The 139,074-nt window shown below is 41.3% G+C and overlaps 14 protein-coding genes across 18 annotated transcripts in view; 9 read left to right on the top strand and 5 right to left on the bottom strand.

Moving 5' to 3' along the window:
- Nucleotides 1-6,603, top strand: part of lrch2 (leucine-rich repeats and calponin homology (CH) domain containing 2) — a 19,056-nt gene extending 12,453 nt beyond the window's left edge. For both annotated transcript variants that reach the window (XM_072446283.1, XM_072446282.1), the window contains 7 exons: nucleotides 78-215; nucleotides 387-434; nucleotides 515-578; nucleotides 2,576-2,688; nucleotides 5,237-5,374; nucleotides 5,450-5,527; nucleotides 6,045-6,603. In XM_072446283.1, the coding sequence (XP_072302384.1) occupies nucleotides 78-215; nucleotides 387-434; nucleotides 515-578; nucleotides 2,576-2,688; nucleotides 5,237-5,374; nucleotides 5,450-5,527; nucleotides 6,045-6,161 (696 nt within the window). In that variant the 3' untranslated portion in view covers nucleotides 6,162-6,603. The remainder of the gene's footprint in view (nucleotides 1-77; nucleotides 216-386; nucleotides 435-514; nucleotides 579-2,575; nucleotides 2,689-5,236; nucleotides 5,375-5,449; nucleotides 5,528-6,044) is intronic.
- Nucleotides 6,604-8,383: 1,780 nt separating this feature from the next.
- On the top strand, nucleotides 8,384-11,885 carry il13ra2 (interleukin 13 receptor, alpha 2). Its single transcript, XM_072446284.1, has 8 exons — nucleotides 8,384-8,494; nucleotides 8,682-8,842; nucleotides 8,915-9,071; nucleotides 9,213-9,327; nucleotides 9,778-9,959; nucleotides 10,030-10,184; nucleotides 10,826-10,970; nucleotides 11,488-11,885. Exons 1-8 carry the CDS (start codon nucleotides 8,428-8,430, stop codon nucleotides 11,583-11,585), a joined length of 1,080 nt encoding a protein of 359 aa, XP_072302385.1. The 5' UTR covers nucleotides 8,384-8,427; the 3' UTR covers nucleotides 11,586-11,885.
- Nucleotides 11,886-14,567: 2,682 nt separating this feature from the next.
- Nucleotides 14,568-18,952, bottom strand: LOC140360845 (transmembrane protein 47-like). Its single transcript, XM_072446264.1, has 3 exons — nucleotides 18,654-18,952; nucleotides 16,817-16,957; nucleotides 14,568-15,254 (listed from the first exon to the last, which is right to left on the bottom strand). Exons 1-3 carry the CDS (start codon nucleotides 18,865-18,867, stop codon nucleotides 15,073-15,075), a joined length of 537 nt encoding a protein of 178 aa, XP_072302365.1. The 5' UTR covers nucleotides 18,868-18,952; the 3' UTR covers nucleotides 14,568-15,072.
- An 18,107-nt stretch (nucleotides 18,953-37,059) lies between these two features.
- On the top strand, nucleotides 37,060-53,281 carry LOC140360842 (neuronal migration protein doublecortin-like). Its single transcript, XM_072446261.1, has 6 exons — nucleotides 37,060-37,470; nucleotides 38,893-39,233; nucleotides 46,634-46,736; nucleotides 49,230-49,316; nucleotides 50,941-51,038; nucleotides 51,136-53,281. Exons 1-6 carry the CDS (start codon nucleotides 37,110-37,112, stop codon nucleotides 51,190-51,192), a joined length of 1,047 nt encoding a protein of 348 aa, XP_072302362.1. The 5' UTR covers nucleotides 37,060-37,109; the 3' UTR covers nucleotides 51,193-53,281.
- Nucleotides 53,282-55,689: 2,408 nt separating this feature from the next.
- On the top strand, nucleotides 55,690-65,425 carry LOC140360835 (calpain-5-like). Its single transcript, XM_072446249.1, has 13 exons — nucleotides 55,690-55,837; nucleotides 56,999-57,187; nucleotides 57,309-57,440; nucleotides 58,252-58,460; nucleotides 59,026-59,218; nucleotides 60,155-60,345; nucleotides 61,625-61,702; nucleotides 61,791-61,986; nucleotides 62,068-62,190; nucleotides 63,130-63,332; nucleotides 64,053-64,174; nucleotides 64,273-64,409; nucleotides 64,947-65,425. Exons 2-13 carry the CDS (start codon nucleotides 57,023-57,025, stop codon nucleotides 65,127-65,129), a joined length of 1,932 nt encoding a protein of 643 aa, XP_072302350.1. The 5' UTR covers nucleotides 55,690-55,837; nucleotides 56,999-57,022; the 3' UTR covers nucleotides 65,130-65,425.
- A 185-nt stretch (nucleotides 65,426-65,610) lies between these two features.
- Nucleotides 65,611-86,247, bottom strand: LOC140360836 (serine/threonine-protein kinase PAK 3). 2 transcript variants are annotated; one of them, XM_072446250.1, is made up of 16 exons: nucleotides 85,949-86,247; nucleotides 75,889-76,082; nucleotides 75,703-75,803; nucleotides 74,596-74,749; nucleotides 74,482-74,519; nucleotides 72,604-72,666; nucleotides 71,429-71,581; nucleotides 71,187-71,361; nucleotides 70,294-70,357; nucleotides 69,677-69,725; nucleotides 69,483-69,595; nucleotides 68,753-68,870; nucleotides 68,533-68,632; nucleotides 68,247-68,443; nucleotides 67,950-68,087; nucleotides 65,611-67,792 (listed from the first exon to the last, which is right to left on the bottom strand). In XM_072446250.1, exons 2-16 carry the CDS (start codon nucleotides 76,058-76,060, stop codon nucleotides 67,703-67,705), a joined length of 1,725 nt encoding a protein of 574 aa, XP_072302351.1. In that variant the 5' UTR covers nucleotides 76,061-76,082; nucleotides 85,949-86,247; the 3' UTR covers nucleotides 65,611-67,702. The 2 variants fall into 2 exon arrangements, with proteins under 2 accessions (XP_072302351.1, XP_072302353.1); XM_072446252.1 differs by lacking the exon at nucleotides 72,604-72,666 and having other exon boundaries at nucleotides 85,949-86,245.
- An 8,594-nt stretch (nucleotides 86,248-94,841) lies between these two features.
- On the top strand, nucleotides 94,842-100,060 carry mepcea (methylphosphate capping enzyme a). 2 transcript variants are annotated; one of them, XM_072446257.1, is made up of 5 exons: nucleotides 94,842-95,126; nucleotides 95,707-97,423; nucleotides 97,543-97,761; nucleotides 98,960-99,083; nucleotides 99,165-100,060. In XM_072446257.1, the coding sequence occupies exons 2-5, from the start codon at nucleotides 95,753-95,755 to the stop codon at nucleotides 99,197-99,199; spliced, it is 2,049 nt and encodes a 682-aa protein (XP_072302358.1). In that variant the 5' UTR covers nucleotides 94,842-95,126; nucleotides 95,707-95,752; the 3' UTR covers nucleotides 99,200-100,060. The 2 variants fall into 2 exon arrangements, with proteins under 2 accessions (XP_072302358.1, XP_072302359.1); XM_072446258.1 differs by lacking the exon at nucleotides 94,842-95,126 and adding an exon at nucleotides 95,145-95,246.
- A 1,496-nt stretch (nucleotides 100,061-101,556) lies between these two features.
- Nucleotides 101,557-102,506, bottom strand: defbl2 (defensin, beta-like 2). Its single transcript, XM_072445563.1, has 3 exons — nucleotides 102,342-102,506; nucleotides 101,761-101,875; nucleotides 101,557-101,692 (listed from the first exon to the last, which is right to left on the bottom strand). Exons 1-3 carry the CDS (start codon nucleotides 102,445-102,447, stop codon nucleotides 101,674-101,676), a joined length of 240 nt encoding a protein of 79 aa, XP_072301664.1. The 5' UTR covers nucleotides 102,448-102,506; the 3' UTR covers nucleotides 101,557-101,673.
- A 5,605-nt stretch (nucleotides 102,507-108,111) lies between these two features.
- Nucleotides 108,112-109,963, top strand: spag7 (sperm associated antigen 7). The gene is made up of 7 exons (XM_072446263.1): nucleotides 108,112-108,256; nucleotides 108,672-108,739; nucleotides 108,894-108,982; nucleotides 109,050-109,134; nucleotides 109,214-109,303; nucleotides 109,407-109,563; nucleotides 109,661-109,963. The coding sequence occupies exons 1-7, from the start codon at nucleotides 108,172-108,174 to the stop codon at nucleotides 109,774-109,776; spliced, it is 690 nt and encodes a 229-aa protein (XP_072302364.1). The 5' UTR covers nucleotides 108,112-108,171; the 3' UTR covers nucleotides 109,777-109,963.
- A 587-nt stretch (nucleotides 109,964-110,550) lies between these two features.
- On the top strand, nucleotides 110,551-113,397 carry LOC140360834 (uncharacterized). Its single transcript, XM_072446248.1, has 5 exons — nucleotides 110,551-110,811; nucleotides 110,956-111,109; nucleotides 111,326-111,544; nucleotides 111,993-112,187; nucleotides 112,278-113,397. Exons 1-5 carry the CDS (start codon nucleotides 110,671-110,673, stop codon nucleotides 113,276-113,278), a joined length of 1,710 nt encoding a protein of 569 aa, XP_072302349.1. The 5' UTR covers nucleotides 110,551-110,670; the 3' UTR covers nucleotides 113,279-113,397.
- Nucleotides 113,398-113,605: 208 nt separating this feature from the next.
- Nucleotides 113,606-117,304, top strand: chrdl2 (chordin-like 2). The gene is made up of 11 exons (XM_072446247.1): nucleotides 113,606-113,746; nucleotides 113,860-113,972; nucleotides 114,043-114,136; nucleotides 114,952-115,097; nucleotides 115,259-115,352; nucleotides 115,425-115,480; nucleotides 115,730-115,892; nucleotides 116,018-116,206; nucleotides 116,284-116,451; nucleotides 116,526-116,618; nucleotides 116,712-117,304. Exons 1-11 carry the CDS (start codon nucleotides 113,680-113,682, stop codon nucleotides 116,843-116,845), a joined length of 1,317 nt encoding a protein of 438 aa, XP_072302348.1. The 5' UTR covers nucleotides 113,606-113,679; the 3' UTR covers nucleotides 116,846-117,304.
- Nucleotides 117,305-121,792: 4,488 nt separating this feature from the next.
- xrra1 (X-ray radiation resistance associated 1) lies at nucleotides 121,793-129,452 on the bottom strand. The gene is made up of 16 exons (XM_072445562.1): nucleotides 129,228-129,452; nucleotides 128,978-129,114; nucleotides 126,737-126,808; nucleotides 126,594-126,666; nucleotides 126,430-126,527; nucleotides 126,049-126,188; nucleotides 125,389-125,490; nucleotides 125,179-125,323; nucleotides 125,022-125,108; nucleotides 124,860-124,953; nucleotides 124,656-124,765; nucleotides 123,700-123,837; nucleotides 123,547-123,619; nucleotides 123,315-123,430; nucleotides 123,107-123,209; nucleotides 121,793-122,478 (listed from the first exon to the last, which is right to left on the bottom strand). The coding sequence occupies exons 1-16, from the start codon at nucleotides 129,307-129,309 to the stop codon at nucleotides 122,276-122,278; spliced, it is 1,773 nt and encodes a 590-aa protein (XP_072301663.1). The 5' UTR covers nucleotides 129,310-129,452; the 3' UTR covers nucleotides 121,793-122,275.
- A 443-nt stretch (nucleotides 129,453-129,895) lies between these two features.
- LOC140360831 (sialidase-3-like) lies at nucleotides 129,896-132,930 on the top strand. The gene is made up of 3 exons (XM_072446246.1): nucleotides 129,896-130,053; nucleotides 130,223-130,461; nucleotides 130,855-132,930. Exons 2-3 carry the CDS (start codon nucleotides 130,237-130,239, stop codon nucleotides 131,869-131,871), a joined length of 1,242 nt encoding a protein of 413 aa, XP_072302347.1. The 5' UTR covers nucleotides 129,896-130,053; nucleotides 130,223-130,236; the 3' UTR covers nucleotides 131,872-132,930.
- Nucleotides 132,931-135,539: 2,609 nt separating this feature from the next.
- LOC140360830 (voltage-gated potassium channel subunit beta-2-like) overlaps nucleotides 135,540-139,074 on the bottom strand; it is a 46,269-nt gene continuing 42,734 nt past the window's right edge. For both annotated transcript variants that reach the window (XM_072446245.1, XM_072446244.1), the window contains exons 11-14: nucleotides 138,824-138,918; nucleotides 138,560-138,680; nucleotides 138,161-138,249; nucleotides 135,540-137,683 (exon numbers count right to left, since the gene is read on the bottom strand). In XM_072446245.1, the coding sequence (XP_072302346.1) occupies nucleotides 137,594-137,683; nucleotides 138,161-138,249; nucleotides 138,560-138,680; nucleotides 138,824-138,918 (395 nt within the window). In that variant the 3' untranslated portion in view covers nucleotides 135,540-137,593. The remainder of the gene's footprint in view (nucleotides 137,684-138,160; nucleotides 138,250-138,559; nucleotides 138,681-138,823; nucleotides 138,919-139,074) is intronic.

Genomic DNA, 139,074 nt, shown 5'->3' with positions numbered 1-139,074 from the left:
GACCCCTCGATAAAAAATAAATGAATACCGACTTGGTTAGTTTTTAGCGTTCTGATATTGTTTGCCTTTTGTGTCAGCCCTCCACTTCCTGCTCCTTTGATGGAAGTCTGAAAACAGATAGTGACCCTGAGTCCAAATGGCCCAACGTGCCACCAGTCCTCAACCAAAACGATGAGCGCCGCAAAAGCAAGTACCTGAGAAAAGACTATTTAAAGGTATGCACCAAAATACATTTTGGTAATAAATATTATGAGGACCTCCGGTCTACTCGCCTTGTATTTTTCTATTGACTGGTTGGCCACGCTATAATTAATAATAATGCTCCATTGTAATATGAATTAGTAATTCATAAACATGTATTTACCATCTATTATTATTATTTACAGCAGTACAAGTGTCAAAATGCAAGAAAAAATGGCAACGATGACAGTGAGGTAAGTATTTAATTATTAACTGTAGCTCAGTGTGTGTTATTTACATGTTGTTGTGGTTGTTTAATACCTTTTGTGTGCAGGAGAGCTTGTGCAATGCAGATGTGACCTCCACTCTGACTGTGTTTGGGTTAAAGCCAAGATCAGGTAATTTCACTGTTTATGACATTGAAAAAGATAAGCATATTATTTTCAAAAACATTGTATTGTATAACTACTACTAAATTGTACTGAATGAATGCACCAATGATATAGAATATCATTGGTGCATTCATTCAGTACAATTTAGTAGTAGTGCTTGCTCGACATTCTTTCGGGGTGTGAAAGTTTATCTTCGCCCTCGAGCGAGACTGACTGATAGATTTGCTCTTCTTTGGAATTGGAGGGAACTAACACGCGTCATTCAAGTTAAGCCGGCATAAAAAGAAACAATCTGTCCTTTTGTCACACAACAGTGTGATGGGAAATTACTGAAAGAAGCTTTGTGCTTTGTGAGAAACTGCTAAAAAAAAAGATCTTGAGACATTACAATCATAACAGACACTTAGGGCCATTTATTACCCCCGGAGGTAGTGTTAACGGGAGTCTTTTCCAGGGGGTGGGGCCAGGGCGCTATTTTGCTCCTTTGCTGACCTCTGGAGTGGGATGGTGCCGGTCCATATGTGGTGATAGTTTTTGATCCAATGACTGATAACTGTGGCATTTCAAAGCACCACCTGTGGGAGATGTTTGTCATGCCTCATATGCAGGCAATTGTCCGGACTAAACCCAGACTAAGAATGCACACACATCTCTGCTTATAAACTCAACTTGTGATGCATAAACAAAGGCAGGCTGCAGCAGAGCCACGGGAGTGAGTGATCCTGAAGCGCACACCTCCAGACTGCTGCGATGACCTGTATTAAGGCCAATTCACACTTTATAAGAAGCGAAAAGTTCGTTCGTGACCCTCGGTCATGATGTAATTTTGTTCTCACACTCTTTGTCTGTCAACCAGGCTCTGATTGGCTGAGTAAATTAAAATTACACATAAAACACTTTCTTATTCTCAAAACTGTAAATTCTGAATTTTTTTTCGAGTGATGAGACAAGCGCGCAGCTCTATGCACGCTCCCTCTTTTTCCCCCTCTCCCCACCTCTTTCGCATTTTGCACGTCTAAATTCAGTTCCGCGTTTGGCTCGTTTATCTGCGAAAATGTTACTGATTGTAATAAAACATGTATTTTAAAGCTTAAAATACAAAGAACACGGTCTCCTCTCTCCACTGCACATGTGACCAATTAGAAAAAAATGACCAATTCTACACAAATTGGGACAAGGATTTTGTGTGAATGTGTTTCGTGAATGGACATTCCTCTCTGAGCTGAGCTCATGAGTCTGTACAGTCCAGTCAGGCCCAGACCGCAGTAACAAGTAACAAGTTTCCAATGCAGGAGGTGGAGGTGTCCGGCAAAGAGCTTAATGAGCCAAGTGCGTAACGGCTGCGCTGTTTGCATGAGTGGGAGAACATTTTTTATTGTATTAATTATTCTACAAGTTATAATTTGTGTTATTTATGCCCATGAAGGTTGTTTTATTATGATTATCTCGTCCATGTGGGGATAGTAACACGACTCCAGTACACTAGTTTTGAAGTGTATTAGTTACGATTCTGGTCATTCACAGAATGCACCAGACCACGGCCTCAAGTTGCTTTACTCCACATCATATCTTGGCATAATCACACCTCTTATTCAGAATTCCACTCCGGTGTGACAAAATGCTGCGCCCACGTTAACGCTACCTCTGGGGGCAAAATATGGCCCTTAGTGTCTGGTGCAGACTGTCCGGTACAATCTTTCCCATGTGATGTGAAGATCTATGTAAAAATACTGTAATCAGCACAGTCTTTTTAGGGAAGATTGTACCTTTGCACCTGATGGACTTACTCCCTCTTTGCTGCAAAGATTTTCTTCCTAAAATGAAACACACAAAAAAACGTTCTGTTTTCCTTGGATTTCTTCATCCATTTTTAATTCCAGAACAACAATGTTCATCGGTCAAAAACAAACAACTTATTTTTCATCATTGTATTTTCTCTCAGAATTGCCTGTCTGGCATACTGTCCTGGTTTCTTGAAAAGTGTACTTGTTTGCACCTTGCAGCTTTCACCAGAGGAAGCAAACAGGAGTTATCGTCGAATGACCCGAGTTTCACCATGAGGAGGAAGATGGAGCACCTGAGGGAGGAACTGGAGCAGATAGCGCTCTTACGGCAGGTCAGACTTCTTTATCCTTCAGTATTTCCGAAAAATCCCCAAGGCTATTATAGCACTTCTGTTGCATTAAGCATTCTTTGAATTATATAGAGTGATATGGTCACAACAGGTTTAGGCCTTTTGTCTCTTCAATTACAAAACAGGATGCCAGACCCAACTATCAAGTAAAAGCTTTTTTTATGTAAATGAGGTTTTACAATAGTAAAGTATAGTAAAAAAAGCTTCAGTTGTAGTCATCTGGACTCAGTTTGAAAAAAATAGACGTTTCGACTCTCATCCAAGAGTCATTGTCAATAAAAGAATTTAGATCGAGAACTCTGATATTAATACTGTTCTGTGGTAAGACCCGCCCATTGGGAGGAGCCTTCCTGAAGTAGCAAGAGTTGTTTGTTTCAACAGAAACTCCCCCCTTGTATCTACCGAGCTAGCCTATTCAGAATCTTAATGGGCTATTAGAAACCTCTTTGTCTTTGTGAGACCCTGGCTCAACCACCCTGAGTACCTGATTAGCATCTAAATGTCCTGGTCCTGGTCCTCTACCTTTCCAGGGGTTCAGTATACCATTATAAATAACAGGAAGATTAAATCTTAGCCCTCCATTTCTGTTTAAAGAAGGTCTTTCTTTTTTAACAAAAATAGCTTCCTTAACTCCTCTTTCAAACCATCTTTTCTCCCTGCTTAAAACCCTCACCTCACCGTCTTCAAACGAGTGATTAGAGGCTTCAAGATGGAGATGCACGGCACTCTGAGGTCCTGAACTTGTATTTCTTCTGTGCTGATAGAGCCTCTTGTGTAGAGGCTGTTTCGTCTCACCTATGTAACGTTCTTTACAGCTTTCTTCACTGCATTGGATCGAATAAACTACATTGCTCTGTTTTTGAGTCGGCAACTTGTCCTTAGGGTGAACCAGTTTTTGTCTTAAAGTGTTTCCTGGTTTAAAATAAACAGGGACTTCGTGTTGTCTAAAAATTCTCTGCAGTTTTTCCGACAGGCCAGACACATAAGGGATAGAAACACCCTTCCTTCTCTGTTCAGTTTCCCTTTTGTCCTGCTTCTTGGTTCTCTTCACTCTGTTGAGGGCCCAAGCGGGGTAACCACAGGCTGAGAGGGCATTTCGGACATGTTTTTCCTCTTTCTTCTTGCCCTCCTCTCCTCCTAAGGAGAATCGCTTGGCCTTTCTTGATTGTTCCACGATCAGAGGAGAGGACGGGAAACTCCAAATAGAAGTATATAGGAAACCTACACACACGGACCAGTATCTGCTCTTTGGCTCCAACCACCCACTACAGCACAAGCTGGGTGTGATCAGAACCTTACAACACAGAGCTCAAGGTGTGCCCACCAGCTCAGAGGGCAAGAAGAAAGAGGAAAAACATGTCCGAAATGCCCTCTCAGCCTGTGGTTACCCCGCTTGGGCCCTCAACAGAGTGAAGAGAACCAAGAAGCAGGACAAAAGGGAAACTGAACAGAGAAGGAAGGGTGTTTCTATCCCTTATGTGTCTGGCCTGTCGGAAAAACTGCAGAGAATTTTTAGACAACACGAAGTCCCTGTTTATTTTAAACCAGGAAACACTTTAAGACAAAAACTGGTTCACCCTAAGGACAAGTTGCCGACTCAAAAACAGAGCAATGTAGTTTATTCGATCCAATGCAGTGAAGAAAGTTGTAAAGAACGGTACATAGGTGAGACGAAACAGCCTCTACACAAGAGGCTTTATCAGCACAGAAGAAATACTAGTTCAGGACCTCAGAGTGCCGTGCATCTCCATCTTGAAGCCTCTAATCACTCGTTTGAAGACGGTGAGGTGAAGGTTTTAAGCAGGGAGAAAAGATGGTTTGAAAGAGGAGTCAAGGAAGCTATTTTTGTTAAAAAAGAAAGACCTTCTTTAAACAGAAATGGAGGGCTAAGATTTAATCTTCCTGTTATTTATAATGGTATACTGAACCCCTGGAAAGGTAGAGGACCAGGACCAGGTCATTTAGATGCTAATCAGGTACTCAGGGTGGTTGAGCCAGGGTCTCACAAAGACAAAGAGGATTCTAATAGCCCATTAAAATTCTGAATAGGCTAGCTCGGTAGATACAAGGGGGGAGTTTCTGTTGAAACAAACAACTCTTTCTACTTCAGGAAGGCTCCTCCCAATGGGTGGGTCTTACCACAGAACAGTATTAATATCGGAGTTCTCGATCTAAATTCTTTTATTGACAATGACTCTTGGATGAGAGTCGAAACGTCTATTTTTTAAAACTGAGTCCAGATGACTACAACTGAAGCTTTTTCTACTATGGAACACGCCTGGACGAATGAGGGATTACACCGACAATAGTAAAGTACTTTTATAGATTGTGGTCCTGTTAGATTGTCTCTTGTCCACGGTTAAATGTGTTCATTGTGGTAAAGAACAGGCCACACTCCACAGATCAGATGAGCATTCACTCTCACAAAACCTTAATATAATAATCCATAAAATAACAATAGTTGTTCTTCTCATAATTTGTACATGACATTGCACAGTGTAGAAATCACTGGCTCTCTTTGTGCTCCCAGAACATTGAGTGCCGTCTGAAGGTGCTCCTCCCTGATGATGTGGGTGCCGCTCTTATGGATGGGGTCGTTCTCTGTCATTTGGCCAATCACATCAGCCCTCGCTGTGTCGTCAGCATTCACGTACCCTCACCTGCTGTGGTAAATGTGATTTACAGTAGTCTTTGTTTACCCTTTGCACTATGCTTATGGCGGGATTTGTGATTTCATTTTCAGCCAAAGCTCAGTATGGCAAAGTGCCGGAGGAATGTGGAAAACTTTCTGGATGCCTGTAAAAAATTGGGTGTCCCACAGGTAAGCGGCACAAAATGTCAAAACAATATCTAATGGAAATTCTTATAGATAAAAATGGGGCTGGGTTTGTTGCTTTGTAATCTGGAAGTATTACAGGACAGGGAATACAATAGTCTGTTAGTAGTATTACTGTATTTTCCGGACTAGAAGTCGCACCAGCCAAAAAATGCATAATAGAGAAGAAAAAAACATAAGTAAGTATGAAATGCGGTTGCAAGTGTGAAAATAACAAATACTATCACATATAAGTTGCTCTGGAGTAGAAGTATATAAGTATAAATATAAGTATAAGTCGCACTCCGGCCAAAACTATGAAAAAAGGTGCGACTTATAGTCCGGAAAATATAGCAATCATTTTTGACAGTTGAATCACATGCTAATCCTACAAAATCCTGACAAAACACAACAATTCAAGAAAGTCTGTATTGTTTGAGTACTGTCAATAGGAATATAAAAATACATTGTCTCTTCATATTTTTATCCTGAAAATAAACAAATTTGCTGGTTTGGTGTGTAGGACAAGCTGTGCCTGCCCCATCACATCCTGGAGGAACGTGGCATGGTGAATGTGGGGATTACGGTCCAGGCCTTATTGGATCTGCCCACCCTAAGGAGCGGACTGGCAGCTATATGACACTGAGTGAATGGCTGTAGTTAGACCAAGCCCTAACAGCACCTGTCCCAATAGAGAGGGTCCAGGGAGCCCTTTGGTGAGGACCCAGAGGTGTGCGGACGTGCAGACTATTTCTGACAGATTCAGTACATCCGACTCTCCTCTGTCTCTGAAATGACGTCAGCGAGGTCCATGTCCTGCACACACTTTCTCCTGTACCCTGTCCCGCTTTAGGACTTGCCATATCTGTGTGTGCTTGTGTGTGTGGAATTCTTAAGTGCACAGAAAAGGGTTGTTTTGACGGGAGAAATGTAACATGAGACCTGTATATCCCTGTAAAATGCTCAATGATTATTGAGCCTGCAAGTGCCAGAACTGCACTGTGGTGAAGACATGAGGCACAAACGCTAACTGAAAGGACTGACAAGATTCTGCTGGTTGTTTGTTTTTTACACTTTTCATCTAAAAAAACCACAACATTTTTCACAGTTTCAGTTTCAGAATAATCTAATGCCAAACATGGACTGTATTAGATATGGTTTGACTCTTGCTATTATTTATTTGTCCTGTACTGTACAAACCTGTATCTATCACAGAGGGGATGGCATTTGATCACTGTGATCAATGTGCACAGCTGAGGCCAAACTATTGCAGTGCTCATTTAACTTCAATTTTGAACATTCAGATTATTTTTTATAGCACAGAAGGTCATACACTGCTCTGGTTTACCTTGTACTGTAGTGACATGATCCATGCTGTAGATTGTTTCTGATACAGTTAAATCAGGGAATGTTCTTTTTTTCATCTATTTGTTAATTTGTTTTATATCTATGAATTTTACGGTGTACATTAAAAAATACATTTTGGAATACATTGAAATTACATAAAATTCCTTTGAAAACTACATTTTCAATTGTAGTTATGCCGCTTTTGGCCATGCATTAAATTGAAAATTGAATGCGTGTTGTCAATTGTGTTATCACTACCAATATCAGTGGCTGTGGTCACAATTTGAACATAAACTTTTCAGTTTAGTTCTCACTAACAGTACTATCCTCTGTGTTGTTTTTTTCTGAATACTTTTGAGTATCTGTAGCTACAACTGCTGATCCAAACATCTGACTGTGATGCACTGTGCCTTAAAGATGCTTGATTTGATTTTTGTGGCATTATTTGTCATTTGCTTCTATGACTTAGTCTATTCTATATTGTTGTTGATTATGACAGAATTTGTGACACTGAAGAAAATAGTGCCAGAAACTGGGCTTCCAATGTGATGGAATAATGCTGCCTTATTGTAACCTACAGACCGTAAAACACACCACACCTTCACCTTTAGAAAATGTAATATTAGGATAAAATAATTGTGCGTGTTGATTTGTATATGAATTTCAAGCTGGAGAACATTCCTTTTTTGGGATTCCCTCACATGTTTTATCTGAATTTGTTTGTTAGCAATGTTAAACGATCAGTGTATTGTTTGATTTGAATGTCAATTGAGCAATGCAGTCCTCTAAACTTCCCTGCACTTTTTCTGTGTTTACCTTTTTTCTTTTCTTTTTTTAATACGGGCTTGTCCTTATCCTGTCCAGGGTGGAACTCAGTATCCTATTACACACATTTTACAGTTATGCGTGCTTGTAAATGGAGTCATACATTGAATTGTAATAACAAATTATACTGTATTTATTATTTTCCTGACACACCTTTGATTGCCATTCATCTTTGAGGCCATGTGACAACTGCCTGGAGATCTTTGTACAGTTAGGCACGTCTTTATGCAAAACTGCCAAGACATTTTTGTATTTCAAACTGGATGCATGCAAGGGCCCTGCTCAAGTTGAAACTGTTGTACATATCATGTGTAAAAAATGACTTTCTTAAGAGTAAACATGGGAAAAATGAAATAAAGTTGATTCTTTGCAGTGCTCTTTTCTTGTAACCAATGGTTCCTGTTTAAATACCAGTGAAATGATTTGCCCCCCCAGCTTCACGGCACAATCTTGCTTGATAGTTTCCTTTTATCATATGGTTGACGGAACAAATGAAGACAAAATCCGAGGGCCCACCCGCAGATGCGTTTCCATAATTCCAATGCACTCCAGTTCCAATGAAAGACACTCCCTGAAACGGGTCCAATAAAAGCCTTCACTCACCACGCGTGCCTCACTGCTTCATGGACTGCGTTTCGGAAAATAAGCCTTTTCCCCCCACATTATAACAATTTGAATGAATTGTTCACTCTGCATATTCTTGTGTTACATTTATTGGACTTATTTGCGTCTTGATGGCGGTGAAATCTTGTCTCGCGCTGCTACTTCTTTTAATTATTTTGAATTTCGTCCACTGCACAGGTTGGTCTGATATGTGCGTTTGATTTCTGCTGGGTTTCAGTTTCCTGCTCGTGTCATTTTCAGGACAATTTTAATTATCAATTACTATGGCAACGGTCTTATTTTTATCACTCTGAAACCCATGGATATGCCTAAAGTGAATTGTGGAAATACTTGATGGTATATGATTTATTGTCCTTTTCCTCAGTGGCCCCTCCTGAGAACCTGACCATAACAGACCTGGGGCACTTGGGAAACCTGGAGGTCCGCTGGAGCTCCCTTCAGGACCTGGTCCGGATGAAGAAGCAGGGTCAGTGCTTAGTGATGTATGAGCTGCACTACTATGACAGCTACAGCCACAGCTGGACCGTGAGTGACCATTCAGTACAATCACAGCTAAACACTGGTGTGTCCATCTATGTAATGCTGTGCTTCCTCTAGAGTATCAGGACCACCCAGACTTCATTCAGGGCTCAGTTTGACCTGGCACAAAAGGTGCAAGTTCGTGTTTACACTCTCATCTCTGGACCGTGTGCGGAGGGCCGCACAGCAAAAAGCAAAAACTACATTGAGGTGGTTCAAAAACCACACATGGCAGGTTGGTACAGTTGCATCAAGGCAAGTGCTGATTTCTGGCTTTATGAAAACAAATTGAATTGAATTGGTTTATGATCACCATAGATTTTACATTTACCACAGTCCAGAAATGATATCATCAGTTCTTCTCTATTTCCTTCAGGCAATGATGGCATCCAGAACCTTACGTGTGTTTACTATAACATGGAACACCTGGTTTGCAGCTGGAAGAAAAGCTCAAAGATGCCAGCAAAGGCACAAGTGGCTCTGTATTACTGGTATGTGCTCTGAAGTTTCAAACATTATATTTATACTTATATATAAGAGGTTTTGTCTATAAGAGTTTTGTTTATAAGAGGTTTTCTATTAAGAGTGTTTTTTTGTTTTTTTTTAAAGCTTTCTATAAGTAATCTTTTGTTTTACTTCTGTACCGTAGCGGTACCCCGGAATTTCCCCATTGTGTGAACAAATAAAGGCTTATATCTTATCTCTTATCTATTCTTTATCATGTTATGAGTAGGAGGAAAATTACTGGGGTGTTTCACATGAGTAAACGTGACATCATGCGGGTGGTTAGTCATCAGTTATTCATCATGTTATTAACACTTAAACGGTAACAAAGGTAACAAATCAAATTTGTGAGGGGTTATGGATTTTTTTTCAAGTTGCAACATGTCTGGCTAAATGCAGTGTGCAGTCATCTTATATTTGTGTTGTTTCTTTTGTAGGCACAGAGAACTGACACATGCAAAAGAGTGTCCACGCTACATTATTTCTGAAGGCTTTAGGAGTGGCTGCAATTTCTCCGGAACAGTTTTACCCATGTTCTCAGATTTTAACCTGTGTGTGAACGCCTCTTCAGACCACCCAATCAGAGCCGTTTACTCCACGCTGCAGATCCAGAACATTGGTACCTAACAGCGTGGCACTGTCTGCGGCTTATCCCAGGGCTCTATAAATCATAGCTCATTGTGTTTCAGTAAAGCCTAAAGCACCTGGAGAGGTATGTGTGGAGGCGGGTGCAGACAGGCAGGTGAGAGCTCTCTGGAACCGTCCTGACGTGAGGATACCCCAACACTGTCTCCAATGGCAGGTCCAAGCCAGGAGAGAAGGCCCGGACCGAAAACACACTCTGGTACATACTCTTATATAATCTATTTAGATCATCCATTTCAAGTAAACACAAAGTTACCAAAAGATTGTACTGATGCAGCAGTTATCAATATTTGTATCATCTTTTAAAAAAGTTGAATTATTATTATTAGAAGCTAGACACTTTTCTCCATGGCAAGGTTTTTCTAATAATATTCAAAATGTTATTTGAAATACCTTGACATGGAGAAATGCATTTTCAGCTAAGACAAAAATAAATCATTATTGAGTCACTATTGAGTCATTTCACTTGCAGACGTACAGACTAAAAATAGATAACCAGTTAAATGTATAGTTCCCGATTAAATATCCTCGTAAAATTGCAGTGTGTTGCGTATACACACGTTTCTTCATGAGTTCTTGGGCAAGGTCTGACATGTATTATTTAATTGGCCCAATTAAAATCGTATTCCAAGTGTTGAACAATCATTTAGATGTAGGTCATTGATGTCACGCAAAGAGAGATATTTTAAATTCAAACTTAACGTAGAGTAGCATCAGCAACCAAGTCCACATGTTACCTGAGTACAAGTACTTATACTGTCACCATCATCACAAGAAAGGTGCTACTTGTTTGTGTGTGGGCTGTGGTCAGATTGTTTTGTGTTTGTTTTTTTGCTACAGATCACATCAAATCACACAGAAACAGCAGTTGTGTTGGCTCTTCCAGATAATGAGACATGTTGTCTGAGAGTTCGATCCATGTTGAATAACCGTTGTGCCAACAGCGGTGTGTGGAGTGACTGGAGTCCACCTGTGTGCTACCCAGGTACAGACGCTGCTGTTGTGCAGAGCAGCGGTATATAACAATGATGTTACTCAAGCAATACACTGTTAGCAGGGTGTTTCAGTTCAGTTTACAACAGTCTTACCAGCTCTCATCTTTAGAGACAACAGGATATGTATATCTAAGCTTCACATATAATTAAATGTTTTGCTCTGTTTGCTCTGTCTGCTTAATGAATATTGCCTATTATATAAATAAAATATGTGTCAGACACCTATTTGAAATGTCCTACATATATACACAACAGCATATATGTTGTGCGTATTTTCAATTACATATGTTGTTATTGTTAGAATAAAATATCTTGAAAAACATGCATTCTGACTGTGAGCGAGATGCTGGTGCGGTGCTGCCACCTGCTTGTTTTCATGGAGATAAGTAAAGTCATATTGTGGAAAATTCTAGGAAAACATATTCATGGAAACAAGCAGATTGTGAATCCCCTCAGTAGGTGTGCTGTGTCTAAGAACTCTTTTTTTGGTTCACATTTTCACTCTAGAGAAACAGAGCGTAGAATCTGTACCAAGCCGGAACACGTTACCTCAGTACAAGTACATTACTGTCACCATCATCACAGGCCTAGTGCTACTTTTGTGAGTGTGGGCTGTGGTCAGACTGTAAGTTACACAGAACACATCTCTGATAAAACAACAGAGTAACACTGTAAGACTGAGGAAAATGCGGTTGAATTTTAGGAGACGACTGAAGCAAGAGAAGAAAAAGGAGGTGTTTGACATCAGCGGGAGACGCACCAGTGGTTCACAGCATTTGAATGTGAAGATGACACGGGACACTGTTTTATGCCGAATATATTATTACATTTTAGGCCAGACTTGCCAGATTTTCTTTGTATACCGGTACTGTATGTTATGGTTTAATTGCACGTTTACACAATATGGATTGCAGTTTATTCATAATTGTTTTTTTAGTTGTATTGAGTTCTCACTTTTATTCTTGAACAAATGCCTCAGTTATTGCCATTTTTGTGTGTTTAGCATCTAACTGTACTTAAAGAAAGCCTCAACAGCATCATTATTTATTCAAAATACAAATATGATTTTATGGAGACTGCTACAGTGCTGTGAGAGTGTAATCACTATTTATTGTGAAGAACATATTATAATGTTTGAATTTTGCTTTAAATAAAAATATTCTTAAAAATCTTTGTGAAATACAGTATAAACAATGAAACAATACCTTTCTCAACACTTTTTATTTCTATTCATTTTCCAGATTGTAAAACTATAAAACCCACTCTTTCTTCTTTGGTGGTGTTGTATATTTTAAATATTATATGGTTTTATATTGAAAATTGTGTGTGGTGGGGGACATATGCCTGTTTGACCTTTTTATTTTCTGGTTTATACTTTGGGCTACTCCTCTATTTCTTTGTTGTTTTATCTTTTCATTCTCTGGTTTTGTTCCGTTTGTTTTTCTATAATACAAAAAAAAGGGGTGAAATGTTTGTTGGGTTTTTGAGAAAATGTCCATGTGGCTCTGCGCTGATATCGAGGTTATTCGATAAAAACTTCAACACTCAAGGTCAACGAGTCTGAGCATCTGCCTGATTCCCACAGAGATCACCACATTTGAGCCTCACATTCCGGGTGCATGGCTTTCCCTTTCTCTCAGTTTCTAGACATATATGAAGGCAAAGGGTAATCCTTATTACATTTAATATAAAAAAATATATATATATATATTTGTAGCAAACAAAAACAATTAAGATAGTTTTGTGGGAAAAGTAAAAGCCAATAAAATAATGAAATCACAAAAATATTCAACATTTTACTGCATAAAACAAGAAACCCATGGTAGAAAAAAGATGAATGAGGGATTACAACAACAAGAATCTCACGCTTACTTTTTAACTTTGGGTAAATAAGTCGAAGAGTAACCATTCTTAGTTTGGCTCTTCTCTATCTTGGACTAAGAGTGGCCCAGGACAGTCATGGCAGAGGTGACTTCACACAGGTTAATGTGTAATTTAGGTGGAGCTAGGGCCTGATAGAGGTTTGGTGGGAGGCTAATGTATAGCCAGGGAGTTAGTGTCCTGTCTATTTGGCTCTTTCTTCCAAACGCAGATGGGCTGAGGATACGGTTGACTCTCCAAACAATGTAAGGTTTGGGTTGATTCATTTTTGTGCATAATCATTCAGTTTTCAGCCTTGGGATTCCCAGGAGACCTCCACGCCTCGCTCTGTCCCCCAGGTTCAGTAACTGGAATCTGTCCCTGCATTGAACAGAGCGCAGGGCCTGGACAGTTACTGCACCAGGGCAGCAGCACACTCACCAGCAGCAGCACAACCAAGACACCGTGACTTTAGTATATTTATGGTGTGTTGTGTAAACCTTCACTATTGTCAACAGAGGAAGTAGAAACCTCAAATATTCAGCTTGACCAGTGGTTTTCAGCTGTGTGACTGTGGAAACCAATGCCTTATTGTCAGTGGTGCTAAGGATCCATAATTGTCTTTATTATTTTGGATGTACGACATTTTATACGGATTGGTGATTTTGACATGATTCAAGGATATGTGCATCCTTTTATTATTATTATTATTATCAATGATACAATTCATGATTGTAATCACTAAATGCATTATTTATTTATTCAACTTATCTTCCATTGTTGCTTTTCCTTCCTTCTTTTTTATTTATTTTTTGGCCTGTAGGCTTTAATAGCCAGAACAGCTTAGTATGAAATGGGGATGAGAGAGAAGGGAGGACATGCAGTAAACTGTCAGGGCCGGGATTCAAACTCACAACACTGCTGCACATGGAGCCTGGCATGTGTGCTGTCTAACCACTCCACCACCGGGCAGCACGCAGTGATGCTTTTCCAGCCACAGAAAATCCATCATCATACCGGTATTATTTGTCACAGCTGTATGAAAGTACATTTTGCTATATTTATTGTTTCAGCTTGAATTCTCCTTTGTGAAATGTGCGTGTACATTATCTGAACACTAGATGGCGTAACTGAAGCAGGCTGCCATTAACAAATGGGAGTGTCTTTTCTACTTCTGATTTCACGGAGATTTCCTTCAGTAGATATTTTTTTAAATGATCAAAGTATAGTTTTTCCTAATCCACAAATATTCTTCTGACTCTTATACATAACAGATTAGAAATTCAATGTCAGCTTGTTTCTTTATATTCATTATAATGGAATAAGTGTTTGCAATAAATGCAATAATTATGATGTATTGTCATGTCATGCACAGAGAGAGAGAGAGACTGAGAGTCAGCCAGCCCAAGAAATAATACGATGGATCAATGACTAATAATATGACCGTACAGTACAAGGACTGTGCACTGTCCAAAATGTCCCCCTTGTGTGGACAAATAAAGGCTATCTTATCATATTCTCTAAACTGATGTGTAACTTTAGCCTAGGTGTCGACGCCCTTCTGCCAGTGGCACAGCAGAGAGCCAACCTTCAAACACGTTTAACCTCGTCGATCTCAGCGCACCTCTGGGTGACGGTCACTCTTACTTTTCTGAGGTCAAAGGTCAACACATAAACATGTGTCTGGGCATAGCTATAGGGTATAGCTATAATAATATCACAACTACTCAAAACTACTCAAGTTTAATTTCTCTATGTAGAAATAGTCTGTACACATTTACATTCTCCATATTAGCACATACAATAACTGCTCCTACATTATTGTACATTATGCATTTTTACAAGAGCAGAAGCTTTAGATAATATAACAGGAGATAACAACTTTTCTATAAGAAGAAAAATAAAGCTATAAATACATATAATAACACGATTTTTCAACAAAAAACATAAAAATATTGGCATCATTCAGTCTGATATTAACGTATATGTGTCTCTCTAAAAAAATTGAGATTTCGGTAAATTCAAAGATGAAACGTCCAGCTTCAGTGCCCTGCGCCTACCCAGAATTCACTGCGTGGAAGGGGTAGAAGTCCGCACAGGCCTGTCCTAAATTAGACCCTCTACCCTGTGTAAAAATAGGACAGCGTGATGGGTGTGCGCTTGCATGTTGACTGCAGGGAGCGCAGAGTGAGGAAATCAAGCACACCCTTTGTTAGATGCATCTGAACAGACTCAGTACATGGTGTCTTCGTAGATGTCGGTGCGAAGGCAGAAGAGGATTCCCCCACCCAACATGAAGATGGTGGCTCCCCAGCCCAGACCGTAGCCCCAGTTGAACTCATGGTACGTCTGAAGAACTGTGCCATCGATGAATTTGATGGGGTACAGCACCAGAGCACAGGCCTGGAGCACCACTGGAACAGAGCAATAAAAACATATTATTAAAAGATTACAAAGCTTCTAGGTCTCTCATCTTACTTGTTTCTTATATGTAATTCTATAATTGGTGTAAATGAGCAAACATTCCCAAGATGGATTTCAAAATGTCTTAAATTCTTGTGTTTTTTTCCAGCCTTGTGCCTTCATTAGTAATTACATTGAACAATTGGGATTATTCTTGTTCCTTAGTTAACAGAAGTGAGACGTTTCCTCTGTCCAGTCAGTGGTCCCTGCAGTAATTCTGTTCATGACGTCATATATAATGTCCTGTACATTTTCTTTGAGAGACTTTCCGGAAAAGTGCCCCACCTTTCCTTCCTAAAGACACTTACTAGTGGAAGCCCAGGAATGTGGCAGTGCTGTTGTGCACAAAAAACTGTTCAGGTCAGATTTCGGGACAAAAAATAAATCTCACGCAGTAAAAGCCCCTAAGCATTTTACTTCTAACACAGTTCCACTTTCTACTGCTGCCGCCTCAGACTGTGGTCCATAGAGAGGCCGTTTCTCTCCAAGGAATTACACACCGGAAAGAATAACACAGCACCCACAGCGAGCACTAACACTAATGCCTTTGTGACTCTGTTTTAGACATAAAATAAGACCATGGCTGTACTTTCAAAATAACCGTCAATGTAATGGAGAATTACTTAGTTAGGTAATAGTGAGTTTTGTAAAATGTTTTCAATTGGAAATTTGGGATATTTGTCAATATTTAGACAGTATTTTAGAGAGTGTATGAGTTGGAAATGCTACAAAAGAGATTGTCAAAGTTAAGAATACAGCTGTAATTGCATAAACAAGCGCTTCATGCTAAATGTAAATGTGCATAAAAACGGGCAAAAGAGGGATCTGCTGATTCTGAAGAAGCTTAGAATGACTGAAGCCAAACAGTGTCATATTTTTACAGTTTCCTTGTGATATTCAAGCAAGTCAAGCAAAACATAATGTATCATGAAGTTTTGCTGTCTCAGTGACTTCACTAACATCTAAAGTCTGCAGATTAGAGGTTTGCTTTTTCTTGGCTCATGCGCCAACTACTTTCCAGTTTCTTTACCACAGAAAATGTGAGCTCAACCAATGTGCCTCATTCAGAAACATAATGTGTGCTGGAAAAACTCCCTCTGGAAATTGTTGTGGTTGCTGAATGAACTGTGAAAGGGATCGGCCCAAAAGAGAACTTGAACTACGCTGCCTATCGTTTGTATCACAGGAGCTTATTGTGATATTATTGTGAAATTACTCCAGATGAGTCCGGATGAGAAAAAAGTTTATCCAAGTGTATATGACTTCATAATTCTGAAAATGTAAAATATTCTCCCACGATATATTGTCAAAAATAATTGAGTACAGTAACACCCCCCAATAGTAGCAATATAACAGTACATTTACTGTAATATAATCACTCAAAAAAACAACAACCTTGTATCAACATTTTATAATAGAAACAGTGCAAGGTGCAAACTTTTGTTACTAAGCTAAGGTCACCTGGTTAACAAAGAAATCAGATCAAATGTCTTACATGGCAGAGGGTTTATACCTGCAGTGAAGAGGAACACAGCCACAGGCCGATAGTATCGTCTGTGTGTCCCATGGCAAAGCGAGATGAGGGCCACCAAAAATGCCACCAGAGTCGCAGCTGCCCCAGCCACGAGGAGCACCAGTGTGGCAATCTGCCAGTCTAGAGGACAGAGACAGGTTAGAGAGGGGCAAAAGCAGCATCGTCCCAACAAAAGACTGATTCACCTCTGCTGCTGAAATGAAATGCTGTGCTGACAAACACCACACAAAGAAACCCAGACAGAACAACACTGACAAACAGGTTTGAATATGTTTAAGTAGAGCTCTTCTGTCGTGGAGAGAGGAGATTTCAGTGCTTAGATGACTAAAAACTGAAAAATTATCAACATGTCATTGAAAGAATCATCCATTGATCTATTCACTACCTTTTGTGCAATGCAATTCTACTTGTAACCAAATTGAGGTATTTCTCATACATATGCCTATGTCTGTACGCTGTTCACTTTTGATTTTATCCCAGCCAATCGTGGCCCGTTTGTGGGCAGTGATTTGTGTATTGATTTGGGAATGGTTAATTTAAAGCATTAACATTTACTACATGAAATTAGGTGTTTTAGACACTTATGTCCATTTATGAAATTTCCCCATGTGGGACAATAAAGGAATATCTTATCTTATCTTATACAAATGGTTTTATGAAATATGAGTAAGTCTTATATACAACCAGCATATGTAAGTTGCAAACAACTTTTGCAAGTGTCTTGTCCTTTTCTCTCCCTTTGTCCAGATCCTCTTTGATTCTTCACAAACATTCTGACCTCAAAAGGCTCAGCTCCATGATGAAGCTCCACCATTGTCCCCTGAACTTTTGTTTCATTTGTCTTTAGGACAAGAAGAGGCACTGACTGCCAACACCAGATGGACCCCTAAAGTCCACTCAAGAAACCCACATCTAACTAATTATGTACAACTATATTATAGTAAGGCCTGCAGCTACAGTTTCACACACTTGGTGATGGTCCAAGTGTCAGATTACTTCACTACAAAAATAAACTGAAAGAGAAGAATCCTGGGAAAGATTTATGTACATAGAAAGTTTGCTTTGACCCCACCATACCCCTCTACTCTAGCCTAATGAGGCCAGTGCACCCTTAAAGACTAACCCAACCCCTTTAAACAAAACACATTCCAAAATATTATACCACGCTCAACCGCACCTGCATGTTTTTGTCCCAATATTTTGCTTCTCTTTTGCCATTTTGGTTTACCTTTTTCTTACATGAGTAGGGATTAAGATGGCAAACAACAGCATGCATGAAAGAGAGCAAAGGTATTTGAAATCTGTGCATTTCAAGCCGATTCTGCCCTCAATGGGAAAGAGAGAAGGGGTTGAAGCAAAAGACACCCTGCCTAGAAACAAGTGGTTGTTAAAGATATTGCCCTGGTGCATGCACTAAAATGCACACATAAGCCACTAATGTAACTTTATTGACTATAGTTAAGTCAAACCCTTTCCAAACATCCCAAAGTGCAGTATCCTGACAGCAGCACGTCATAGCTCTGGTATGAAACATGGACACTGAGGAATGCCAGGGGACCGTTTCCTGCAGCTGGACAGGGCTCAGATTGTATTCACTTTTAATAAACAGACCTTTAGATGGTATGCAAGATGTATTACTGCTGAAAATATATTTGTTTATACGGCTCAAAGTTGCAATGAGCATTTAGTTGAGTTAATCATAAATAATACATGCATAAACAAGAAATACTGAAGACAAAACACCCTTTCTCAGACTCAAACTTACTAAAAACACTTCGACACCATGACAGAGCAGGTGATTGACATCGTTCCCTACCAGATGTGAGCGTGGAGAAGCAGCTCCACTCGGGCTCTTGTCCCGTGCGCGCCGCGGACAGGGAACAGGACTCCCACAGGGACAAGGAGAAGTGCTCCGCGGTGACCCAGGCGGGACTGAGCAGCGCCACCACGTCCAGACACAGCGCCAGGAACACGCACAGCAGCGCGATCAGCTTGAACGGGCGGAACACGTACGTCTCGTCCGCGGACATCGTCCTCTGCAAAGATTGTCCCTCCGGTGAGTCTCAGAGAGGACAACAAAGAGCGGGACAGGAGAATTGAACACGCGAGTTTAAGAGTACCGGAGCTGCGCCTGCGGGACAGTGCGTCCTCCTCGCGCACGGGCTCTGAGCGTCAAGCTGCAGCTGTAACTCTGGCTTCCGGAGATGACCTTTCAAAGTTAAGCCTCTATGAACGCGAGGGTCGTGAGCAGGGGTGGGCAGAAGAGTACAGACTTTAAATAGTCTAAAAAGCTACATTGGGGAAATTTCAAAGGATACTTCAAGGACTCTCAATGGATAGTTCAGGAAAAATCCAAAACTAGCGGTGCAAGAGACACATGTTCAGATCATGTATCGTTTGTCACTTGACTCACTCACAGTGGGAAGAGTTATGATTGTCTAGTACTTTAAACAAAATATTATCCAAGTAGGAGTCCGAAAACTACTCTGAGAAGTTTAAAAAATATACTCTGATGGTTGCTTTATGGATCTATATCTCCTCGAGAGGGGCTGGACGCTCCACTTCTCTGGTGTTGCCCGCGGGGAGAGGCGGCGGGCTGGTGTGGGCTTGCTGATAGCCCCTCAGCTCAGCCGCCACGTGTTGGAGTTTACCCCGGTGAACGAGAGGGTTGCGTCCCTCCGCCTTCGGGTGGGGGACAGGTCTCTCACTGTTGTGGCGGCCTACGGGCCGAACAGCAGTGCAGAGTACCCGGCCTTCTTGGAGTCCTTGGGAGGGGTACTGGACAGTGCACCGACCGGGGACTCCGTTGTTCTACTGGGGGACTTCAACGCCCACGTGGGCAATGACAGTGACACCTGGAGAGGGGTGATCGGGAAGAACGGCTTCCCCGATCTGAACCCGAGCGGTGTTCAGTTATTGGACTTCTGTGCTAGCCACGGATTGTCCATAACGAACACCATGTTCAAGCACAAGGGTGTTCATCAGTGCACATGGCACCAGGACACCCTAGGCCGGAGGTCAATGATCGACTTTGTTGTCGTGTCATCTGACCTCCGGCCGCGTGTCTTGGACACTCGGGTGAAGAGAGGGGCAGAGTTGTCAACCGATCACCACCTGGTGGTGAGTTGGATCCGCTGGCGGAGGAGGAAGCCGGACAGACTTGGCAGACCCAAGCGCATTGTGAGGGTCTGTTGGGAACGTCTAGTGGAGCCCTCTGTCAGTAGGGTATTCAACTCGCACCTCCGGGAGAGCTTCTCCCATGTCCCGGGGGAGGCTGGGGACATTGAGTCCGAGTGGACCATGTTCTCCGCCTCCATTGTTGATGCGGCTGCTCGGAGCTGTGGTCGCAAGGTCTCCGGTGCCTGTCGTGGCGGCAACCCCCGAACCCGGTGGTGGACACCGGAAGTAAGGGATGCCGTCAGACTGAAGAAGGAGGCCTATCAGGCCACTCTGGCTTGTAGGTCTCTGGAGGTCATCGACGGGTATCGGCAGGCCAAGCGAGCCGCGGTTCGTGCTGTCGCAGAGGCAAAAACCCGGGCCTGGGAGGAGTTCGGGGAGGCCATGGAGGAGGACTATCGGTCGGCACCAAAGAAATTCTGGCAAATCGTCCGGCGCCTCAGGAGGGGGAAGCAGTGTCTCACCAACACCGTTTACGGTGCGGGTGGAGGCCTGCTGACCTCGACTGGGGATGTCGTCGGACGGTGGAAGGAATACTTTGAGGATCTCCTTAATCCCTCAGTCACGTCTTCCGAAGAGGAAGTAGAGACCAGGGACTCGGAGGCTGGCTCATCCATCACCCAAGCTGAAGTCACTGAGGTTGTTCGCAAACTCCTCGGTGGCAGGGCTCCGGAGGTGGATGAGATCCGCCCTGAGTACCTAAAGTATCTGGATGTTGTAGGACTGTCTTGGTTGGCACGTCTCTGCAACATCGCGTGGCGTTCGGGGACCGTGCCTCTGGACTGGCAGACCGGGGTGGTGGTCCCTCTGTTCAAGAAGGGGGACCGGAGGGTGTGTTCCAACTACAGAGGGCTCACACTCCTCAGCCTCCCAGGTAAGGTCTATTCCAAGGTACTGGAGAGGAGAATCCGACCGATAGTCGAACCTCGGGTTCAGGAGGAGCAGAGTGGTTTTCGTCCCGGTCGTGGAACACTGGACCAGCTCTATACCCTCCATCGGGTGCTCGAGGGTTCATGGGAGTTTGCCCAACCAGTCCACATGTGCTTTGTGGATCTGGAGAAGGCTTTCGACCCTGTCCCTCGGGGTGTCCTTTGGGGGGTGCTCCGGGAGTACGGGGTCCGGGGCCCTTTGCTCAGGGCTGTCCGGTCCCTGTATGACCGGAGCAGGAGCTGTGTTCGCATTGCCGGCAGTAAGTCAGACCTGTTCCCAGTGCATGTTGGACTCCGCCAGGGCTGCCCTTTGTCACCGGTTCTGTTCATAATTTTTATGGACAGAATTTCTAGGCGCAGTCAGGGGTCGGAGGGTGTCCGGTTTGGGGACCACAGGATCTCGTATCTGCTGTTTGCAGACGATGTTGTCCTGATGGCTCCATCAAACCCGGACCTGCAACATGCACTGGGACGGTTTGCAGCCGAGTGTGAAGCGGCTGGGATGAGAATCAGCACCTCCAAATCCGAGGCCATGGTTCTCGACCGGAAAAAGGTGGCTTGCCCTTTCCAGGTGGGTGGGGTGTCCTTGCCCCAAGTGGAGGAGTTCAAGTATCTCGGGGTCTTGTTCACGAGTGAGGGAAGGATGGAGCGTGAGATCGACAGGCGGATCGGTGCAGCGGCTGCAGTGATGCAGTCGCTGCATCGGACTGTTGTGGTGAAGAGGGAGCTGAGCCGAAAGGCAAAGCTCTCTATTTACCAGTCGGTCTACGTTCCTACCCTCACCTATGGTCATGAGCTTTGGGTAGTGACCGAAAGAAGAAGATCGCGGATACAAGCGGTCGAAATGAGTTTCCTCCGCCGTGTGGCTGGGCACTCCCTTAGAGATAAGGTGAGGAGCTCGGCCACACGGGGGGAGCTCCGAGTAGAGCCGCTGCTCCTCCACGTTGAGAGGAGCCAGCTGAGGTGGCTCGGGCATCTGTTCCGGATGCCTCCTGGGCGCCTCCCTCGGGAGGTGTTTCAGGCATGTCCCACCGGGAAGAGGCCCCGAGGAAGACCCAGGACACGCTGGAGAGACTATGTCTCTCGGCTGGCCTGGGAACGCCTCGGGATCCCCCCGGAGGAGTTAGAGGAAGTGTCTGGGGAGAAGGAAGTCTGGGAGTCCCTGCTCAGACTGTTGCCCCCGCGACCCGGCCCAGGATAAAGCGGCAGAAGATGGATGGATGGATGGATGGATGGTTGCTTTATGGACTACTAGGCTGAGGTGTAAAACGTGTGCTTTTATTTTGTAAAAGTATTAGGCCTATGAAAAGAGTCACTGTTCCTAAAGATCCATAAAACCACAGACCCATGTTATGTACACAGTAAGTACTATTTCAGGATGGCTGTGTAAGTCATTGTTTGGCTGAATATATTACACAAGTTACTGAAATAAACATTGCACATTAGTTCTCGGAGGAAGCAGCCTTCAGTTGCCCAACATTTTTTTTTTAGGCTTCAATGTAAGTCTCAAGTAGACGTCAAACGTATTTAATCTTTACCATACACGCATTACCTTAATTGTCCACCAGATGACGTACGCGCAGCATTTGCACACGTTCAACAGACTAGGAGCCTATAGTCCCATGAAGAAACATACACATTGTACATCTTATTATGCTCAAGATTAGATTAATGCTTTCGCCAATTGCAGTCCTTTCCTTTGGGAAAACAAAAACAAAACAAAACACATGAACCCAAATTATATTAACCCACATTATATTTTATCAGGTGTAAAATATATTGTAGGCCTCACAGGATATGATGAGATGGAAATACACACTTTTTATGGACCTAACAGACTATACTTTCATTGCCTCATTATGTGAATAAAAGACAGAAACTAGGTTAGAATGTTTATCTTTAGCATCATTTTGACCTCCTTAATATGAACCATCATCTGTGCTCTCTCCGCCCTCCAAGAAACTATCTGTTCCAATAATAACAAGTGGATACAAAAGCACACAATTATTTCAAATTATTTTTTAAGAAAACCAACTAATATCTGCAGTGCAGATGGATGGTAGCAGAAGCTATTTCAGGTACAGATCATCTTGAACTTGATCCGTATCAAGATTGTAACCCAACAGCCAGGCTAATTGCATAAAATATTTTATTTGGGTCACCAAAAATCAGGTCATAATGTTTGAAGAAAAACGTTTGGGTTGTTCCTTTATAAAAGGAAGGGCTCATAATTAAGATAAGATAAGATATTCCTTTATTGTCCCACATGAGGAAATGTCATTGTTGCAACGCAGGTAGATACAGAGGTAGATGCAGAGGAAAAGAACAGATCACTTATAGGAAGTTTGAAAAACACTCTCAATAGAAGATCTCCTATAAACAAAAACTCCTATAGACAAAACCTCCAATTTCCCAACAAGGGATGGAGGGGAAAAATAATAAAGATAAAAATAAATCAGTTTTGTTTTTGTTTTTTTAATGAAGAAAAAAGGATAAATTAATTGGCTCGAGCCATTCCATGGAATGGAACGAGTCTTTGTTCTTGCCATGGTTTCTTATTCTTTTTATTCTTATTATTGTTCTTGCATGGTAAAACTTTGCCACAACTCGGGCATTTTTGACCCTTGAACATTGATGAATGTCACACATGGAACATAGACGCGATCGGCTCGTCCCGAACTCCAATAAAATGGAGGTTGCGAGAACGCCCGTCGCAACAGTGCCGACAAGTTCAAAAAAGAAAAAACATGAAACGCTTAATCTTTGGCCTTGGCACATGAAACTTGGGACATTGATAGAGCTACCTTTGACCTCTGACCTTTGATGAGTAAAACGCACCTGGCAGCATCGCTCTATGATAAACAGGAAGTCAGCCATGTCAAATCAAAGTGGCACCGCCACGTTTGACTTTTTTTTTTTTACAAATTTACTCTATAGCGCCCCCTACCCATTGTGTGAAAAAGTCAACATTGTCTGATTTGTTTGAAACTCATGGTTTGTATTCTCCTGGAGACGCCATGAAAAAAGTTTATTGCAGATATTGTGTATTTTCACAATTGGCCAGCAGAGGCGCAATGAATGCCTTCACTCTTCCTCTTTTATTTTGATGGGACGTTTCCTCTCATGCCGCAGTCTTAGCATTAGAATTATTATTCTTTAGACTTTATTATTTAGACTTTATTCTTTAGACTTCTTTAGAATTTTATTCTTTAGACTTAAATTCTTTTGACTTTATTCTTTAGACTTTATTCTTTCTGCCACAACTCGGGTATTTTTGAACCCTGAACATCAATCGCTGCTTGGTAGCCGTGCGTCTACGAGTGGCAGCTCGTAGACGCACGGCGTAGACTTTTTAACACCAAAGCAATGGAAGGAGTACTTTTACGGACTACGACAGAGTCTGAGGACAAAGCACTGGAAGTCAAGGCACTGGAAGAAGAACTTTTAGGACTACGACAAAGTCTAAGGAATAAAGTCTGGCGGTAATGCAACACTCGGATGTCAACCGCCATAAAACAACAACAACAACAACAACAACAACGCAAAGCACTGGAAGTCAAGGCACTGGAAGAAGAACTTTTAGGACTACGACAAAGTTTAAGGAATAAAGTCTGGCGGTAATGCAACACTCGGATGTCAACCGCCATAAAACAACAACAACAACAACAACAACAACAAAGGCGACATCAGTGGACATATTAAAGCCTATAGAATGAAGCCTGAAGAATAAAGCTGTACGGTGGAAGCACCGAACGTCAAAGAAGGAGAGGAAGATGAAGAAGAGTCTCCCTGGAATAAAGCCGGTCACAAAGACATATCATGACCTCATGGGCTTTGTAACACCAAAGCAATGGAAGGAGTACTTTTACGGACTACGACAGAGTCTGAGGACTACGACGACAGAGTCTGAGGACTACGACAAAGTCTGAGGAATAAAGTCTGGCGGTAATGCAACACTTGGATGCCAACCGCCATAAAACAACAACAACAACAACAACAATCAATGAAAAGTCCCGGGTCACCGAGGCTCTCTCTCTTTGTCCCTGCTCAAGTCTGCGTTCAGCACGATCTTGCAATTTGTCAGGACAAACAACTACAATCACAAACTATGCAATCATCAACTGTGAATTACTGAGCGTCGGTTGGTATGCCGCAAAATGCAGCAGAAAACATGGACGGGCGGGAAGGCGGTCGCGCGGGAGGCAAGAGCCATCATCGCTGCTACCACGGCTTTAATTCTTCTTCTTCTTGGAGGCTGGTATCCAAGTGTTACCGCCAGACTTTATTCTTTAGACTTTATCCTTTATATTGTTTGGCATAATTCAAGTATAAGTGTTTCCATGGACCTGCCTGACTTACCACTGGTGTAGTAATGACTGTTTATATCAACTTTTGACCTAAATATCTAAATAAAATCTGGAAAATCACAATATATATCTAAACTTTAAAATCTCTGTGCCCTGTGCACAGTGCTGTCTTTTTGTCGACTCCTCGCCGCCTTTTTAGTCCACATTGTTCTGCCAAGCTGCCAGCGGGGACTCTACTACTATGTGTCTGTGGACAAGTCACCCCCCTCTGTCCCCTCTCTGTCCTTCTTCTGTCCCCCCTCTGTCCTTCCTCTGTCCTTCCTCTGTCCCCTCTCTGTCCTTCTTCTGTCCCCCCTCTGTCCTTCCTCTGTCCTTCCTCTGTCCCCCCTCTGTCCTTCCTCTGTCCCCTCTCTGTCCTTCTTCTGTCCCCCCTCTGTCCTTCCTCTGTCCTTCCTCTGTCCCCCCTCTGTCCTTCCTCTGTCCCCTCTCTGTCCTTCTTCTGTCCCTCCTCTGTCCTTCCTCTGTCCACCCTCTGTCCCCCATCTGTCCCCTCTCTGTCACCCCTCTGTCCACTCTCTGTCACTCCTCTGTCCCCTCTGTCACCCCTCTGTCTCCCCTCTGTTTCCCCTCTGTCCGCCCTCTGTCTGTCCTCTGTCCCCCCTCTGTCCTTCCTCTGTCCTCCCTCTGTCCCCTCTTTGTCCCCCCTTTGTCTCTCCTCTGTCACCCCTCTGTCTCCCCTCTGTCTCTCCTCTGTCTCTCCTCTGTCCCCCCTCTGTCCTCCCTCTGTCCCCCCTCTGTCCCCCCTCTGTCCCTCCTCTGTCCCCCCTATGTCCCCCTTCTGTCCTCCCTCTGTCACCCCTCTGTCTCCCCTCTGTCTCTCCTCTGTCTCTCCTCTGTCCCCCCTCTGTCCTCCCTCTGTCCCCCCTCTGTCCTCCCTCTGTCCTCCCTCTGTCCCCTCTTTGTCCCCCCTCTGTCCTCCCTCTGTCACCCCTCTGTCTCCCCTCTGTCTCTCCTCTGTCTCTCCTCTGTCCCCCCTCTGTCCTCCCTCTGTCCCCCCTCTGTCCCTCCTCTGTCCCCCCTCTGTCCTTCCTCTGTCCTCCCTATGTCCCCCCTCTGTCCTCCCTCTGTCTCTCCTCTGTCTCTCCTCTGTCACCCCTCTGTCTCACCTCTGTCTCTCCTCTGTCTCTCCTCTGTCCCCCCTCTGTCCTCCCTCTGTCCCCCCTCTGTCCTCCCTCTGTCCTCCCCCTCACCCCGTCTCTGTCATCTGCCTGCGACACCCCCTCATTAGAGAGACTCTGGTGCAGACAAAGCTACTTGAGACAGCGACTGCCCACGCGATCGTTACAAACTGCTTCTGGATTCAGTTCCACTCTTCAAACAAATTTGTCCTGGTTTAGTTCAGTTACATTTACTTGAGTAACAGTCATCTCCAGACACCATTTTACTCCTTGAGTAATATTCTAATTGAAGTAACATTACTCTTCACTTTGAAAATACCAGATTATGTGCATAATAAATTGGTATTCCCTCCCATTAGGCTGCATTAACTTAACAAATTATAAATCACGTATACGTCCAGATTGTTACAGCTATTTGTTTCCACAAATACATTACTCTTATTTCTTGGAGTAATACCATTTTGAAGTAACGTTACTCTTACTTGAGTAAATATTTTAGCTACTCCACCTACCTCTGATTAAGTCTTTATTTTGACCTTCAAGTCCTGTGTAAGTTCTATTGTTGCATTTGTAGCCTTACATTCCAGCCCATGTACGCTCACTAACTCATGTAGTCACTGATTTGGTTTGATTGATGAGAACAGGAAGACGATCACATTTTACGACCCGTGGAGAAGCAACACATGTGAGTCAAAATTGTGAATCAGCAAAATAAACAACGTTTTTTGCCCTTTTCCTTCAGCATGACGTCACCTCGTGTGTCTCATCCGTCTCCGGCAGCAGCTGTGCAGTATTAGAGGCCGTCAGAGTAGATCCTCTCTGGGGTTCCTGGCAGTGAATAGGCTTCAGAGCAGATGATGAAGCTTTGTTTGACTGAGGACTCATTAATATACAATACACACTGGCCTTGCTGGGATCCTCAGCTCTCTTCCTGGAACAGCAACATCACAGTCTGAGTCAGGCTGTGCTCAGAGAGAAAGTTCAGCAGTCACATGGAAAGATTTATAGTTATTTGGGAAATGTTCTGGTAAAAGTGAAAGGAGGTTCATGATGATTTGAGAATTGCCACAGATGAAAGAAATACCTTTGGAAATGTAAAGAAGAATGTAAATGAGGTAGCAACCATTTTAAAAGTGCCCTATGTAACCTTTCTGGTTGAGGGTCCGCCACCTGCTTGTCTCCATGGAGATGTTATTGCTTTGCACAGAATTCTACATTATTGTGTTTAACTTAGCTATCTCAATGGAAACAGTGAGACTCCCAATAACATGAGGCGGGTGATGGACCGACGACCAGTTACATGCTCCATATGTATGTATTTTCTTAATAAAAACATAAATAATGTTGCGATTGGATTAGGTATTGAATGCTGAAGTGACACAATTTAAGTTGACTAAATGTTTAAAAATGGTAACATGGAATTCCATTATTTAGCCATTTTAATGTTTAACCGCTTGAATTATTGATTTTATTGATCATTTACTGATTGATGAATTGACACATTAACCTCTGTGTCCTCAGGGCCCATTAGGATTCACATGACACTCATCAATCAAGGGTTAGTATGTGTTGATATAGTATCAACACATTCATCTGAAGACAACCCTTCCTAATTATCACACCAAAACAGGGCTTAAATCATATAGTGTGGACTATATATTTGCACTCACATTCCAGGTTATTAAAGCTTTTGCCCTCAGTGACCTTGACAAGTCACTTTGATCACACCCGGCCATTTCGGCAGGGTTGTTTTTCATCCGAATGCTTCAGTTGTCAAGGCGGCTGCCTCTGTACAGTCTGCAGCAGCTGAGAATGAAGTGGCAGCCAAGGTCATGTTGACAGCATCAGGACGCAGCGGTGCGTCCCATTCACTTCCTGTTCTCAGAGTTAGCAGCTTGTCAAAGGATTTGGTCTGGTTCTCTGTAAGCGATGTGGAGTTAAGAGTAGAAAATATTACATTCATAATATCAGATACTAGGCAGATAGATTTAGCCTGGTACCCGAGTAAGGGGGTAGTGAGTCAAAGCTTAAGGGCAAATAGAGACCAATGAACCCGGGAACCATTGGTATATTGCACTTCAAGAATATCAACAAAAGAACTTCTCTTTCTTGACAATTACTGACACTAACATGTGTTTAAAATCTTAAACTTGAATGAAATATCTTGTAATCAAATCTGTAGACAAATACTACAAATCAGTATGCTGCATGTATGAAAGAAAACTCCTTAGCTCAAGTATTTGTTAATGAAATGAGCAAGGAACATCTAATGTGTTTAAAATATACATTGTCACTGCAGTGGTACCTTCCATATGCAGCCTCTGTGTGCTCCCATTCGTCCACCTGTCTCTCTATGGCCTGTCCACTCTGGGTCTGCCTGCCAGCTTGTGGACATCTGTTTACTTCCTGCTCCATCAGTTGTCATGGCTGCGACCCCCCTCATCGTGGTGCAGACCCCTCCTCTCGATCATGTTTCCTCAGACACCAGCTGGGACACAGTTATCCTTCAGTCCAACTCCCAGAGTTTTTAATGTCTCACTAAAATATGACACAAAATAACATTTTAGTTAAGAATTGACATTGCAATGTATCAACACAGAAGGTAATAATCCCAAATAACAGTTCATCCTAAAGGTTTATAAAATCCTCATGTATTCAACAAAAAGGTGCTAAAAACATTATTTTTTCAAACTTATTTTATATGAATGGAAAGTGAACAATAGCAAATATTTGGGTGGGGCACTCATCTTTCTTACAGTCACATGGGGCACAGCCCCTTCAAATTATGGCAGGTCTGTAGACCCCTGTGACAGTTTTTGCATTTATTCCATCTTGTTCACATCTGATTTAAAAAATAAATAAAAAATAATAATAATAATAATAATAATTTTGAATTTTATTAATATTAATTGTATGGGCATTCAACTCATACCTTTATTTATTTTTTACTTTATTGCAAGTCCCTAAATCTACTTATTAGTTAAACTAGCTTAAGCTTTGAAAAAAGAATTATCAAACTGCTCCACTGTTTGTCGGTCCAAACTTCCAACAGCAGCTTTATGCTTTTTTATATTTACCAAAGAAAATTAAGGCGGGATTTGAAATCAAATTTTCCTCTGTGCAGAATTTGTTTCCACTTATTTCCACTAATTAAAGTAAATTGGAGTCCAAAGAGTTCAGGACCAGCTTCAGCTTGAAATGGGAGAAATGTGTTTAGGGAAAATTAGCCAGAATGATAGTCATAAAGAAAATGTACAAGTGGCATTTTACTTGAAAGACTGAAACACGCAGGCAACATTGATTGATTAAGTAGCGTGCATTTGCATTTGCCTACAATATTATACATCTTAATTGATCAGTTAATTTGAATTGAATGACCTCAAAAAGATGTTTTTCTGCAACTCGTCCTGTGCTGGACTTGTACGTTGCCGTGCACCACACAAACATGACATATACAAGCCTATTAGCCTCTAATATGGATGAATCTGAATGTATTTAAATCATTTTCCATGCTTAAGTGTCATTCATTCGCTCTGTTTAGTATTCCTGGAAAGGTTGCCACGGAAACTCCACCTGACCCCATTCAACCTTCTCAAAACTATTATCAGTTTCCCATTTTAAGGAAACAATGTTTGGTCAGAAAGTGTTTCATTAAAGTCTGTATTGACCAAAGAAAAAAGGTCCTTCAGCCTCTTTTACTTGTAGTAAAACACAGTGAGGTCATGGCGATTGAGTAACCTTGAACGTTAAATTATTCAGAGCGGTTGTAAAATCTTGCTCTGTTCGTCCTGCTTCATGAATCGCCCGACACATAATCACACAGCAAAGTGTGTCCTTGATTTTTGTGGCGCCCCATATTTTAGAGTTTGATATTTTGCAAAAGGTTTAATGAGTTACTTAAATAAATACAACCTGAGTAACGTTTTTAGTTGGAGCAGGTATGTAACTGTTTTTTCTACGTAGGTAACTGTACTCTTACTTAAATTTGTTGGTACCTATTTCCACTATAAATACTTCCAAAAGCTTTATTAGAACATAGACTGAAGATTTAGAAAAGCATTTAAAAAATAAATTCTTTATCACAATACAATACTATTTTCAAGTATTTTTTTTTCGAAATATCTATAGTCATCTTAAAAATTAAAAAATAATCCGGCCTGTTTATTTGACAAAAAAGATGTTGCGTGCATTCTACAATTGGTTGAGGCCGAGAATCAATCCCATAACGCTGCCGTGGTAACAACTACACGTATGCAGCGCCCTGAACCACTGCAGATGGTTGTGCACAGGATGGGTGCTTTTTTATAATTTTTTAAGAGGCCAATTACAAATAGGCTTTAAGATGTTTTTGTATGGGTAAATTGACTGTCACTGGTGACACAGCGTTGTAAAGGGCGCGGGGCGGTGCACAGTGGATCACAGTGATCACAGTAAATCAGAGTTATGTGTGACATGCAGAGGAGAGGCTGCAGCATGGGACAGCTGACTCCACAGGGCATTTCCCTGAAGCATGAGGAAGCTGTGTGGAGACAGAATGTGATGACAAGTACAAGGCACATCGTCACATTCACACTTTAAATACAATATATATTATTTTCAGATGGAGGGCAGGAGCCTGTATTTCATTTTATGGGAGAGTTATGATTGTCTCCTCAAACTTGCCACATTTAAAGTCTATACACAATCACATCTTTGAGGCTAAATATTGACACCACTTTCTGAAGCCATTGTGAACAAATAATTTCTCTTTGGTTTATTTCCTCTGACAGAGAAGACGTTGAACTTTGTGCCAGTTTTTGTTCAAGTGGACTGGTCAAGGAATTGCAGAGATGAACCATAAACCAGGTCAACAAATCTGCAATCTGACAAGTAAACAGTGAATACTATATCATCCTGACCTGTCTGTATGGTATAATTGCATTTTGCACAAAATGAGTTTATTCTACCGCCTGGACATTAGCATGACTCCGATTGCACAATTAATATTCTCTTTTTTTAAGTTAAGATGGTTTACTGCTCATCAGAATCAGAATCAGGTTAAATCCGACCATTGACACTTTGACCTGCCAAAAAGGTTGAAGCAAAGGAAGATAATATAACACTGTAGACTTTCAGTTCTAAAATATGTAATTTATATAAGGGTTATTATTACTTGAGCCCTAGTCAGTTCATAATTCTTTTGACGCTGCAAGGCACTTATTGTACACAGTGCCAAGATAAACAGCTATAGTCTTCAACAGAAAGGAGCAGTGCATGTGCTGATTGAAGTAAGAATAACATGGCAACAGAAGGAAGACAGATTATGGACAGATCCAGGCTACAGTATACGGTTTCTACGTTTACACACTGTTACAATAGTCGCCATGTTAATGCATCACACGTTAGTATTTTGACCCAGTTGACAGGCCCAGGGGTCAAACTGCCTGCAGCCTTTTACACAACAGCGGCAGATAAGCATTTCATCATTCCCAGTCCTCGTCAGTGCATTTGTGCCTCTCCGGCCTCGCGGGGGTATCCAGTGTCTACGGGCTCACCTTTCCTGCACGTATGACGCCGCCTGTGAAGCCTAAACCAGGAGGAAAGTTGCAAGTAACCCGCACTACAATGACCAACACATGGGTCTTTCATTGAGTTACATAGCCACGAGGTCGAGCAACGTTTACATCCTGTCACCTAATCTGACATCATTGTGAACACGTTTATTTAGCTTTCCTATTAGATATAGTGCGTGTCTGATTTAGGGAGTGAAGAAAAACTGAGTGAAGTTCAGTTACTTCAAGTCAAAGTCAAAGGTTTGTATTGTGGCGTACAGTACATATGCAAAAATAACAAATCGATACCAGTATTTTATGTACTGCCAATGCAATTTATATTTCTCGCACTACATCTGGTGCTACAACATGGTCAGCAAATACTATTACAAGGTTACATCACTTTTAAATTAGCTCCACTCACTCAAGGGAATTTCAACCTCCTTAAATAATCTACTTGAGTAAATGTATTTAGTTACCTCCCACCCGAGCTTATTGTAATGTATCTGTTACATTCGTATATGATGTGGTTAAACGCCTATATTGACCTATAGATCATGTTGCCTGACAATAAAATACTTGGTGGGAAACAGAGGAAGAGGTCAAACACAAGTGCACAGACATTCATGCTTTTATTTCCCTTTACAAAGAGCTGCAGCAGACCAAACACATCAAACTGGGCTTTGTCCCCGGTAACCACATAAGAGGAGAGTCAATCAGCCGGGTACACAAAGCATCAGTGCTTCAGGACATGCAGAGGACAAGAAACATGACTTTTATACAGACTTCCCAAAGTTTATCAAAGACTCTTTCATGTGTGGTTCACTCGTATCATCAAGGAGAACAATGCACGCATGACCTGCCCAGTAATAACTATCAATAATTCCTCCATTATTTTTCATTGATCACCTAATTTTATGACTGTGGGTTGGATGTTCATAAACCTTATGCAAAGATTATTGCAGGCTTAAATCTCCTTGTGTTTCCCAACCAGGGGTACGTGCACAAGAAGGGCATCAGAAGGTGAAGTATTTGCATGTACATTTGTTTTGAGAATTTGACATCCTTGAGAATGTTTTGGGGATTTTGGACCAGAGATGCAACACATCTGCGATAAAGATAACGCCATAAAGCAATAAAAAAGTAGCTCATGAGATTTTTACTGAATGAGAAACTCATTAGTTAAATAAATTGGACTTACAAAATATTCATAGACTGATGTTCAATACAGTCAATTATTATATTTGACTGCATGAAACACCAGCCCTTTATTCAGACTTAGATCCCCAATAGGACACACTAAATGTTTGATATTGGGTTTATCAAGAAATATTTTTAAAGATTTGCTGAAAAAGTAGGCATATTGTAATTTGGGCAATTCACCAGGAAGTTTGAGGTTATTGGCCTGAGGGCCATATTTGGCCTCAGCGCCATAGCTTGGACATGTCTGGCCCACAGGTTAAAAAAAAATAGTCCACCATCCACTTATTGTGCTGTATTAGGCCTATTGTTGAAGTTGAGCAGAAGAACTCATATGAGGGTATGTCAAAGCTTCTCAAAGTCTGTTTTGGGGACCGCAGAGCTGTGCCAAGGGGGGTGTGAGACATTTGGAGAAATGTGCGCACATTACGCACACCAGCAACAGAAAAACTCCCAGTGCCGACACGGGGTTAATATCTAAATACAAGGGAGGAGTGGGTCAGCCTGCCTCTGTCTCCCCTCTGTCCCTCCTCTGTCTCTCATCTGTCTCTCCTCTGTCTCTCATCTGTCTCTCATCTGTTTCTCCTTTGTCTCTCCTCTGTCTCTCATCTGTCTCTCCTCTGTCTCTCATCTGTTCCTCCTCTGTCTCTCCTCTGTCTCTCACCTGTCTCTCCTCTGTCTCTCCTCTGTTTCTCCTTTGTCTCTCCTCTGTCTCTCATCTGTCTCTCCTCTGTCTCTCATCTGTTCCTCCTCTGTCTCTCCTCTGTCTCTCATCTGTCTCTCCTCTGTCTCTCATCTGTTCCTCCTCTGTACCTCCACTGTCCCTCCTCTGTTTCTCCTTTGTCTCTTCTCTGTCTCCCCTCTGTCCCTCCTCTTTTTCTCCTCTGTCTCTCATCTGTTCCTCCTCTGTCTCTCTTCTGTCTCTCATCTGTCTCTCCTCTGTCTCTCATCTGTTTCTCCTCTGTCTCTCATCTGTCTCTCATCTGTCTCTCATCTGTCTCTCCTCTGTCTCTCCTCTGTACCTCCACTGTCCCTCCTCTGTTTCTCCTTTGTCTCTCCTCTGTCTCTCATCTGTCTCTCCTCTGTCTCTCATCTGTTCCTCCTCTGTCTCTCCTCTGTCTCTCATCTGTCTCTCCTCTGTCTCTCATCTGTTCCTCCTCTGTCTCTCATCTGTCTCTCCTCTGTCTCTCATCTGTTCCTCCTCTGTCTCTCATCTGTCTCTCCTCTGTCTCTCCTCTGTTCCTCCTCTGTCTCTCCTGTGTACCTCCACTGTCCCTCCTCTGTTTCTCCTTTGTCTCTCCTCTGTTTCTCCTCTGTCTCTCCTCTGTTTCTCCTTTGTCTCTCCTCTGTTTCTCCTCTGTCTCTCCTCTGTCTCTCATCTGTTTCTCCTCTGTCTCTCCTCTGTACCTTCTCTGTCCCTCCTCTGGTAACTTCCAGTGTGACCGAAAAGAAAAAGAAAAAAAAAGACGCAAAATAAAGTAGACTACGGGTAATGGTGAAAACTTTTTTTTTTTAAATAAAAAAGGTTATAAAAACCCAAAGATCCAGCTACAGTCGTCAGGTGAACAAGGTTTGTAATATGAATCATTGAACAATTCTAAATGTTTATTTAACAAATGTATGGAAAACAGTTACACTAACGGACAAAATGGTAATTATTCTTTCTTGTTCCAGCCTAGCTCTGACGTTGGTTGAACGGAATGGAAACGATAAAAAACTAATTTTAATCATCAGTTCAGGCCTTCTCAACTCGACAAACGATTCGATGAAACAAACTGTTGCACTTGCTCTGCTACTGACCGCTCATGTTGTTGTTGTTGTTGTTGTTGTTTTATGGCGGTTGGCATCCGAGTGTTGCATTACCGCCAGACTTTATTCCTCAGACGTTTCGTAGTTGTTGTTGTTGTTGTTGTTGTTGTTGTTGTTGTTTTATGGCGGTTGGCATCCGAGTGTTGCATTACCGCCAGACTTTATTCCTTAGACTGTTGTTCCTCCGACTCATGTCACGATATACAGAAGAAGCCTAAATATTGTGTGTGCATTTGATTCCTTTCCGCTAAGATCTCACGGGCTTTGAAGACGATGAAACACAAACACAGTGTGAGTCGGCACCGCGCAGAAAGCAGTTCGTGGACCGCAGTGGTAAAAGTGATATACAGCGATGAGAAGTAACGTGAGAGTAAACGTATTTACAGCAGTGCATTAGCGCCATTGTGTCCATGTTGCGGGCATTTTGCGGGTGACATCACAGTTGTGCAGCACTGTCCCTCAGCCCGGTGTGCGCTGCACCGGGAGCTGCGGTTCAGGGGGTTTAGGGGCGTGTTCACGGGGAGCGTGGCTTTAGGACCCAGCAGCGGCTCAGTGCTCACTCTGAAGCAGACAAAGGCAGAGCAGAGACGCTGCGCCGCTGTCCCTCCTGCATCGGTCCACTTTGGTTCATTCATCCCTCACGGAGCACCGGCGCACACTGTGTCAGCCCCGCGCAGGTGAGAGAGCGACTAAACCCGGCTAATTATCTACAAACCAAGTCTATTAGGCCAGGAAATAACTTTGATGTGCACTTTATGAGCGTGAATGATTCTCTGACACCGGTGATTGAGCAGGTGGTCGTGTAGGTGTTGGAGAGACGCCCTCTTTTTCTTTCTTTCCTTTTTATTTCTTAAAACTCATCGTTAGCTGCTGCCATGTGCTCTTAAACTGAACATTTCCTTGGATTAAACTGTCTTTTTAGTGGTAATTTAATTACCTACTGTTGTGGAAATGGCGATAATGGTTGATATTAATGATTGCTAAAGATCTGTGCTTTAGTTCATGAGATAATCATGAGATTTGTCATTGTGGTGAGTGGACTTGTGTGGGTGGATTACTCAGTTAGAAATATCATTGATGGCTATTAATGACACTGCAGTGCTGCCTAAAGCTGAGCACATGGCTGGATGGAAGAGGGGACATGCAGTTTTATTGGTGAATATAAAAGACTGTTCACAGTGCAGTAGCTTACATTAATGAAAATAAGTGGTATTAAGAGTCTTGACTTGTACAGTAGGTTGTTGGACTTTCATAAAAATAGCCTGCAAGTGCAGAAATCAGTTGTGCCTTGGTGATGTCAGGCTGAAGGCAGTCCCCTGTTGAGAGACAATGGGACTGTCCCAGTTGACGCTCAGTTGGGGAAGGGTCCGTGTTAGATATGCCCATTAGTGCAGCAGATGGGCTTGAAACCTGGCCTTTGTGGCTGAGGAGACCCTCTGCCCGGTCCCGCCCCTCTCTTCGTGCCTGTCATAAACCTCAGTCAGCACTAAAGCAGCAGAGGTTAGCAGTGTGGACAGACTGTGGTGCTTTTTAATGGCATCTTTGTGTCCCTATGCTCATCGGCAATGTATGTGGATTAATAATTAAGTATTTTATTGTAAGCAGCCTGTGGGTCACCAAGGCAAATGTCTAGAAAATATTTATATTTGGTTGGTTGTCATAGGCTAAATGCGTTACTCTGAGAGTGGAATCGCATTTATACAGATGTTTTATATGCATTTACAATTTATGCCCAATTTTTGACTTCATATTCACATAATAAAGGGAAGTGAAACAGTAGAAACTCCTGGCTGTTCTGTGATAAGACACTAAAATTAGCAACCGATCAGTCAACATATCAGACTTTTTCTTTTTTGGTTGTTAATGGGTGTGTGTCATGGTGAAAGTGATGGGCCTGAGAGAGTTTGCAGTTATTTCCAGAGTTCAGAAAGTGGGAGGATGTTGCGTAAAAGAGGCTCCAGACATTTTCATTGCATTGCGTTATATCTACTAAACCAGGAATCGCCTTGGAATATTGATGACCATATATGTATACATTTAGTTATTTGTACAATCCGGTACAACTGGGATTAAACTAACTGTTTTGCAGGATCCAATAAGCTTGTCCCAATTTGACATCAGCCTTCACACCTTCAGTGATCATGGAGCTAGACTTTGGACATTTTGATGAGCGGGACAAAACCCGTACCCCTCGAGGTGGTCGTATGAATGGACTCCCCAGCCCGACCCACAGTGCCCACTGCAGCTTCTACCGTACACGCACGCTGCAGACACTCACAAGTGAGAAGAAGGCCAAAAAGGTGCGCTTCTACCGCAACGGTGACCGGTATTTCAAAGGCATCGTGTATGCAGTGGCCAGTGACCGGTTTCGCACCTTTGACGCTCTCCTGGCTGACCTGACGCGATCACTGGCCGACCACATCAACCTGCCTCAGGGGGTCCGCTTCATCTTCACCATCGACGGCTTACGCAAAATCTCCACTTTGGACGAGCTAGAAGAAGGTAGAGTATACAATGGGAAGTCTTTTTTGAATGTACCAATTTTTTATTTGGTCTTCACAGAAAATGTATATTTTAGCATGGTCATTGGTCAGAGATTTCAAATTCCTTATTCAGTCTAGACTGCTGTAATCTGGTTGTATGTTGTATCTACTCCTAATCTGGGTTACTTTGACCAGCAATGGCACTACGATATGTAACATAACTGTAAAAAAAACTGGGTATAGACTGTCTGGAAAAAAATTGTTGGGTCTTTGTCCCTGTCTGTGCAAAAGATTAAACCCAAAGCATCACTGCGAGTCTAGGATGAAGGTCTGGGATGAAGGAGAGCATTAGCATTAGAATTCCTAATACGCATTTAGAAACCTCCAGTCATATTTCAGAAATTCTGAAGTATCTTGTCATTTGACAAGATACTTCAGAATTTTAAATCCCAGCTTGTCTGGACTTGTTGGTTCTTTTGGTTATACTCTGAATTAGAACAATTTGGAACTATTGCAGCGGCTCACATAAAAGATAATATATGCTTATTTGAGTCACGAATACATTTTAGCCAGCATTTCTTGCTGTTGGCTCTTTTCAGACATGATTTGGGGATGAGGATGGATACTGACTCTTGCAGCTTAATCTACTGGGAGAAAAAGCATGTCATGTCAGATTTTGAGCCGCTTATAAATGTGTGTAGCACTGTAGCTCCAGTTGTGCGCTTAGTGTAAAGGTGCAGCACTCTTCTTAATGGTCGGCATTTTCACTGAGCTTCCTTCTGCGGGGTATAATTAATTGGTCAATCTCCGCTGCACTGTCTAATCTTGATTTGTCTTTGTCTGCTGCAATTTCTCCACTTTGGGTCTTAATTGTTGCCTTCTGGTTTACCCCCTAATTTCCCCCTTCCTGCACAGCCCATTGTGTCTACATTGCATTGCTTCTTGTCTGAGGAAATGCTGAACAATGATGCAAGCTGTAGTAAAAAAACAAGACAAAAAAACATACACACACAACTTGATGGTTCATTCGTTTCGTTCGAAATGGGCGATATTGACATATCTCTATTAAAAAAAAAAAAATCCTGATGCTGATATTCAGACATTATGTTGCAAGTCCATAATCTGCTAAAATGTGAATGGACTGTACAATTACCCCTGAAGTACAGAAATACCTTTTTTTTTTTTTTATGACCATTATTTGGAAGAGAATGCTCCAAGCCTCTGTCCTCGAGCTGTTTTACTTACTAAAATTGTGCATATTTGCAAAACGGCAATTGTAAATATACATTTTTAGATATATTGCCCGCCTCTACCACCTGCATTTGTTACACCTGCATTGTCTTCATCACAACAAGTACATTTTAGCACCCTTCCTTTTGGAGACTGTTAAAGTTGGACATAATCCAACAGCACACTGACCTCATTCTCTCCGCTTCCTCAGGGGAAAGCTATGTCTGTGCATCAGAGAACTTGTACAAGAAAGTGGACTACACCAAGAACGTCAATCCCAACTGGTCTGTGAACGTGAAGGCCTCGGCCAACCAGAAGAACATCCAGTCCCTCGCGGCCAAAGCTGCCAACGAGGGCCGGGAGGGTAAGGATTTTGTTCGGCCCAAACTGGTGACGGTGATGAGGAGCGGAGTCAAGCCACGCAAAGCTGTTCGAATCCTTCTCAACAAGAAGACGGCACACTCCTTTGAGCAGGTTCTCACTGACATTACAGAAGCCATCAAACTGGAGAGCGGAGTGGTGAAGAGGATCTACACACTGGACGGCAAGCAGGTATGTCCTAACGGTCATCACTCTAAAGCTAGCTTGTTGCTCAAGAAGGGATATTAAAAAGTTTAGGATTCTTAAAGTCAGACCTGTATTTTTGTGACATGTTTCGCCTTCTGAGGAGTCTGGTCAGATGATTTAAGATCACGTCTGACTATAAGAATCCTAAACTTGACACTATTAAAACATGAAACCCTACTCTGATAAGGATTGCTGATCTTGCTATAATAATAATTGTATACCATGCTCAAACAACAGTTGTATATGAAACATTTAAATGTACAGAAAAAACCTGAAGCACATGAAGGTCGGACCAGCAAAGAAGCACAATAGGAAAATGAGTTCAGTAAAGTTCCTTATCCAGTCTCACCCACAGCCACAATGATATCTGCATCAAAGCAAAGGGCAAAATTATTTGCTTTGATATGCAAAAAGCTTTATTGTACGCGGCACACTAGACGGAACATAAAATCCCATTGTCCATTGATTCCATGCCATGGCAGTGACACAGTAGTTTCATGAGAACACGGATGAGAAAGACCAATACTCTATACTATAATAATGTCTGGTTGTGGGTTTGACTTTGACCTCAGTTTCTCCTGGATTGTGGGTAGGGTCATTGCTGTCCTGCTTTTGTGCACAGATGTGAGCAAAGCCACTGTTCAGCTCCCCTGTGCAGCTGAGTCTTGGTCAGGTCTGCCTTCAAGCTACAGTGGTGTTGAATCAGGATACGAAACCAAGCCTTGCATTGTTCTGTTTGATCATTTTGTCTTCCATTGTTCGAATGTTTGGTTTGGTGCACACATAGTTTTAGTGAAACTGAGATTAACAGTATTGTTCTTCCATGTCTCAGACTGGCACGTCACATGCAATAGGTTTTTACTATATTTTATTATAGCAACAATCATGTTTTTTTTATGAATTAACTGCTAAAAAAAAAGAGCCCTCTCTGGACACACATTTGCAAATCAAATGACACATTTTGGCCATGTTTGGATGCAAAGCAGGATATTTCTGTGGAAGTGTTTGACTTTTGATCTACAGCCCACACTGATATAATTTGCAAATGAATGAGTAGGTGTTCAGAGTAAGTCTGTCCGCAGTAAACGTGCACACAAGCATTTCCTACCAGGGTTTACAGGAGCATTTCTGCATGTATAACTAGACCATATTGTTCTTTATTTTGTTCATTAAGTTAACTCTTTGTTGTGCAGATGCAAGCTGGCATGGCAGATGTCGACACTTACCATGCACTGCCTTTTTTATATTATATTAGACTTACTTAGCTAAAAGTTCAGGAAATGGGAGTGCTAATCAAATTATCTATGTGCCACTAGTTACTGTTCACAGTAACTAGATTTAATCTCTCTGAGGATATCTATTATGCTCTTACTGTTCAGGAAACGGTTAAATAGACATGTTTTATTCAGGAGTTACTTGAGTTGTCCTGTGGGACTGCCTTCATCACTGTGCCACCTAGATAGGTTTGAAAAGGTCAGTACAGAGATGATTTTTAACAAATAAACTGTGAAAAAAGCTAATGCTTTTACTATGAGAAATTAAAACAAGAAGCACTTCTATATTTTATTGGAGAATACGATAAGTTATTTGTCCTTTTTGTATTGCACGCACATGACCGATCATAAGCCAACCTGTTATCAGCGTGTGATATGGTGCATGTTCATTGATCCCCACGTCGAGACTGTTCTGTATAATTCAGAAGGGGGAGGGGAGACTGCAGGAGGTAGGTCTCCTGCTGAGCTCCTTTAGGTGCTGTCTGTCTTTGGGGTTTCTATAAATCACATGTTGTTTTAGGGGAGTTGAGCTAATATGATGGAGCGGATTTGATTTTAATGCCATCTCCAAGGGGTGCTGTTGTCTGGCACTCCTTGTTTTAGGCCATGGGTCGTTGCCTCTTATTGGACATGTCCAGTTGGTATTTCCTGAGACCATGCGTTCTTAATGGAAGGCCATAAAATTTCAATCAAATTTATTCAGCATGATTTATAGTTCAGTGTTTTAAAACCTTTTTTGCAAAATGTTTTTATGGCTTCTTGTGTCAAGGTGTGCACGTGTTGCCCTGGTCTTTGTGTGCTGATGCAGTCTGCTGCAGCTCTGTGCAGGAGCTGATGTGGTTCGAGCATCTGTAGTATTGATGCAGTAACTCGCCCCTCCCAACGTAACCGACTCTCCTCCCAGGCCGCTCCCCTCCCTGTTTGGTTTTCCTCCTCTCTTTGCGCCTCTTTTTTTTCCCTCCATCTTCTTCCCATTCGGCTGCCGGTGCTGGTTGCTAGGAGACCGCATCCGCAGCACAAAGACCGAAGCCCAGCTGGTGTGGACCGGTCTGTCAGAAGAAAGCCACCTCCTGAAGAGGGTGTGACTTTACTATCATTGAACCAAAAATCCCCCTTTGATTCATTTAGTTTCCTGGTTAGGGTTGTGTGTCTCATTGGGTGTGACTCTTTCATAATAGTCAGGTATTTACAGATGAACTCATGCTAGAGAGACATGAATGCGTTATTGAATTTCTACAAAGCCATGCGTGCCATTCCGTGATGTTTCTCTTTCCTTAGTTTTTTAAAGCTGATGGGCCCTGCGCTCTTTGTTCACATTGTGCACCAAATCACTCCCATTCTGCCCTCTTTCATTTTATCCAAAAAAGGGTGGGGCTGCTCAGTTTCTGGAATTGAATTCATTTCATTGGCGTCCTTGTAGAAAATTAGGATCTCTTTATATCTGCTGATGGGGAGTAATTATCACTTCTAGCTTAAAAAAACACTCTCTGATTTAACCCTCCCAGCTACATTAAACTGCATGACTTAATTAATTGCCAGAAGACATTTAGTAGTTGGTCTTTTCTATTCACGCTTGCACAGTCATTTTGATTTGGATCTGATGTCTTTCGATTACTGTCTTACCATGAAGACATTGTATAATTCATAAATACTTATTTACCTTATACCTTAGACAAATACAACATGCCCTGTCTTACTGTGTAGAAAATCTGCCCATCTCTGTAGTAGTCTCAAACATGTTCAGAAATGCATGGGATTTTTAAATTCCTTTCAGTCTCTGTCTTCTGTTAAATGGTAATTCTCCTGGACGTGCTTAAAATGTTAAATACACATACATGCTACTATCAATCCGTAAATTTCTAATCCAAATTGGTCTCGTGTTACAAAATTCTTCAACCTAACATCCAGATTATTTTCCATTATTCCATTTGACTTCTGCAGAGACAAGAAAGGAGATTGTCGCTGTTCGCATGCTTTAGGCACAAGGTCACACTGTTATTGAAAAGAACAAAAGGAGTACAAGGTTTAGCGTTACACGTCCTGGTGCTGAGGAGAGGTGCATTGCATTGGCTTAGATGAAGAAGCTAACGGCAAAATCTTGTGCTCAAACGGCGATGAAAGGACTGCATTTTGCCAGGTTTGTCTCCTGTCGGGCGCCTACTCCTTGCCACGCTGCAATCGTTGTTGTCATGGCAATAAGCTCGTTGGTGATAGACTGTTTGACAATGGCTGTAATGTGCTGAGTGGGCTTCTTATGTTGGGGTTTAATCTGTCTGCGCTCTGCTCTTTTCAACACATCGTCGGGCGTGATGGAGACTTAAGGGTGTGGCGCCGCATATAGAGCAGGAGCTGTGATGTATGTGAGCCATAATTTTATGACTGGTAAAGTGATTTTATAGCTTTTATATCATAATTCCACCCACCCCTTAGTCAAAGTGTGAGCTGCCTCTAATGAAGAAAAAGCATTGCCTTTATGAGATGTACATGAATTATGCTCTTAGATAATTGTGAATTGTACATCGTTCCAAAGATTATTTATCCAAAGTGGGAACATTTGGCCACTGTTAAGGAAGTGCCAAATTGTTATGGTTCGATTTCCAGCCAGAGCATTAACAAAAATCTGCATCTGTTGAGTGTCCCAAGCCTGTAAACTGTAGAGTTAAAAAAAAAGAATTGGTGCAAGAGTAGTGTATTGGACTGTGTGGTCATAATTTAAAGCATCAAAACCACCAATGGTTATGTTGTTAATTGCCTTGTATGCCTGTGTTTATCTGCTTCTGTTGTAGAAGGCTCTTCAAACCACATCAACAAGTCAGCCTGGGGGAATATGAGCACATTTGGTATAATAACATTGAGGTCTCAACAGTCAGACAAAATGGGGAGCCAGTTTCCTCTTTGACGTCCTGGTTGGTGCTCTAGGCCTGGAACTGCACCAGGCACCAGCTGCTCCCCCTGACAACGCAGATTTGGCCTATCTCAAGCCATGTGCGTTAACTACAACCAGATCACCTCCGGATGTGGTTCACCAAAGGGTCATTCTGGGAGAGCCATAGGATTAGCTGCTATCTCACGATTATATACAGTAATTATGGCTGGATTTTGCGCTTTTGTCTAAAATGCGGCAGTCTTTTCGGTAGAACACTGGTGGAACATTGCATTGGCTCTATTGATTTGGTCTGTGTGCCTACAGTAAAAACTGTGTAGGAGTTTATCCCCGAGGCGCCAAAGCGAGGACTACTGAACCTCTCTCAGCTCTTTGTGTTTCAACAAAAGTGCACACAATTTTATCTCCTCAGCAACCAACTCGAGTACGTTAATTCTGAAGATTTTCATTGCTGGTGATGGGAATTTCTGGTGCACTGATTCATGCAGGTTACATGATGTTTTATAGCGACAGTCAACAGCTTAGCCCCGGACTCTTGGTGTTCTTACTGACTTGGTGTAGTGACTAATGGAAGTGCTAATGTGATGTTGGACAGGTATTTTTAGGAGACAAAAGACTCGAGAGCTTTGTTTGAAAGTGCTTCCTGCTGCTTTCAATCAAGGGTTGGACATCATTATTATGCAGTGTGTTGTGTTAGACTTGCTATTTCAGCCTCCCATTGTCTCCGTCATTGTTGTATCATGTAATTGTTTTGTACAAAGCATGTACCTTTGCTTACAATCAAGATTTTGGTATTATGTCTGATGCCTTTCCTTTAAAACAGCGCGTAGTATGGAAGTTCTTTTTTTGCTGGTTGAAATCTCTGTATTTCACCCATTTCTTTTGTCATGCATGTAAACATTTCACAACTCTTATTGAACAAGTGCTGGGGACTAGACTAAAACATACTAAAATACCAATTTATTATGTCAAAGAATAAATATTATTAATTATTGCACTTAATTTTTAAATATTCTCTGTGTAGAAGCCTTCTGAAATAATTATTTCACTTGTTGACTAATCAGCAATTCTTATTTTTTTGATTAATTAACTACTAAAACAATTGTTGGATGCATGCTTAGGACTGAACCACCAAGGTTAAAGGAATAGTGTCTTTGCATCGTGTGACGGTGAGAGGCTTTTGCTGATCTTTTGATGTTCACTCTTCATTCATTAAAGCTGTGGGTGACACATTTATTTGACAGTCCATGTTGGCTCGTGTTCAATGATCTAATAACCAGTGGCCAGGGGTTAAAATAGCCAAAGTGAATAATTCAGTTGTTGTTGTCTGGGCCCTTGTTTTAGCTGCTGGGGTGGGTTTTTAGGGAGTCATGTGGTCTGGACAGCTGGTAAGGCACAGATTAAGACCAGGCTGGATGGAACTGTGGGCAGGGGGCACAGAGTCTGGAAAGAGCTAGTTGACCCATAGACCCGCCCACTCATCACATTATCACTCGAGACTTGCACACATACAATACGTGCCACTTACTGTATGTGTGCTACAGAATTTAACATGAATTACGTTGGCTCAGGCAGTTGGCAGGAGGCTTTGGAAGATGACCTTTTCTGAAAGACTGTATCGCATATACAAATGTTCCCAGTGCAAGCTAACCTTTCTGCACCAGATTGAAATGGTTTGTTGCATTTGATCTATTTCTATAACGTGTAGAGCTGTATCGTTGCTGCCAAGAATAAAAGGATTCTGAAATTACAGTTAGAATTGGTACTTTAAGACTTTGAGTTATGTGGTTAGTGAATTATCTTTTAAATGTTTTATGGTTTTAGTAGAACTCCAGAATCGATCCAGAGAAGTATAACAATTGTGTCAAGAAGCGTAGATATTTTAAAAGTTATGCCTAGGTCTGAAGTAGAAATAGACATTTTTGACTCTTTTAATCAAAGTACTGTAACCACCAAGAACCAAAGTAATCCACCACAAAGTCAGAAGTTACAGCCGAGGGCCTTAAGTTGAAGTGGATCTTATGTCAATGGAGTTTAAGGTAGCAGCACGTTATCCGTTTAATCAGCTTTGCGCTTAAAGCTATTAACGCATAAGTCTGCTGGTTGCTCTGGGCCTGTTATTCTTTGGGGTAAAAGCACTTATTGTCTGTCTTCATGATGCACAGTGAATTGACCTTGTGTCTACACTCTGTGTTCAAGTCGGTGGCAGAAAAGGCAATCTCTTGATAACTTTCTCAATAGATGCTCTATGTGCAGCCTTGAAAAGTGAAACGTGTCTGGAAAACCAATTAGATTGTTGAACCCCGGAGTCCGAACACCATCTCTGTGTATCCAGGGGACTCTCCGCGAGGTACAGCTGCTGGATGCCTCGACACGGTCACCAGCGCACACACATGGAGCTTTTGCAGTGGGGCAGAGGACCAAACATGGCAGCTGCAGGGGCGCGGTGTTGCCAAAATGGTCCCCCCACTCATAGTTCAGATGTGTATCACAAAAGGAGAGCTTGTGATGCAGCTTGTTTTCAACCATAGTAGAATGTGAAATACTTAAGTATTATTGTCAAGGCAAATGGGACTTGATGGCTTATAAAAAGGCTTCAAGCTTTTGTCATTTTATCTGTGTTGCAAACTTCTGGTAGTTTAAGAATGACAATTTTCAGAGCATAAAGAATTGTATTTGGCAGACTGGATAACAGAAGTTGTAGAGGCTGCGGAAGTACTTTTAGCCCGGTGGTGGTGGTGGTGGTGGTGGTGGTGGTGGTGGTGGTGGTAACATTTATTTTAAGTACACCTCCCTGAGCCAGAATGATGTGTACAAATGGTTCTTGAATCTTGAGGCCCAGAAAACAAAGGGATTTTTTTTGGTGTAACTGTATTGTGTTGCCAAGAGGTAACCTGCCTGTATAATATAAACTATAGGAGAAGGTGTGGCCAAAAGACATCTGTCACAAGTAGGCCATATTGTGTCAGCAGCTGTTTTAGAGAGAAACCCGCAGGAAGGAGGTGAATCATGTAAAACATTACAGCCAAGGTGTAACTGAAGATGTTACCTGTTTATGTCTTTGATGTAGGCATATTAACCTGGCTGACAAAATGTCCCGTAGCACTTATGACATGGCCTCAGCCATGTCTCAGTACAGCTAAATATGAGATTGTTGTTTGGTTAAAAAAACAAACAATGAAACTACTTTTTTATTGTCTTAATGTTTTGCTCTTTTTGTTTCTCAGGTTACTTGCCTCCAGGACTTCTTTGGAGAGGATGATGTCTTTATTGCATGTGGGCCAGAGAAATTTCGATATGCACAAGATGATTTCTCTCTGGATGAGAATGGTGAGCATCATTAGTTCTTTTATGTGATCAAAAAAATGCATAACCCTATAGGTTGCGTAGCCTACCATAGATCCACAGTGCAGAACAGCTCAACCCTGGCAGAACCCAGTGTCCTTGACTGATGCAAATATCTAGTCCTAGTAGACAATGACTTATGGGAACATCATAACCTTTCTGTAAAACACGCCACAGTCATTTATCTCTACTAAAATTCAGAACATGTCTTCCATCTTTTTAGTTGTCTAGATTCTTTCTTCTGACAAAATGTAAAATATCTGCCTGTTACATGTCACATTCTTTAGAACTACCTGAGGAAATTACCGGTACTATAAATTATCGTTTTCCTTTTATACCTTATTTACAAGTCAAATGTCCTTGCAAGAGTGAAATGATTGGATAATATTTGGAGCAAAGCGCAGTGGGCAGCCAATAATCTGTGGAATTAAACCTGTGAATGTCTGTGGACGGCAGGAGACACAGGGAGAACCGTGTTATCTGTAGCCAGCAGCAAGAGCAGAAAAAGGTTGGAGGAGGCGAGTCATTAATCCACAGTGTGACAGGTTTAGGCCATCTGATCAGGACGTGCTGATAACGAGGAGTGGCTTTACGTTTTCTTTCTGTTTTTCTCTGCTCTGACTCCCATGGTGCCGTTTCGATCAACATATCGAATTAGCCACTCACTCTCACCCAATGTCCTCATTCAAAGCACTCAGCATCTCGTAAAATGTCCTTTTTTAAATTTGATCTCATGAATTCAAGGGTAATATCCACCACAGTCTCTCCATTTTAAATTGAAAAGCACTGAATTACAATTGCATCTAATTTCAACAGTCTGGGTTTTCCCCGAGGAACTTGTACTAAATGGTTTTTATTCAGTCTAACCTCAGGGCAAGACAAAATGGAAGGTCTCTAAACCTTTCAAACTGTATTAGTTTGTGGGGTCTATGTTTAATGTGCTGTATTTGCCATATCCATTAAACTATAACATAATGTGCAGAATGACTAATTGATTCCTCTTTATTATGCACTTTAACCTACCTGCTTCTATCATGGCATTAATGGATATTATATAGGTGACAATGGAAATCAATCTTCAGTCAAACATAATTGGGCATTTTTGTCTCCTTGTGATTCTACAATTTATTGTGGGTTTTCAAAGCTGTATAAATGATATGTCCTGTATAATGTCTTCAAAGTCAAAGCTTTGTTGGAGGTAGTAATAATTTTGTTGTATTTTCTTTTCTTGTTTCCTTTTATATTTACTTATAAAAGATGAATTGATTTCTATATTGACATTTCCCTCCTGAAGCAGTCTTTTGGGATATGGAAATGTGTATTTTCCAACTGGGAATATAATGCCCTGAAGCTTTTTGCACAAACACTTGCTATGAACCTCTTTCCATCTTGATAGTCGTTTTAAGGCGTTTGTGTTTGACATTACATTTTGTCAAACACAAACTTGCTGTTCTTTTCTGTTACATTTAAAAATTACATGCATTTTAAATTGAGGCCTAGTAAACTAATGCCTTCATATTCCTGTAAATTGCTTAACAGCAGCAGTAACAATGTGAAGACCCTTGAAAGCATTTTTAGAAGAAAACTGGGTCACAAAATCTGAAGTTTAGCATCATAGAATCAGGATTTTTCATATAGACACTGTACAGCACAAACTGGGAGGAGCACCTGCAGTTTGGTGTAAGTGCTGACAGCATCAAGTGAAGCTGTGGAGTGTGTGTGTGTGTGTGTGTGTGTGTTAGACTGAGACTACTAAACAGATCAGACAAGCTGCCAGTGTGAAGTACTGTCAAATCACTGTGCCACGCCTTGAAAACAATAGACCTCCACTGCACGACTGCAGCCACCAGTTTGTGAAGGTTAGAAGAGATGACGAGCACAAGAAGACGGGAGGACGGAGTGTAATTAGCATTGATAGAGAAAGGGAGGAAGGATGGGAAATTGATTATAGTGGGAGATGAAACGTAGAGACGGGACATAGGAGTGGCAGTGTCTGGAGTCTGCTCTGATAGAACAATGACCCAGAAAAAGGAATACTTTGAAAGAATAACATGGTACAGAAGGCGGCAAGTGAAGAATAATCCAGTGCTTCGTTTGTGCCTGTCCCAAGATTTGATAAATATATTAAATATTTCCAGAAACCAAATAGGGGAACAGTTACTAGAGAAGTGATCCTTATCCACCCAATCATGTTTTTCACCTGTCAAAACTCCCTGATACATGGCTATATAGACGGGGGTTGCTTTGATTTGGAATACATAAATTAATATTATGGATGGGACAAGACACATTTCCCTCAAGACGAGTTGGGGGGCCACGAAACAGAGACTAGACAAGACCTCACATTTAATTTATTTCATATATATTTGCTGCTATCCAAAATTAACCCTCTTTTTGTCTGTGCCAAATGTAAACTAATGGAAGAACTTGACACGACCGATAATCTTTACCAATAATGTCTTTTTTCCTTTCCTACAGAATGCCGAGTGATGAAGACACCAAAAGGTCAAAGGGGCTCAGTAAAGAGTCCCGGTCCAATAAAACGATGCAAGTCTCCTGAGTCAAGTGAGTAATTCATCATCATCATCAGTGAATTGTACCATTTATTGTTTAGACCTTTTTATTATCACGATACACCCAGTACTCCAAAGTATTCACAAATGATGAAAAAAACCAACATCTTCCAGCTATTTGTAAATTAAACAACTAGAAAAATCCTGGAGGCAAAAGATCTTCACCGGGCTCCGACTTAAACGCTAACAACCGCTTTTCACTTCCCACAACAGCCCTATACTTCTGTTACAATGTTTGTCCGACTCCAGACTGGTTTTATGGCGGCATTAGTCGGCTGGGCAGTTGGCGCTATGAAATTGGATCCGTCTCAGGCACTAGCAAAAAAAGTTGTTTTCTCTGTCTGCTCCTGTCAAACCAAAATATAGACAAATGTTATGCAATCACACGGTTCACACTGCTAAGTCATTGTAGGGGGGTGGGTCACAGTGCTGCGGGGTCCTTGTGTCTTTAGGTGGTGTTATTGATTATTGATGGGGGATGCCTGGTCCTGGAAACGGCAGATGGCAGAAGCTAAAACTGTGAAAGATGACAAAAATTGAGCATTAGTGTCTCTTTTTCTGGCTGGAGGTCAGAGGTGACCAAGTATTGAGGGGAACGCTGTCTTGTGATGACCAACTCTGACTTGCTAATAATAAAGTAGTGAGACCTTTTTGGAAAGTAAAACAAGGCATTTGAAACGGAGCTATAAAAAATAAAGCATTCCTTTCTTATTATGAAATGGTGAAGAGATGGCCAAAGTTGTTTCATAAATGGACAAACTGGCTTTAAAAAAAAAAAAAAAAAAAGCAAGATAAGCGCTTCCTCAATTGTGCAACGCCTACAAAAATCTTGCAATTAATCGTATACAAACAAAGAAACGGGGGTTTACAAATTCTAATTGACATGAGTTTGAGCAGCTTGCTAAGTCTAAAGCAGTTTATCTGTCTGAATTGTTAACTAAATGCAATTGGCCTTATTTAACAATGAAGCTTTATCCGCTTGTCTTTCCCTCTTGGCTTGAATTTACTCTGGCCATCTGGCTCATAGTGTCTGAGATCTTTTCATCTTTTATGGGCAAAACTCTTAAACACACAGAGACAAGCCCGGGACACTGCACCGCTCGTAGATGTAAACAATTGTCCAATAGTGGCGGAATCCTAGCAACGATGCAATGTGGGTGAATCAAACAGAGACTTTGAATGACTCTAGTAAGATGCCAAAAAGCTCTCGTATTGAAGCAGTGGTTCTCAAGCTGCAGATAATGATAATGATAATAATGATGATAATGATAATTAAAAAAAAAAAATACTGGTGTTTTTTTTAATTTCTCCAGTCTGGTATCTGCTTTAGACCTCTAATTTCCCAGGTTTTCTTGGATCAGACTCATTTGACCTAGTCTTTAGAGCTGGTAATGTCAAGTTTTAGTCTTTTTGTTTTCAGAATTCTGGTCTGGTTTGGTTGATTTTCATATCTGTTTTTTTTAAATCCGCTGTAATAAAGCAACTTTCTGTAAGTTAAACACAAGCTAAAGATTGCTGTACGTCTCAAACTACTTTCTAATCCTTGCTGCCTCCATTTCTCTGTCCTCTTCCACCCTTGGCCACTCCTCCTGTCCACTTTGGGCCGTTCCTCTCAGCTAACGGGACGGGCTCCAGCAGTCAGCTCTCCACCCCAATTTCTAAGCATTCCCCCACCTCCACCCCTACCAGCCCAGGCCTCAACAACAAGCAGAAGGTACCCACCCGACTCCCTCTCCACCACCGTCTCCTCCCACTGCCTGGTTACCGCTGCGTGCCGCATTAACACACGTCCTATGCTTTTGTCTTCACAGGACCTATATCTTCCATTGTCTCTGGATGACGAGGACTCTCAGGGCGAATCCATGTAGACACGAATCCCTTTGCAATTGACCCCTGAAGCGACACTCCTTGTTTTTACTCACTTTTTGACTTCATCTGTTGTCTTGGAAACGTACTACTTTTCGTCTATTTTAAAAAAGCCTTACTCATCGGAGCCATGTTACCGTTTGCTGCTTGTGAATTCCACTATTCCTTTTTTCTCTTTTTTTAAATCCTGGTGAAAAAATGTTACACTAATCACTTGCTGTAGTTCTGGTGTTTTTGTAGGTTGGTCAGTTTAGAAGACACTTTTATTCACTTAAGACCGTGTTCACATTGTACTATTGTTTTTTGTTTTGGTTACAAGTCACATTTGAACGTTCCGACCACTGGTTCCAAGCAGCAAATGGACGTTTTAAAGGGTGTTTGTTTGGATCTGGTTCAACTTTGATGTCACTGGTGGTGTCCTGCCCAACGGTTGACATTGAATTGGACGCTTGTCAAAGTTTCATAGTCCGCTGTATATATTGTGTGGAACTACTGCATCACTGCCCATCGTCTCTCTCACTGTTCCTTCCGTCCATTTTCATATGGCATTAATGTTTGACCAACAGCTGCACACGCACCAACAGGGTATATTTAAAACAGAAGAGGCACCCAAATGTAATGCAGATTGAGTTGTGTGGGATACTGGCAGGAATCCGGTATCAGAAGTTCTAATTGTATGGATTGGTGTTTTCTTTAAATGGATTTAGGCTGGTGTTTCCTCTGTTTTGAGCCCGAACAAACATAACACACGAGTACATGGTCCAAACATGAGATTTCCATAAGTGCAGTGCATGATGAGTGACTTTTTGATACTAAAGGCATGTCGGACCTAATGGTGTTTGAACAACCAAAGGAAAAAGGCCATTTTACCACATGCAGTAGTTTGCTACTCCCTCTACGGCCACAGTAATCCAATTTTATAAAAAAAAACATTAAGGTCTTAAAGCCAAAGTATGTTTTAGACTAATATTTATACTAAAGGGATCATGGTAGTGGCTCTGGGGGACATTTATGCATGCTATTTCACTGTCAATCATCAGAAGGCTGGTAGATTCAGGGAGCTAAATGGGAGTGGGAATTTTCATATTTTGCATGGCTCAGAATAGTTTTCAGATAACGGGGAAAGGATCTTGTCTAAGTCCATGTGGGGTTTTTATATTTTATATAATGTGTTAATTTATATTAAGGGTATTGTTTAGGATACATTTATATACAGTTTTAACTACTACAAACACTTTACCTAGGCCTCTAATTGAAGTTTCTTTTTCTATTCGACCAAACCTGCGTCATATGTCTGACTGTAAAAGACCCCTCAGGTTTTAGAGCACTGACTTAAATTGGATGTCACTGAAGCACAAAATCAGCAACAGTCCACAGCAACTTGACACTTTACTGTCTATTGGCCAGCACCGCAACGCGGGACCACAATTACAACATATAGTGGCGATTGATTTTTAAAATCTATGCATTGAGAGACAAAACTATTTTAAAATGTCAAAAATGACTTTTTATATCCAAGAAATGACACAAGAGATGAGCCAAGACCCATGGTGGCCTGCCGTTCTGTTGGGAATGTTCAGTTGTATGCCTGAATCTGTGTTTAAATGTTAGGTGCTGTAAGTGTAATGAGCACTTTTTCCTTACAGGGGGCGCTGTCGTACCAGCACAGTCTAAAACCAACAGCAGACTTTAAAAATAATTGTAGAAAAACATTTTTCTGTATCAGTCCAATGTAATTAATTTAATTTATATCAATGTTCACATCAACTATCAGAAGTGTTTTGTCTGTTAGTATCTGGTTCATCACCTACAGTGGTGCCTTTTTTGAGTACAATTTTTGATAGGATTAACATGGGACATAACTCTACATAAGCCTCCAACATTTGTTTTGTGGACACTTTGTCCTGGTGTAAATAGGCTCCCTCCTGATCTTTCATATGTAAACATTTTCTGAGCAAATCAACTACTTTTTTTTCTTGGAAATTTTACAATGTCATTTTTGGTGGTATTTTGCATTGTCACAGTGGCTTATCAATGCTTCATTCAATGTATTAACAAGTATCCTTTTGCAATTAAAATGGTTGGATTTTATCTCTTTGGCCTTGTGTTCATGTTTTACCAATATTTTGAAGATATTTAGTTTCATGCTTGCTGTAAAAAATAGTTGAAGGAATGTTAAAAATATTTAGTTCACGAATGGGATCATCTTCACCACGGGAACGGCATCTACATAGGCCAATTTGCCAAAGCTTTGCCAAGTTAAGCACATTTCAGGTTTACTTTCTTGCCAGCATTGGACACATATCTACATGTTAAATCCAATGTAGACCTAATCTAAGTTTTGACCCATATAAAACAGTACATGGGCTTCCAGTTCAGGGGCCAACCCCTAGTGCAGTTCCCAGTGCAATAGAATTCACTAACAAATCTATTACTTTGCTGACCCCTAGTGGCAGTGCAACATACTGAAATACCTAAACTTTATAAAAAAAAATAAACATTTCCGTTTTCGATTCTAAACTTCATGGCCTCACCGGAAATGAAGCTGTGGCACTCGCCATGATAAAGGCCAATGGTGAATCAATAAAACAGCATTTCTTTCACTCTCTTCTTTTTTTAATTTCTTAATATAATATGCATAATATACATTGCAGTGCTGAAGTGAATCTAATGGTCCTACAATATGTCCACGATTCTAATTTTGAGTTCCTATTTCACCTGGTGGAGTTCAGAATCAATCAGAATCTGCATACAATAACTTTACTAAAATCTAAACATGGTATTTGATCAGAACATTTTAATAACAGTAATACAAATAAAAAAAATAATACAGCTCTTGTGAGTGGATATGTGACCTTTCCCTTCTCTCTTTTGTGATTAATAAATTATGAAACAGACATAAAGCTGTTTTATTATTCCTTTGCTCTGTTTCTACACTATAATATAATATTAAATTATTCTAAGTACAGGTAGCCTACTCCGAATACAACGTTGTATTCAATATCAATATTCTGTATAAATACATTTTCAAATCAGGCTATTCTACCCAGCAATGTCTGGAATAAATATGGTCTAATAAGCATATATATTATTTATTATGCTTATTTTAATGCATGCAGTATTCAGATAGAACCATAAACGTCTGTTTAAACATTTACAGTTTACAAAAAAACTGCATTTATTTTTTAATTGGAGATTGGTCACAACTTAATTGTGAGGAAATGGAAGCAGGTTTTATTCTACACAATTGCTAAAAATGTTATAAATATGCGCAGCGTTGAGAATTGTTACAATTAAATGAACATCCGTGATCTGTGTTTGACCGCGCGGTTCAGTCGGGTCACGCGGGCGGAGAGCCACCAGCCATGGCCGTACTGACCATTCATGGATAATATATAATACGTAGATTAATAATAATAGATAATAATAGATAATAGACCATGGACACGTCTCTGGCATGCATCCTCGGTAAAACCGTGTATTTCCAGCGGACTTTGGGAAGAGGCTTGTGAAACGTCATCCATGACGTCACAAGTTACAAGTCTGCAGAATTGAGGCCTCAAAAAAGAGACCTCAGTCACGTGAGTTTCATCTGGCCGCGCCCACTTTTGCTCCAACCAGAAGCTCTCGAGCCTCGTTTCATTTTCATCTCTGCTGCTGGAGAATCAGGCTCAGACTGAAGACAAAGTGACTGCTGTGGGCTCCACGGGTAACTGCCTGGATATGATTATTGTGTATTGTTGTTGACTATTTTCTGAATTTTAGCACATGACTTAGAAGATTAGAAATGCCACTACAACATACACCACAGTACTGAACTTGTCTAACTTTTCTTATTTGCTGCTGCAGGACACCCAGAGACAATGGATAATTAGATGAGAGTATAAAAGATGGTGAAAGAGTTCAGACTGTTCTGAGGTTGGCATTAAAAGCACAGAGTCACATTGTTTAAACCACAAGAGGCACATTCATGTCAGCAGAATATGTTGGGGTTTGAAATGGGGAAGAATGTGTCATCAGCTTGTATTTGATGTGACCATACTTTTATTTCAACACAGATTACAATGGACACATTCTTTGGGAGTTATTTTTCTGTAACTTCACTGCCTCGTGGCCCTCAGGCATTCTTCTGCTGTCCTCATTTTACTCAAGTAAAACATGTAGCGCAGACTTCCGCTTCAGCTGTAAATGAAACCACATGTTGATGCCACTAAACTCTTTCAAAACAGACCTACTACTGCCACATGATCTTGCAGACAATGTTTATTATTTTGACTTTTTTATTTTGTTGGCTTTGATAGAGGTTTTAGTCCACTTGACACTTTGTGCAAAATGCAAAATTGTGTTTGCTCACAACACTAAACAAAGTGTAAAAGTTTATCAGCCGATACAGATAAGGGACAGGTCTCCTCTTGTCTCACCTGACGCTTGTCTCTTGGGTGTTTCGTTTCAGTTTCCTCCTCCCTCTCATGCTGACAGAATTCCCATGAGCCCAGCCCTCCGTGCACAGAGGCCACACCAGTTTCAGGCACTGGTTGAAGACAGAGGAACAAATCGGCAGAGAATTACAGCATGGGAATACCGCTACGTCTGTGAAAACCATCTGAAGCACTGATTAGACATCATCTTTAAAGTCCTACAGATCAGGTATGTTTGTAATACCTGGTGTACGTTTAAATTTCCATTAAACATGTAACATCAAAGTCCAGAGTTTATGCTGAGTCAAAGTTGTGCGATCTCAAAACAAAACCTAGCAGTATTTTCAGCAATAATATTGACACGGCTGATTACTTTATTTGAGCTCAATGACAAAGCCTTTCTTTAATCAGTTTGCGTTTAGGAATGAATTGCAATTTTAACAGTAACCCACAGAGAAGATCCAAAAGTAGCTTGTCAACACGGGCGTGGCTGAGTTCATTGTGAAAGTGTGTGGGAGGGCAGAACCGACAGGTAGCACACAATACCTGCTCACATACCTTTTGAGTGTGGAGCCGGAACAAGTTTGGGTACAGGCTCAATACTGCAAATCGTGGGATTAATATCGTTTTACTAACATTGTTTCGAAGTTGTGTGCTTCTTCGAGTTTCAACATTAGTTATTTTGCTTACATCCTGTAAATATCACTGTGATTTGGACTGGTTGTTGCTGCTAACAAACGGTAAGTTACTCTTTAGATACGCTAGTGACGTCTAATGATGACAAATGGTTCTTTCCGGCCACTCGAGCTCTTACCATAACTCATTATGGTAATAAATATTATGGTGTTCTTGATGTAGATGTAGAAAGGATGTGTACTTTATACTCCATTTGCCTTCAGGGATGTTTACGAAGGAACCAGTTTCATCCTGGAATTCTCAAAGTTTACACACAGTGTCGCCGTAAATGTCAAATTTTGGAATGATGTCAAAATTAGGATTGTTGCCATAGTTTTTAACAGTTTACAACTAAATATTATAATAAAACAGGAAGCTGAAACCCATAGACTTTCATTCAGTTGAAAAATATCTTCTATATTTCTTTTCAATTGCACTTTGTGACATTTACTTTTGCTAATAATGGTGTTACCTTGACTCTAAAGGCCTTTGACTCATCTAGTACTGGTAGATGAGTCTGGAGCTTTTATTTTGCCTGTTTGTTTGTTTGTTTGTTTGTTTTGTAACCACCACGTTAGTCATTTTCAAAAATATCTCATCTGAATACGCCTCCTTCCGTACTATATAATTAGTGTTCACCGCACTGCCCACGTCTGTTGTTATCCTGAGTATTTCCTGTCTTAAATTCACCTTGTTCCCGGTGTCGTGTCCACAGCTTTGAGTCTCCTGCATCTGGACCATGTTTTCCTCCGTTACTCCGTTCAAGAACCAGCACTACGACGAGCTGAAGAAATCCTGCATCAAGGACAAGAAGCTGTTTGAGGACCCGGATTTCCCCGCCAACAATGCATCTCTGTACTTTAGGAAACCTCCACCTGGAAGAGTCCAGTGGAAGAGGCCAGGGGTGAGTACTACAAGCGAGTCCTACTATACATGACTACTACTTTGTATTGCACTGTTCACAGACGTATACAGTCAGAACGCACAGAGCTTAAATGACTGGACGTGCCCTTTGCCCGTCACAGGAGATCAGTGATTCGCCGCATCTGTTTGTCGAAGGCATCAGTTCGCATGACTTGAACCAAGGAATTGTGGGAAACTGCTGGTTTGTTGCCGCCTGCTCCTGCTTGGCACTCAAGCAAAATTTGTGGACAAGGGTGAGTCAAAAGGCATATCTCTGACCCGTCCTTTCTGCTCCTAAACCGGCATTTTGTAGATAAAATAGTGCCTTTAGTCGTTTAGTTGATTAATCAGTGGGTGGAGCCTTTGTCGACCAAAATTAGTATTGGTCGACTTATCCTTTTTATTTAGATTATAAGGATTCATATGGGACCACAACAGAAAGGAGAAGGTAAGGAGTAAGATGGCTGAATTTTCTTTTGGTAATTATACGTAAAAAGATAACTGTTAGATTCAATTGATTTATGATCTGATTTAATAAATGCATAGTTTACTTTATTTCTGCATCAGTAGTTGTTTTTGCATGAATATCTCTGCTTGCAATTTGGGTCATATACATAAAGATTCGTAATAGTTTTGAAGGTGACCAGTTTAAATGGACTAATTGAGTGGCATGACATGTCTTAAGTCAACTAAGACGTTCTTCAGATGACTACAGCCTTAAAAATATGAACATGAATCTTATTCTCTTGCTAGCAACAATAAAAACATTTCTAAATTGATTTAAGATTGACATGAATTTCAATACTACAATTAAACCACTAATGTAGACCATTCTAAAACTATTTAGCAATAGTCCAAATGTAATTTTTGGCTGTGGCAAATGGCGATACTTGTTCAAATGAATATTGATAATTGTATTTTACCAGTTAAACAAATCAATAGAATGAAAATGTTCTGTGTGTGTTTTTGCTCAAACTTCCTAAAAATGTGTTGTGTCTGGCCATGGAATTCACCTGAGGGTTTGTGTGCACGAGGTCAAATACCTACATGTGTCTTTTGTTTCAGGTGATTCCAGACTGGAAGGAGCAGGAGTGGGACAGCAACCACCCAGAGGGATATGCAGGAATCTTCCACTTCCAGTTCTGGATTTTTGGGGAGTGGGTGGACGTGGTGGTGGACGACCGGCTTCCCACCATCAACGGGGAACTCATCTACTGCCACTCTAAAGAGAACAACGAGTTCTGGAGTGCTTTGCTGGAGAAGGCCTACGCCAAGTAATGACTGCTGAACATGAACAATTATTTACCAGCTGTTTCAAGATGTTTCTGACTTGTCTCAATACATTATGTTTTATTTCAGGGGGCAATAGTAATAATAATAATAATAATAATAATAATAATAATAATAATAATAATAATAATAATAATAATAATAATAATAATAATAATAATAATAATAATAATAATAATAATAATAATAATAATAATAATAATAATAATAATAATAATAATAATAATAATTGTATAACCGATCAATAATGTCCTGAAACCACTGAAATATTCTACATCACAAGAGCAATTGAAACTAGCCTTGTCAAAACTGCTGAATTCAAGCCTTTTTATCTTTTTTTTTTTTTTTAACCTTTTTTTCTTTCAAGGCCGAGCAATATAATGTTTTGTGAAACCATTTATTATTGTATGTATTTATTTATTTCACACATCAAGTAATATTGATAGAACCACCACATGATCACAGACGGGTGGAACTAAATAGTTAGGTGTGGAATCTGCATCAGTCCATAGCAAATGGGTTGCATCTTAACAAGTGTTTTTCCCTCAGGCTCTCGGGCTGCTACGAGTCGCTGGAGGGAGGAAACACCGGCGATGCAGTGGTGGATTTCAGTGGCGCCGTGGCAGAGGCCATTGACCTGGAGGAAGGAGCTTTCCACACAGACGAAAAGAAACAGGACGAGTTGTTTGCAGATCTGCTGAAGGTCTACGACAGAGGAGGCATCATCAGCTGCTCCATCAGGGTCAGGCACAATACTTATTCTTTAGATTCAATTTGTTTTGTCTAGCCCGATGTCACATGGCTCAGATTCACATCACAATCTATTATTTTCCCTAAACGGGGCACAAAATAACTAGAATACATCCCAGGGCTGCCACTAACGATCATTATGCTAATCGAATGTGAAGCCATGGACTAAAGAGTATTTTCATCACATTTCAGCTCAATTTCAGTGATAAAACATATTTTCTTAGCCGGTGGCATGTTTTGGAACTTCTTCATAGACAAGACAATGATTATTCGGTTACTAATTTTGTTAAGAATGATTTCAATTATCGATTAGTTGTGATTAACTTTTTGCAGCCCTAATACTTAATCCCTAACACAGTTAAGACAGATGCTGTACCAATGTTATTGTGGCAGATTTCCCCAAATGGTGTGATCTGTATCAACTATAAACTCAGTTAAGTTACTACAGGGCACTGCTTCACATACTCTAAGTATAATAAAGACATTTATTTCTATAGAGATAATTTATGTGGGTTTTAAACATCCACAGCCCTGTGTCACTGCAAACATAAGAGCAGATGCTACATTTCATGCTGTCTCAGATAAAGCACAATGTATTTCCTTTTAGTCTGGGTGTTTGGCCTAACTAACTAGCCTATCAGCCTATGTTGAAGCTGTAAGGCTGAAATCTAACACTGCCTCTCCAGAAAATTATAATTCAGAAGACTAAATACACTCGGATCATCGACCTTTTGAGAGAAAAATATGGTCAAAAGAAAATGCTCGACTTTGTTGGAAAATATCTTACTGGCAGTAAAGAATCCACTGAGATATACTTGAACTATGACCCCATTACTTGACACCGACTTCCTATACTTCCATATACCATGTGCTCACAGTAATGGAATTATAACGTAAATCCCGAACCAACATACGATTTGTGTTACAGGCTCAACCTCATGAAATCGAGGCGAAGATGACCAACGGTCTGGTGAAGGGCCATGCGTATTCTGTGACGGCGGTGAAGAAGGTGCGCTTGGGTCACGGACTCTTGGCCTACTTTAAAAATGAGACCATCCCGATGATCCGCATGAGAAACCCCTGGGGCAAGACCGAGTGGAAAGGAGCCTGGAGTGACACGTGAGACAGAAACACAAATAATGAGAGTCACTGTAGGAGAATGTAGACTAATCTAATCCAATCCAATCCACTTTATTTATATAGCACGATTTACACAACCAGAGGGTTCCAAAGTGCTTCACAGCAAGGTAAAAGACTACAGAGGCATAAATAGGATAAAAGTAATAAAATAAGATATAAAAAACAAAATCAAATAGAAAATTAAATCAAACAAACACACTAAAATCAATGGAATAAAAATAAATAAAATAAAATAAATAAAAGGTGCTGCCCTCCCAACACATATAAAACATACAATCAACACACTACATGGTGTTAAAAGCCAGAGAAAACAGATGGTTTTAAGAAGCGATTTAAAAAGAGGCAGTGAGGAGGCTTTTCTTATGGGGAGTGGCAGTTTGTTCCACAGTTTTGGAGCTGCCACTGCAAAGGCTCGTTCACCTCTGACCTTTAGCCTAGCCCGTGGCACTGTAAGGAGTAGCTGGTCAGCTGACCTGAGGGAACGGCTGGGAGTGTAGGGGCGTAGCAGCTCGGAGGGGCAAGACCATTTAAGGCTTTAAAAGTAAATAAAAGAATTTTAAAATGAACCCTAAAATGGACGGGCAGCCAGTGGAGTGAAGCTAAAATAGGCGAAATGTGCTCATATTTTCTTGTTCCAGTTAAAAGACGGGCAGCAGCATTTTGGACCAGTTGGAGACGAGCAATTGAGAACCCACTAACCCCCATATAGAGAGCATTGCAGTAATCCAGCTGAGTGGTGACAAAGGCGTGGATTACAGTTTCAAAATGCTGTCTCTGAAGGACTGGTTTTATTTTTGCCAGCTGCCTCAACTGGAAGAAGCTTGACTTCACGACAGTTTTTATCTGGCTGTCCAGTTTAAGGTCTGGGTCCACTTTCACCCCCAGATTGCCCAGATCAGACTACATGCTAATATTGGTCACGAGGCTTTTCTGCTCTGCTTTTAAAAATGACAACAACCAGGGAACAATAAAAACGTTGTTACCTAGCTTGTTCACAGCTTTGTTAACAAAAATCACATAACTGAATTTATAATCTATATTAGACATAGTTTAGACCTGTATAATGTAACTATTACATTCTATACAGCCCACTTCTATAAAACATTTAAACATAATCTCTTCACTCTTGTGTTATTACCATTCAGTTTTATCTCCCACATGACTATAAATCTCCTAAAGTGACACAAACCTGTAATTGTGTACTCGTTTACGTGTTTGTAATGGCCTAATTATTTGTAACGGTGTAATCATTTGGCAGCTCTGAAGAGTGGACAAAGGTCGGTGACACTGAAAGAGGAAACCTTGGTATCACAGTGGCCGACGACGGAGAGTTTTGGTATTTGCCCTATTCCATATCTACACCAAACTAAACCCTGTGTCCCTCGAGTTACTAAGACTTCTTGTGCTCTGTCGGACGTCCACAGGATGGCATTTTCAGACTGGTGCAAGTTCTTCACGGACGCAGATGTTTGTCGTCTCATCAATACCTCTGTTATAAGCATACACAAAACGTGGAATGAGGTGGTGCACTTTGGGAGCTGGACTAAAAACGCAGACCCTCTGTTGAACCGGTGTGGAGGCTGTGCAAACCACAAACCCACATTTCTACAGAACCCACAGGTGTTTGACACTATTGATTGACTGTTAATAAGTGATGGGTTGGGTAAAGTTGTATTCACTTGTTCATTGTTTTTGGAACAGTATCTCTTTGATGTGACAAAAGAGGTGGATCAGGTCCTGATCTCTCTGCAGCAAAAAGATATGAAGATTCACAGGAGACATGGCCAAGGGGAAAATCTCACTGTTGGATTTAGTATATACAAGGTACGGCTCATTGCTACAGGGCACAGGTCATCAGTATAACACAATAGCTCAATGAATATACAAAGCACTGGTGTTGTTTGTATTCTTTATTTAAGTTTTTAATAATGATAATTATGCATTTAAATGAAGTCTCTTTACATCGTATTATTTATTCATTTCACACCTGGTGGTGAAAGGTTACATGGACAGTTGGCACTACAGCCACAGCTGCCCAGCCGTGGCACCTGGTTTTTCCAGCGGTTTCTAACCAGGCCCCTAACCTAACCAGGCCCCTAACCTAACCAGGCCCCTAACCTAACCAGGCCCTAACCTAACCAGGCCCTAACCTAACCAGGCCCTAACCTAACCAGGCCCTAACCTAACCAGGCCCTAACCTAACCAGGCCCCTGCCTGTGTAATATGAGCCTGTATTAAAACAAGAGGTGAACAAGCTCAGGCCTGGTCATTTTGGACCAAGCGTCATATATATATATATATATATATATATATATATATATATATATATATATATATATATATATATATATATATATATATATATATATATATATATATATATATATATATATATATATATATATATATATATATATATATATATATATATATATATATATATATATATATATATATATATATATATATATATATATATATATATATATATATATATATATATATATATATATAATTATATAATTTTGCTTTGAAAAGTAGATTGACAATTAAATTCCCCCTTTACCACCAGAGAGCACAGTAAATCCATTTTCCAGCAAAGTCTTAATAGTGGTCAGAGAATGTATAAAAAGGGAGTGAAGACGGTAATTGAATCATTTTCTGCCGACGTGTTTAAGTGACTGTAATTTGTGACCGATACACTTTTGCTCTACATTATTCATGATTTAAAGAATTGATTTGATCTTGTTCTTGTATTTTTAGGTGGAATTGAACAGGAAGTATCGATTGCATGACATTGTAACTCAAGCGTGTGTAGGCTCGTCGACTTATATAAACGCTCGGACCGTCTTCATGAGAGTGGACCTCCCACTGGGCCGCTATGTCATCCTACCCACCACCTTCAGACCACTGACCCTCGGGGAATATATGCTCCGTCTCTTCACTGACCTGGACTCAGGATGCAGGTACAACTATATTTATAACATTATTAACAAACTAAACAAACTACAGTTTGATTTCAACAATGCAGAAAAGTAAAGTTGAGTAGCTGGATCTAGAGAAAAATTGGAATGATATGATTGTTGTTACCTTTTTATTAGCCTTGAAGCCTTGATGCTGTAGACAAACACCAGCCCTGGACACAGACTCACACTGTGCGGCTTCCAACCCAAGTCTGAGTATGTTTATACCAGAATTACAAAGCTTGATATTTATAAAAGCAGAGTGACTTTTGTTGACGCACACGGCAAAAGACACAGATAAAAAGCATTAACCAAAGACAAAATGCAAAGACTCCGAATAAGCATAATGACAAACTAGTTCCACACTAGTTTATCTAGTAAATCTTTTTTTTTTATTATGAAATTCCTTGCAAGTTTGGCCTGGAATAGTGAACTGTAAGTTACCCTATTCTTCTCAAACCATTTGCCCTAAAATCTGCATTTAAAGTTAAAAAGTGGCTTTTGGTCTAGTCAACCGCAGATACAATTCTCTGTTTCCATGGATTTTTCTTGTATATCTTTTCTAAGCAAATGTTTGGCCACAGTTTTATCAGATAAAGCAACTACATTTTAGTCTAAAACCTCAACAAGGGCAACAAGTTGTTTCATTCTGAGCTGCAGAATGATTTTTATTCTAATCTATCTTCCGTCATAAACAAAACGATTGCTCTGTGTTGTGGCCAGGGAGCTGACAGAAGACAAACCCAAAGTGCACTGCTGGAGTTCGTTTGTTGGTTATCCTATAGTGGCGAGTCACGTGTACGTCCACGCAGCAGAGGGGCTCGAGAACCAGGACAAGACTGGAGGTACGACTACATTACACTATATATACATATACACTAATACAAATACGGCAAGAGCAACAATAAGTACAACCAGATACACTTATTTCCCTCTGGTGCAGGTGCAGACCCGTATGTGATCATATACTGTGAAGGAAAGTCCGTCAAGTCCCCTATCAAAAAAGACACGCTAGAGCCAGAGTTTGCCATCAGTGGTATTTTCTACAGGAGGAAACCAAGGAAACCCATCACTGTGCAGGTAACACACCTCCTCTATTCTCTGATATCTTTGCACCAGTATTGCTCAGTATCATTTAAAGTAGTAATTACGGTAGTTATCTATCTTATACAAGTAGTTTCAAAAAGAGAAATTAATGCGTTGGCAAAAAAAAAAATGAATTGCTTTGGCGCTTAGATCCTGGCAGGCAATGACGAGCAATGCCCGATACCGGTGCACTCCAGTGGTGTAGTGGTTAAAGGTGTTGCTCCACTTCCATCACCTCCATCTCTTCCAATTTCACGTTTTGCTGGCCTGTCAAATAAAGCCTGTGGGCTAGAGAAATCTAAACCTGACTGGAGGAGTGAGAATAGAGTTTAAAACATGTTAGCTGAGCATTGATAGGCTAGTGCTGGGTGGAGATGGGCGTGGCAGGGCAGTGGAGTGGAGCATGAAGCGCCGTTATCAACATTTACAAGTGAAATAAATGCATTTATTTGAAAGTATTGTTATTTGGTGTTGATGGCACTTCACGCATGTAAAATCATCTGTTCATACTCGTCTTTGTTGATGGCCCAGATCTGGAACAGTAATGCCATAAAGGACCAGTTCATGGGACAAGTGATGCTGACCGGCTTAGTGGAGGACACCAGGGAGCCTCAGGTCATGAAGCTGAGGAAGCAGGGCTCTCAGATGGCCGACGAGATGCCCGGGAGAATCAGCCTGAAGATTGTTACAGTTACTCAGCTCACTGATCTATAACTCTGATAAGTGTGCAGTATGGTCATATTAAAGTCTTACAAAGTACTTTGATCAAAGACACAGGAAATGGGAATGATTGTGTAATACACATATTTGCAGCATGTGTACCTTATTTTCAAACCAAACGGTGGGACACTTGTCCTAGCTGGATTGCATTGCAACTTCACTGTTAACTTCACTGGATCAACATTATTGGTGCAGCTTTACACACGTCAAAACATTACACTGGCTGTTTCACAGCCATGAAGCTCCACTTATTTTGTAAGACCACATGGGCCAGTCTCAAGGACATCCAGCTTGTAACGATTGTTTTGAAAATTTGTACTTTGATGGTCACTTGTTGCCAAATGCCAAACGTGTTTAAAATGTTATAAAAATTGTATAAATTATAAATTGATTACACAATAAGTTTGTTTTAAAGGATTACAAGATGTCAATAAATATTTTTTAGAAAACAAGAAGTTCAGCAACTGTGGATTTTGTCTTTTTAATTTCAGTCCAGTTCCCAAACTGCATTTTTTACACTCAAGACACAGCCATGCACAATTCAAAGTTCAAAAAGTCTATTGCTTCAACCACAATTAAAAATAGTTTATCCAAAACCTCAATTCCCCATCGTAAGCTTGTCCGTGCCCGAGATGGGGAAAAGTCTGCTGAGGTATGCCGGATGGATCAGCAGTTTTTTTACAAAGCTAGACAAGAATAAGAGTAATAATAATAATTTAAAAAGTAACATTTTTTGTCTTTGTTCCATTCTCTTGATACACATTAATAGAGGGTTTTATCACACCACGTTTTACACATTCAAATGATGGGAATGTACAGGAGCAACCACAGAGAGGGGCGGAGTCCGTGTTGTCTCTTGTGCTCATAGTTGAGACCTGTACATTTGAGAGCGTCTGGTCCTCAGGCGGGACGTACACATGGGACACTGGGACAGTCTGTGTGGGCCTGCACACAGTGGAGTGCATTCGGCTTCTTGTCCCAATCAAAGAGCGTCCGACAAGCCCAAAACATAGTATTCAGGAGTGCAGCGAGTGTATTTCTCCTCTTCCAGGGTGCAAAACATTTAATCATACATACAGCAACCTGAATATTGATTCATATTTGGAAAAATGTGGCCTCCTGTTATATTTACATACATACATAAATATCCTAACAATCTATTTGAAAATGAGATACAGTGTTTAGTTTGTGTTTCATGCATGGGCTCTGTTGCATCCTTCTGTACATTTGCTGTACATTGGAGGTAAGTATGACCAAGCAGCTTACCCTGCACCTCGGAGTGGAACATACAGGTGAGGCATTAACTATAGTGCAGATCGAGGCAGTTCCCTAACACACACACGCACGCACACGCACGCAGGGATGCTAAATGGTAAAAAATACACACTATAAGAACACAAAGCAGACATACTTATCAGCATTTTCAAACCAGTAACAAAGACACAATGTAATAATTTGCTCCACAGTTTCCGGTTTGTATTGGTCATAAGTCATAAAAAAGATGTTTCTTTCTAATAAGCCACCTACTACACCACACACGGATCACGTGACAAACATCACATAAGACACAATTTAAAGACACCGTTTTCATGAGCAGCAGCTAAAAACATGTTCAAAGCACCAGGATGACAAATTAATTTAAATTGAAGCTGTTATTGATCTTATTGTTATACTGTTACTTTACTTTGATAATCATTTTGCTTTAGTAAGTCTTGTTCCTTGGTGAAACAGGCACATGTAAAGGAGCATGCTGTCTCAAACATGGTACTATACTTTGGTGTATACTTTAGGTTAGTACCTGAATAGAAGTAGCCATTAAGTAATTTTAGAGTTTGCTTAGTATTTTGTGATTATCTTACCTTGCTAGATACATAAAAGTATTTGAGTTTTCTGTGTTGCAAATCATCTTTCAATTTAAATATTTTGGTGACCTAAAGTGGTAAACTGATAAATACTAAATCATGTTCAAAGCCGGCTCTCAGTCCACACTCCCGCACTTTATCTGCATCTACTCGTTACACACTCGCACTTTGTCACCCTTCTACACAGTAATGTGCCACCTTGAGATGTGAAATCTGCAGTAGTGTCGCTCCACTCGGTTGTAGTCATGCAGGAAATGTAGGATCCAGAGTCCCTTTATAACAGGAGCTTAAGATGAGGCCTTGCTCCGCTGAGGGACTAAAGGAAACTGACCTAAAGCTTGGTGCAGGAGAGGGATCACAGGCGTTTTGTATTCACTCCTCAAGTTCCTGGCTTTTACCAATCCTTCATTTGGTATGGGAGCCTTCCAAACAAGACCATTCAAACACATTCAGACACAGGTCATGATGCACCACTTGTACAGTGCTGGAAAAGGAAACATAGAGGCAAAGTTTGAGCAGCGTGCAATGTGAGGCTGCAAGGCCAGTGTCCGTCCTGCATACGGAGCCTGGGTTATTGTCCCTGTGCAATAGAGTCACAGTAACCCACGTGGAAAAGTACCGGTCACACCATGCACCATCCAAACGCCCAAAATGCACTTCTCCCATCTAAGTGCTGCAGCTCTGGGCGTGGAGACAGGGCACGTTCTAGCGACTGCTGTTCTTTATGGCTTCCTTTGCAGCTACAATCAGAGGCGTCAGGCTGGACAGAGGCTTCGCTAACTTCAGAAAGTTATGCTGTGGAATTAGAAAACAAGGCTGATATGAGTGAGTGAAAGGGCAAATACAGATAGGCTAATGATTTGATGCCCTCTAAAGTTCACAATGAGAATAAAAGCAATTTGCACTAGCTTTCGACAATGACAGACTTGATGTGGCGTGAAGAGGCTTTTACCTGCAGTAGCTCCTTGGCTGAGCCTCTGCGGTCCACATCCATCTCCAAACAGCGATTGAGGAAGTCTCTGAAAACAGACGACAGTCTCTCTGGGTTTTGCAGCTCTGGAGTGCCGTTAGTTGCAATAAGATACAGGGCCTGAATAGAAAGCAAGACGGACAGATTGGAGATTACTTTTATATCTGTATAATAATACAATATGTAAAATATTATTCACTTGGAATGTCAAGATTATTTGGTTAATTATTAACTATGATACTATCATAAACAACATGATCATAGCACAGTGCTACTTACCCTCAGGGGATTTTCATTCAAATATGGTGGCTCTCCTTCTACCATTTCTATGGCCATGATGCCCAGGGACCAGATGTCCACTTTGGGGCCATAGGCCTTTCTCGTCACAACCTCTGGAGCCATCCAGTAGGGCGTGCCAACCATCGTACTGCGCTTGTTTTGCTCTGGTGTTATTTGAGCGCAGAACCCAAAGTCAGCTATAGGGGGACAATAATCGTCAGTGGATATACAGAAAAAAACTTGTGCTACGTCTTGCTTGTGCTGATAAGACACGTTTTGGACTTACTGAGTTTGACAGATCCATCCATACCAAGGAGAATATTGTCACTCTTTATGTCTCTGTGAATGACCTGGTTGGAGTGAAGGAAGTCCAGAGCCTGAAGACACTGTGGACACAGACAAACTGCAAGTCATTTTTGGATCATAACGTAGAGGTCAGTTACTTTAGTGCACAGAGGACAGGCGCAAGAAGAAGTTGCTGATTAAGTGTAAAGTTGGCGTAGTACCTCTCTGCAGACCGCAGCGATCTGGCCCTCGTCCATACACGTCTCTGTCACTACATCCGTCAACGAGCCACCGGCCAAGTACTCCATGACCACCCACAACTCATCTCCCACCAAGTAACTGAGGGAAACGGGTTAATAAAGCATGGACATTGATGAGCGTCTTTTGGTTGATGTAGAATTATAGAATTGATTAAATCCCTAAGTGTTAAGTGTTTAAACCAGGAACTTAACAAGTAAATAACATATGTTAATCAAACTATTCTCTTATGTCCAGGTATCTTATGGGAATGTTTAAGGAAATATCCTTGAATTTTAAGGGAATATTTTATAATTTTTCTGATTGATACAATTCAGAATGATGTATTCATGTAATGTTCTCTCCTGCCAAGTCAATCTTTAACCAATCTAAATCTGTGCTATGTTATTTGGAACATTAAATTTATACATTTTCTATTAATGTTGTAAAATGAATTGTACAATAAATAAACCTTGTGTGACTTGTGTGATAAGCGGGCAGCAGGTGGCAGTAAATCTCCTCCGTTCTGGTGCCTCCATTAGGGGACATAAGGAACAACTAATATCTGTTTTTTAGTTTTCTTTTATCTTTCAAATAGGGCTTTAACATTTATCATGATTGTGAGTGGTACAAATAGCTGTGTATATGTGTTCAGGGTTAGGGTTAGTGATGGTGAATGAATCAACTACATAAAGTATACAATTTGAGACCCACCTGTCCAGATAATTGACTATATTTGAGTTCTTGTTTTCCCTCATCACCAGGATCTCGTTGATGATCAGCTCCTTTTTGGGCTGCTGCTGCAGATTCATCTGTTTAATGGCCACCTGAGACAAGACCATACCTTTATTGTTATTACGGTGAAACAACTTCAAAATTAAGTTTTAAAATAGTATTTTGGCTCAAACCTCTTGGCCAGTCGCTATGTCAATAGCAGTGTAGACAGTGCCAGACGCCCTGGAAAAAACAAATCAATGTTATACTATGTAATTAATAGATGTAAACCCCTTAATGAATCCTGCCGTTGTGTCCTTGGGCAAGACACTTAGCCTGCCTCTCCCCCAGTGTCTGTGTACCCTTGTGTGGGAATGTGTGTGTGGTTCCTTAGGGTAAAGTTTCGAGTGCCTTGAAGGTAGAAAAGCGCTATATAAATATGACCAGTGACCATTTTATTAATATTGGTATTTTGCCACAATATGATTGACTCGAAAACACATCTCTTTGCAATTAGAGCACAAACACAAATAATTTATGGTTTCCAATAATGTGTGTGCAGTCAGAGGAATGCATGCATGGATTCAACCCTTATTTGGAAGTGTAACTCCTGAAACCAGAAACCTGGAGCAGCTCCTGTCCTTTCTGTCAGATACAGTACACCAGTGTCCACTCAGTGCTCTAAATAATTAACCAGTCCCTGCTGCGCTCATATGAGTGTACACAAACTAGTTCAAAATACTTCTACTACTAAATGGTTGTATTAGATCATATAATACTACTACTACAGTTAAATGAGATATTTACTTACCCTTGTCCAATTTTTTCAAAGCGTGTGTACTTCTTTTTGGGATCTCCCACGCTCACAATACTCCCTGAGTCAAAAAGAAAAATAAGCATCTATAACTGATTAAGCTCATGTCTGTGTGGCAGGCAGCAGTCTACGACATGTATGTAAACATAACATGTATAAAGATGTGATATGTACTTTTGTTTTAGGCTTTAAGGCCTTTCTAATATATTCAGTATATATAACTATATTAAATATAGTTCAAGAAAATGTAAATAAAAAATGCAGGAAACTGTCTAGTGTAAGCAGAGCATGATTTGGATAAAGGGCTTTGTATATTTGAGAACATTTTTGATGTGAATTGCAAACTGCACTGCATGGTCATCTTCAGAGAGTTGATGCAAGGTTAATAACCGCCGTGTGGTAATGTCTATGGCCTGATGGTGATGAGGTTTGAGGTTTGAGAGAGTTCATGCAAGGTCTTGATTCCTAATCTTATTTTTTATTTAAAATAATCTATTGCTGCTTAGTGTAGTATTTTGGACACTGTTGTTAAAAATCAACATGTTTGAACTTTTTCAACTTCATCTTGATTTTAATTGTAGATTGTTTTCTACAATGGAACACTCCTGGAAAAAATGAGGGAATATGCCGATCTATTGCTGCTCAGTCTCATGTTTTCTTGGTTTATGCATCAAATGTTCAGAATATTTAGCCCCTCAGGCTTTATTAGAACAACTGTAAATGGGTCGGAGACTCCAGCAATAACCAACTGGGCAAGGTGGTAGTATGACCTTTTGTAAAATACCTCATGAGTAAATATTTCCTGTCATGTACCTCTGTTATAGATTTTAAAAAGAAAAAACTAGTCAGCGCTTTGGAACCTCCAGATCTAAAGATTTTAAGGCACTTACTAAGTCTCTCCAGGATTTCTTCGTCTGTCATTTTGGACTTCTTCCTCTGCCGGTCCGTGTTGCGGTACAGGGTGTTAGGCGTGTTGTCAGGCTGCACCTGGGACTCGGGGGGAGTGGGCACCTCTTTAACTGGGGTGGGGGGCTTTGGTGGATCCATAACAGATCGTGTATAAATCTGATAAGATATAATAATTAATAAACTACAACAGATCCACAGGTTGAACAAATTTAGATAAACATACAGATTTGGTGTGTTCAGGACGGGGAGCGATCATAGGAGGAACCTCGTCTTCCTCTTCCTCCTCTTCCTCCTCCTCCTCCTCTTCTTCCTCCTCCTCGTCGTCCTCTTCAGAAACTGGAGGAGCGATGGGGGGCTCTGTGGAGGTTTTGGCACCCTGAGGAAAACATACATTTATACATAAATCAAATAAAGCTTTGAAAAATTATTGACTGGAAATATTTATTCATACTTCCTGCTGATTCAGCTGGTATAGTGGTTCGAAAGGAATTATTTAAACATTACCATTAACAATAAATATGTGTTGTATTTTAGTTTTTATCAGATGCTGAATGTAAAATGAATGACACCTACAGTATATTTGATGTAAACACATCGCCTCCTTTTCTGCTGTAGTTCACAACAAAGGCTTATTTGAATTCAAAACACATATTGCCTACTACTGCAAAAAAGGACAGAAAAGATCAAAACATTGGAACAATCCTGGAGCCAAGATAATGAAAGCAGAAGAAAGGGTTTTACTAGTGACAGTACTGTTAAAAGCAATGAGAAATGAAAAACATTAGTAGCTCTACAAAGTTAGTGTCTACAAAAAAAAATACAAAAGCGGTGAAGTCTGGTATGAAAAGGTGATGACGGTGAGTTTTCCAGATATTATGTTTACGTTAGAGTAATAGTTTACACTCATGTGAAAGTAGGTAATTTCAAACTCAAAGGTGAAAATCTATTGGAAGAGTCTGCATGAGGTAGAGCATTGTTTGAGAAGGGAGTGAGGGAGGTCCCAGTGAGCTGAGATGGGTGGGCTGCTGTCCGCTCCACACAGGACAAGCCCAACTTTGCCAGAGATGAGCAGCTAAACAATGTCTGTGCTGCTTCACAGCCGTGCGGTAATGTCTATAGCCTGATGGTGATGAGGTTTGAGGTTTGAGTTCACTGGGAATGGGACTGGAATATGAGCTCACACATGCAGAGGTTGGACAGTCACAACCCTCTGTGGCATGCGCCCCTGCCCTGCCGTTTCAAATGGAAACAGCTGAATAAAAACACAAGAGGTGCTCAGGTCTGAAAGTCACATCCCCATCAGTTCAATTACGAGGTGTTTTTGAATCAGGGGGGATCGAATTTAGCTGAAGAAGCCAATGAGAGGTAAGTCAAGTGGAAAGTAAACGTAGGAGTTACCTTGTCAAATAATGCGCTGCAGGTTCTGAGGCTGACGGGAGGCCCAGATGACAGCAGCCGGTTCTGAGTGTTAAAAATGGGATCATTTACTCAAAACAAATCCATACAGAGTTTAAAAGAGGTCTTTGGAGGGGGGAGGGTAGAGGGCAGGAGTTATGCTGCTGAGGGCTGGACGTCTGCTCCATCTTTAACTTCCTAATTGCCAACTATGACCAATCATGTTCAACTAAATTATTACTTAAGATCGCATCATATTTAAGGTAGATTCAAAGAAAGGTTTGTGTGAGAAATGTTCAGGTGTGATCAAAATATGACAAAATATACTATATTGCCCCTAAATCTTATAGCTGGATCATGAAGGATGCTGACAACTGGAACAGGTGACATGGACCAAAATTAAGTAAATTGACCAGTTTGCAAAATTGTATGTTAAAAAGTCAAACTTTTAACACTTGAGTGAGTTAAATAAATGAATAGAAATATTACAATTATTGTTTCAGTAATTGCGAAAAGCAGGACATGTTTGAGAACAATAACATGAATAATTCCATCGGTAAGATAAGCCTTTGTCCCACAATGGGGACATTCCTGGCAATATTTGTGGGCTGTCCAATTACAACTTTGTAATCAAACAAAGACTGGTACAAATAAAAACTAAAGACTATAGACTGAACTGATGCCCAGACAAGAAAACTCTAGTCAAGCTTTTCTAAAATACTGTGCCAACAACACAGCTCTGCTAATCACAACACAAAATGTCCTCCTGAGATTACAACAGTGTCTTGTAGAAATACTACGGATTCTTTTGAGATTAATCATCCAACTCAAACAGGGAGCTGTTTTACACAGATGCTTATAGCCAAAGAAAACATCCTAATTCACTATTCACACAGGCCTCAGCTCTAGTAAAGAAGAGTTCAAGGTAAAAGCTGAGTACAGGTTACACCTGAACACAGAGCAGAATGAAAGCAGATCTCTAATGGATGTTGAGATGAGCGGTTCAAAGACTATGGGCCATTTCAGTTTTATGCATTACCAAGGCAGTCTAACAGATGAGTCAACACAGATATTATAATAGATCCATGGTCAACACAGATAAAAGCTGTGTGAAGGAGAGGATACATTTTACATGTGACAAAGATAATTCAGTAGATTCTGTATCTGTAATACTGTGCCATCGTGGTCCACTGCAGTTTGGTTTAAAAGTGCGGCCAATTCTTAGATGTAGCTGAGTCACCTCTGCAGGGCTTGGACCACTGTGACAGAAATCACCTCATACAACATCGGACGCTCCGCTCACTCACAGCTCATGAAAAAGCTCTTCTGAGCAAAGCCCGGCACAGAGTAATCTCAGTGTAGTCGCCCAGGGCAGCGAATCCAGCCAACACTTGAATGCCACTTCTTTACGCAGCAAGCGTGGCACAGGCCACAGCATTCAAAGCATAGATTACTCTGGCCAAAGTCAGAAATCAGGTCAACACAGTGGGAGTCCTCCTCGATGTGCAGGGCTCGTCTATGGCTATTTCGAAATCTGGTTAAGTCGATTGGAAAAATAAACAGGAGCAGCAGTGGCTTCCCTCTCAGCAGTTTGTGAGGAGAATCACACTGATTGGCATGGACTCAACAGTCAAGGCACTTGACTGAGCTGAAGTCACTAAAGTCTACAGAACAAGGTCAGATATTGTGGTGAGAACTATGTGAAGAGAATGAAAAAAGTATTCAAAGTAAAACTGCAGAACCGTCTAAAACTTACCTGTGCTATTCACCTATAAATCTTTATTTAAAGCAATGCAAACTAGATTAAATGCCGTTTTTATATAGAAGTTAAGCATGTTTCACTCTTGCGGTTCTATTGGTTTTGATTTTAACGCAACTTACCAGAGTATTTGCTGCAATGTACCCGTGAGCAGATTTGTCTAGAACAGAAACACTTTTTACAATGAAGTTCCTTTTGTACAACAGATGTTGACGTTAACTTCCACAATATCTGACCTCCAGAAGTGAAACTCATGTACTTCTGGTTGTTGACGGTCTCTTTGGAGTCATAAAACTTCAGTACATCCAGCACAGCCTGCGGGTTCTTCTTCTGCTCCAGTTTGGTGATATTGGACGTTTGGAGGAGTCGCGCCCATTGCTCTGGGATTCCCTGAGAGCAAACAAAACAATTACTTCATTTACACATGACAACTATTATCCCCATTGGGAAATTTGGCCTCTGAATAGGATGAATTCATAAATACTATAATTAAACTATTGTTGTGTTTCAGAGGACGACATTCTAAAGGCCTTATTGTTGTTATTTAGCAAGGTCAAAGGTTGAAACTCTAGTCACTAATAGAAATGATCACGTTCAACATTCGTCAATTTGCCTTAGGGAGATTTCTTATAAAAATGGTGCTTCTGGATCCCATCTGGAAGTTACATATAAAATCTGAAAACCACTTGTAGTTCAGTGGTAAAGTCGTCATGCAATATTCAACATGTAATGAATATGTAACTATGTTACTAGTGAGCGTAGTGTATTTTTTAAGTCAAGCTAAATGTAAATGTATTCTGTTTTTACCAGACGGATCTATTTTATTTCTGTGATACTGATATTTAATTGTAGCTTCTTTTTTTATTTCTTGATCATTTCTATTTGCTGGTCGACTGCATGTCTGTAATGAAAATATATTCCCCTTGTGGATTAAAAGTAATTCTGATAAATGCTGCTATTTTAAATCAGCTATAAACTCTTCATCCAACAATTAGTAATGGCACAGATTCCTTGAAAATTTAACAATTTAGTTCTAGTCATAATCCTTGCGGTGTGTCTTTGGCAGTAAGATAAACAATAATTTAAAATATTAATACATGTCAAACCCGTTGAATACATCCAAAAGATGAAGAAGAATACTTTAAATCTTCTTCTATTAATGAAACTATTAATCCAGAACCTGCACCTGAAACTTCAGCAGATGAAGCAGTGTTGATTTAATTTCATTCAAGTGATGCACTTTTCTAGAGTCACCTCCAGGGAATTGCATATTTCAGCAGAGCATATGTCAGATAAAACTACACGGGAATGTAAATGTGAAGGAGGTCTATGCCAACACTTACTGTGAATTCTCCTGTTACAGCATCAAACCCCACGTGAATGGTGTGTTCAAAATCTGAAGGAAGTGATATTTCTGGGCGCTCCTTCTCCTTCTTTTTGTTTGCTGCAGAGTTATAACGTTAATCATATTCATATTCATATAATTTAGTATTAATATTAACTCAGTGCATGAGGGAGCAGGTACTCACTCTTGTCTCCCCCGGGGAAGATGGAGCGCAGGCGGGCTTTCTTGTTTTTCTCTTCTGGAGCCATTGGAAGCGGTTTAGAGGCGTGATTCACTGATGAAGAGTCTCGGGAACTACTGTTCATTCTCAAGGGGGGGGCTGGTGGTTTCTCCTCAATATCGGCACTATCAGACATCTTTAGTAACACTCACAATGTCCTGAAACAGAGAGCACATGGAGGCAGAGATTCACTACCCCGGTACTATTGTCACTGCAGCGTGTCAACGACAACTGATGAAGTCGTATATAACAAACGTGTAAATTCAGAGAGCTCAGACCTTCACCAAAGCATCGGTTCTACAAGTACAGGAGGAAATAGTCAAACCAAAGTGCATGAAACTGGGGTTGTACACATATTGACACAGCAATTTATTGTGACAAACTTCTTGGCCTTGATATGAGATGCCTTTTTGCAGTACTTTTAAATAACATAAATTCATTAAAAATTGCAGTATTGTACTCTACTCTTACTGGGGTGCACGGTGGCAAAGGTGGTTAGCGCTCTTGCCTCCCAAGAAGGAGATCATGAGTGGGTTACCGTGGGTTCTCTCCGGGTTCTCCGGCTTCCTCCCACCGTCCAAAGAAATGTCAGTGTTAGGCAAAATTGGTGACTCTAAATTGGCCCTAGTGAATGAATGTGAGAGTGAACTGTCTGTAATGTCTATGTCTCTGTGTTGGCCCTGCGACGAGTTGGCCACTGTCCAGGGTGTACCCCGCTTAAGGCCCGAAGTTATTAGGAAAGGCTCCAGTCACCCGCGACCCTGAAAGGGAACAAGCGGTAGAAAATGGATGGATGGATGGATGTACTCTTACTGTTACTACTATCTGCTGACTAGTGCATTAAGGCTGAATCTGCAAGGCTGAAAGTGACTTATTCATAAGAAATGAGGACCCTTTTTTTAGGGATATGCTTGTATCTTTATTGTTATTGTATCATACTTGACAATGCCCAGCCCTATATGAATGCAGAGACAAAGAGAAGTGTGTGACAGCGAGGCAATCCCAGATCTGTGGCCTATTTCAGATGAGCAATCCTGTTACTGGAACTGACTGCAGTGAACGCACCATTGGATTTAGAGACACTCCAGAAATAAATATTCAAATTATCAAAGTTATTATTATTAAATTGCATCATCCTTAAGCTGATAGTAAACATGAACCAGGACATGGTTAAAGGGGTAAGTGGTCAGACGATGTCTCACAACCACTTATTCCCTGATGTCCCACTGTCCCATCACCATCTTAAGAGTCAGAGTCTTGCCCTGAGGCCCGGCTCATGTGATGCATTCAGCAGCAATAACCTCAGAGAAAGCCGGTCATCCCACCACCCCCCATAGAGCAGGCCTATTAGCAACAAAGAGTGCACTTCAGCTCTTACACATGGGCACGTGGCCTCACACAAACACCATAAAAACACAGACTACCACTAAAAATGAGAGCTACGACACTGATACATTCAAACAGCAGTATTGATTTAGTTGTACTTTTTCAAAACTACTTAAGATTAGTGATTTTATAGGTATATGTGAGTCAAAATAAAAAATGCAAAAATTAAAATCCTGATCATTTACAACAATTACATTTTAGAAGGTGTAAAGTAAGAATATACTTATTATCAGCTATCAGTCATCTCAAAAGTCACAGTAGCTCTTTGCTCTTCTGATGGTCCCAAGAGTCTCTAAAAGCACAGTAGGAGGTAGAGAGTTTAGCTCCCAAGCTCCTGTGTTATGGAATCAGCTCCTGCCCATGTTAAAGAGGCCGACACAGTCTCTTCATTTAAGACCAGGCTTAAAACGTTCCTATCTAAAATAGCTTATGGTCAGGCTAGTTAGGAATAGAAATAAAAACCTAAAGTTTCCCAGTTACGCTGCCCTTAGAGCAACTATGGGGGAAGTATAGCAGCTTGAGCATGATCCTCTGCTTCTGACTACTTATTCTATCAAACAATATTTAATATCTAATTTCACTTGCAAGCTGTTCATTGCTTTTCCTTCTTCTTCTCCCACTTCCTCGTCGGAAGTTCAACAGGCACATTGATGACCTCTGGATCCAGATGCTCCTCAACTGCCTGTAGAAACGGTCTCTACTCCAGATGAACGGTTCTTCATCTGCCTCGAAGAACTGGTTCTCCTCCTGAGTGGCTCTAGCTCCACTGTCTCTCTCGTGTTCGCCTGTCCGTCTGAGGGAGTAGGATCTCTCCTTCACTGTGGAACTTCTCCAGGTTTCTACTTTTTCCCAAAGAGATTTGGAATTTTTTCCTTGCCGAGAAGGACAGGGGATCTTGGGAACACTGTTTAATCTGTTTTTCACCGTCGCCCTTTTAGGCATCCGCTGTTGTGATTGCGATCGTTACAAAAAGAAAAAAAAAAATTTAATTGAATGTTACCATCACTTGGTATTGCCATGTCAACCACAACCTCTGTTGTTATGAATATAATTTATGATTCTCATTTGTTTTTCTAGAAAATAATTAATACAGGAAAAGGTACAGAAAAAGTACCAGTCCCAAAAACCAGGACCAGATCTTACTGGTCCCGGTACCAGCTGTACTCATACACGCCTCTCTCTGTGTGTTTGGGATTAGCACAAGGCAGGACATAGATTCTCTCATGACATTTGACCCTTCACTCACAGTGGGCTTGTACCTGTATTTTGACAGCTGCTAAGAATACATACAATGTGAGTGTGTGTGTGTGTGTGTGTGTGCGCGTGTGTGCGTGCGTGTGTGGTCAGCAGTGTGTGTGTGTGTGTGTGTGTGTGTGTGTGCGTGTGGTCAGCAGTGTGTGTGTGCGTGTGCGTGTGCGCGCGCGCGCGTGTGTGTGTGTGTGCGTGTGTGTGGTTAGCAGTGTGTGTGTGTGTGTGTGTGTGTGTGTGTGTGGTCAGCAGTGTGTGTGTGTGTGTGTGCGTGTGCGCGCGCGTGTGTGTGTGTGTGTGTGAGTGTGTGCGCGTGCGTGTGTGTGTGTTCCATATCCCAGACTACATAGGCCTATACTTTATATGCCAACAATGAGAAAATATGTAATTACCATTAACACTAGCAACACTTCAGATTTTGGTATTCTAATAATATTATTTTGCAAGCAAAGAGTTTTGTACACCTACACCACCAATCCTTATAAAAAATGATTTTTTTTAAACATTATTAACAGTGCAATGTTTTGGGCCTCTGGCTTTCCTCAGGATAAATCCAATATTACTATTTTGCACATTTCTTCTACTATATTTTCTGTGTTTTTCTATTTATTGTATTTAAAGTGCCCAAAGAATCACACAAGGACCACATCAAAATTGGGACTAAACAGGGTTAAACCAGGAGCTAAATTTGTACAAGATTAGGACTAACCCAAGTTCAGATAATTATTAAATTCGGCTCAAACCAAGACAAAACCAGACCAAGACAAGTCTAAGTCTAAACTGAATTATGTCATGGATGATAATATACACCTGGAGAAACATCAGAACTAAAATTATTAATAAAATGTTTTATTTTTTATATGGGTGATTTCTTGGCTTTCCTCTTTAAAGATGACTCACTACTGATGACGAGGTTTGAGCCAAGCAGATATAGGGCATCCTTTACTTGTCTGAACGACTTGTGAACACAAGCACTGATATCTTATCATACGACCCCCCACAGTGAGAGGTGAGTGTGGGACGGGGGCGAGGTACGTGGCACTATATGACAGGCTGGAACAAGTGAGAGCCTAGACAACAGAAAACTGGTTCTAATAGCTCTGAGGTGTGGCCGCCACAACAAAACACTGTAAACTGAACTGTTTAGAAAGACATAGCATTATACTATAAAGGCCCTTCTGACAACACAGCTATTATGTGTGATGATCAGGAAGTAGCTAACAAAATAATGAGGAATCACATGAATAAACGTTTCATCTGGAATCAGGCTTTTTATCCCGTTATTAAGAAGGACTAAAGAACAGCTCACCAATAACAAAAGCATCAAAGGTAAATACAACAACAATACAGCCGTTCAGTACAGTCTAAAGTAACTACTCCAGTGCTGACATAGCGCTGGCAGAGATAGTTTTAGTCCAACACAATCACATACACAAACAGATTACAGTGACAGAGACGATCAATGCGGTCGCAACGTGGTCAGCAAGAACACACAGAATAATCAATCTGCAGTAGCTCACAACTGTACGACGTCCAACTTTAAATAGGAAGAGGAATTTGGAGGCCATTTAGTAATTAATTATTGAAACATGAAAGGTTTTACTGTGTTTTAGGATTATGCTGTTAAAATATCCAATGGCAGACTCAAGCAAATGCGTTTTACATGGATATTTAAGATGTTTAAGATACCGTGTTTAAGATGCTGTACTTAGACATACACTGACCTATTTACCGCAGACAGACAGACAGACAGACAGACAGGAGTGCGGTTCCTCAAACAAGCATCTCCTCTGTCTCCTAATGGCATAAATCAAATCTATGGCTGCCGTGTGCTTGATAATGGACTCTTCTAAGAAAAATCATCGGCCTAAGCCCAATTTTTATTCTTAAAAGTTAAATGCTGTGGTCTGTAACGAGAGAAAAGAGGACACAAAAGTTCAGGTTAGCTCATATGATTCACGTTACCACTTTAAATATTAACTTTTCCAAGAAGAGCAGACTATTTCCAACAATAGTGCAGGATTTGAATGGTCAACACAAGAAGAAAAGGGTGTAATGTGGAGCCCATGGAAGACAGAGCCGCAATGGCCGTCTCAGTGGGGGCAGGGCTCGGTCTTCTTCTCCATGGCCCTGATTAGGACACACTCTGTTTGACTTGGCTTGGACTCGGCCTCCACTCCTTTAAAGAGATGCTGATTACTTGGACGGTACGGAGCGAGAGGACGTTTAAAGGACAAGATGAAGGGCTCTTGTTTATCCCGCGATGCTCATGCTGTGGTCCTCTGCTGTTTTAGCCTTTGGTGCCATTATTATGCAAGGAATACTAAAACAGTCACGCATTTATGATGCAGAATGATAACTTGATCTAAATTGTGCTTGCTGGCCGGAAAACTTTAACGACAAGCATGTTGAGTCAAATTGGAGTCATGCAGATGCCAACACGTTACTTTGGAAAACAATGGGTTCTCACAACTCGGAGAGCATCAGCAGAGGAACTACTCAGTGTCAATGCTATGGCCACTGCTTTTATTTCACATTCATGTAACAACTGAAATGCACAGCTATACCTCGTGTCTAAACTAATGGTGGTATGAAATAAGATAAGATAAGATAAGATATTCCTTTATTGTCTCACATGGGGAAATTTCATTGTTGCAACGCAGGAAGATACAGAGGTAGATACAGAAGAAAAGAACAGATCACTTATAGGAAGTTTGAAAAACATTCTCAGTAGAAGATCTTCTATAAACAAAAACTCCTATAGACAAAACCTCCCATTTCCCAACAAGGGATGGAGGGGAAAATAATAAAGATAAAATAAAATAAATAAATACCATTGCATGTGATCATAAATCGCAGACTTCTAGACTTGGTTTAGGAAAGTAATAAGCATTAGCGAAACACAAGATACAAAATGATGCGATTTGCACCAGATGCCCTTCCAAACATGGTGATATCGCACATCTGAATAATCTTAAATAGTAAATAGTGTAATAAATGTGCAGTTGTACTTTTCCTTGGTGTTTTCATTGCAAAAGACATCCCAAGAAAATCGTGCAATTTTACTAATAATAACTTTACCTTGGCCTATAGTGGCATCCCCTGCTTGTCTCCATGGAGATAAATACGTTTATGCTATAGTGCAACCCAACATCACCTTAACAGAAACCTTACGACACATCACAATAAGGCAGCTACACTACAATTACTCAAATAAAATGCAAACACAAACAGATGAGGTCATTACTGAACTACAAATACATATGCTGCTCTTTAATCAACTCCATCCTGCCTTGTCCTTGAGAAAATTGCATATTTATGACCGAACTGTGAAAACCTTTGCTGAAAGAACCATCAAAGTGATTTTCATTTTACAGTGCATTATGTCAGTACATATACACCCAGAGCAGGTGGATGGCTAATGATGTTTTCATTCAAAACAAAGGAATAAAGCAGGTTAGTTGACACTCGAAGGGCACTCTCGTATCACCAGGTATTATCCACTCCCAAACTTCCAGCTGAGTCGGCCCATGGGCTCATCTGTCATTTAATATTTAGTCCTGCTCACTCTCACACATGTCGGCTCTACACAGTAATAAACGAGGTGTGAAAAGGAGTGATGCCAGAATGAAATTAATGTGCATCCAGATTTCACATTAAGAACTTCACACTGCGTTGATTGAGATCGGGGTTTCTATTATTTCTTCACGCTTTTATACATGAAAAAACAACTATTGCACTAATTTTCTAATGACATATACTTGATACTTCTCTGTATTTTCCCAGTGCTTAAAACTGTGCTTGTTTTATAACTAAACAGATTTGAATGGAGTGTTTAAGTCTCATCTTGGCTTTTAACACTGTATTAGTTGTGTGGTCCCCTGTGTCTTCTGTTGTTTAAATATTCATTTGATTACATTTTAATGGTTCACATTTTCATCTTATTTATTGTTTCACCATATTTATTATATTAGGGTTTTATTACCATTTTATGAGCACTGGGAGGGGACTCAGTTCAGTATTTTGTTAAATTAAATTAAATATTAATTTTCACAATATCTTATTCCACAATTAGGGCTTTTGAACATGGATCGCAACTCCCGCTCCACAACCAAATACCCGAATTTCAGCGAATCCTTCACAGGTAGAGCAATTGTTCATTGTTTGTATTTGAATGGTTTTCTGTGGAGCACGTTGGAAAAGTTTCAGTTTATAACATAACATAACATAACATAACATAACATAACATAACAACTACAAATAAGAATAGCTAATGTAGTACAAAAATAATAGTTCGTATGGCGCCTCTGTATTAAACATAATTATGTGTTTGTTGTTGTGATACAGAATAAAGAATGAGTGAGAAAGATAAAGAAGAAAAGTCTCTATAATTCTTCGCTTCTTGTTTGGGTTGTTGGATTGTCACTACAGAAAATGATTTGTTTTCATCCTTTGGCATCCTCTTTACTTACACAAATCATTTAAAAGTCCCCATTCCGAAAGCCTTCCTTTAGGCCTTTGCAACTTTTGTATATCTATGAATTCCATGTCCTTGGCATTGGTGGAGGTATAATAGGTGTCCCAGGTGGAGGCTGTGTGCCAGCTGGTTTACTGGTGCTATACATACATGAACAGTGAACATCATTTTCATATTGTAACGATAAGTACTACCGGTATATCAACTTATCGTTCAATGGCGGCTCAGAATTTATCATGCGCCAATTTTCTTTGCACAAGCAAAAATAGTGTTTTAGTGCGTTTATTTGTTTGTTCAGATCAAATCAGATTGGGGGACTGTTGAGGGTCGAATAAATTACTTAAATGACTAATTATAGAGACTAAGTAGTTTTTCTGTAGCAATCTATCGCACTTCCAAATGTATTATTGTGACGGAACTATAACTTAGCATAGATACATGAAATTGATTGTGACAAGAAGGGTATAATTATTATGGATTCAAATGTGTGAATTGGCAAATGTGTCCTTTGGGTGGGTTCGATTCGCTAAAAGGGGAACCAGGATAAAGCCACTGTAAATACATCTAGTTATCTATTGTAATAGTTTAGCCAATTGCTTAACTTTTTAAGAAGTGTTTTCATCAATCATGCATTGAGTTAATTTAAGATGTGTTTTAGGTGACTGCCTCTTGACTTTCACCCACTCCAAACTTTCTGCTCTAGTTGTAATAAATTCTCAACTGTTGACCCAAGGAAGCGTGTTAATATTAACCACCTGAACCCACCTGAACTTGAGGCATATCATCATTTTACGTGATATAGTCTTTGGGCACCAGCTGCTACTAAATCCCAGATTCACTCTTACAAAGTTTGGATGGATACACAAATACATAAACAACAAATAGCTAACACTACTGCAAGCAACAGGCATCATCGGGTGGGATTATGGACATAGCTGTGTCAATGTGTCAGTGTGTAAATGTTCCTCTGTCTCAATCCATCCATCTCCCTCACTTACTACCCCTCCCTGTGCGCAGACAAAATGGCCAGATGGCTTCCAATCCTACATGCTAATCCACAACACAGACTGTAGCCTTGACACACCTACTGCAAGAGTATCACACTATACATATACAATACACACAGTCACCCCGGAAAGACCACCATTCTTCTGTTAAACGCTCTCTAAAATGAACAATGAGCAGTCCACGAGCACAACTCATTCAGGCTATAAGTCGTCAACAGATGGAGGCCTACTTGTATATGTGTGTCCTACTATCATATTTCAGGCAGCCCGGTTAGCAGGCCACTCGCCAACATGAGGATCTGTGTCTAAAGCTTTTGTTCACTGAGGTGAGGTAAGACAAACTGTGAGTGTTTGGTTACAGAGGCCAATGGAAAAACGGGGGAAATCCAAGCACAAGAATATTAAAATAATAGACCGTTGGGAAGTTGTTTCAATGGAGTGATAAAGGATGGCTTCATCCAAACTTTGTTGATGCAAATGAAATACAAATACAGCTGTACAATTTCACCATTATCGATGGCTTTATGTCTTGACTATGATGATGTTTTGTATTTTAACATATATCAAACCAGTCAAGCTAACTAACTCTCAGCACAAATAAAAATGTCATTATATGCGCCCTTATGTGCACTTTGTCAGACATGCTCAGCATAAATGTAAAATATAGAGGTAGTCATTTAAAACAGACAGGATGTCTGCATGTGTAGATAAGGGTAGGATCAATATATTATGTATGGAGACAGTGTAGCTCAGCATCTTGCTCACAGCAGCAGCAGCCTTCAGAAATATGAGCATCTTTAACTGTTTGCCCTCCCTGCGATTATAGAGGAGCCCTAGCACAACAGACTATGACACCAATTAACACAAGTTTGAGTTTTTGAGCTTTTAGATGAAAAGACATTTGTGTTTGTGTGTTCAATAAGACAAGCTTTTTGATCACACTGCAATCCAGATTTGTTGTTGATAAACACACTAATATGAAGAACACTATAGTATCTAGATATCAGATAAAGCCAGTCTATGTGGCTAGGACACTGTCTGGGGCCATGAAACCTATCAATATTGCAGACCAACGTGCACAGAAGTAGAATCCCATCCCCCAGTTTCCTTCTTTAATCTTCAGACTGGCCTCCATCACTGATGACTCTCTCACATCCCTCCTCACACGACAATTCAGACAACAGGTCACTGCTCAGGCCCAAACCAGAGCATGACGCTGCTGCTTCTCATGAAAGTCTGGGCCTGGCGCTCCCTCCAGCTGTAGCACTGCCTCGACCGCACAATATTCAGCATTTACTTCTGCCAAACCCCTCCATGGCTCTTTGCTGATGGCTGTGGAAGAATCAGACGTAGAATGCTGAGCTTTTGCAGGACTGGCTCCCACCCCCACTCAGAACCCCAATGAAGTCAGGTGACCAGATGTTGTATCTCCTTGTCACTACAGCCGCCATCAAAGTGCTGCTTAACCATCCATCACCCCGGTCCATAGCCCACAGCCAGCCTCAGGTCTCCAAACCCAAAATAGCATAGCTTTTTCTCTGTTGCCACTGCAGCTGCTGCCCTTCTCCTGCACTGACACAATCACACAGACACAGGGCCTGCACAAGCCGCACCATTGATTCAACACCTCCTCATCAATAAAGATGCTATTTGTGAGGCACAAGGGAGCGCACACAGGGATGAGGTGGTGCCGTCAAGGATCCATCCTCATACTTAACATGTCTAACACAAATGATGGAACGGGCCGTCTCCATGGCATACAGTGAAACAGCTGCCTTCTTAGCAGGACAGAATGCAGAGTAAAGGAGGAAAAAAGGGCTACAAAGCACCCCCATGGCCTCTCCCTCCTCCTTCTCTCCTTCCTCCTGCCTTCCCTCACATCACCACTGCACACACTGGGATTTACCTGAAATATGTCTTCACATTCTCTAGCTTGCTGTCTCTCCTTTGAGGCGCAGGTGCTGGTCGATTCATCGCCAAAATCCTAGTGACAGTTAAGAGGCAGGATCGCCATTCTCTTGTCAGACCAGTTCCTGACCCTAAAAGCAAGCTTGTTCGGCAGGCTGGATGCTTCACTGGCTGCTCACTGTTCCCTAGCTCATGATGTCATCCGCCCTGCTTGCCCCATTGGCTGAGGGGCTGAATATTAATGCAGACAGCAGGTCTGGGGGAGGAGGCACCAGCAGGAGGGGAAGTTGGTTTAGTGTTTGACAGGCCAGTTCTCAGGCGGGAGGGTGTTCAGCACAGCCTCTGAAACAGAAACCACAATGCAAATTCCGTTCAATACAAAGAGACAAAACCGTAATCATCCAATGAATGATGTTTGAAATAAATATTAACAATATGCTTTTAAACTATGACTCAATTAATTTAACATGTGAACAGTTCATATTTTATTACTATTAGCTGCATATTTTGAATGAGGCTGTAAGTATTGAAAGCAGTACACGAAAGCTTCATAATACAATAGCTAACATGTACGACTTTCCTTCTAAGGAAGTAAGTAAGTAGATAGAAAGTTAGGTTTTTTTAAGAGGTGTATTCGAGTTTTGAAAATGAATACTACTCAGATGCGTATAAATGAAAAGTCCATTTTAAATTACAACAGTATAGTATAGTATAATAATACAATAATTTTGTATATGTAAAGCCATAAACAACATATATAAAATAATAGTGCTTTAAATTTGGAGCAGGAGGAAACAACAACCACAAAAGGAACAGTGCGTGCCCTAATTTGCCTATGATGTCATCTTTTTCCTACTGCTCACCTGTGATTGGCTGCCTGGCACAGCATCTGCTCTGTCTCATGGCTAGTGCCTTTAGCTCAAGGTGGAGGCCCACAGCTGAGGCTCTGAATCATGCTGGTTGTCTTGACAACCCTGTAATGTCGAACTGATGCCTCTGTTATAGGGGAGTAACATGGCTGACATGTAACGACGCTCGCTCAGAGGTAGAGCCTGCTTTTCTTACATTTCACCAGTACGTTTACATTAAAACAGCTGCAGAGATGTCTTATGTCAGTTTTGCATAAAGTGTTGCTGGTCCGATCATAGACAGAAAAAGTAACCAGTAAAAAGCAGAAAACTATTTAACACCTCTATGCAAAACATTACTTAAAAAAACAGAAGTGAAAGGAGTCTTTTACGGTTCACCTAGTAGGCAAACAAGATCACAGTGCACAGTGTGAATGTGCATGTATACAGGCCGACCAGACTGAAAATGAACTATCATTAATCTATTAACATTATCTTTTAAGAACTAGGACGCTGTCATCATGTGCAATAATAATACATTCATAATATGTTATAGATGTTGACTCTATATTTGGGAGCACACGTTCATAATATATTAAATAAAACTATTGTCAGCTAGAACACTCCAATCTGATTACATTTTTGTGTTGTGTATTTTTATCTTGTGACTTCACATGTGACTCCTTGTGAATAGTCCAAGTCAGAGAGAGGAGCTCAACCGGTTTCTAGCAAGGAAATACCCCAGCCATGACAGCAGCCTGCCACTGGGCCCACGCTTTACCTCACTGGTGACAATAGTGACACGTCACTGGCTCAGGGATAAAAACATACTCAATAATTTCTGTATCATATGTGAATGGTCCAATCACTTTGTGCATATTTAGTTTATTTACACAATGTATGGCATTAAACATATCTTATGTTAAAGGTTTTATTGCTAAAAAATGGCCTCTCCATAGATCTAAGATAAAAGAAGCTTTATTTGTCCCACAAAGGGGAAACGTCAGTGTTGCAATCCACAGTTCAAGAAAAGCAGGAGAATAGAAACATGCAGAATAAACAAGATAAATAACTTTTAAAATATTTAATTAATTCAAATGTCATATATTTTGCTCTACCAGCACAAAAAGTGGCCTGTTACTTGGCCTGATGTGAACAGTGAACAAAATTCATAAACTAGAAACTTGCTTCTGCGATAAGTGCAACACAAAAATAATATTTTTTTAAAAAGAAAAAGATCAAATAAGGCATGCATAAAAAATAAAGTATTGAATAAAATAACATTTAAAAAGACTAAATATAATGCAAAAATTTACAAATGTAGCATGGGCAGAACAGTGCAAAACGAGCAGTGCAAATAGAGTTTTGTTGACATGAACTATGAAAGTGACGGGTGTTAATGGCAGAGGAAGAAACTGTTCTTGTGGCGAGAGGTTCTGATCTGAAACTGTAGCCTCCAAAATGAAGGCCTCAAAACGTTTGTGCCCAGGGTGAGATGGCATTACCTGCTTGTTTCTTTTTACTTGTAATGCCATAAACTGTGAAACATTCGAGGCAACGGCATCAACATCTCCTAAGAGACAAGGTGAACCCGTAAGCAGAAAAGCTACGTAGTGCACCTTTAACGATAACTTAATGGCAGAGATCGGGTGAAGATGAGATAATGGCGTAGGAAGCAGGAGGGCCTACTTAGAGTGATGAGGTTTGAGATTAATTCTACTTGCTGGCACGAGACGTTCTCCACACTGTCATTTTCAAATACGCCTTGTTGACAATTTACACATGTTTTATGTGAGTATGAAAACGATCCCAGCAGCAATATGAAGCGTCCCTATACACTGAATTGAATAGAGGACATGAGCTGGAGTCCAAACCACAGATCATGAAGTACCATTGCCACACATGTTGCAACATTTTAGGAATTGCAACTTATGTTTTCGGGAAAAGGGAAGGAAACAGTGAATACAATTTGCTGAAGCATCAACCCATAGTGGCCTCTCTCTGCATTTAACCACAATATACATCTATATTTATGTCTGTATTTGATTTTACTTTTTCAAAAGAGTTTTTTTGTCTTCTTAGGACTGAAATTAACTTTGACCGTTTAGTATTGTGACGGTCCAAACTGTGCGAGAGTTTACCAAAGGGTGAAGATTTGAAGATGATGACTCATTGTTTATGAATCAAATATCAGCGCAGTTGTCATTGACTTTGTACAAAGCTGATTGAATTATGGTTTAGATGATCACATCAGTGGAACTGGTGGAACTGTGTCTGTGAAAGGAGCGGGGCCAGAAGGTTCACTTGTGTGCTGGATTCACAGGAAATGATGATATATGAGATCAGACAAGGTGAACAGGTCAAGTGCACTTTTTGCTACCACTGCCATAAAACCTGACCTCCTCGAGCATCAAAGACAATTACAATGTTTAGAATGATCTACAAAAATCCAGTTTATGACTTAAATTTCTCTGTGTACTATTATATTTGTTAGACCAATTAATGAATAGGGCTTTACACCTTTAGTCGATTAATCGGTCCATGGTGTCAGTCAATCATATTTTTATTAGTACATTGATTATGTTATTACTAGGTTATATATGGTTTTATAGATGACAGCAGAGTTTTGGAAGTGGCTGGACACTAATGAAGATGTTAATTTGTGTTTCTCAAACTGTTGGTCCATGAGCTCCTTCAAGTGGTACGCAATTGAACTCTTTTTTTTAATTTAATGCCAGTTTAAGCCACATTTCTGTCCTCCATTGGGTAATTCCTTGTTTAGAACCAGTGTATAGTCCTATTTTAGACCTAATTTAGACCTAGAATAGTCATGCTTTGGACCTGGTTTAGATCTGGTGGTATTCGGAAGGTCAAATATTAGTTTTGATGGTACTTGGTGTGAAAGGTTTAAGATCCACAGTCATTTGTCTGTATTTGTGGTAGAGATCTTAAAAATGTTGAGAGCTTTTGTCACACCTCCTTTTTGTCAATAAATCGAAGCAAGTCTTTAGTTGAACAAAAATTACTTTTAGTTGACTACAGGACTACCAGAGGAACACTTGATATTGGAAAACGTATTTGTAACCTTGCCTTAAATTGAAGCAAATAAAGTTTACCAAGCGAAATGCTACCGGTTGATAAAAGGCTTCAGTCATGTTAACAGTGATGGGCTGTATATTGTAATGGTCCATCACTTAATATGCAAGATTAACTTCTGTCTTCTATAAGCCCTGGGCCTTTAACCTGGCTTGTGGAAGATAATAGGTCACGCTCATCCATGCTCCAGCTACAACAGAGAGAGGAACTTGCACTGGGAGCTGGCCCAGCAGATTACCCCCAAAGGAACAGAATCAAGGTTAGTAGGGCTCGATCCGGCTGATGAAGGCAAACATATTGATGATTTACAGTATACGTGGTAATCATTAACGTAACGCCATACAGATGTGGGCTGCATACAGATGACAGAGCAGTTAAGTACTGTTCAAACTTTTCCAACATGCAACTTCACATTATTACTGGCAAGAAATGCAAAAACAATATACAAGAATTTGCTGGATTTAGCTTCCACAACACAACTATCAGTGCAAGGTGATTTAGCGACGTCCAGTGGCATATTTAGTCCTCTTGACCAACTTTATTATACATCCACCGTCCTCCTACAATGCGTCTTTTCTAAAATGAATTACGCTTGATTGTAATATTCTCGCTAATTCCGGTATTAAGTTGGTACTTTGCTCCGCAGCTGTTTAGTTTGTACACTCACTTTCTTGTCATTCATATCAAAGCGTGTCAGTGTAAATCAGTACTTGCACAGTAGCACCTATCATCTCTCAGAGGGCCCCACGACACACCAGCCTGGTCTGGGACAGCAGCGGTTTGGACAGGCCCCGCCCCCCGACAGCTGGCTTATTGTGCGCTGTGCCACTGAAGCGGCCTTGTTTCCTCTGCTTGGGCAGTTCAATAACTAATCTCGATGCAGCCGCCAGCACGAGGCGCAGACAGTGAGCAGGTTTCAAGCAAACTGCATCATGTCATTGGTGGGATACTGTCAGTTTATGTTAGAACAACAAACTGCATAATAGTTTGAAAAATGTTCAAACTGGAAAACTGTTTAGTGTTCATACATTTGCTTTTGCAAGTTATTTAGTTCAATCATGCCGTGTTTACAAATTGTAGGATATTCACAGATAACCCTGTGGATTTAATCAATAATAATTGGTCCACTTTTTGGAAATTATTTGACATCAGAAAATATTTCTGATAACCTTGCTTTAAAGATGGAAAATAGGAAATGAAAGTATTTTATTGCAAAACTACACTGGGACAATGAGTTCTGCAAATAAATGCTGCAGGATCTATTCTGCATACATTTGCTATCATGTAGACACAATTTTATCTCTTAAAAACTACATCTGTGCTGGATGCCCTGACACAACCCTGATAAAACTCTTATCTTACTTGTTCATATTTATAAAAGGTAAATCTAACTTTAAGAAATCAATGTTCTCCTGGTCTTCCTTATGCTAACACTGACAGGCCACATGCACAGCCACTCCCTTTGTCAGATCAAGGCTAATGAACAACACACTCGTGCTCCTTCTGAACACGCGTTTTGGGGTCATAGAAGCATGTGTACTCACTGCATTCTGGCTGAACACACACGGACAATGGGACACCTCTGAAGAGCTGAGGCCCACACCCCAAGGAAAGGCAGATGGTCCTCGGGATCGAGGACCGCGTCCTCATTAGCATATGAAAAGGCAGGGGGACACTGGTGGGGGACAGGTACTCTCCTCTCTGGTCCTCTGTGGGCCAAACAAGTAATGATGAAATTAACAGTCCGAGGCACTAATCAGAAATCCAATTGGTGTCCCTCAATCAGAAACACAATACAACAAATATTGAATATGCCACACACAATATATTGTGCTTTGAGCAGTCCTTATTGTTACATAAAGAAATAAAGTAATGTAAATAAGTCACATATGCCACTGCTCGTTTATACAGTTGTTGTTGACATATGTTACATAGTATACAAATCAGCAGCACATATAGATTTCTTTGAAAATTAAACCTCATGCTTCCTCTAGGCCAGAGGTGTTTTCTTTGCAGCTCACTCGAGACATCTTTAACCTAAAAACATGAACGTTTCTGTTGCCACAGCTGCAGGTTTGAGGTTGAAGCCTCTCTGTGTGAAGTCAGTTTATTCTGTTGTCTTTACTCATTAATCACCATATCGACACAGACCCAGTTTCCACAACAACGCTGTCCAAACATGTGCTTTGATGGCAAGTTTAAGTGCTATTCAAGAAATCCATTTAAATTAAACAACTAGACAAGTTATTACTTTGTTTTAATACTGGGAATACCGGAAGTCTGTTTTTCCATCGCCCCTGTACTAATCACAGTTTAATAAGCTAGAAGAAAGATTTTTCTTTCTTTCAAATTCAATAGAGGCCAATGCTGATTAGGTTTAGGTCTTCCGATACATTATACATTATAGTTTCTTATTAACAGGCCACAAAGGCACAGAGACCATTGTTGGATCAGGGAGGCTATCGAGGTGCAGAAACCTACCCACCAGACCGTAATTTGGACTAGGGGGCGTTTCAACTTTCTTAAACCTGGGATACAGTTCTGAAGTAGTTGGACTGCAAAATCGGTTTAAATCAGCTGACCAGACACGTTACAGAAACATCACGTGACACTTCTGAAGAATGGTATGATAAAAACAGAGATCTGTTCATATTGGAAACTGCCAGCGTTTTTGCTTTTTTCATTTTTAGGCCTTTAAAAAATGGTGTGGCCCAAGACAAACAGATTAGATTAGAAGTAGCCTAAACATGTAATACACTAATGATAACAAATAATACATAATACACTCTATTACACAGTGGTGTTGGTATGCTTGGTATAGAAATGCAAGATCCTGTATCATATTGAAAATTGATTTAATCTATTGTACATATTTTGTGTTTGTGTAAACTTTTTTACCTTATTATTCGTTTTACTAATCATGCTTTCTATACATTTACATAGCATTACTATTATTGTTATTATTAATAATAATAATGATAAAAATATCAACAACCATTATTAGGCCCGAGTGCCACAAGCTGGCGAGAGGCCTATTAATCTCGTAAGGCCGTGCAAAGCATGGCTGCGAAAGTGCGCACATAGTGCGCACGAAATCGAGCGCGAGGCGCTCGCCCACTTCCAAACACTCACTAACGCACTCCTCCACTCATGCACGCCCCGTGCATACTAATTAGTAGTAGGAAAATGGAACATTACCGTTGTAAACGGGCGAAGCCCGTGCAAAAGTGCGCACTAAACGAGCACTTTACATTCGCGGTCGTCATCCCCATATAAAGCACTAATTTGCCCTAAGTAGCTCACGAATACGTTCCCCATCTCTTGCATGTTCCGTGCATATAAGCATGTAATGCAAAAATTGAACATTATTACTGTATAGAGGGCCAAAAACACAAAGTGGGCAGAGCCCACTCAAAATTAACGAAAGTACCCGTCAGTGACCAGGGACCCACACCATGAGGTAGGAAAGCGCGAGCGCTTTCCGAAAATGTATAGTTTATGATATTTGAAAAATGGGAAACATTGTTTTCGCATCGGAATATTATTCTTTCTTTCTTCTTTCTTTCTTTCTTTCTTCTCGGGACCAACCCCCCCTATTTTTCACCCAGTGAACATTGACGAAAAGTCACAAAAATTTGCACACCTCTAAAAATCGTGCCTCTCTACATTCTGGCTATTTCCCTTTTCTAAAATAAAAAAAACTTTAGCAAACTTTAGCTAGAATTTCAGAAATCTCCCAAATTTAACATTTCTGCCGTTTGCGCCGATAAAGTCCGAATTGCGTCAAATTAGAATCAGTTGTTAAACTCTTTGCGCTAAACATACTTGAAGTGAAATAAATTAATTTGGCACCACAGCGCCCCCTACAGATTTTATATGGAGGTTAAATGTTTAGTTTTGCGAAATGTTATGAAATTTGACACACAACTCAATTTTGGCATCCCCATCAAAAAAGTCAATGAGACCCATGTCATAATTGTTATGGTTTTGCCGTAGCGATGACCAAAACCTCCCATGTTATTCCAATGGGGAAATCGCCAGAACATGTTTACACTTTAGACTTTCACAAACTCCTCCCAGGGCGTTAGCCCTATTAACCTGAAATTTGGTGAGACTCATCTTCAGGGGTGAACCGTCAAAAGTTATTCACCTTTTTATTCAAAGAGTCACGGTGTCTGTGCGGCAAAGCCGCACATTTTGCCAAGAATTCAAAATAAAATAGCTTTTTGATGGTAAAACAAAGGGGAGAAGATGTGACAGCGTCACAGATTCAGCAGTAGGCGTACTAAAAGGACAATTGGGGCTCGTTAGCGCCCCCTCCTCTTGCGGCGTGGCGGCGGTGTGGCGAGGGCCGATCATTGCCGCTTGCGGCTATATTTTCTGAATATTCTCGTTAACTTAACACTTTTAATACGTCTGTTTGTCTCCACCTTGTGGTCACTTAGGTTACTATGGTGCATCTGGATTCAGACATCAATTTATTCTTGTTGCAGGCTATACTATGTTGTAACGTGGTATCAAAATATTCAAATAAATTTTGAACATTAGAAAAAGTAATTTATATCCTGCTTCAAACTGTTCTGTTTTTGTTAGTGTGACATAGACTTTAACAGAGCTGTTTATAATAATAAAAAAATAATATAATAATAATAAAAAAAATAAACATTGATTTTCAGATGCCGATATGAACTCGCATCGGCCACATGGCAAAGCAGCACTAATATTATAAATACGAAACAAAAATATTTAAATAACACAATTAACAAAAACAATAATACCCAACAACTTTTGTGTTCCTTCTCCCACTTCAGTGTCATTTATTTGTTCACATAAAGTTTTTCCAGCATCATCCGCTTCCTCGCTGGTCCCGCTAGTGTCGGTGGCTCTCACCCGTGTTTGAGACTCATAATAGGCCTAAGTCATGTTCCTTCAGACTGGAGCAGACTCTGGTTCCGCCCATGGCCACACCATACATCTCACACTACTGTGGCAGAAGTGCACTCCGGACGCGCCGTCATGTCGCTTCTCTCATCCAGTCGAATCATTAATTCACCGTTCAGATTGACCTTTAGTTCCTAGTGGGTTACTAAATACTTCTGTAAGACAATTGAGCACATTGGTGTTCTGTTTGTCGCGCAGTGCGAGTCTGGAGAGCGCTAGCAGCGTTAGCATTAGCCACATTAGCTTGGTAGCAGCCGCCGCGGCAGTGACAGAGGCGGGCAGAGCGCAGAGGTGAGACTCTTATTTTGATGACAACACTCGAGACTATGTGCAAACCATCTGCCGTGTAGTATCACGTTCACTAATGTGACAGGTTCTTAGAGGGCCTCGGACAGCAACGCGCAGAGGGGGGTAGGTACCTGAGTGTTTTCCGGACGCTCTGTGGCCAGAATGAAGCTGGTTTAAATCGTTTTCTCGACGTTGATGTATGTGGCCCGCTTAGGAGCTAGTTAGCCTAGCCACTGCTAACCGCAGCACCAGGGACCAACACAGGGAGTCCCAAACTTTCACACTAGTGATGAGACAAAGAGTTTATTTACCGTTAGAATGATTTATAACACACAACAACGCACAATGCAGCTTGTTTTATATACTTTAAGATTTTCTTTTTATTACTACTTAAACTTATAACTTGTGTTTCAGTATTTGACTAATTTATAAATACTGTGAACAATTATATTCATTTAACAAGCAAATAACTGTGATTTTGTGTCCCATTATGTTTATTTGAGCATTTTGTTGTATTTACAAGGCTTTTTACTTACTTTTATTCTCAACATTTTTCTTTAATGATTGTTGTCCCTTGTCTTAGACGGAGAACCTTCACACGTCTCTAGGATTTGTACAGAAGTTCTGAAATGTCTGTGGATGAAGAAACCATCAAAGCTGGCAGTCCTCAGGCCAGTTCAGCATCATCACTCCAGTTATCAGATTGCACTGGAGGTTATGCTAATATTTCTGCTATTGTCGAGGACACTGTTGCCACACCAGACTTTGCTGCTGCTTGCCCGTTTCCTGACTCCGCTGCCTCTCCTAAGCACACGAGCACTATGGATGCCCTTACGCCTGAACCTGTCATGCAGAGAGCAAGAGGAAATGACAATAACATTAACCGTAGAAACAGTGTTCATCCTTCTAAACAACAGCAGGCAAGAGTAACAAAGCGGCGCAACACATCAAGCTTTAGCTTCAAGCACCCAACATCTGGGAAAAGAAGGCGAAGGGCCAACTCCGAGAGTGACTCTGTCCTGCCAACAAACTTTCTCCTGGGTGGAAATATTTTTGACCCACTCAATCTCAACAGTCTCCTGGATGAAGAGGTTAACAAAGCTTTGAACGCAGAGACCCCTAAATCCTCCCCGCTCCCTGCAAAGTCTCGAGACCCAGTGGAGATCCTCATTCCCCGGGACATTACTGATCCACTCAACTTGAACAGTGGCATCGCAGACGGTAGCGTTTTGGTTTCCCCTTACAAAAGTGGTGGGAAAAAGAGGCACCGTAACAGGCATCACGCAGGTAATAGTATTTTAGCTCCACAGCACATACTGCCTGATTTACGGGGAAATGAAGCCAGATCAGGTTCTTGTACGCAACATGGTGATGCTTTGCCCTCTTCTGCACAAAATGTCTCATTGGGGGACTCCTCCCATGAACACTTGACTGACTACACTTTGAGCTGCAAAGAAGAGATGTCCGTGGAGAAGTTAAGCTCGTCTTTAACGGGAACAAATCAGCACACAAGCAAACGCAAGCGAAGGCGCAATTCCGGCAAGATAGACCCTCCAGTGACCCATTCGACTCCAGTTTTAAAGTCTGTTCGAGATGGTGGCACAGGGACATCACAGTCCTTTAGTACTCCAAAATGTGGAGCCAAAAGTAGTCAAGGGGGACGGCCACATCAACAACCACAACGGCAGAGAAAGACGTTTCAGTATGGAAATTACAACAAGTACTATGGCTATCGTAACCCAGGGGCAATTGAGGATCTACGCATACAGGTTTTTAAACCTGAATGGTTTAAGGGGAAAGATGTTCTAGATCTTGGCTGCAATGCGGGACACCTCACCCTTTATATTGCCAAAATGTTTCAACCTGCGCGCATATTGGGCCTGGACATAGACGGTGATCTGGTATATGGAGCCCGAAAAAACATTCGCCATTATCTGTCTGAGCTGCAGACAGAAGAGGCCAGACGAGAAGTTCAGGAGAAAGGGAGCATAAAAACAGAGGGCAGGGATGGAGAGCAGAGCCACACAGCCACAGAAAACAGTCACAATGAAGCTGTGGGAAAGCCTGAGAACGGGCAGCTGGGGAGAGCGGAGAGTGGCCCTGCAGAGGCTGTAAAAGACAATGATAGTCACACTAGTGCAGCTGGCAGCCAGAGACAGGAGCCCCCTGCTGGCCAGTCAGTCAATTCCACATTTCCAGTGTCGCTACGCATTTCCAGAGGGCCCATAGCTGCACCTCCTCTGACAGAAGTGACCAGTGCGCCGCCTGGACATTTCCCCTCAAATGTGTCATTTGTGAAGGTGAGACACAGGCTACAGTTATGTCACTATTTATTACACATTTGTTCACATTCCATAATCAATCCCTTTGATTAAATTAGTTTCAAATGTATGTTATTTTGACTGGTCTTCCCTTTTAGGCCAATTATGTCCTGGAGAATGACCATCTTCTTGTGACTCAGCGTCCAGAATATGATGTTATTCTGTGTCTCAGCGTCACCAAATGGGTTCACTTGAATTGGGGTGACAATGGCCTCAAGCGTCTGTTTAAAAGAGCCTTCAAACATCTGCGTCCTGGAGGCATCTTCATCCTTGAGCCTCAGCCCTGGGAGTCATACGGCCGCAGGAAGAAAGTCACTGTAAGCAATATAAATTCATTTATCTACATGGGTCAACATTTGTTAAATCAGGACTTGGACAAAAATATCTGATTGGGAATTTTGTGACTAGTATTGGCTGGTTTGAGACTACTAACTTTTAAAACAATGTGGAAATATTCACTAGTAAACAAGACATGGCCCGTAATTACAGAGCGGCCCTTTGTAGGACCCTACCACGTTAAATGGGATAAATATTTTATTAAAAGACTCTTTAAAGAATATACTAGAAATAAATACCCTAACATTATGTTTGTTAAGACAATTTATCACATTTATATGCAAATGCTTTAATTTCATATTACCTTTTGCGATTAACCTGTGATTAGCTTTTCTGTGGCTCTTTGTCTCCTGGCAAATAAGAAACTAGTAAGAAGTTCTCTGGTTTACAAGTTGCTCTAACCAATTAGAGTGCTCCTTACTTATTAATTTTAATGATTTGCTTTACATTAGGCAGTAGAAGCAGGAGAGCCACGGAGAAGCTAATCAGAGAAACTAATACAGTTTGCAAAAGGTTTTCCTAAAAGGATTTGTAAGTGCAAATACTAATTATGATATTCAATTCCTTTAAACTCAGGTTCTGTCCATCCATACAGTGTAATTCTCTACATAATAGAAGTATTATAATAAAAAATAATATCAGGCTTTTAGCTAAGATTTGAAAACACCCCATCCAACCGGGGGCTTAAGCCAATATGTTTATCACAGCCTTTTTCGACGCTTTTACAAAATAAAGCAGCGCTTTTAACTCAGGGAGGCGGCTACACGGCGATCTAGAGCGGCGCCCTCACGCCTCTCGTATCATATTGACTTTCAATACTCTAGCGCCGCCTGCGCCTCTCTGCCGTGTGGATCAGACTCTGCCACTTAGGAGCGTCGTATCGCGCCGTATTTTACATGGTATTTGGCCGTGGAGCTTCGGCATTTTCCAGACCACGGCTCGGCAGCCAATCAGAGCCAAGCACACAAACTTTGTCGACCAATTGTGTTTCCCTCCAAACCAATAAGGCAGCCTTGCTGTTACATTTTGTGTAGTTTCCTCTTAGGGACTCAAGTGATTGCTACACTAAATTTCCCAGACCGATTCATATTTTCCTTTACTTTACTTACTACTTTTTTTTTTTTTTTCAAGAAATCTATAATTTTGGTTTTAAATTATCACCACTTTTCTTTTTTCAAGGAAATTGCTAACAGGAACTACCGAAACATCTGCCTGAAACCCGAGCAGTTTACATTCTATCTAACAAGTGAGGTGGGATTCACTAGTTACGAGTACCTTGGAGCCCCCAAATCTGCATTTAAAGGTAATTGCATCTCTTTCCCACATTATATCTTCACTTGCTTATTCTGAATGTTAAGTTTGTGGGTTTTTATTCTCATTATAGGTTTTCAGAGGCCTATTTACTTGTTTCACAAATGATTTCTTTGAATGTGAAGAGCCTACGTCAGCATCATACAGACCATCGAGCCAAGGCCTGCACTACAAACACTTGTGCCAAATGATTGCACTCAGAAGATAATTCATAACAAAAGGGACCAAATCTGCATGAAGAGGAGAAAGGAGATTTGAGTGTCATTGTAAATGAAGCGCCAACAGAAACATTTGTCCGACTGTGCAAAAGCTTTCTCCTCTGATAATTTTATAGTACTCTCTCTGTGCTGATAATGCCATGTCTTCACAGCCGTGCCGGGGTCAGAGCAGCATTTTGCATCCTAATCATAGACTGTATATATAATATATACTGTCTATGAACAGATGACACCATGTTCTCTTCCTGATCTTTGAAAGTACGACTTTGTCAAGAGGGATTGTGTAAGCCTAGACATTTTATGCCATTAAACTCTCAACAGTCACCCCAATTGACCTAATCAAAATCTGTAGTTTTTAAATAAAAATATAAATTGCAACATGCACAGTAATTAACAAAAATATTGGCCGGTACATAAAATAATTTGATTGTTGACTGAAAGCTGTAATGTTTCTTACATGCCATGTTTTAAGCCGAAGCTTCCCTTTGGCTGTTTGTGGGGCTGAGAATATAAAGTGTAAAATCCTAGAAGCATTGCTTCATATCAGTCGCACTTTCTTTGTGAGCTTTGTATGGTCTAATATTGCACTGACTGATGTTTTATGCCTGGAAATGGAGGCATTAATTCAAACAGTATTGGATTGCATTTATTAATTTGTTAAAATAATATGTTTGGGGGAAACAATTAAATTAAATTTGTATCATTTTTATAAAATGAAAAGTGACTTTTTATTAAATGTAACTGAACTGTTTGTTTTAAAGCATAAGTATATTCCAGATTTAGTCACATTTCCTCCGAAAGGACAAAAAGTTCAAATGTAGTAGTTCTTGTGACTCAGTCTTTGTGATTGTACTTAAGCACTGCACATTTCTGTTGATTTTCTTAATTACCGGTATGTACAAATAGGGCAATTGGGTCAAATGCATCCTTTGGGTACATGATGGCTATAATATTTGCTGTATGCTTTTATGTAAATATGTTGCCTTTTACTTTTATTAGATTGAAGTTTATAACTTCTAATTTCCCAAAGTTTTTTTATTTTTACTTTGTGTTAATCAAGGTATGAAATTAGTTTGAACAGCAACGATAAGTTTGTTTTTTGTCTGGCAGATGTTAAGTTATTAGATTTGTTGTGTGCGGTTTATAAAATGTTTCAAAAATGTGATGCGGCACTCTAATTTAACATGGGATGAAAACCTATTTTCAGTCTTGCTGCTTGATTAATAAATTGAAAAATGGCACCAAATGGCCATTGCCATTGTTACATAAGACAATCAAATCTCAGGCTTACTACTGATTTTAAAAGATCAGTTAAAGGATTTTGCATTTTAAAAATGTTTATGTTCCCATGTTCAGGGGGGCAATGTATCAGCATTTCCACATTTTTGAAACATTTATTTTTATATATGTAAACACCTAAAACCAGAGAATTTAAAGAGATGTTCAACTTTGGCCAATCTTAAATACAGACTCAATATGTTCAGTTCCCTTTCTCCTTGTTCTCTTGGCATATTTTTATGTATATTTTTGCCACTATCTCTCAGTGTTCAAAGAACAAAATCTAGCAATCACAAATAACATCGCAATGCTTTTTAACTTGCGTTTGCATCAATACTGAAACGTGACTGCTAAATTTTGAATAATACTTTGGCCCCTTCTGGCTAAAGGTATGAAGCATAGAAGACAGGCATCTGAAGAATGCAACAAATTCATGTCCCTTTGAGTTTATTGCCATGTGTATTGTAAAGATATGGCAGCTTCGGGTCAACACATTGGTCACAGCCACTGCATTGAACAGTACAAAGATTTAGCAGCTGACAATGCATAATGCAGTGACACTGTTTACAAATAGCATTCATACTTCAAACACCTTCTGGTCCAGGATGTTCTTCTGATTCTTCTCCTTTTTGTACTTAACATTTTAGTATAGAAAATATCTGCCCTTGGAAAGTTTCATCATGTCCGATATTTGACCTTGGCATTGGCAGACATGGTGACGTGCTTAGCTGTTTAGATGGCTGGTGGGTGCATAGGTCTGGTTTAGACAATGTGGTCCAGACAGACAATCCGAGCGAGAGATGACATAAACAGGGCAGAGACATTATTCACCTTTCATTCACAAAAGCTCTTTACCATCACAGCTGTTTGGGCCGGTCACTTGACCATCATTGTCTCCCACAGCAGTGCAGTGTGCAAGCATAACCACACCTAAGAGACATCCCAACATAACAGAAATAACGACACAGAAACCGTTAACCAATTTATTAGTGTGTTTTGCAGAGCCTATTGATCAGCTCAGTTACTCTGACCATAAGCTTCATCTTGAGAGCTGGATCACACATCCTTCGGGAGTCACAAAAGGCCTTATTGTATGGCACAGCACCTAAGTAAAAATGTGGACATTTATGTAACTATAATTCACCTTGATAGCGGAAGAACAGTTTGATCTACCTGAATCCACGTGGGCAACCATGATGGCCTCGAGAGTACTCCTGAGCATAACAGGGCGACCGTCTGCAGACTCCTTTATACTTACAAAACCAACGTGGCATCCTTGGATTAATACCTGCATGCACACAGACACTGGAATTATAACAAAGATAACTAAATGCTCAGGCTTACTACTGATTTTAAAAGATAAGTTAAAGGATTTTGCATTTTAAAAATGTTTATGTTCCCATGTTTACGGGGGCAATGTATCAGCATTTCCACATTTTTTAAACATTTATTTTTATATATGTAAACACCTTGAAAACCAGAGAATTTAAAGAGATGTTCAACTTTGGCCAATCTGTTAAATACAGACTCGACAATACAGACACTGGAATTATAACAAAGATAACTAATGCTTATATTTTAACCAAATATTTTTTGTTTTATTACATGTATGTGACAAATCAGTTTAAAAACTACAAATAAATAACGGATTATTTAAAAATATTAGAAGACAATTGATTGTTGACGATTATATTAGATTTGCCTATTGCTTTGTTCAAATTGATTTCACATAATGTTAAATGTTTACTGCTTACCGTCTCCATCTGGCATCATCAGAAGCAGCACAAGGAGAACAAAGCTTAGTCCTTTCATTTTAGGTAACATACATCTGTCAGAGCTGCTGGCAGGCTGAGGCTGCATTTATACACCTTTCAAAAGGGGGAGGAGTCCATGCCTCACTGACAATAACAAACTATCCCTGAGTGGCTCCCTTGTCATTACAACACACAAATACTCTTTTTCAAAGAAAAAAGTCAAAACTAATCAAGCAATTGAATTATGGATAATGTATTTTAAATGTAGCCTACCTCTCGTAGAATTTGAAGCCCCAGTATGTAAATTTTTAGCCCAAAAATATAGACTAAACTATTTATGTTTTACTCATTTTTTGTGTTTTTATTGCACTTAAAACATAGAACAACACGTGTCCTTACTGGGCTTGCATCTCCACAAACCTGACTCAGAGCCTCCTTCTGCTTGATGACATGTCATATTGGCAGTATGGCATAAAACTCATCTGTCTCCAAGGAGAATTTTCTAAAGTATGGTTTTACCTTTCTATTTCCATTGAATCATGCAAGTGACGTATCACCTCAAGAAAGTTTCCTACAATTTCTATCTGGGTGTATTTGTATGCTTGTCTTGCATTTATAAATGCAGCCCTCGAGTGAAGCACACACCTTTTTTCTCCTATAGTTGTTACTTAGTGTAGCAGAGCGGGTGTTGTAACATAAGTTGATCAAAATTGACTGTAAATTAAACTAAATAAAATAAAATAACCAGCAACACCATATTTAACCTGAAAAATAAAACTAAAGGACACACAGATTATTTGATTTGTTTATTTAAATGAATCCCATTAGCTGAAAGTCCTCCTGGGTAAATTAAAAACAAGTTTAATTTACAATACAGTAACATAGTTATCAATTATTCCATTGCATAATCTTTCATTGAATTAACAATATACATATAACAATATATTCATCCATCCATCCATCTTCTGCCGCTTTATCCGGGGCCGGGTCGCGGGGGCAGCAGTCTGAGCAGGGACTCCCAGACTTCCTTCTCCCCAGACACTTCCTCTAACTCCTCCGGGGGGATCCCGAGGCGTTCCCAGGCCAGCCGAGAGACATAGTCTCTCCAGCGTGTCCTGGGTCTTCCCCGGGGCCTCTTCCCGGTGGGACATGCCTGAAACACCTCCCGAGGGAGGCGCCCAGGAGGCATCCGGAACAGATGCCCGAGCCACCTCAGCTGGCTCCTCTCGACGTGGAGGAGCAGCGGCTCTACTCCGAGCTCCCCCCGTGTGGCCGAGCTCCTCACCTTATCTCTAAGGGAGCGCCCAGCCACCCGGCGGAGGAAACTCATTTCGACCGCTTGTATCCGCGATCTTGTTCTTTCGGTCACTACCCAAAGCTCATGACCATAGGTGAGGGTAGGAACGTAGACCGACCGGTAAATAGAGAGCTTTGCCTTTCGGCTCAGCTCCCTCTTTACCACAACGGTCCGATGCAGCGACTGCATCACTGCAGCCGCTGCACCGATCCGCCTGTCGATCTCACGCTCCATCCTTCCCTCACTCGTGAACAAGACCCCGAGATTCTTGAACTCCTCCACTTGGGGCAAGGACACCCCACCCACCTGGAGAGGGCAAGCCACCTTTTTCCGGTCGAGAACCATGGCCTCGGATTTGGAGGTGCTGATTCTCATCCCAGCCGCTTCACACTCGGCTGCAAACCGTCCCAGTGCATGTTGCAGGTCCGGGTTTGATGGAGCCATCAGGACAACATCGTCTGCAAACAGCAGAGATGAGATCCTGTGGTCCCCAAACCGGACCCCCTCCGACCCCTGACTGCGCCTAGAAATTCTGTCCATAAAAATTATGAACAGAACCGGTGACAAAGGGCAGCCCTGGCGGAGTCCAACATGCACTGGGAACAGGTCTGACTTACTGCCGGCAATGCGAACACAGCTCCTGCTCCGGTCATACAGGGACCGGACAGCCCTGAGCAAAGGGCCCCGGACCCCGTACTCCCGGAGCACCCCCCAAAGGACACCCCGAGGGACACGGTCAAAAGCCTTCTCCAGATCCACAAAGCACATGTGCACTTGTTGGGCAAACTCCCATGAACCCTCGAGCACCCGATGGAGGGTATAGAGCTGGTCCAGTGTTCCACGACCGGGACGAAAACCACTCTGCTCCTCCTGAATCCGAGGTTCGACTATCGGTCGGATTCTCCTCTCCAGTACCTTGGAATAGACCTTACCCGGGAGGCTGAGGAGTGTGATCCCTCTGTAGTTGGAACACACCCTCCGGTCCCCCTTCTTGAACAGAGGGACCACCACCCCGGTCTGCCAGTCCAGAGGCACGGTCCCCGAACGCCACGCGATGTTGCAGAGACGTGTCAACCAAGACAGTCCTACAACATCCAGATACTTTAGGTACTCAGGGCGGATCTCATCCACCCCCGGAGCCCTGCCACCGAGGAGTTTGCGGACAACCTCAGTGACTTCAGCTTGGGTGATGGATGAGCCAGCCTCCGAGTCCCCGGTCTCTACTTCCTCTTCAGAAGACGTGACTGAGGGATTAAGGAGATCCTCAAAGTATTCCTTCCACCGTCCGACGACATCCCCAGTCGAGGTCAGCAGGCCTCCACCCGCACCGTAAACGGTGTTGGTGAGACACTGCTTCCCCTTCCTGAGGCGCCGGACGGTTTGCCAGAATTTCTTTGGTGCCGACCGATAGTCCTCCTCCATGGCCTCCCCGAACTCCTCCCAGGCCCGGGTTTTTGCCTCTGCGACAGCACGAGCCGCGGCTCGCTTGGCCTGCCGATACCCGTCGATGACCTCCGGAGACCTACAAGCCAGAGTGGCCTGATAGGCCTCCTTCTTTAGTCTGACGGCATCCCTTACTTCCGGTGTCCACCACCGGGTTCGGGGGTTGCCGCCACGACAGGCACCGGAGACCTTGCGACCACAGCTCCGAGCAGCCGCATCAACAATGGAGGCGGAGAACATGGTCCACTCGGACTCAATGTCCCCAGCCTCCCCCGGGACATGGGAGAAGCTCTCCCGGAGGTGCGAGTTGAATACCCTACTGACAGAGGGCTCCACTAGACGTTCCCAACAGACCCTCACAATGCGCTTGGGTCTGCCAAGTCTGTCCGGCTTCCTCCTCCGCCAGCGGATCCAACTCACCACCAGGTGGTGATCGGTTGACAACTCTGCCCCTCTCTTCACCCGAGTGTCCAAGACACGCGGCCGGAGGTCTGATGACACGACAACTAAGTCGATCATTGACCTCCGGCCTAGGGTGTCCTGGTGCCACGTGCACTGATGGACACCCTTGTGCTTGAACATGGTGTTCGTTATGGACAATCCGTGGCTAGCACAGAAGTCCAATAACTGAACACCGCTCGGGTTCAGATCGGGGAAGCCGTTCTTCCCGATCACCCCTCTCCAGGTGTCACTGTCATTGCCCACGTGGGCGTTGAAGTCCCCCAGTAGAACAACGGAGTCCCCGGTCGGTGCACTGTCCAGTACCCCTCCCAAGGACTCCAAGAAGGCCGGGTACTCTGCACTGCTGTTCGGCCCGTAGGCCGCCACAACAGTGAGAGACCTGTCCCCCACCCGAAGGCGGAGGGACGCGACCCTCTCGTTCACCGGGGTAAACTCCAACACGTGGCGGCTGAGCTGAGGGGCTATCAGCAAGCCCACACCAGCCCGCCGCCTCTCCCCGCGGGCAACACCAGAGAAGTGGAGCGTCCAGCCCCTCTCGAGGAGATGGGTTCCAGAGCCCAAACTGTGCGTGGAGGTGAGGCCGACTATATCTAGTCGGTATCGCTCAACCTCCCGCACAAGCTCAGGCTCTTTCCCCCCCAGCGAGGTGACATTCCATCTCCCCAGAGTTAGTCTCTGTGTCCGGAGATCTGGTCGCCGAGGCCCCTGCCGTCGACTGCCGCCCAGATCTCTCTGCACCGGCCCCCTATGGATCCTCCTGCGGGTGGTGGGCCCACGGGAGGGCGGCCCCACGTCGCTCTTTCGGGCTGTGCCCGGCCGGGCCCCGTGGGGTAAGACCCGGCCACCAGGCGCTCGCCATGGAGCACCCATCCCAGGCCTGGCTCCAGGATGGGGCCCCGGTGACGCCGATCCGGGCGACGTGAACTGCCTTGATTGTGTCGTCGTCATAAGAGGCTTCTGAACCGATCTTTGTCTGACCCGTCACCTAGGACCTGTTTGCCTTGGGAGACCCTACCAGGGGCATGAAGCCCCCGACAACATAGCTCCCGGGATCATTCGGGCACTCAAACCCCTCCACCACGTTAAGGTGTCGGCTCAAGGAGGAGACAATATATTCATGTATATTCAAAATGGCTCTTTAGGTTAATTTTAAATTGCCTGTCATGTTTAGCGTTGTCCATTGTATTCTGTATAGTATTCTGTTCTCCTTTTATTCATTTTGGTGGCTTGATACCTTAACTTAACCTAAACTAAGTATTTTTATTTGTCCTCCAATAATCCAGAATTTACAAACACGTCTGTACCTTAAACTCTAAAATCCATCAAATTCTTCAGCGTCGAATCAATCCATTTAGCTTTGATTCTTTTTATCTTTTTCATTGGTGCATATTTATCAACCATGTGCAAAACTAAGCTCATAAAAGCACTTCAAGAACCCTCTGCTTGGTAACCACTGCAGACAACGTTCCTATCAACCCTGCTCACCTCTTGCATGTTTCTATTAGTGGGACGAACCTCTACGATATCCGGTATCCGGTTTATTTAACGGTCTATTTAAATAAACAGTTTACTCATCACATCATGATCAAACATTTAGTCCATGTTTAGAGAGGAATAATGAAGTAAGTTTGTGTTCTTAGAACTGAACGTAAACGTGGCACAGACAAGGCCATGATGAAAACAAGACAACGCAACAGCTCAGCGCACACTGCAGCTCTTCAATTCATTCATTGCATCTGAAGGCACTGAACCACAGACACATCTACATTAGGAATAACATTACAGCACAACAACAACAACAACAACAACAACAACAACAACAACAACAACAACATCGTGGAGTATTAGGAATAACATTACAGCACAACAACAACAACAACAACAACAACATCGTGGAGTATGGAAGAACATGGAGCAACCATGGATCTATTATATTGGGAGCAACACATATTAGATCCATGCGAGACCCAGGACAAAACAAAGGTGCTTTTTATTGGTTGACAGCTATCACGATTGGCCAATAGGAACAGTTGTCATCGTGTTCCCGCATACCATAATAATACTGATTGTGAACATTTCTGTTGAGGCGCAAGATACAAAATGTGCGGGTGATTTTGGATGCAGCAAAAATATTTTTAGGTGTTGGAATATGGCCGGGGAGGAATTGGAGAGAATTGTACGGGAGGGTTTTGTTCAGGGCAGTGGATGAAGGGGAAATTAGGGTAGGGTCTGTTGGGTGCACTGCACTTATTACTGTTAATACAAAGCACAAAGAAGTGACACAAATTCCAGATGGTGGCGGTAATGCACATTTTAAAAGTTTGTTAGTCGCCAAAAAATCCCACAAGAAGAAAAATCAGTAGCAAACTGCCACATTAGTGATCACAAACAGCTCACAGCATTGCGTAAAACGTTCATTAGTAGCAACATGATTTTTGTTTACTACGAATGTTTTACATTACATGGAAAGAGTTGGGTGGTTAAAGGAGTTTTTTCAAAGTAAACTTAGTTGAGTGCAGTTTGGATTTACACTTTTGCCCTCCTTTGGCCTGGGATTCTGTGCGCATGCGCACTGCACGGCTCGACTCATAACAAAGTGGTGGATCGACCGACCGCTTTATCTCCAAGATGGCGGACCTTCTAGGCTCGATCTTAAACTCGATGGAAAAACCTCCTACAGTCGGCGACCAAGAAAGCCGACGAAAGGCCAAAGGTAATTTTCAGCTACACAAATCAGAACACAAATAGATGACTGTTGCGTGGGAACTAGAAAACACAGCCCTGGAGTCTGGAGCTGAGCTGAGCTGAAGTAAACTAAAGTGGGTTAGGACCGCCTCATGGGGATGTCCTGCAGACTCAGGATACACAACATATGATCCACTGCTACAAACGGCACCGTTTCATCTACTGCGTCCCTTTATCACAGTCTATTGGACTTTAAAACAGATAGCTAAAAACAACTCTGAAAGAGGAAGTATATGTAGGTTAAGTAAGTTTGTGGTTGTCATGGGGCCAAATCATATTGTAAAAATCAGTTAGAGAATAGTAACATTTGAACATTTCTGCAAAACTCTAGCCTATAATAATATATTATACGTGTGTTTTGATATTCACCTTTTTTGTTCTAGAGCAAGCTGCTAGGCTAAAGAAAATGGAGGATGAAGAAAGAAAAAAGAAAGCAGAGTTCAGGAAAAAAGTAGGTTGCCCTTTGATTGATGGTTTAAATCTCACTGATTTGTGCCTGCTATGTAGCTATTGTTCCACAAAGCCTCATCTGGCTGTGGCAGCTGTAGAAGTACACTTCTGTGATTTATGCAATTATCAATGTAGTATTTTGTTCTTGTTTTCAGATGGAAAAAGAAGTGTCAGATTTTATTCAAGACAGTATAGAACGAAAACGAAAGTACAACCCTATGGGCAAAATTGAAAGAAGTATACTGTAAGTACAGCATACCTTACCTTAAAGACATTTTCTTGAAACGTGTGTCATTGCTGTCTTTTTGCAGGCATGATGTGGCAGAAGTAGCTGGGTTGACCTCTTTTTCATTTGGGGAAGATGAGGAGAGTCGTTATGTTATGCTTTTTAAGAAGGTTTGAATGAATGTTGTAGAAATACATGGCTATTATGTCTTGACATGGTTTATGAACATACTATGTCTACTTTGTGCAGGAGTTTGCCCCTACAGATGAGGAATTGGAGGCTTATCGTAAAGGAGAGGAATGGGACCCAAAGTTAGCAGAGCAACGCCGCAGACTAAAGGTGCAACATTTTTGTTATTTAGTCAAACGTGGAGAAACTAGTTTACCAAGACTTTGTACGTTGTATTAACAAAAAACTAAGTATCTTTTCAATTTCACCACAGGAGCAAGCAGCATTAGAGGAAGCTGAGGCCCAGCGGTCTAAGAAGGCTGAAACATGCCCCAACTCCAACTACAGAGACAAATACAGTCACCTTATTGGCACATCAGCAGCCAAAGATGCAGCACACACACTAGAGGCCAACAGTGCTTATGGCTGTGGTAAGTGTTCTGCATAGTCAATGAAAACCCCCCCTCAATGTATTACGTATTATTCAAGAAGCTGCGTTTTATTTTAAAAAAATATTCCTCCATTCAGTGCCCGTGGCGAACAAGAGGGACACTCGCTCCATAGAAGAAGCTATGAATGAAATCAGAGCAAAGAAACGACAAAAGCGAGACGATGATACAGGGGCACAAAGTAGCAGCTCCTGAGACGGTGTGTCTCTGTGTCTGTGTGTCTGTGATATTCATTCATTAACTTATGTGACAGTCGTTAGTGGGGAATTCTCAGGTGGCACAAATGTATCTGTGGGTTACTACGTTGATCTGTGGGTTACTACGTTGATCTGTGGGTTACTACGTTGATCTGTGGGTTACTACGTTGATCTGTGGGTTACTACGTTGATCTGTGGGTTACTACGTTGATCTGTGGGTTACTACGTTGATCTGTGGGTTACTACGTTGATCTGTGGGTTACTACGTTGATCTGTGGGTTACTACGTTGATCTGTGGGTTACTACATTGATCTGTGGGTTACTACATTGATCTGTGGGTTATTACTACATTGATCTGTCTTTCAATAACCTATTTTAACATTGACTAGGTGTAAATCCTTATTCCTGTGGTCATAGGCAGTATTTGGCATTTAGTATTTTAAAGGGGTTTTATGAGGATGAATGGTTTTAGTCTAAAATCACAAAATGCATTGCATAAATAAGGCTTGTTTTTAAAAGGTCAGTATTAACCAATTTGAAATCCCATTTTATTATCAGACTTTACATAATGTAAGTCCTTTTAATCATCTCTTGGCAATGTTCTGTTAAATAATGCTGAAAGCCACACCATGTCTTGCAATATTCATATTTTGAACTATTAAAAATGTTGCACATTTAGAAAGTTATTGTCATGTTTTATTTCTGAACCTAAAAATGAGTCAAATATATCTGCGACACGGTAGTTTAACACCGGAAGTGAATTTGGTGACCCGGAAGAGACTGCATATCCTATATCCAGTTTATTGTGAGTCAGCAAGACTGAATCTTTCAGATGATTTCGCTTTAAGTGACCGCACTGCCCTGACACTGATCCTGGGGGCCTTTGGTCACCATGAGCCCCTCTCTGGACCTGCACGTGGAGCTCGTCGCTGTCATGGACAGACTCGTGCGCGCGGCGGTGACGGAGCTCCAAAGACTCTCCCAGAGCGAAGAGGAGAAAGGACTGGATACAGACACCCAACAACACACTATGGTACAAATACACACTTGTGTGTTACACACACAAAGTTTCAACACAAACATACATTTAACACGTGTCATGAATAAATAAGGAATGGGGTGGAAACACATTTTAAGATTACAAAAGACGGATATTGTTTACTTATTCTTGATCCAGGTGCAGTTTGCCTCTGTTATGGAGACTTTGGGCAACGAGGCTTTGGGGAAAATTCTCAGCATTTTGGACTTAGTCGTTGAACTGAATGTGGACAAACTCAACAATCCTGCTAAAACGGCCCCTGTTCTGTACATCCTTCAGGGCTCTAAAGTGGGTGAGTACAGATGATCTCGCAGCCCTTTTAAAACATGTTTATTAGCATATATGTTCCGGTATTGGTCATTCATGACAATTTCTTGTGGTGCAGATCAAAAAGTAGTGCTTAGAACAAAAAAAAATGCATGCCTTGATTTAGCAAGTGAATTAAAACCCTTTTATTCATTATTTACTAATTTACAGTTAAGAGTAACATGACACATCTTGTTTTCAGGGGTTGAACATTCGTATGGTGCAATTCACGACATAAGCAAGACCCAGCCCATTATTGAAGACCACTGCTATGGAACAAATGACAAGACGTCTGACAAAGATCTGCCATCTCCAGAAGATGACCTGGCAGAAGAAGGAGGCTATGCCAATGCAGAGTTAATTCCTGCCATCAGTGTTCAAGACCAATGGGGAAATATTAGCCAGAATACTGTGGTAAATAGTAAGTAAACATCTTTGTTTCCCCCCCTTGAAACCACTAGGGCAGAATACAGCACCAGTATTCCATCACGAAATGATTAATACATAAATAAGACATGCATTTAAACAGGGACTGGAGAAGTTTTTTACCCTCATACAAGAGAAACGTCCAAAAATAAACGAAATACACAAAATATATTCATACAAATCTGTAAGGTTTCAAATACTCCAGGCTTTCATTGTCTACCAGTGTACAATATTATGTGGAGGGAGAGAACAAATATTTTCATTAAATTTGAAAAATGCCAAACTGCAATGTTAATTTTTATTGTTCAAATAAAGTTATTTTACAAAATGTATGCAAAATGTTAACATGTTGTTGTTCTCCTGTTAATATATTGAGTCAATGGACTGTTTGGATTTCAGGCTTTTTCCTTCTTGGGGTTGACACTTTGTCCTGTTTGTTTCAGAGACGCAGTGCTCAAACACAACGAAGCTTAGGAAGTCTAAGAGTAAATCTCAGGAGAATTCTACTCAAAGAGATGTTGGTATGTTTGAATACTTACCAAATCAGAATGAAGACCAATCAGAAACGGTAAAGTTGATGGAGCAAGTCACTGTCATCGACAAAATCAAATGTGAACATGAGGATTCTAGCTTGGAGAGTGAGTCCTCAATTGTTCAGTGGGTTAAAAGACAATATATGTATGTCATTTTCATAGTTATTAATAACATGTAATTCTTGTATTTTGCAGGAGCTGGAGAGAGGTGTGACTCTAGCCCGAAGTCCTTTACTTTAGCTCACAGTCCCTCACCTGTTATACTCAAGACATGGAGTTTCAACTGCACAATCTGTGACATAGGTTTCACCAGTGAGTTTGCTTTCACGGTGCATATGTGTTCTCACACTGAGGACAAGCCTTTTAAATGTACTACATGTGGCACCAGTTTCTGTAAGTCCAGGTCCTTGAAGATGCACATGTACAAGCACACAGGAGACTTTCCCTTCAAATGCCCAGAGTGTGGGAAGGGCTACACTGACGGAGACAAGCTGAAAGGGCATCTGAGTGTACACACTGGACAGAAGCCCTTCGACTGTAAAGTGTGTGGAAGCTCATTCACTGCCAAGACCAACCTGTACCGCCACATGCGCTCGCACACTGGCGCCAAACCCTACACGTGCGCAGAGTGTGGGCGGAGCTTCACACGCTCCAGGACTCTCAAAGATCACATGACCATTCACTCTGGTCTACACCCATTCAAATGCTCCATCTGTGACCGCTCCTTCAACCATAAAGTCAATCTCTTAGTCCATGAGCGCATCCACACAGGCGAGCGGCCCTACGTCTGCTCCCTCTGCTCCAAGAGCTTTCGCACCACAGTGGCGCTGCATGTGCACCAGCGCGTGCACACCGGGGAAAAGCCCTACACTTGTGACGTGTGTGGCCGAGCGTTCAGCCAGCAGAGCAGCCTGTGCGTGCACAGACGCGTGCACTTGAACGAGCGCAGCTACGTCTGCCACATCTGCAGCAAGAGCTTCAACAACCCTCAGAACCTGAAGCTGCACCTGCGGGTGCACAGTGGAGAGCGGCCTTATGCCTGCGGGCTGTGCGACAAAACGTTTGTCCAGAACGCACACTTACGCACTCACATGATGCACATGCACTCAGGGGTCAAACAGTGCATGTGTGAACACTGTGGGAAAGTCTACGCCGACAGACGCACACTCCGGATGCACAAGTGTGTGTACAAATGAACTGTGAACACGACAAGACATGAGACAACTCTCAGACAGCCTACTAGTGAAGCAGAAAGGCTGGACTTAGTCCCAACGAAAATATGATTTATCTCCGGAATTGTACAGAATGCCATTTTATGTATTAAATTATTTGGAGCTTTGAAAATATTAAAATGTTTATTGCTCAATGAATAAAGAATGAGACTTGATTATTGACTATGCTCAGAAATGTATTGTCTTTACTGTTTGTTAATGTCCATTCTGTGTAAAACGCGCCTGCTTTGCCTTTAGAGGGCGGTGCTACACAGACAGAAACACTATGTATCTCGCTGTATTGTGCTTTTGCGGCTCTACGAAGTTTGTGTCCCGCAGATGCACGTTTATGGAGCACTGTAGACACTATCACGCATATGTAAAACATGAAGCCAACGTGCCTTTTCTTGTTCATCATTTGGTTTGTAGATGCTGATATGAAGCCACGGAAAGGTAGGACTGCTGCTTGTGCTTTCAGCATCATATATTGATCACACCAACTGATTTCATCAGTGGGTTTTGATTTTAAGAGTTAAATATGTTTTGTGTCCAATCTTGACGCACAGGTCGTGGAGTCGTTTGCACTTTTAAAAACAAGACTTACAACATGGGGGACAGTTGGCACCCGCATTTGGAGCCGTTTGGATTAGTGTATTGTATGAAATGTGCCTGCACTGAGGTACACTTCACTGTTTGAGTTGGTAAAAGGAGAAATGTCATGCTTGCTGACTGGAGCTTGTCTGCTTTAGACGGGACATGTGAAATGTAGCACGGTCAGGTGTCCAGCTCTGTCCTGTGATAACCCTGTGGTGGAGCCTCAGCAGTGCTGCCCCAGATGCACAGGTAAGACCCTCTTTCCACAAGAAGACAACTGTTTCACCAAAACAGGGCAAAAGAGTAAGAATAGATTTGCTTTCTTTCTAATTCTAAATATGACAAGTTATTTATTATTTTTAATTCAATTCAATTTATTTTTGTGACACCCAACATCATTAGAGCAGTTGCCTCGAGGGACGACAGTGATTTTTAGATTTTTAGAATGAAGTTGTATAGCTGGGGTGCACGGTGGCAAAGGCGGTTAGCGCTCTTGCCTCCCAAGAAGGAGATCATGGGTTCGATTCCCGGACCAGACCAACATCACATGATCTCTCTGGGTGGAGTCTGCATGTTCTCCCCGTGTTACCGTGGGTTCTCTCCGGGTTCTCCGGCTTCCTCCCACCGTCCAAAGACATGCATGTCTTAGGTAAGATTGGTGACTCTAAATTGGCCCTAGTGAATGAATGTGAGCGTGAACTGTCTGTAATGTCTATGTCTCTGTGTTGGCCCTGTGACGAGTTGGCCACTGTCCAGGATGTACCCCGCCTAAGGCCCGAAGTCACTGGGATAGGCTCCAGTCACCCGCGACCCCGAAAGGGAACAAGCGGTAGAAAATGGATGGATGGATGGATGGATGGAAGTTGTACAGCTTGTTTGACAGAATTAATAAAATAAAAAAAATAATTTTGTTTTGATGATATTGACCTACATATTCATTCATTCCATCTCAGATTAACGTGTTGAGCTAATGCACTTTTGTATATTTGAATACAAAATAGATGATTAAGCTCAGATCAATCTTATGGACTTCAGTAAAACATGATGTCATGATGCCTCCTCAGATGAGCCCAGGTTCCCCGCTGCTCTCAGGGCTTCAGTAAAGACCTGCCGCTACAACGGGACCATTTATCACCCTGGAGAGAGCTTCAGCAAACAAGACCTGTTCCCGTCCCGACACAGGAACCAGTGTGTCCTGTGCACATGCGCTGTAAGTCCATTCACCTGATAATATTGTGATTATAAACATGTTATTTAATTCAGAGCTTCAATGTCTCCAATGCCATTGTGAAAAACTGCAGTGGCTCAACAGTTATATATAATATAGAAATATTTTTGAGAATGGTTTTGTTGATAATTTCCTCTTCTTAGAGTGGGAACATATTCTGTGCCCTGAAGACGTGTCCACTGGTCTCCTGCCCCTCTCCTGTGCCGGCCCAGGACACCTGCTGCCTGCAGTGTAAAGGTAGTTCAGACCGCTCACTGTTTAACATCTGCTCCACAGTCATAACCTGGACTGTTTATGCTCCTCACTCAGATCACAGTGGCTCAGCATCGAGCGAGGACGGAAACCAGCAACTCAACCGAGGCGTTGTATGTTTTCTTTTCAATTATGACACAGTTATGATTTACTTTGGTAATTAAGCTTTCTGTTTGAAAATACAAATATTCATAAGAATATGGCGCCTGAAAAAATAATATCTTTTAAGTTTGGGTGATTTATGTCAGTGCGTCAGAACTGTAAAAGTTTATGATGAGGGCGGATGATGACTCCTCTTCATCTCTCACTCCGGGGTGAACCGCTCTGCTCTAAACTAACACTTTTATTATGCGTTCACAAAGAGGCATTCAGTGGACCAGTGTCCAGGGGAGCAGATCCGGGTGTGGCCGGACCGTGCCATTGCATCCAGGGTCAGGGCTTCTCCCCAAAGTCTGAGCAAACTCAATCTGAAAGGGGCCTCAGAGACCACCGTGAAGATTCTGCTGCGGCGGAAACACCAAAGAGGTGAGACTTCATCAAAACAAGCAGTTTATAAAGGGCCGCTTTATAGTCGTTTGATTTTATGGACATGTTCCTCACGACTATTGTTTCCATATGCAGCACACTCAGATGTTTCCCATTTCTCACAGCTTGTTTGTACAACGGAAAGACATACTCGCATGGAGACATTTGGCACCCAGTTTTGGGGAAGGTCCTTGAATGCATCTTGTGCACTTGTACCGATGGCCTCCAGGACTGTAAACGCATCACGTGTCCCAGCCAGTATCCATGCCAGCATCCCACAAAAACACCAGGAAAGTGCTGCAAGACATGTCCAGGTCTGAGCCCGGCACCCAGACATCTGTCTTTACCGAAACAATCATGGCTGAGAGTAAATGCTCTATCTTTCCTTTAGAGATTAGAGCCGCAAACAACCAGACGCAGTGTCGTATGGGACATGGAAGTAATGTCCTGGTTTATAAAGTGGAGTCTCCTTTAAATGTGGACAATCCAGAAAAAATGAAGATCATTGCAGCGGAAAAACGGAGTGAAGTCGAGGTGCTGATGTGGAGGAGTGTAGAAGGTACTTTAAAACCATTCATAGGACATTCTATTGCCTTGTAATGTTAGATTGACAAATGTCTTTGTCTCTTCCAGGGGTTTTACAATTAATGGAGATTGAGGATGTCCAGAGAAAAGATATAAAGGAGCATCCAAAAAATCACACACTGCTGACGACAATCAATGAAGGTTTGTTACATCTTATCACACTTTACATCCCTATATATACTTTATGTATGGACTAGAATTAAAGCTTTGTATGGATGTCAATGTATTTCACAGAGACATGGAGGAGATTTAAAGAGGAAGCTAGAGATCTGAGCAAAGCCTCTGGGACAGTGATATGTTATGATGGGATACTAGAGATTGTAAAGTACTTGAATCCCAGGCAGACTGAAGGACAGTGTTCACCCTGACCTCACCACTCTTCGCCCAGTGTGGACTGTCGCGCGTCAAAGATACATGTTTCGGAGCAATGGCAATGCTTTCAATGTCAAGTGTATGTCTATATTTATTGCAAAACATCATGAACGTCGCCACTTAATTTAAAGTTTGTTCAATTGGAGAGAGACATTGCTTAAGAATCACAAAAATTGAGCCCTTCTGTTGCTATTTTTATAAAGGCGCTGTTATTGTAGTCCACTGATCATTTTGTTACAGTCTGAACTGGTCATTTGTAATGAAACTGAAAGTTGTGCTCACAAAAACCTTTTGGCTTCCCCTCACTGCAGACCTGTTCTGTTGTGCTGAATGTTGTGTTTGTTGTAACGCTGATGAACTGTTTCCACTGGAGATGAAATGTTATCATGGTGATAAGTCTTGGATTGTTTTACTGGTAATGCAATCGCACAGATGCCCTTCCACTTCTCTGTATTTTTTGTTTAGATTTAATTGATGACTCAACCAAAAATGAGACTGAAATAAAGGCATTTATTTAATAACAGGTGTTTTCTTACTGCACTAAAACATGCACACTAGATCCGAGGGTCTCGTCTCTCCACAGATCTGACTTTTCTGGTGAAGAGTACGCCACCTGCTCGTCTCCATGGAGCTGTTCTTTCTGGAACATTACACAGAATGGCATAAACCCTGTCTGACGCGGTGCTGTGATTGTGTTAACATCAGAGTCATGCTTTCCCTTCAAGGTTAGGAGTGACTTTATGCCAGTAAACCCTTCATGGGCTGAACACCGGATACAATAATTGCTGATGTCAAATTCACTGCATTAATATTGTCGATTTGTTTGCTCGTATTTCAGAAGTACATTTGATTTGGAAAACCTGCGTATGTATAATAAAGGTGTTGATAAAGTGTAAACCGTATGGGGAGAAAAGCACTGAACAGTTCGAGTCTCCAGGACAAAACCCTTGTGTTTTAGTCCATTTGACCCGTCCACAGGGCCATTACTGCCAACCCCAATTAGTCGTTTAGTCGAATGTAAACAGAGACTTGGACACCCTGAACCGGTGTCTTTGTAGTTCCTGTGTGATTTCTTCTGTGCTCCAGCCCAGGGTTGGCTCAGGCCTGTAACATCTGGGTGCAGTCAGTCACAATACATTATCCTCAGAAGAGAAAGACGAGGTCAAAGCTCCGGACAAGACGAGACACTTCTGAACCAACATTAAGATGGGACTGTGGTTCAGGAGTAAATGCTCAAAAACAAATGATTTGAGTATGACAGGGACTGATTCTGGGTCCGTTAAATCCTTCATACACACTCAGAATAAAAGTCTTGGCAAAATATTAGTACCCCAATAAAAAGTCACATACATTTTCATAATGTTTTGCTTCGATAAACAGATGAAACGTTGTCAGATGTTTTCAGCACCAGTTGTTTGGAAAGAGGTCATAGTGAGTTTGATTTAACTAAGCCTGATAGCTGTGTTTGCTTTCTTAGCTGATTAAGGCGCTCGGCTGAACCTTTACTTACAGTTTACACTTAATCAAAATATTTCCAAAACCTATTGAGACCCGAGCTATTCACAAACACGTACTCATGTTCCTGATAATTGCTCTGATGTTTGGAGTGAGGCCAGGAAACCACAAATGTCATAGAAATAAATCCCACTATCAATTAAGGGCTGAGGTCGAAGTGCAAACACGCCACCACATGCTCATAACAACTGTGAGCAATTACAGACGGATCTCAGTGAGAATATGTGACCACAGGAGGCAAAAGTACATGTGTATTTAGAGTAAACTGCGCTGTAGCCGAGTACACACGGTAAAGCACTGGATATTAAAGGGGACATATTCTGCTAAGTCAACTTTAGTGAGCTTTTAACCTTGGTCTTTCCTCATCATTAGTTTACTCACAGTTGTTTTTTGATTCATTAATGTTTGAGTCATCGCGTATTGTCCTGCAACTGATGCTCGAGGGCTCAGAAAACTCATGTCATGTAGCCACTTTTGAAAAATAAAATCACGTCAATGACAATCTGCTGCTTGTTACGGGGAAACAACACTGTGAAAGGGCGGGGCTTATCAGTTCTGCAGCTTTGAACAGGAAGTCAATGGACCTGTTTCTGTCATTAAGAATTTTTAGCTCATCTTTGCCGGTTACGATGAGCAAAAATGTAAAACGATGATCTTCTTATGTTATAGTTCAATGTTAAGTAAGAAAATAAAGCCCAATATGTCTCCTTTAAAGGTGTACTGCGTAACATTTCTGCTGCGGGTCCACCATGTACTAGTCTCTATGGAGAAATGTGGTTAGCTTAATGCTGTACTGTGAAGCATTCAAGGTAGTCGTGACGACAAGCAGGTGAAAGACCCTTCAGAAAAGTTGCATAGTGCATCTTTAACACAAGCCCATCAAGTTACTTAATGATAATAACGATTTTAACGTGACTAATTGCAGGTCTCCTCATACTCGGAGAGTTGAATGCCAGTGCTAATACTACAAAGACAGTGGAAAAGTACTAGTTATCGCTGTATTACGTGCTACATATGACTAAGCGCCGATAATGATGTGCAGCGAAGAGTGATCCGCTCCGACACTTCAAATAATGAGGGCTTTTGACGAGCGTTTCGGGCCAAATTCAGTGTCTCTCTGCAGGATCTCACGGGACATTTCTCAGCCTGATTGGTCCGACGTCTCCTCCAGATGTTGAAACTGTAATGGGCTCCAATATACACCTCAGTAGATATATAAACATAGACAGTCGTGCCCAGAAGAGTGTGTTGTTATTCTCTATTGGATGGAGTGGGCCTGTGCGCTGCCAGGGTCCGATTCATCATCGAGGGCAGCGGCAGAAATGTGTTTTTGTTAATAATTCACCTAATCTATTCAGGGAAATTCAAACCAAAGCTGAGACCGTCTTTGTTATATCTGAGTTAATGCCAAAATAACAACCGTCCAATAAAGAGTCATGAAAAAGATGATGTATGAATGTTTTGTGCTTATTTGGTGGTTTTCACGAATGAAGGCAAAGAGTGTGGTGACAGTGGGGTTTAAAGGTGTGAGCATCATCAGAGTATATTGCACCTTTCTATGTCGTTAATGGTCCGTTCTGTTCCACATAGAGTCATACGTTGTGTAAATTCTCACTGATTCTGTTCAATGAGTGAGTCAAAGATGAATACAGTATGTACAACTGCAGAGCACTACAGGCTGACAAATATGACAAATCTACATATACATTTCATCTCAGTAATCTGGTTGGATAAAGAATATATAAGATAAGATAAGATAATCCTTTATTGTCCACACATGGGGAAATTTCATTGTTCCAACGCAGATAGATACAGAGGAAAAGAACAGATAACATATAGGAAGTTAAAAAAAAACAACAAACAAAAAAAACAAATAAAACAAATAAAATAAATAAATGAATAAATAAATAAAAATAAAGAATTTATCCCTCAGAGTAAATGGGGTAAATTAGAGCCAGTTTAAGTTGATATTTACATCATGTTTGTAGTTACATTCTACTGTGTTAGAAACAGTGATGGAAAGTAACAAAGTATAAAAGTAAAGGTTTGCACTACTTCAGTAACATTTTAGGTTTACTGGCACTTTTTCATATATCTATCCATCTTCTTGCCGTGACATGACTTGTTCATTTACTTCACTACATTTGAGAGCAGGCATCAGTACTTTCTACTTCACTACATTTTTGAGCTGGAATGAAAAGTTAATTACTTTTCCATGGCGTTTGATGGACTGGCTAAAGATGTGCTAAATACATCGTTTTGACCAAAATATATACATAGAAATGATTAAATTAAGCCTTTATTTGTCCACACAATGGGGAGATTTAGGTACAGAAGTAAAAGGACAGATAACTTATAGAAAGCTTTAAGGAAAAAACACTCTTAATAGAAAAGCTCTTATAAAAAAACTTTTATGATTAGATGAATTAAGTGATTTATTTAGTTGATTCTTTTGACCTAAAATAGCACAATTCATCATCAATATCAACGTTTAATGCTTTCATATTTAATGCTTTAATCTTTTACTGTTTTACTTTATTGGTACCTTTTACCTTTATTGGTAGATTTTTGATGAGGTATTTTTACTTGAGAAATGTTCTGAATCGGTTCTTTTATTTCAGAGCTCTATTGTGAGTCAGTTGGGCCTCTGTGTGCAGAAAATGACCATCACGTTCTCAGTTTGAGGTTAACACTTACGTCAGTTGTTTTGATGCTTTAGTGTCTCTACCTCTTCTTCAGACGCAACTCTGCAGGCGAGAAGAAGGAAAGTCTATTGATTTACTGCCCCTGGAGCCAAAGTGCATTCCACATCTGCAGCTACTGGGAAATGAAATAAAAACATATGAAAATAATAATAAAATTACAAGAAAATATTAACAGTTAGCTCATAATAAAAGTATGGGTCGAAGCTATTATTTGGCTGTGGAAAACAATATTTTATGGATTTTAACAAATTAAAATAAATGCAAATGATTTTCTTTGATCCTGTATGTAACTGTCAGGGAATATTTCAGGTCTTTGTGGCGTGATTCACAGTATCAGACAGATTTAATCTGAGCCTTTCCTAGAAGTAAAAAGGTGATAACATGATGAGAACTCGAAAAAGGCAAAAAGAAATGTAATGATATGAAACTATGAACTGATGGATAATTGAAGTACTTTTCAGAATATTAGCATATTCTATTGAGCCTTTAAAGGTTTGTAAACAAAAACATTGTAAATTCCAGATTGGATCATGAAGTGATTTCCGGACAAACTGTGATTCACCTCAGAATATCACAAAATATTGGCAAATGAAAACCACTCAGACAAAGGTGAGTGAGATCAGAGCCAAGTTTAAAGACTTATTTATATTTGACTGCACTTGTTTATGTGATAAGAGACACTCAAATAATAGACACTTTGCATTTTTTAAGGTTTTACTGGACAAATAATCTCAGGCATGTTGACCCGGCAGTGGTTTTTCATTTTCATTTTTTACAGATATATCACACACTTACCACAAATCATGCATTTAGTGACACTCAAATACAATTTTGAGGCCATAACATTTTTTTTTTTTTTTTTTAAAGGAAAGGCAAGCAAAAAAAAGGAAAGGCAAACCGTTTTATTATAAAGATTTTAACTCTAGGCATTTGTTTTAATCAGTTAGTCAGTCAGTTCATTTTTTTTCTATAATATGGTCATTTTTTTTCCATTCTGGAATTTTCCCCTTTTGATTTTGCTCATTTAAAAGGTCCATTTTCTCACTTGAGGCAAAATCAATGTCATTTTTGAATCATTCTCTCCATAAACGCAGGGATTACTCACATATGAAACTGCTTATTAGTCAGATCCCACATGGTCAAAACCACAAAAATGCATTGTTCATAATGTCTCAAATCGAGCAAATGGGCGACGTGCAAACAAAACTATGCGACTCGCAGAATCCCCTCGCGAGCTGCTTTGTTGGTGTTTACGCTGTCGCTGGGCCTGGTTTGGGCCGATCCAAGACTCGCGGCTTGTTCCATTGTTTTCCCGTGGACCATCTCGTACTTGGCCTTCATGTCCTTCAGCAGAGACACGGCTTCTTTATGGTCCCGTTTGCTGCCGTCTTCTCCTTTAAGGATTTTGGCTGCGAGTGAGAACAGAGTCACGTTACAAGTTTGACAATTAATAACACAAATATTCATGACAGAGTTTTAGGTTTTATGCTGCTTTGTCTTCTACATTTCACAAATCGGTTTGAATAGACTTTGAAATGCGACATATATCAAATGTGAACTATGTAACTTTATTGTTGTTATTTGCCTGGAACTTTCCACGGAAAGGCATTAAACCCTTTTATCTCCGAGCAGCATGTGTTTCAATGTGTCTTTTAGCTGCACAAACCTGCGACTGAATGAATGAGAGATGTATTAAATGCCATACTGTGGAACGTTTCAGACAACGCCATCACATCTCCATGGCGACAAGCAAGCGGCAGGCCCCGCCCGCCCACCAGAAAAGTTACATAGTGCGCCTTCAAATCAGATGCTCTGCTCGATCAAAAGGCTTTTAAATTGGCTTAAATATGGACTAAAAAGGTACTAAAATTGACGATGACTGAATCTGACAAAACAAAAGTTACATTTTTCAACAGCTTTTACCCGTGAGAAGCACTTTAAGCAGCCGCCCACACAATCAGAAACATACAAACTGATCTATTCCCCCAAAGCCTAAGCCAAAGCAGCATTTCTGATTAAACAGAACGATGTGCGTACTTAAAGGAACTTCTCTCACTGTCCTATTCACTTTCATTTCCTCAATCATTCGGTCGAGCTGTTCACTTTGTTGCTTGAGCGGCGGAGGTGGGAGCGCCTTAATCTGTGAAGGAAAACATGTTTTTTTTAAATGATCGAATCGAAACATGAGCGTGTTCCCTGTGTGACGCAGTTGGGACGGTGCAGCGCGCGCAGAAAAGCCCCGCACCCTTTTCTCTCTCTCTCTGTAGGACGTCTGGATGCTATCAAGTTTGGGTTTGGAGGCTCTATAAACATTGAGATTCTTCAGCGTGTGCTCCAGCATTCGGACAGCTGTCTGGATCCCTGTCGAAAAAAGAAAGAGTGGAGAGGAGAGAAAAAAGGCTATTCACTTTGGGCCCGAGACATTTCCACAATTAAATAATGTCCAGTATTTTGGTGGAGGAAGTCAGGGTTCTCACCGATGGGCTCGAGCGGTGTGACGCGTGACGTGAAGTCCACCGGGTTTTCTGCAGACTCCGAATCATCTTCTGCCTGAACGACAAACTGAACAGTCACCACGACTCCTGACGACACAGACACATCTACACGAGCATAAGCTGTAGTGCGTTTACCTCGGTGACAAAGAAGGGCGGTTGTTGTGTTTTGTGTTCTGTGTCTTGAGGAAGCTGCGTGGTCGTTTCCCTCTTGGTTTCGACGTGCGCGCGAAGCTCCGGGGTCTTTTTTGTTACGTTTGGGAACACTTCGCATGCCTGGAAAACAGAAGATGTGCAGATGTGTTTGGATAAAAGAGGACTAAGTCAAGTCCAAAATGCAATCGTAGAAACTCATCTTTTATTCAGTCAGTGCACCAGAAAGTAAACTTAAAATACTTTTTCATATGCTCAAGTCACATTCATTTTACTTTATAATTCAGAACGTTTGATTTCATAAAGCGACTCACTGACATTTGTGTGAGTGAAAGAAAGTGAATTTGTGATTTCACTGTATTTTGGTCACGGTGAATATGTCAGTGGTGAAAAAAGTACTCAATTTTGTTATTTCAGTAAAGGTAGAGTGGCAAAAAAAACACATTTAAAAAAAAAAAAAAGGTTTAAAGACATTTTTTTATGTATTTCACACAGATCTTGAGAACTATTAAAGCATCAAATGTTGTGATCTTTAGCTCATTTTTGATCTTTGGTTCATTCTTGATAACTTAATTAAATAAAATGGCTAGATTCATGATTATTGTTTGCTCAAAACCTGCTCTTTCCCTGAAATCCTTTAGGAAAGATGCCACCGTGAATGTGCTACAAGAAAAGAATCCCTCAAACCCTAAACTTGTACTTGTACTTAACAGACCCAGTCCTGCTCTCAACCTAAGGAAGTCAAAAGTATCCACTGTAAAACATACTGAAGTCAAGACACTTTTATATGTACTTCTGTACTTTGTTGCTTTCCACCACTTACGTAATTTGCACAATCCCAAAAATGTGATATTGTGACAAGTAGAATAATTCAACAAGTCTAATTCTGCTGAGGAATCCTAATGGCGTAATATCAGACTTCACAAAAGAAAGTATCAAACCTTCCATTTCGGCTCGACTTTTCTTAAGTTCTTGACTTCCTGTTCAGTTTTTCTCTTTACTCTCACACCCAGTTTGTCCTGGAGGTAGTGCGTCAGCAGCGGTGGATCGCCTGAGTCCAAACAGAGACAAAAACGTGCCACTCTAAATCCCACTTTTCTGGACAAAACAAGACACTTTTGACAGGAGAAGGGACAGAGAATCACCGCTTCTGCGTGTGGTCAGGGGGTTGGAGCTGATATCGATTTCACTCAGCGCTGGGAACAGAGCCACAGCTAACAGCGCCTCCTCCTCGGCGATCTATCAGACACAACTGTTGGGATCGCACGACGTGGAAAACCCATTCACACTGTATTCCGCACGCTCACCTTGTTGCACGACAAATTAAGAAAGTGCAGTTCTGGGAAAGGAAAAGTGGCCTCTTTGTAGTCGTCCCAGTCTTTCTGCTGAAGAAACTGCAGCAACACAAACCACAATCATCTACAATAAAACACGTTGTATTATTATTATCATTATTATTATTACCTGCATAAGCGTCACTAAATTATCACTGATATTTCCATCTGCTTCGTTTTGCTCAGTTGAAGTGTGTTGTGTTTTTAAATGGTCCAGGAGCTCCAACAATGGGACCTCAGACACCAGATTCCCTTTAAGGTTTAAGTACTTCAATCTGCAATAGTGAATTTAACAGCATTAAAATCCTGTTGTCTAACGGAAGCAGTGGCTCGGTTCTACCTCTTCAGTTTGGTCAGGCCATTGAAGACGTCAGAAGACAGTTTGTTGTCATCGAGTGTCAGGACTTCAAGGCTTCTAAACGTGTCTCCGTTTGAGGTTTGCCTGGACAAAGATGCACCATACTCTTTACTCTCGGCCGTGTCGCGCTGGTGGGAAAGAACAGATACAGGAGCAAAAGGGAATACTCAAGTAAAAGTAAAAGTATCACATGAAAAAATCTGTTTGGGTAAAAGTATTGAAGTACATGTTTAAAAATGTGCTTTCGGAGTAAAAACGTAAATGTATTTCATGAAGATTTTGAGAAATGTTAATGCGTTAATGTGGTACTTGAATTGTGATTGATTTTTGTACCATTTAAATATTCTTTCTGGTGATTTTTATGCAGATATTTTGTTTGCTTGAAGCTTGGGCTTGAACTCAAAACCTGTACACAAGCTTTCTCCATGCATCTGATGAAAATATCTGCTCAAACAATATCAATTGTACTTTTAACATTTTAATCCTGTTAAAAATGTGGTAAAAATACTCTGAGCAACTTTATTTTTGACTTATTTTACTTTCCACCATTGCTGTGCTGTAACTCCAGCTTCAATTACAAAGAATAAAATCAATAAAGTTGTGTCATTATGAACAGAGCATTTAATAAAACAAGTTACTGACTGAGACGTGTCGTGGTTGGAGGAGCTCAGAGGAAGAGCGTGGAGCTGGTTTTCAGTCAGATGAAGGACTCTGAGCCGCGACAATCGCCCAAGAGCGGCGAAAGCATCTGTGGATAAACTGTTGTAGGACAAGTCCAAAACCTGCACGTTCAAGCACATATTTCAGAGGAAGGAGCTTATCTGTTTCCATCCTGCCAAGAACAAGACTCAAAGAAAGAGTGCAGAGCTTTAGGGCTGCTGCAGCGCCCTCGTGTGGCCAACTCTGCCCACGACATGCCTCTGACACAGAAACAGCACATTTTGGCCTGATGCTGCATGTTTAACGTGTGTGTTTATTGTGATAACGTCCCCAATATTAGCTCATCCGGATGCTGTCTTGTACCTCCAAGTGTGGAAAGTCTGTCGGATCAAAAGCAACGTCCTGCAGTTTATTCAGAGACAGGTTGAGCTCTCGCAGAGACACAAAACTCTTGAAATGACCTAAAAACACAGCATTTGGTTGTGAGTTTAAGGTATAATGTGTGTTGTATAACGGGAAAGACTCACCTAAGCACAGGGCGTTTAGTGATGCGTCGATCTGAATGACGTTGTTGAACAAATGTAAATCTTTGTCATTCACCTGAAAAAGAGACATTGGTTTAGTCTTGCTGTTTGTGAGATGTCTAGAGTGTGTAGTAAATCAAACAAACATCATGTAAGTTCTGCTCAGTGATGCTCACAGCGCTCAGCTCAAAAGGCTCATCCACACAGTGACGTCTGAGCTGCAACACAAAGAGTGTCTGCTGAGAGGGTTTGTAGTTGTGCAAATTTAGAGATATCAATTTGAAATTTGTTCGGTTGCATTGTTGGAAAGATTGTTGTTGTTTCCAGATGAAAGTTTAAATGGTGAGACAACAAATTGACAAAAAAAGTCAATTTTCATGAAGTAAATGATGGGCAGAAATAGAAAACACGCTAAAGGCGCTAAATGGGAGTGAGAGTAAAGGAAGTTTCCATTTGGAGAATCAGAGTAATCAGAATAAAGAAATGGAGTTAGGGTTAGATAGTGGTAATGTAACACTTGTATACCAACCAAAACACCAGAGAAAAACACTGAAGAAGTCAGCACTGCAGACAGTCTACAACTAAAGAAGACGTGCGACTACAGAAGACGTGCGACTACAGAAGACGTGCGACTACAGAAGACGTGCGACTACAGAAGACGTACAACTACAGAAGACGTGCGACTACAGAAGACGTGCGACTACAGATGACGTACAGCTACAGAAGACGTACGACTACAGAAGACGTGCGACTACAGAAGACGTGCGACTACAGAAGACGTACAACTACAGAAGACGTGCGACTACAGAAGACGTGCGACTACAGAAGACGTGCGACTACAGAAGACGTACAACTACAGAAGACGTGCGACTACAGAAGACGTGCGACTACAGAAGACGTACAACTACAGAAGACGTGCGACTACAGAAGACGTGCGACTACAGAAGACGTGCGACTACAGAAGACGTACAACTACAGAAGACGTGCGACTACAGAAGACGTGCGACTACAGAAGACGTACAGCTACAGAAGACATGCGACTACAGAAGATGTGCGACTACAGAAGACGTAAGACTACAGAAGACGTACGACTACAGAAGACGTACAGCTACAGAAGACGTGCGACTACAGAAGATGTGCGACTACAGAAGACGTACAGCTACAGAAGACGTGCGACTACAGAAGACGTACAACTACAGAAGACGTACAGCTACAGAAGACGTGCGACTACAGAAGATGTGCGACTACAGAAGACATGCAACTACAGAAGACATGCGACTACAGAAGACGTGCGACTACAGAAGACATGCGACTACAGAAGACATACAACTACAGAAGACGTACAACTACAGAAGACGTACGACTACAGAAGACGTACAGCTACAGAAGACGTGCGACTACAGAAGACGTACAACTACAGAAGACGTGCGACTACAGAAGACGTACAACTACAGAAGACGTACAACTACAGAAGACGTACGACTACAGAAGACGTACAGCTACAGAAGACGTGCGACTACAGAAGACGTACAACTACAGAAGACGTGCGACTACAGAAGACGTACAACTACAGAAGACGTACAGCTACAGAAGACGTACGGCTACAGAAGACGTACGACTACAGAAGACGTACGACTACAGAAGACGTACGACTACAGAAGACGTACAGCTACAGAAGACGTACGACTACAGAAGACGTACGACTACAGAAGACGTACAGCTACAGAAGACGTAAGACTACAGAAGACGTACAGCTACAGAAGACGTACAGCTACAGAAGACGTACGACTACAGAAGACATGCAGCTACAGAAGACGTACGACTACAGAAGACATACAGCTACAGAAGACGTACGACTACAGAAGACGTACGGCTACAGAAGACGTACGACTACAGAAGACGTACAACTACAGAAGACGAACACCTACAGAAGACGTACGACTACAGAAGACGTACAGCTACAGAAGACGTACGACTACAGAAGACGTACAGCTACAGAAGACGTAAGACTACAGAAGACGTACAGCTACAGAAGACGTACAGCTACAGAAGACGTACGACTACAGAAGACGTACGGCTACAGAAGACGTACGACTACAGAAGACGTACGACTACAGAAGACGTACAGCTACAGAAGACGTAAGACTACAGAAGACGTACAGCTACAGAAGACGTACAGCTACAGAAGACGTACGACTACAGAAGACGTACGACTACAGAAGACATACAGCTACAGAAGACGTACGACTACAGAAGACGTACGGCTACAGAAGACGTACGACTACAGAAGACGTACAGCTACAGAAGACATACAACAACAATAGGTGGCGGTAATGTAAAACATCAAAGAAGAAGATAAAACACCACAGAAAAAGAAGAAGACTTACCAGTAAGTCTTTATTTAAAGTCCTACATCCAGAAACTCCACAGTCCAGGCTCTTGTATGTTTCTTTCACTCTTCTGTACACGTTTCTATAGTGAGTCTCCTCTGCTCTTCTGTACGCAACAAGCCAGTGTCCAACACCTGAAAAGGAAAGGTTTATATCTATAAAAAAAAGTAAGTATGTTGTAATATTATGCATCACAGCTCATAGCTCCATGCTAACTTTAGCAGCCTGCTTCACTTGCTGTCTTTACCTGGTCGTCGAGTGGGAGAAGATGGAAAACAGAGAGTGTGGCTCAAAGTCTGCACGTGATCAAATAACGGAGTCATTTTCATTTGTGTTTCAGTTAAACTGGAGATAAAATAAAAACATTTAAAAAGTGCATCCACTGCTGGAGTCAAGGGGGTTAAGAGAGTCCTGTCTCCTAGCAACACAATATGAGTGGAGCATCCGGTCCACTAGGAGGCGCTAGAACTCCACTGATAATACCAAGATCAAAAGTAAAACCAAGACAGTTTAGTTTTGACCAAACGGATTCTAAACTAGTGTCTGTCGCAATCATTCGTTTTTAAAACTATTTTGAAATTATTAAGTTGTTATAAAATAAATTCCACCACGATTTTGAATCGGAAAGGTATATTTAAATGTATATTTAACGGAACCTCTTTGTATCTACGGTCAGAGTTGAGCAGTGCGCATGCGTACAAGGAGGGAGAGATTATCGCCGCAGTGATGATTTCCACAAATATATATTTTTCTTCTCCTTTATAAGGTGTGTATAGTTTATCATGTCTATTACAATTGAATACGGCTCTTATTCGTAGCGACAGTCATTTATTTTTATTTTTCATTATCAATTTTGATAACGCTAATCTCTCTATTAGAGAACACGGAAGTGAAAGAGAGTAGAGAACACGGAAGTGAAAGAGAGAGTATTTTTCGACTCATTGACGTCCTTGTTTTATTAAAGCACACGGCATTATTGTCGGTGGCATCATATTTGTTGTCTTTTTTGAGGAAAGAGTCCTTATCATGACATTTTTGCCAGTACTAAAGGACGTAACAAGTGGCCTGTGAAGGTAAGTGTTTATTGTGCGGCGCGGTTCGCATTTGAAGCTCAGCCTGAATGTCATGACGGGAGCTGCTGAAGTGTGAACTCTTCTTCCTTGTGCTGGGCTCTCTACAGATGTTTCCGGGCACAGGACACAAGCTCTGTCTGTTTTCTCCGTTATTTCCTGTGTTTTGCAGGACTCTAATCAACCATGGGGAACAGAGCCTCGAAAAGTGGCAACATGGACGAACCGGTCAAAACAACTTTATTTGAGAAGGAGCCCGGTGGCATCACATACCGGATCCCTTCTCTCATTTACCTGCGGCACGTCCAGACTTTCCTCGCCTTCGCTGAGCAGAGGTCCTCTCCCTGCGACCACGACGCCAAGATCCTCGTGATGAGGAGAGGCACCGTGAAAGAGGACGGATCTGTCGAGGTAAGAAGCAAGAGTTTGACTTAACTCGCCTGTAAACTCACAATAACAGAGCTAAATGAGGCCTGGTCTTGGATGAGTTTGGACTTTTCACTAGATTACAAGAGCCTCTTCAGAGGTGACAGCATAAGGTTTGATTTTGCTTTGCATTTCTACAGCAAGTCTTATCAATTGGAATGCAGTTATTATAATCCAAAATGAAGATAATATATGTTTGTCTTCGTCACTATCTGTAACTGTGTCAAAACAGCCTGTGATAAAGACGAACAGAAAACTGAAATTGCTCTGGTGCTGAATGACATATTTTGATTGCACGGAGCGTCACAGGAGTGGCATCAGGCTTACTCTATAATTACACTGAACAGTCACTGTGTCATCTTCTTGTTTTCTCTTTAGTGGTCGTCGAGACAGGAGCTGCAGTCGGCCACGTTACCCAACTACCGCACAATGAACCCCTGCCCCGTGTATGAGAAAAACAGTCAAACGGTCTTCTTGTTTTTCATTTGCATCTTGGAAAGCATTACAGAGCGGTGGCAAATCTGCACAGGTAGGAACAAAACCCGACTGTGTTACGTCACCAGCAGTGACAATGGGCAAACGTGGAGCGACGTGCGGGACCTGACGGAGAGCGTGATCGGGCAGACGATCCACAAATGGGCCACGTTCGCCGTCGGCCCTGGCCACGGCGTCCAGCTGGAGAACGGGAAACTGATCATCCCAGCGTACGCCTTTTACATCCCGTACAGGTGCTTCTCGTATCCCATTCCCGGCACCGTCCGGCCCCGCGCCCTCTCCATCTACAGCGAGGACTGTGGCCAGACGTGGCGACTGGGCAAGATGCTGAGCAAGCCCTCGTGCGAATGCGAGATGGCCGAAATAATCGACCACGAAGGCAGGAGCCACCTGTACTGCAATGCCCGCTGCACGCGCAAAAGAGGGGGCCGCCGATGCGAGGCCCTCAGTGAGAACAGTGGTGTGTTTTTTGACAAGCCGCACGTCGCCCAAGAGCTGGTGGAGCCCCACTCAGGTTGTCAGGGCAGTGTCATTGGCTTCCCCGCTCCGGAGTTTGTGCCGAACGATGACGCTGAAAGCAAAGCCTGCGGGACGTCCCTCCTGTCCCCGGACACGCAAACATGGCTCCTCTTCATGCACCCGACTCATAAGTCCTGCAGGAGAGACATGGGGGTGTATTTGAACCGCTCGCCCCTGCACTCGTCTGGATGGGACAAGCCTAAGATCATCCACAGTGGACCGAGCGGATACTCAGACCTGGCCTACAATGGGGATAAAGATACATTCTCAGGTCTGATGGAGTGTGGGAAAGAAAGTGAACTTGAACATATCACATTTGTCACTTTCACGCTCAATGATGTCATGCAGATAGGGAGCAAGAAGGACAAAAAGATAGACTGAGGTAGAAATAGGATTCTCAATCTTTCCACATGTATTTGGCTTTAAGTACCATTGTTAATCTAAGTGTAATACAAATCTGCCTAAATCTTGGCTAATAAACTGACGGATAAAGTCTGGCTTAAAAAATGTGTTGCTAATTAAGGAGAAACCAGAAGTGTACCAGGACAAAGTCATTTTATAAGCACTGAAGGATCTTTCTAACATAAAAATGTATGTCCAGACCAGAGCAACTACGAACTGACCCATTTAAAGTGTGCCATCGGTGACGATCCAGTCAAATCTGCTAACTCTCTTAGGTCAGCGAATAAACCACTCAATAGGCTGTGAATGTGCTGTGATGTTCCACAATACATCTGTCTGTATGCATGAGTTGTGCGATGTTGTCTTTGTTAAAAAAACAAAACTTAGTATCAATATGCAACTGTGAAAATGTGTCAAAGAAAACACTATTTTTAACTGTTCGGATGAGTCCTTTTTTAGCATGCGGTGGTACTATTATTAGACATTTGACTACTGTTTTATCTCACTCTACATCTTTCCATTCAAGCAGTGGAGGAAATGTTACTACCTCTTTTTATTTTGAATTCATAGCCTGCCTTGTGAAGGAGACTGAGGAGAGTTCGCTCCCGACATAACCTTTACATTAACTCGATGCCTTTGACTCCACTCTTTAGTTTAATTTGTGCCACAGCCTGAAATAATAGTTTTATACACTATATTTTGCTACCTATCAAATTGAGAATAGTTAATGTTTTATTTTCTGTTGCTCTGACGGCATTCCTATAGCATTCACATGGTTTACTTATTGCTAGACCTTGTCACTTATTGATGTTTTTTAAGTGCAATATTATGGCAGGTTAAATTGTGGTAGCAGTCCACTAAATGCATGTGAAAAAAACAACACATTTATAAGCTCTCTAGGACTTTGCACTTGTAAAACTGTACGGAGTGTCAAATAAAAAAATTACATATCGATTTATTATGTGTTTGCTGTTCAAAGTATCAACATCTGCATGAAATCTGTATTTTAGTAGAAAATAAAATGATGTGATGAGCCCACTTTGTCTGCGCAGTGTTGTTTCACAGCATTTAAAGGGTCAGACAAAAGTAATGAAGACTTGGAAAAACATATAGTAATAGTAAATACTTTTTTCCTTAACTTTTCTTTAACTTGTCAGTGGGTGAGTTTGCCACCTGCTTGTCTCCATGGCGATGCTATTGCTTTGCCGTGATAACCTGTTTTAAGGTAATACTTTAGCAATAAAAACGCCTGTAATCGATTTAAATACAAGGGAGATAAAGATAGGTTTAATGTTGAGTGTGGAACATTTCAGGTAAAGCAATAACATCGCCATGGAGACGAGCGGGTAGTGTGCTCCCTCTAGAAAAGTTTTACTGTGCAGGTTTAAACATGTCAAATAGGGAAAATAACTGTTTTTGCAAATGCACAAAACGGATGTTCGGCTTCTAACATTTAACTCAAATATGTAGCAAAGAACAAGAATTAAATTGACAAAACACAAAGGTATTTAAGTGAAGGTTCACATGTGTTTGTGTGTGAGGAAACGGAACTAAAAGGACAAGTGTAGCTTTGTCTGTGCGGCTGTAGAGCTGCTGTTTGTGTGGAGACATGTTGATGAGTTTAAAGAAAGCTGTGGGGATTTGGATGTGATCGAGCAGATGTGCAGACGGCAGGGATTATGTAAGACCAGGGGGAGCCGTCCAAAGTAGACGAGCAATACTGTTTGTGAGCATGTTGGTAAGCTTTTCACTTCATATGACCCTTTTAAATCAACGACCTTCACTTACTACGGCATTTGGCTGTGCTTGACTCCTTCCCACGGCTAATTTCTATTGAGATTTTTAAATGACTTACATTTCAGGAGGAATGGGACAAGAGCATGGTTCATGTTGGTGTCAAGCCAGGTTACTTTAGATCAAGTAGTAGGATTTACCCCTGAATTAAAACAGCAATGTGGGTTTAAGCTGCTCAAAAGTCCTGGATTCTTAATTTAGTTTTTTTTTTTAAATGTAGTTATTTCAGCCAAAAGCCTATTTTTCATTTGTAGTTCCATGACTTAGTCTTCAGGGCTTGTACCATGGCCAAAATCAATTTTATAGTTTTGTAAATACAGAAATAGTTGTTTTGGAGATATGCAAAAGTAAAATATTGAGTATATTTTTGTTATTTAAAAAAGAAAAGAAAAAGTAAGCCTTTTTTAGATTTGAGCACTCATTTCACTTCAGATTTGACTAAAAATGTGCCTATTTCTACCCTGTTTGACAGTTTTGGTGACGTTTATAATTCCTGATTGGACATGTGCAGCAGATGTGACATAATTCCACAACTGTTACCTAGCAACCATACAGTAAACAAGGGCCAAAACCAATATAAATTACACACTAGTTATGATGTGACTAATGATAATATAAGCTGCTTGGCTGATGGGAAATGATGATGAATATTTACCACAGGGACTCTCCCACCAAACTAAGTAATAGACAAAGATGTGAAGCTGTCATATGCACTTTTAACACGGCTGCTGAAAGAACATTCCTGATGGATGGCCTTCATACTGTGTGAATACTGTCCTTGAGATAATCGGCATATTGACATTTTCCTTCTAGTCATTATTGTCCACCCCTAACTGTACACTGTATTGTAGCATATTGTGAAAATCAAACACAAAACATCAGGTTTGCTCTTATTTTCCCAGGTTATTGTTCCTGTTTTTCAGTGAAATCAGTGTTTTCTGTTGTTGTGAGATGGATGACATTGGGGACGTCCTCTGTGGGAGCTGACGGTGCGTCACAGGTGTTTAGTGCTGGACTGAAGGTATTAGTGATGATGTGTTCCCTGCCAGCTTTGCTCTTTTTGCGCCACACAGTCGGACACCACTGTTGCCCCTCTCGATTGACCCCAGAGCTGCCAGAAACTGTGGCGCAGAGAGGAAGTTATCAGCAATTATTGAGCCACAAAAAATGGTCTATGTCCATAACCGACTCAATACTCTTTTTCTCTTCTTTCTTATTGTGAGGGTTCTTGTGGCATCTAATTGCATTGTAGTGCTCAAAGAGGGTACATAATTTGTTTTGACTCGCAGCAGCACATTGAATTGTTAATAATTCACAAGTGCCTCCCTAAATGCATTTACTCCCTATTAAAAGTCTGTAGTGCTGCTTTCTGTTCCCCGTGTTCAGAGAAGGAACACTGCACCACCGCCAATCCCCGCACTATTGTATATTTAGTGTGTGAAATACTGTAAGTCAGAGGCCTTCTTTTCTAAGGCTGAAAGAAAATGTGTTCTTCCATTAAAATTCAGATTAGTGCTGTGTGCATCTTCAACTACTTCTAGAACTTCAAATCTCTTCAAAGTTCTTAGAACGTGCTGAGATCCAAAAGCTGTTGAAACTCTTGTACAAAAACATACAAAAAGCTTTCCGTTCGGGGAATAATGTTATACGTTCATGAATTATATGTTTTTGTAAGAACTCATCCCATACTCTCTTCTAGTTGGTTTCCTGTCATGTAATGAATGCCTAAAATGCCCTCAAAGACACAGACAGAAATAGCTAATGCCTTAATTCAAATGTCCACAAAGGCAATGCTGTTCAATGAAGTGCACAGATCAAAAGGCAGCAATGTATCATGGGAATGAATCATGATGGCAAACTAAAAGAGGTTTATTCCAAATGCTCATAATGATCATAACTCATAATGAAATGAAATTGGAAAAGCCAACCATTGTTCCACTTCAAAATGTTGAGCAGAGTTTGAGAAAACCCCAGGTGTGGATCCTTGTGAAAATAATCAAACTGGAAAATGGATTTTGTCAAAAGGGGAGCTTTTCCCTCTTAGGTTAGATATGTTTGAGTCACACATATTACATTCAGTATGAGATGCTGTTCTCTTTTGGTTTCTGGTAGTTGCAGTACAGTAAAATATAGAATATGCAGGCAAAAGTACATGTTGAGAGTTGATTGAAAGTTTGTATGTACATGTTGGCTACAGTTGTCACAGAGTCACAGGGAGAGGCCGCATGTTGCCAGATCAGTCCAACCACGTCCGCCATTTATGTAAAATGTCTTCTTCTTCTCACCGTCACACAGGTATTTACACATTAACATAAACTATTTCATTTCTCAACATGTCCCACGAGGGTTAGAGCTGTTTTCATGACAATTTAGAAAAGGAAAAGACCTTCAACAAAAATAACGTCGTATAAAATCAGTGTAACACCGGCGACAAAATGTACAGGGATAGATTATTTATCATAAAATAAATAAAATTATATTATATTAATACTTTGCTTTATTTTACCCCAAAAGACACAATTTTGCTCTGATAAATTATTGTAAAACTAATTCCACAGTGTCCAGATCCACTGCTCTGTTACTTTTGCATAAAGTCCTTCTGGGTTAGATTCAAGGTCAGTGCCATCGTTTGTAACAGTTTAGAGAGATACAAAGGTTGATGCACAGAGCAGTGTCTGGAGGCGCCTTTACCAACCACACCAATCAAAATACTGTTCAGGAGAGTAAAAAATGGCTTACAAGGGCACTGCAAATCTACATAAGCCATAAAAGCCATGCCACATTAAAACCCTGTTTGGGCAATTCTCTCTTAAAGGGACATGCGCACAGTTTACAAACAGGAGGCGAGAGACTGCTGTGAAGGCAGGGTTGGGACTTTACTAATACTAGTTTCAGTTTTTGATTGTAACATAATTCACACAAGGATTTAAGGTACACTGATCAAGCATTACATTATGACATCATTTGAGTTTATACTATCTGGTATTTTTAGCAAGTCTTAGCAAATATATGCTAGAAAATGTAACACCTTTCACAAGTTTACCACTGTGCATTTCTCAAAAGTTAAAAGTAGGGCCAATTGGACAGGATTTTAATGCTCAAAATCTGGTGAAGAGCAAGGAGAGAGATTTGGCAAAACCTCAAAATGCTGAGGCAGGCAAAACGAGACGAAACATATTCTAAAAATTCAACCTTCTTTTTGCTCTGGACTCTACCTGGACGACAGAGGGAGAACACAGAGTTTTGGGAAATGTTCCAAACTAACAGAGTAACCATCAAGACAAGTCGTAATCTTCATTCACTGTGGTCATAATGTTGTTATTGATCATTGTACCTCGACAGCTATAAGCATCACATGCTCATAACAAATAAATTGTCCGTCTTTCAAAAGCATGTAACCTTTCTGATTCAGATTCTTGAGGCAATACCAGACTGGATTAGCTCTTAGCTCAAACTCACAATGAATCCATTGTCCCCAACCCTGTGAAGCAGTGAGCATGGCAGACCAGTCACATGCACATAATGGGAAATGTTAGGCTAGACGTAACCAACGACAACCCTCTTCTGGCTACTAAACATCATATCACAACAGGCTGAAGGGTGAGGCTCATGTCCAATGAAAGCACCGCTCACTGGAGGACAATGTACAGTAGTAGAATGTACAGTATGTAGCACAGGTGTGTTTTTCTCAGTATCGTCCCATTGTCCAGAAACAATTATTTGTAACGGAGCATTATATGACATTTTTTTCACGATTGAAGGAGATTTTCTTGATTTATAGTGGTTATAATGTATTGGGAAAGAATGGTTATGCACCAATACTGGAAGCATGATGTTGCAGAGGACATGCATTGAGTATAGAGCAGAAGCAGTGATTCCCAATTGTCCAGTCTCAGATTGGTTTTGTTCAAGCGCGGGACTCCTTCTTCGAATGTGGCTTGTTGCCCAACAAAGCGTCAATCTCAGCGATGGTCTGAGGGGTCATTTGGGATAATAGCTGAAAAAGATAAATAAATACATGTTTTTTTATTGTAGCCTGTACTGAATGGTAAATATTAAAAGAAGATGTAATTACAAAATGAAATTCAATAGTCTCCTTGCTGTTCTACAACTGAACATTTTGATTATCTCTATGGTTCATTTGATATGAATGTTGTTTGACATTTCATGCAATTAAAACTATGCTAATTTGTTACATAAGATGAATGTTGAAACACAACTGTCCCTTCAATTTAGACTCACAAAGACACAGACATTTACACTAATGATTGGATTCTAAAAGCCACGCAGGCATTTTCTTTGTTATATAAGCAACAAAATGCCAAACGGTTCATTTTCAAAGGCACTTGGTTGCTCTTCTTAAAGCAGTACGATATAGATGTATCTTGTGACAAGTCCCACACAGGGCTTTAATGAAGCAACACATGTCAGACTAAATTACTGCTGTGTGAGTGGAGACATGAGCAACACTCACCCGCATGGCGCCCAAGTTCTCCACAAGCTGGTCAGCAGTCGAGACCCCCAGGAGCACCGAGCTGACTCCTTCACTGCGCAAGCACCAGGCTGGAAAACATCATAAACTACTGTTGGAATGAGGTCTTCGAAAAAATAATGTCTGACAAATGCAGCTCAACAATAAATGGCCTATTACATGAAGTTATTACATATTCATACACAATAATGAATGAACCAATCCGTGCTACTTTGAGCTTGAGGTGAACAGTTGCTCTCTTGTATTGGACCACATTTGAGCAGATGCATAATTGAGTTGATGTGTTGCAAAGCAGTTAAGAGAAGACCACCAAACAAATATTACCTGTCTGTTATTGAATGAACTTTTATTTCTTGTATGTGTATTTGTGTCCTGTCATACCAATGGCTAACTGCGCAGCGGTGCAGCCCAGGCGGTCGGCCAGTAGGTGGAGCTCTTTCACTTTAGCCAGCTGCCTCCTGCCCTCCTCGCTGTTCACCCTCTCCTTCAGCCACTGGTAGCCCTTCAGAGAGAGTAAATGGAGAGAGATGTATTAAGACAACAGTGTTGTTCTGTGCTGATCTCAAACTTCAACACCCTGCCGTTTGGGAGGAGAATTACTCTGAGAGAGGCCCCAGAGGGAGAGGCGGTGCAAATCAAACTGACCTTCATGGCTGCTCTGGAGCACTCGGGCACACCATCACTGTACTTCCCTGTGATTAATCCACAAGCCAAGGGGGACCAGGTCATTGCTCCCACGCCTGAGAGAGAGAACCAAGAGAAACCTTTGAGTCCAGCTGTGCTCCAGTCAAGACCACAGTGTCCAAGATAAGCTCTGGACAGAGCGGAGTGCAGTGGACCAAGACTTTCAACAGGACAAATTGAAAGTTTGTTATTGATACTAAAAATAGTTTTAA

The sequence above is a fragment of the Eucyclogobius newberryi genome, unplaced genomic scaffold (assembly GCF_026437365.1).
Source record: "Eucyclogobius newberryi isolate DKJ021-1_F unplaced genomic scaffold, fEucNew1.0.hap1 SCAF_15, whole genome shotgun sequence".
NCBI lineage: Eukaryota > Metazoa > Chordata > Actinopteri > Gobiiformes > Gobiidae > Eucyclogobius > Eucyclogobius newberryi.
The sequence above is the reverse complement of the archived record's forward strand: the minus strand, read 5'-3'. Positions and strand labels throughout refer to the sequence as shown.

What these genes read in the sequence shown, in the direction of transcription:
- il13ra2 (XM_072446284.1), top strand. Translation starts at nt 8,428, where the DNA reads ATGGCGGTGAAATCTTGTCTCGCGCTGCTACTTCTTTTAATTATTTTG. An exon ending in CAAGTGGCTCTGTATTACTG is followed by an intron (nt 9,328 to 9,777) that starts GTATGTGCTCTG and finishes TTTCTTTTGTAG; the next exon opens with GCACAGAGAACTGACACATG. An exon ending in CGGACCGAAAACACACTCTG is followed by an intron (nt 10,185 to 10,825) that starts GTACATACTCTT and finishes TTTTTGCTACAG; the next exon opens with ATCACATCAAATCACACAGA.
- LOC140360845 (XM_072446264.1), bottom strand. Translation starts at nt 18,867, where the DNA reads ATGTCCGCGGACGAGACGTACGTGTTCCGCCCGTTCAAGCTGATCGCG. An exon ending in CTTCTCCACGCTCACATCTG is followed by an intron (nt 16,958 to 18,653) that starts GTAGGGAACGAT and finishes TCTGTCCTCTAG; the next exon opens with ACTGGCAGATTGCCACACTG. An exon ending in TGTGTTCCTCTTCACTGCAG is followed by an intron (nt 15,255 to 16,816) that starts GTATAAACCCTC and finishes GCTCTGTTCCAG; the next exon opens with TGGTGCTCCAGGCCTGTGCT.
- LOC140360842 (XM_072446261.1), top strand. Translation starts at nt 37,110, where the DNA reads ATGGAGCTAGACTTTGGACATTTTGATGAGCGGGACAAAACCCGTACC. An exon ending in TTTCTCTCTGGATGAGAATG is followed by an intron (nt 46,737 to 49,229) that starts GTGAGCATCATT and finishes CCTTTCCTACAG; the next exon opens with AATGCCGAGTGATGAAGACA. An exon ending in ATGCAAGTCTCCTGAGTCAA is followed by an intron (nt 49,317 to 50,940) that starts GTGAGTAATTCA and finishes CGTTCCTCTCAG; the next exon opens with CTAACGGGACGGGCTCCAGC.
- LOC140360835 (XM_072446249.1), top strand. Translation starts at nt 57,023, where the DNA reads ATGTTTTCCTCCGTTACTCCGTTCAAGAACCAGCACTACGACGAGCTG. An exon ending in TCCAGTGGAAGAGGCCAGGG is followed by an intron (nt 57,188 to 57,308) that starts GTGAGTACTACA and finishes TGCCCGTCACAG; the next exon opens with GAGATCAGTGATTCGCCGCA. An exon ending in AAAGGAGCCTGGAGTGACAC is followed by an intron (nt 60,346 to 61,624) that starts GTGAGACAGAAA and finishes ATCATTTGGCAG; the next exon opens with CTCTGAAGAGTGGACAAAGG.
- LOC140360836 (XM_072446250.1), bottom strand. Translation starts at nt 76,060, where the DNA reads ATGTCTGATAGTGCCGATATTGAGGAGAAACCACCAGCCCCCCCCTTG. An exon ending in CTGTAACAGGAGAATTCACA is followed by an intron (nt 74,750 to 75,702) that starts GTAAGTGTTGGC and finishes GTTTGCTCTCAG; the next exon opens with GGAATCCCAGAGCAATGGGC. An exon ending in GGATGGATCTGTCAAACTCA is followed by an intron (nt 68,444 to 68,532) that starts GTAAGTCCAAAA and finishes GTCCCCCTATAG; the next exon opens with CTGACTTTGGGTTCTGCGCT.
- mepcea (XM_072446257.1), top strand. Translation starts at nt 95,753, where the DNA reads ATGTCTGTGGATGAAGAAACCATCAAAGCTGGCAGTCCTCAGGCCAGT. An exon ending in CAAATGTGTCATTTGTGAAG is followed by an intron (nt 97,424 to 97,542) that starts GTGAGACACAGG and finishes CTTCCCTTTTAG; the next exon opens with GCCAATTATGTCCTGGAGAA. An exon ending in CCCCAAATCTGCATTTAAAG is followed by an intron (nt 99,084 to 99,164) that starts GTAATTGCATCT and finishes TTCTCATTATAG; the next exon opens with GTTTTCAGAGGCCTATTTAC.
- defbl2 (XM_072445563.1), bottom strand. Translation starts at nt 102,447, where the DNA reads ATGCAGCCTCAGCCTGCCAGCAGCTCTGACAGATGTATGTTACCTAAA. An exon ending in GATGATGCCAGATGGAGACG is followed by an intron (nt 101,876 to 102,341) that starts GTAAGCAGTAAA and finishes GTGTGCATGCAG; the next exon opens with GTATTAATCCAAGGATGCCA.
- spag7 (XM_072446263.1), top strand. Translation starts at nt 108,172, where the DNA reads ATGGCGGACCTTCTAGGCTCGATCTTAAACTCGATGGAAAAACCTCCT. An exon ending in AAGCCGACGAAAGGCCAAAG is followed by an intron (nt 108,257 to 108,671) that starts GTAATTTTCAGC and finishes TTTTTGTTCTAG; the next exon opens with AGCAAGCTGCTAGGCTAAAG. An exon ending in AAAATTGAAAGAAGTATACT is followed by an intron (nt 108,983 to 109,049) that starts GTAAGTACAGCA and finishes GTCTTTTTGCAG; the next exon opens with GCATGATGTGGCAGAAGTAG.
- LOC140360834 (XM_072446248.1), top strand. Translation starts at nt 110,671, where the DNA reads ATGAGCCCCTCTCTGGACCTGCACGTGGAGCTCGTCGCTGTCATGGAC. An exon ending in ACACCCAACAACACACTATG is followed by an intron (nt 110,812 to 110,955) that starts GTACAAATACAC and finishes TTCTTGATCCAG; the next exon opens with GTGCAGTTTGCCTCTGTTAT. An exon ending in CCTTCAGGGCTCTAAAGTGG is followed by an intron (nt 111,110 to 111,325) that starts GTGAGTACAGAT and finishes TCTTGTTTTCAG; the next exon opens with GGGTTGAACATTCGTATGGT.
- chrdl2 (XM_072446247.1), top strand. Translation starts at nt 113,680, where the DNA reads ATGAAGCCAACGTGCCTTTTCTTGTTCATCATTTGGTTTGTAGATGCT. An exon ending in GTGTCCTGTGCACATGCGCT is followed by an intron (nt 115,098 to 115,258) that starts GTAAGTCCATTC and finishes TCCTCTTCTTAG; the next exon opens with AGTGGGAACATATTCTGTGC. An exon ending in CTGCTGCCTGCAGTGTAAAG is followed by an intron (nt 115,353 to 115,424) that starts GTAGTTCAGACC and finishes CTCCTCACTCAG; the next exon opens with ATCACAGTGGCTCAGCATCG.
- xrra1 (XM_072445562.1), bottom strand. Translation starts at nt 129,309, where the DNA reads ATGAAAATGACTCCGTTATTTGATCACGTGCAGACTTTGAGCCACACT. An exon ending in CAGACTTTCCACACTTGGAG is followed by an intron (nt 126,189 to 126,429) that starts GTACAAGACAGC and finishes TTGAACGTGCAG; the next exon opens with GTTTTGGACTTGTCCTACAA. An exon ending in CACACCGCTCGAGCCCATCG is followed by an intron (nt 123,431 to 123,546) that starts GTGAGAACCCTG and finishes TTTTTTCGACAG; the next exon opens with GGATCCAGACAGCTGTCCGA.
- LOC140360831 (XM_072446246.1), top strand. Translation starts at nt 130,237, where the DNA reads ATGGGGAACAGAGCCTCGAAAAGTGGCAACATGGACGAACCGGTCAAA. An exon ending in AAGAGGACGGATCTGTCGAG is followed by an intron (nt 130,462 to 130,854) that starts GTAAGAAGCAAG and finishes TTTTCTCTTTAG; the next exon opens with TGGTCGTCGAGACAGGAGCT.